Below are 101,227 nucleotides of genomic sequence, written 5' to 3' on the forward strand. Positions count from 1 at the left end.
TGCATCTGTCAATTTGCTCCAAATTATGAATAGGTTTATGATATGAAATTGACTCCTCTTGGAAATAGGTTAAAATGGAGTGACAACAATTTGAGAAAGAAAGAGAGACTTAGCAGTCCAATTTCTTTCTACGGTGAAGCTCCCTCCTGCTCCCTCCTGCTTGTTCAACAATAACCTTCTTCAGTCTCTGAATCGTGTCCCCTGTTGCCAGAGCAGCGCCTGTGAGAGAATTGTCACTCAGCTGAAAGAGGGACTTCCAACACCAGTTAGGGAAAAGGGGGTAAAGAAACCTGCCCATTTCTAGTGGTTCCATTCATTCCAATTACTCTTTCTTTAATGCCAACTCATATCATGCTTAGTGTTTGCCCGAGAGCAAAATCATGCAGTACAACTGCATCATCCTGTCGTTCTCTGACATGGTGTACTAGCAGCTGTAGCAATTGAACTCCTGGTAGATTCCCAATTGGTTACCAGTAAAATCCCAACTAATATTTGGGACTGGAATTGTCTTTTCAGGTCGCAACCTCAACAGGTAGTGTCCAGGATCATGTAGTGGTTGCAAGTTCTTAATGGTACAACAACAACAACAAATTATATGTGCATAGCATCTTTCACGTCTGGAGGATGTCCCAAGGCGCGGGGCGGTCAGGGATTTGGACCAGAGCTGGGGGTTGGCATCAGGAGGGGTGGAGGTATTAATTATATAGGTGGAGGTACAGGAATTACATAGGACCCGAGCACCAAAGGCACCAGTGTCAGTTTTATCAATAAGAAATGCAAGAAGCCGATCACCTTCTGAACAAGACATTAAAGTTCTGGGCGTGATCTTTATCAGAATCCATACGTTGATTTGTTTTTTCAGATGCTAATCCTCCTGCTTGGTGGATTGCTCTTAAACATGACTGTGAGTTTCCATATGTCTCAAATACTCGGCCGACCAAATAAGTAAATGCAGTCCATTTCAGTCACACTTCAACACCATCTGTTAATTTCTTACAGTATTAAAACCTAGTACATAAAGGCACAGCCCAGTGTAGCAAAATGCCATACAAAACAGTTCACCAGTTATCTCAGCATGAGTTATAAAGCGCTCCGAAATGCTGCCGTGTGTGAAGGGTGGTATATAAATGCAAGTTTTGTTATCATCTGATCTCAGGCTGAGTGGAGAGGGAGGTGTTGCAATTAGCTTTTACATCCCTGGGAAAATCTGCTGCTGATCACAAGCAAACTTCTCATGCTGGTATGTGCTTGGATGTTGCTGTGTAGTTTTGGGACTCGGATGTATTAATTACCCTCTTGACACTCACTGTCTGGGCTCATACATGAACAATAGTCAATAGTCACTTCGGTGCAGAGGACTGCTCGAACTCATGGAATTGAACCCAGCATGAGTCCAATACTTCAGCAGAGTACGTGGGGAGAAAATTGGAAAGAAAAAACATGGGTCAAAGAGGGAAGAATGCTTTCTAATGGCTTCAAAAGAGGAAAAGCACCTTGTCTGATGACGAGGCTAAAATTCGCCTACACAAATATAGTCACTACGCTACACTTTTACATTGAATCCTGTAAAGGACTTTTGAGACATTCTCCCTTTGTAAAAGGTCCTATTCAAATGCATGGATTATTATTATTATCTAAAGGTGATCAAGGCTTTTGTATGAGCCCAGGGAAAAGGCCCTCAAGTTAGCTTCCCAGAACTGATTTACAAAATTTCGTCCGTTTCTGTAAATGAGATACATACCTCCTCCCAATTAATGGCCTGGTTCTGTCAGATGTTGTAGACTGATATTTTTTTATATAAATGGTTATTTTTGTACCACATATATAGCCATTTAAGCCTATTGTAATGGTTGTGTATATAGGTCTAGAGTGGTTTCATATTGTTTAGGGGAAAAGAGGAACAGTTTGAATTTTTTTCTTAAAACTTTAGAGCGTTGTGTATTTGATAACATGTTTTGGCTTTTCTTTCAATAAAATGTTTTTAAATTAGTGAGTGTTTTGTTTTACTTTAGTGTTTCATTTCCTTAAGGTGAGATTGGTGACTCTGGAGAAACACTTGCTCAACAATTTCGGTCTAGATTACTAGAATCATTAAAATAGAATTAATCACTCACTCTATGGCTGTTTGTAGGACACTGCTGTGTGCAAATTGGCTGCCTTGTTCACACATAAAATACACAAGGTCAGACCACTTTACACTATATCCTGCGAAGCGCTTTGAATTGTCTTGACAATGTAATCAGGCACTTCATCAAATGCAAGGATTATTAGTATTATTATTTAATTTTATATAGTGTTTTATCACTTCATGAAGATGTCTTATAGCACTTCACAGTTTATACTGTAAAGTGAATTGACTATATCCTGTGGGTGAAACCCCAATTGCTCATAGAGTGAGGGACCAAATTACTATTATTTTTTATATATATTATGTTACAAGCACTCATAGGGACTCGTTTTGACTGTGAAGTGCAGGAAGAGCCTTTGAGCAAACCTGATTTAATATTAATGTTGAAACGAGTAAACAGGAATCACCAATGCGTGATTCTTCCATGTTTAGTGCAGCTCTGACAAACTGGAGTTAAAGACTAGCAAACAGGATGAGGCAAATGTTCTCCCCACTTGGCTTCCATTAATCCTGAAAGTCAAAATCCTATTCATGGGTACAGAAGTCCTAGAATAACAATCAGCGGGAAAACACTGTTGCAAAGGCAATTTGTGTGGATTTAGCTGGTTAAACTAGCAGTACCCTCATTGCACACTGTGGGATCCTTAAGCCTTTGCTCTTGCCACCCTGCTGCTAATACTTTCCAGGATTAGGTGAGCACCAGTGAGAAAATGAGCACTCCATCCCAGACAAAGGCAAAGTTTGTTTCATGGGTATCTGAAACTCTTAGCAGTTTGGTATGGATACTCTTAAGCATGGTGGTAGGTATTAAGACACCTGGCTGACCAAAACAAAATACTCCAGGTATTTGGTATTGTTCCAGGTGTGTGGGACTCCAGGACTCAACAACAACAACTTGCATTTATATAGCTACATCAAGCGCTCTGGGACGCCGTCCGGCATGGAGGGCGCTATATGAATCCAAGTTGTTGTTGTTATAACACCCCTCACGCAGGGGAGTGTCCCAGACTTTTTTACTCCAGCGATTCCCAAACCGGAATCCGTGAACCCCTACGGGACCCTGAGATTGTTTCTGTGGAGGTCGCAGTGCCTGGAGACACCGAAAGTGGAAAGGTTATGGAAGCCTAGCAGGACTACAAGGAGTAGATGCCAAAAGTGGGTTACCATTGTTCCAGTGCAAAGTATTTCAGGGCAGCCTTTTGCTGAGGCTGTGGGGGAGAGAGGGAGGCCTTGCTGCCCCGCACAGAGCCTGTGCAGCACGATTGGAGGTGCGTCAATCAGGATATCTAATGTCCTCGGGGGACTTGAGGCCACAAAGTTTGTGGACCCTCGTTTTATTCCACGTATGTAAAACCCCTCCAGGTGTGTGGTAACTTCAAGTATGTGGTACTCCTCGAGGTATAGTGTTCCTCTCACCCCACCCTTTGGAATTCCAGCACACAGTCCCTTCGCCTGACCTCCTCCCTTATGTCCTTCAAGGCCAGGCTCAAGAACCTCCTCTTCAACCACACCTTCAGGCACCCTCCTACGCTATCCCTATCCTCCCTGCCCTCCACACCTCCTGATCCAATCACCAGCTCAAGTCCAACTCTCCGACTGTCCAGCGCCTTGAGATATCCTTCTGACACGAAAGTGTTAAACAAGTGTAATTTGTTGCTGTTGTATTCCTCCAGGTGTACAGTACTCCACGTGCTTCACTCCATGTATATAAAACTCCTCCAAGTGAGTGATATTGGGACGTCCTCCCGACGTGAAAGACGCTATACAATCGTAATCTTGTTGTTGTTGTTGATATGCCAAGAGTTTGGGACTCCTTCTGGTGTTTGCTCCTCCTCAAGATATTTCCGACTCTTTAGGTGCTTGCTACTTCTTCAGGCGTATATTATTTCTCACAATTGTCACTTTCGAATAGTCAGTTGATTGTGTTACCATAGGTTAAAATTTACTGACAAGTGTGCACAATCCCTTCACTTTATATTGTATATCAAACGCAAGGATTATTTTTGTATTTTGTTATTCAATTATTCTCTTGTTTTCCATTGAAAGAGAGACACCAAACACTCCCTTTGACTGTAATCGGGCTGCGGTGGACATGTCAAGGTTAGAATAAAGCAGCCGGCTGAGTTAGGGGGAACCCTATCCAGCTTCACCGTTGAACTGAATAAATTACTTGGCACCTTCCAGGAACTATTGCTACATTTATTTCCCAAAACCAATTTTCAGTGACTGACTTGGCCATGTAATTTCCGGATGAGGTTAGATACACTGTGTGTCAGTATCAGCGACAGTGGGGTCAATGCTTGACTGTGTGACTGTCTGCGGTACAGTATTGTGTAACCTCATATTCTAACTTAAAACAGCACCATCTTGTGGGCTTTCAACCTCCTGTTTCATTCGCCTCAGAACTGACCTCTTCTGGAGCATTTAATGTCGACAATTAATACATAATAATCCTTGCATTTTAGATATAACAGCTTGTCACGTCGAAACATCTCAAAGTGCTTCATAGTGTGGTGACTTTGTATTTGTAGGCAAACAGAGCAACTAATTTGCATGCACCCGTGTCTCACAAATAGCCGTGAAGTTCTTAAAAACCTTACAGATAAACAGTTTCAAAGTTACAACCGAATTGAAGAATTTATCAAATTCTGCATGTTGTGAAATGCTAAGAAAATAGAGTAAATCTAGACCCAGGTAGAATTTCTACCCCTATTACTGTACATGCCTTGCTTCGCAGCATGTTTGTGTGTACCCTCTCTTTGACCTAACACCCACATAAATTCAAAACTTTGAAGGGAAGGGTGGAGCGGGCAGAGAAAATATTACAGAGTTAAATGGAGTTGCTGCAGAGACAATAGATCGGATGTGGTATCTGTTACACTAACTGAAATAACCAGCTGGTCATCCCAGTAGAGAGAGAGAGCCTGCAGTTACACATCAGTGCAACAGAGGATCATGCCTCCAGTGACTCACCAGCCATTAGTCATGCTCATGCCTTAGAGTTGAATTTCAGCCTGGAACTGAACTTGAATGTTCAGAAAAGAGAGACGGAGAAGGGGAGAAGAAGATAGCAGACGGATTGTTGAAGGCTGTGTCATACCTACATCCCCCTTCACTGAAATAATTTAATCTTAATTATAAAAGAAAATTGGGTTTACTTTTCAGATGCATTGCAGGCATTGTTGCGTGATACTGATCAGGACAAAGTTCAAAGTTTTTGTCTTGTCTTGTCTCAGCCAAGTGACAGTTTGCACCGTTGCCCCAAGTCCATGGAGGGGAAAATCCCATCCAAGATTCCTGCTCCTCATAGCTACCAATGACCCCTAAAACATATGACTCAATGCAGCAACTATAAGCAAAGTAACTGAAGAATGATCACCTGAGATCTTCCTGTTCTGTATGGATTAATACCACATTAATGTAATGCATTTACATTTGGGTCTGTTGCACACATTTTGCCCACTCCGTTCCACCATGGGTGGCTGAGCATTCAGACACTATCCTCATTTATTCCTTCCCTATATCCCTCTGCCTTGCGCTGAGCCACTGTCTCTTTAACAGCCTCCTGAAATCCTACTGCTTGAACCATGTCTGTGGTCATCTCGCTCCTCACCCATCCTTCCTGTGGGTGAGGAGTGAGGTGACTACAGATGAGAAAGCTCCCAGTTCGAACACGGCTCTGCATTAAGTTAGGTGATCTTAGCCAGTATTATTACATAGATATACCGTGCAGCATTGAAATAGGCTATTTGGCTAACTAATCTGTACCAGTATTTATCCTCCACAATGACCTCCATCTCTCCTAATCCCCTCTCACTATCCCCTTTCATATTCCTTTCTCCCTTGTGTGTACATTTATTTTACTGCAAAGCTTTCCAATGCAGTAAAAAAAATTGCAATTGGCCTTGATGCCCGAGCTCAAGAGGGGGGTAAAAAAAATCAGTTAGGGTCCTGCTCTTGATCAATATTAAGTGATCCCTGCTGGAAAGTGCACCTTTGTTGATGTTGGGTGAAGACAAAATCAGACCAACAATGACTCCACCAACTCTAATCAAATACTGCAGACACTCCCAGTCTCGTCTCGTTGCACAAGTGGGATTGAGCAACCATACCGCAGAATGAAGTCTGCCTAAATGCCAGAGAGCTTCATGATAGAAAGAGAGAAAACTGGAAGAAAGAAACTTTTTTGAATAAGCAATGAATACCAACAAGTGCTGACTATGACAGAAAATAATGTAAGGATATTATCCTGAGGGTATGAAGTGGGACAACTGGCTCAAGTAAACAACGCTTTGCTGAAATGAAATGTCTGATTTTCTGGATTAGGTTTACTAAAGCACTTTGATAAACTATAGTCATGTCCTTTTGCATTACAACCCCAGAGGTAAACAATTGCCTCGATAAGAGCCTTTGCTAACAAAGAGGACAAAAGGGATAATGATAAGAAAGATCTAAAGGATTGAAAGCTAAGAACTTGTATGGAAATGACCTTGGGGATAAATTCCCTTGCTTGCTCCCGAATGTCTGTCTGCTCAGGAACTATCACATTTTCAGATAAGCATATTTTTAAAAAAATTCATAGCAAAATGATTACGATTTTTGCCGTCAGCAGAGATCAGACCTCCCACCCCCACATGGTATATCTTGCGTTACCAGGAATGTGCAATATGGAATTGTGAGCAAAACATTTTATTAACAGTGTATTACTGTTGGTCATTTTCAATCCAGACTGTTTGTGGAACACTGCTGCGCGCAATTGGCTGCCGCGTTTCGCCCACAAATATACAGTCAATTCACTTTACAGCATATTCTGTGAAGCGCTTTGAGACGTCTAGAAGACTTGAAAAACGCTATATCAAATGCAAGGATTATTATTATATTATTATGGCACCCAATGAATCGAGGGGGGGCAATTTCAACTCATTTATGTGTGATGATGAGTGCAACTCCACAGCTCAAAATGTTCAACAATAATCATGAAATGTAATGTTACATTTCAGTGCAATGTTGATTGATTCGATGAAAGTTCTACATGTAGGTGTGCATTTTTTGTTTGTAAACAACTTAGCAAGGAGACACATTGGACACAGGGGCCTGATTTGAAGGCTGTAATCTCACGTCAGTTTATTGATGATGTGAAAAACCTCTGGAGTTTTAGTTCCTTGTGAATTATTATCAGCATCACAAATTGCCTTCATGAGCTAACTTGCATTGTAATACTCCGAGGTATCATTATTTTTAATGGTTAATTGCTTACTCATTTTATCTTTCACAAATCAAGAACAGAGGAAGTTCTAAATCTCCCATGAGCAAGACTACGTAATATTTATCAATGTTATTGGAGACTCCAATAAATTGGATGGGCTCACTGACATCCAGGCTGACAAGTTACATCTCAGCCATGCAGAGATTGACAGATATTACAGGTGTCCAACATAGCGCAGAAGCATCTATTTTCTTGCACCAGAAACCTTTAAAGTAATCTGCTATTAGATAATAATCCTTGCATTTGATAAAGCATCTTCTCATGTCATTGAGACGCCTCAAAGCGCTTCACAGAATATATTGTAAAGGGAATTTTATGAATATATTGTAAAGGGACTGTGTATTTTGTGGGTGAATTTGTCAGTATTGACTCCGACACAGTCTGCTTTTCATATGGATAGTTAATGACTGATGGTCAGTCATTCATCTTTGGCTTTTCAGTTAAAATGACATCTGTGTATTAGATACACTATGTGGGTCTGACCTATAATGCTCATTTAGTCCAACTCTGCTCAGTGTTGATGCACAAAGCCAGGTAGCAGGTACCGCCTTGAAATGTCACCAGAACCAGGACTCAGTTCAAGTACATCTTGCTCCGGTGACAATTCAAGGGCAGACAGGGTAGTTTGCAGTGGTTGTGTTCAGGTACCAGTGAGTAATCAAACTTAATGGTGTAATCTCACATAATTCCACGTGTTGATTGTAGACAGGAATTGTTTTTGGTCAGCTGGGTGCCTGACACATGTGGTAACTCATCACCATTCAAACCAAACTGAGAATTCCATGCATCCCACCCTTCACATGGAGATAGATTGATTGTTGGAATGGAATGCACACTATCTCTCCCTGGAGACTCATCCTGCTTATCTAATTCCAGAAAACATTAGGTGAAAATTGGCAAGAGCCAAGGCTTGGGGAACCCAGAGCGTGCATTGGGATAACTGCTGGAGCCTATCCATGTAAGTTGTCACAATTAGCCCTTGAATAACAAAAAAAACAATGTCCTTCTCCCCCCATCACCAACTGCATTCTGAAAAATTTCCCCTACCTCTGAAATTCAACAAGAAAACACTAACATTTCCATCTCTGCCCGCACCCTTTGGAACCCCATCTCTCTTCGACCTGCTGTTCGACCATGCCTTCAAGGCACCCTCCTACCCTCCCTTTCCTCCACCCTCTCTGATCCCAATCCCCCCCGCCCCACCACCGCCCCAGGTCCAAATCCCTGACTTTCCAGCACCTGGGGACGTCCTCCTGACACGAAAGACTCTGCCGCGTTCCACCTGCAAAGTACACAGTCACTACACTTTACCGTGATGCGCTTTGAGACGTCTCGACGTCTGATATGAGGCGCTATATCGAATGCAAGGATTATGATTATTATTACAACAAATGCAATTTTGTATTGTATCACACACCCCCCCACACAGACACCCCCCACACACACACCCCCACCCACCATGCCAACCAAGTGCAGGCTGGGAGATGTAGTAGTTGTGACGCTGGTCTTCGCAGCCGTCCCGCACCACGAGAGGTCGCACTACAGTACCCAACAGGCATTGCGGCTCTGACGACTGCGCGTGGTGGTGGGGTTGTTCGGGTTGGATCGACGAGCGGCGGCATTGTGGGAAATGTAGTTGTCCCCGGGGTCCCCCCGCCGGCTGTGAGAGGCGAGGACAAGCGCCGAGAAGACTACATCTCCCGAAGGCGGGTGATGTGGCGGGACATGCGCAGCGTGAGGAGCTTCGGGTTTCCTCGTCAAGACTGGTCGAGATAGATAGATAGAGAGAGTGAGAGTGTGTGTAAGGAACAGTCGGAGGGACTCGGCTGCTTTCACACAGACAGAGAAAGACAACCTCTATACCCCCCCCCCCCACCCACACACACACACACACGAATAATACCTACCCGAAACATGTCGGTTCAGGTGGTTACAGCCAAAATGGCCGAGGTGGAACTCAAAGACCTGAAGGTGAAGGAGATCGTCGCCGAGAAAGTCAAACCCGAGGCGAAAGCTCAGACAAAAGAAGCGGAGCCCGCGGTCACGGGCATCACCATGTCGGACGAAGCCAGGCAGCATCTGCCGCCACTGCCGCGGCCGTCGTCGTCGGCGATGGCACACAAGGACACCAGGTCGGCCATGAAGCGGACCGAACCGGCCGAGAACGGAGACGCCTTCAACCCGGACGGCACCGTCATGGAGGCGCCGCGCACCGTGAAGAAGGTGAGCGGAACCCGAACCGGCGGCCGTGGGTCGCCTCCGCCGCTGTCATTCTGCGGCGATTAAACCCGTGTGGTGTTTTATTGTGCTCTTTCGGTTGATTGAATGTACAGATGTATATGTGCGTGTGTATTATATCTCCTTATTAAACGGCTCGCGTGCTTTATCCGGGGGCGGTGGAGAGGGGCCGGTCGGCCGGTCTCTATGTTTCGATGGCGGAGGGTTAACCGTCGAACGCCGTGTTTGAATAAAATGAGCGATTAGGCCTCGCGCTCCCCCCCCTCCTCCCGCCGCGCGCACGAGAGAGGAGGCGGGACGTCACCGGCGGGGTGCGGGCAGACCGCGCGCACATCCATCCGCCAGACCCCCCCCCCCTCCCCGGCACTTCATCGTCGTCGATCCTTTTGATCAATTGAAGCCTTTTACCTCACGACACGCACTCGCACCACACACTCACTCACTCATTCATTCACTCACACACACACAGGTAGTGAATGATGATCTCCAGGGCAGGGTGGGTGGGTGGTTTTTTTTTGTGTCATTGTGCCACGTTTTGCCCACAAATATACAGTCAAGTCAAGTCCGCTCAACCCGTGCATTCTGTGAAGCGCCCTGAGACGTCTCGGCGACGTGAACAGGCGCGATATCAAATGCAAGGATTATTCTTACTTGCCCACTTTTGCGATGGTTCACTCACTACTTGTATGTATGTGTGTGTGCGTGTGTATGTATACATATATATGTATGGATGGGTAAGAGTTTCATCCCTTCTGTTGTGATGTTAGTACACTACCTCAGTGGACGGAGTTCGGTTGTGATAAGTGGGGGGGAAAAAAATGCGTAAATAATAGTTGGACCAAATCCTTACTTGACTGTTTTGGCGATTAAAGCTATTTACAGTCGTATTTGTACTGTATGGTCGGGCTGTATTAAATTGAAACTGTATGAGCAGGTGTCCAAGTAATGAGTTTTTTAAGTGACATAGGTATGTACGTACACTGGTTGAGTTGTCCATGTAATCATTGGGAGTAGATATTCAAGTACTGTTTAAGGCATGTTTAGTTGGGGCTTCGTTCACATCTTGCGAAAGACAACAGGTCCATGCGCATGAAGCGCCCTGAGATCTTTTGTGGTTGTAAAATTCCCATATTCGTTTATAAACAGAACACTCAAATGGGCAGGGTTTAACATTCTTACTGTCCAGAAGGCCCAGAGGCATGCAAATATTGGGGCAGGTACCAATAAAATAAGCTGAGTAAGGAGCTGGTTTGGATTTTATTTGGCTGCAGTGGGAGAGGGAAGATTTGGAATGCACTTGCTGAAAGTGGAACAGCCGCTCCCCAGTCCAGTGAAAAGTAGTCGAGTGAAAAGAAGCATATGGCCCAAATGTGCCACAGATCTCAATATTAGTGACCCACCAGTTAAGGATTGTATACTCTTGTTATTTACCTGAAGTCTCAAAAGAAGCCAGCACATACACATATAAATAGTTTTTCTGATCTATTCAAAAATTAAATTTAATACAATTTTACATTTACATTATGACTCATTATCAGGAGGATGTCCTGAAGGGCTTAACAATAATGGTGTGGGAGCTGAGGAGGTGTGGAGGATTACATCTAATTTCTGGGGAAGGGAATTAATTTAATTCTATAAATTCCAACCAGATCAGGGTATTTGTTGTAGGTATGGTTCATTTAAGTAGGATACAATGGGGAGCAATAGGGTCATTGACACTGCAGCATGATTGATGACATTCTCCCTCCTGTTCTGTGGCTGGGGAAAATTTCAATCATTAGCAGATAATAAGGACCAGTTTGGACGTGGTCGAAATTCTGTGCTGTAATACAGTTTAGAAAAAGCTTTTCATTTGTGTATTTTTGTTTTAGCACTGCAAAATTTACATTATTTCTCCTGTCAGTCAAGCTGTCCTGCATGAAAGGCAATTATAAATTCAAGTAGTTGTCAATCATTTTGGAGTATGATTCCACAATGGCATTTTTAGTTGCCTTCAGCCAATTTCATTTTAAAACTGCTTGTAATTGCAGTTTAATCGGTTTAGGTACCTGTAAACTACAAGGGCAAAGTTTGTAGCTTTGATCTTATCTGGACTTCTTGATTAAATTGTAGAACCATCTACTTTCCAAAGGCACTTGACTCTTGATTAATCTACTGGTGCCTTGTCAGAACAGGCACAATTTGAGTAAGTTTCTGTTTGCAGGCTGCTTAGCTGTGGAAGGGGCCATTGCTGCATCCAAGATTTTTGGATAGTGCTGCAAAACTCTTTATAAAAAACTACAAAATAGTTTTCTGCAATTAAAGATTGAATTATCAAAATCAGAAACTTTGCTGAAAAGCATTAATCTCCTCCTTTTGCACTCCATGCAAGCGTAAAATGCTGACTTAAGTGATTTTCCTTTGTTCTTAGTGTGTTTTTTTTGCAAGCAAACTGCTCCAGGCAGTTGAAGCTCCTCTGAAACTAGCTTGCATATTGTGCATGAGATCTGCCAATCACACCTATAAAGAACAGCTTGGTGTTTATTGTGGTTGAGATCAAGAATTTAGCATGTAGCAATTAGTTTGAACAAAGTACAATATGTTGGTACTTCAATATTATGCATCTTGCATTTGACTTAAAAGGGCTGGTACCTAATTAGGGTAAAAATGAAAACCTGACCATTTGAGTGTTGGTTCTCATGTAAACATCAACCGATTCAGCAACACACTAAGGTCATTGTGCTCAGGAACTGAATATCAAGTGTTAAGAAGTAACCATTTGAGATTCATTTTACGGACCAAATTAATGATGCTGTACTCAAAACAATTCTTGGATTTAAAAAAAACTTCAGTGGTCACTCCCCACCCCATGCCAATCGTTACAATATTTTATTTCCATCCTCCTCTCCAACCCACCAAACACCCATTTTTTTCGAGACTGGAGGGCAGGTATGTAATCTGCTTTCTGCTGATACTTCTCTTCAGCAAATTGTCAACAGGTGCATATGTCACAATCAACCAGTTTACACTCCTCCATCTAATTATTACCTTATGGGCCAGCTGTGAATAGAAGTCACTGGTGAAAAGAATTACTGGCATCCACCTGTGTCCTATCACACCCGAACATAACCCCGAGCTTCTCTGTGGAATTTCATTCTGATATAATTATACTGAATCAATGTCACAATTGAGGTTTCAGAATTCAGTCTGGCTCAGTTATATCAGAAGGTTTTGGGTTCAAGCCCCATGTTTAAACTGAACAGTTATAGTTAGTTTAAACTGACATTACCAAAAAATGCTGGGGTATGCTGCATTGTTGGAGGTGCTGAATTTCGGATGAGACATTAAGCCTATTTGCCTGCTCAGATGGACATTAAATATCTCTCACCCGCCCTGTCTTATGTTCCCTCCAAATAACAATAATGCCCTTCCTGTCAGTTTGTAAAATGTTTCAGTACACAAATTGGCTGCGCATTTGCCTACAAATTACAGTCACTACACTATAATATATTGTGTGAGACATCCTCTTGACATGAAAGGAACAATAATAATACTTGCATTTGATATTGCACCATATCACGTTGTTGAGATGTTTCAAAGCACTTCACAGAATATACTGTAAAGTAGATTGACTGTATATTTTGTTGGCTAAATATCAAAGGCAGGGATTTAAGGACTAATTCAAGTACTAGAATTCAGAATTCTTGCATTTGATATAATGTCTTTCATATTGGGAGAAAATCTCAAAGCAATGTAATGACTTAGCAGTCAACATGAGCAATGACGTGACATGAATGATTGGTGCTTTGTGTAAAATAGATGGGTCTTGAAGGGGGCAAGGTGGAGGAGCTCCAGCATGGGGTTCCAGAGGATGGGGGCAGAAAGCCTGAAGGGCTGACTGTCGATGGTGGAGCAGGTAGGTCGAGGGACATGGACCATTGTCCACTGAGCAGAGGGAGTGGACAGGTTGTTAAAGGTTTAATAGGTTGCAGAGATAGTTAGGAACAAAACCTTGGAGGGGCTTAAAGGTGAGTATGAGGATCTTGAACTCAATCTTCTGGGGGATGGGGAAGGTGGGCAAGGATGGAGATGATTAGGTCACAGAGCTTTGTGCGGGCGAGGACATGTTGCGTGGGGTCCTTGGAACCAGTTAAGCTCCAAGGACCTCACACATGTCCCCTCGCGCATGTGTTTGCCACTGTGATGCCACTACCTGATCCTGGACTTTGCAAATGAGCCAAAGAAAGTCCCTCTGCTGCATCCCTGGAGCTCGGACCTGTTTGCCGACCATTTCTGTGTAATGATTAATTGAAAGTCGTGGTCCCCTCTGTTCATCATTCTGTTCAGTTGATGAGTTTTTGTAGAACTCTGTTTTAACTTTAACAATTTTACATTAGCTCTCCTGTAAGTCACTAGGCAACCCTTGGTTAATTGATTGATTAATTGTCTAGGGTTATCATCTTTGTTAAATGGCAGGAGATATTGTTTCACCCAAAGAAGCTGGAGGAGGAGATTGTTTGGAGAGGTTACCTTTCCATTATCTGGTTTGTCAGGTTCTATTGGTTTTCTAAATTGAATTGCAAACTGGCTGGATTGTTTTCCAGACCATAGTACAGGTTTTCATGTTAAGTATTGATCTCAGATTGTTACTGCTTATGGAAGGAAACAAGCTTCAAACTGATGGTTTATTGTAGTTATTCAGCTCAAGCAGTGGAAAAAAACATTTTTTTGCAATACAAATACCTTTTGGATTCCTTTAGACAAAGAGAGGGAGGGAGAAATTTCCAGCATTTTTCCAGGCACCTTTAATAACACAAAAATCTTGAAACTAACTGCTGGAGACCACTGAAAGCAAACTTATCACTAGAATGTGCTTGTCCGCTCCTTCTCAAATAAAGCTGTCACCATACATAGCCTCAACCTGAATGAGCACATCAATCTCCTACAACCTGGTTGCATCAGGTGATCCCCTTCCCCCCTCAATGAGGCCTCACTACCTGGATACACCTGCCACTGTACTCCCTGCCCAGACTTTGGCAGTGTGGCTGTGAACTTAACCTTGCTTGGTCTATTTTTTTGTCCTTTCCTGTTTCTTTCCCTTCTTTCAAGCATTTCATCCTGTATACTTTCTCTTCTCTCTTTCAAGATCTTGTTAGTCTGTCACCCTTCCCCCCCCCCCCCCCAAAAAAAAACCCACCCAGCTCCTTCCCTGTCAACATCTCTCTTCTCGTTCTGCGTCTGCACCAAGTGCCTTCTCATCACGGGTAATTTCAATCTCCTTCTTTAACTCATTTGATTCCTCAGCTCCCATCTCCTCATCCTTTTGAACCTCAGCCTCTATATAAACCTCTACACCCACAACCGTGGCCTTCCTCTCGGTTTTCTCATCACCCATGGCCTTGGGGTCTCCAAGCTTATCAGCCCTGAGAAAGCTATTTCTTTCTCATCTCCCTCTCCTTCTATATCCCCTCACCTCAGCCAACCCCTCCACTATTTTCATTCTGTTCCTGCAGAAAAAAAATCACCATTAATCCCCTCAAACACCCTCTTGTCCTCTGAACTTGTCTTCCTTGGATCCTCCACCTGCTACCCCTCTAAACTCCCCCCCCCCCCCCGAAATCCAGAGCCCTTGGTACAATAGAACACCTCTGCTCTCTCAAATTCAAATCCAGTGCATTCAAACCCAGTTCCTCCCTGTTTCTGTGGTCGTTCTGCTTCCTTCAGAATGACAAAAATAGGAGTACAGTCTTATCCAATTCTGTCCCTCTTGATAACAGCAATCAAGTGATCTCACAAAGTTGAAACGGAAACAAGGTTCCACATATTTCAATCAGGTATTCTGCTCCAGAGGTGCTCCTTTGTTGTATCTTTGAATTATTTAAGAAGTGCAATGCAAGGCTCTAGTTACTGTTTAAAAACTATTGGGAGAAATTACTGACCTCTCGTGCTGGCTGAAATTGATAATATATTGAAAATCTTTTGTGAAATTTCTGTATATTATGTAAGACCATGAAACTTCTGTATTCCCAAAAATCTACTGACAATGGCAATGGAGTGTTTAGAATAATATTGTATTATAATAATAATAATAAGATGGTATTCTAAGATGGTGGCCTTATGAATACAGTAGACTGGTCACACAAACTCCACAAATAAATTACATTAGGAACCGGTGTTTTGCCACAGTGGTATAGCATCTTGAAAATTGTCCTAGAGAATAATCAAATATTAGCGCTATGGTTTGAGGTTTCAAAGTTTTAATGCTTTGTCCGTATTAAGTTGAGAGACATTAGTGCAGTTGAATAAATCGCTTTTGATCCTCCACCTGCTACGCCTCCATCTTCCCACCCCTTCCAGTACAATCATGTGCTTCAAGCATTTCCAGGTTAGATTGGCTGCACAAAATCCAGAGTGAAGTATCCTATATATTGTATGTTAAGACACGTTTACTTGTAGGACTTAATCATACTATGTATGTGTAACATCATTACCATTGTTGTAGTTTGTGACAAAGAAGGAACATCCAGTACAGGATACTGTAGATGTAAATGTCCTAATGGATCAATAACATTTGACATTTCCTTAATTAAGGCAGATGGATTGCAGAGAATTTCTTTTGGTTTGTTTGTTGATACCTTATTGTGAAGTATTCCAGTGAAAATATACTGAATGCATTTTCTGTGGTTGGTTTCTAATTTTAGTAAAGTACTGTGTCTTACAATAAGACTATACTTTAAAAAAACCACAATAGGTACTTTGTTGTTCATGAATCTGATTACTCCCCATAATATTCTTTCAGCAAAATGAAATGTAATGATTGCTTAGTTCAAATATCTTTCTCATCCATTGAACCTCATCATTCTGGTACAATATTAAGTTGCATCTGAGTGCGTGCAAGTCTGTGTGATGTCTATTTTCTTGGCTTTGGAGACTTGCTGTTTGCTCCGATGCTCTTAAAATCCTCTCCTATTGTAGTCCAATAGACTTGAAAGGTCTTGGATTTGATGCTGGTCAGTGCTGCAATAGCTGATCCTAGCCAGTTGGGGGTACTAAAACTAGATGCAACACTAGAGAGGGGAGAAATGAGCAAATTGACCTGTTTTTGACAATTTATTGATAGATTTTTGTTGAAGATGTGCTTTTGAAGAAAGATTGTTCTTGACAATGATAACCCAGTGGTGACATAGCTTGCCAACACTTACTGTGAATTCTCCCACATGAATAATAGAAATCTGGATGTAGTATCAGATTCAATGTCTTGAGAAGCTGGAGCAGGAAAAAAAACTTTGTCGGGATTGGAAAGAGATAAGACTACACGTAATGGAGTTTTCTACCAATGCAAATATTTTTATCCTTCTGGAGGGGACTATGTTTCGTGCCCAGAGGTACCACAGGTGAGTCTGTGGATTTGATCAGCCTACTCTTGGGCTATGCCTATACAAGTACAAAGTTCAGTAGTTTGTAATTTGAGAAGAGCAGAGATGAACATTTTTAAGCTCAATAAGAGACAAAACTGGTTTAAAGTATACAGAAAACTCACAAGTTGTCAGTCGGGACCATAACATTTAATATGCCTTACGTGAAACCTAAGTTGCAGACAAACTTGTATAAGTCGTGTAAAATTGATTTAATCAATAATCTACACTTTGCACGCATAATTAAAAAATGCTGCTAAGTGCCCATGCGGTACTTTGTCACTGTAGCCGGTAAGTGCTTCCAGTGATGGGTCAAGACTACGTTTCCTATGATTCAATGCGTGTTGACCTGTTGCTGCATGCACACTTATTAGCAAGTGTTGGAATCGAATTGCGGGAAATTAAGTTCTTCTGCGCATGTGTCAACAGCTCAAGACTACGTTTACAGCGATTCAATGCAGGCGGAAATTGCGGCAGTAATGGAGAATGGGGGGGCTGCGTTACGAGTAAGCACTGATATCATCTGCACCAGCTGACTTGTCATTGATTGCCACTAGATGTTTTCCTTTTACCAAAAAAAATTAATGAATCCATTCCAACTATAGTTGATGCAATTATATTAAACCTCAGTCATTAACTTGGGATGCTTCATCTTCCAACTGTGGAGATAATACCACCTCTCTATTCTCTATGCTTATCTAAAGTATGTACTCAAGAAATTAAGCTGTTTGAAGGAATACATTCGTGTTGTTCACTGTTGTTGCTTGTTCAGATGCAACCTGAATTTTAAGTACACTTGTAAGATGTTGAGGTAGAAGGAGGGAGCATTAAACTATTTGTGGATGAGGGTGAGAACATTGACGATAATACGCTGGGAAATGGGGAGCAAGTAGAGCCTGGCGAGGACTGGGTGGATGTGTGGAGGATGAAGAAGGGTGTAGTACAGGTGAGGATGCAGCAGCAGAAGTTTGGAACAGCTGCAGCTAATGGATGGTGGAAGTAGGGAGTCCCACGGAGTGTGATGGAAAAGTCTAGTCGAGCAGTAGCAAAGGTGAATAAGAGTTTTAACGGAGTTTGGTGCGAGAGCAGCAAAGGAGGGCGATCTGGTGAATGTGAAGAAAGGAGGTCTTGGTCAGGGATTGAATGTGGGGAAAAAGAGCCAAGGATTGAACTAAATGCAGAGGTTGTGCACTGGTTCAGGGAGGTTGAGGAGGTCAGGATCATAAATGAGATGTTGGTCGTAACCTCGGAGGATTGCTTCTGTCTTGTCCACGTTCAGCTGCAGGAAATTATGGCTCAATCAGGCTTGATGTCTGGCATGCACGTAGACAGAATATCCGTATGAGTGGAGTAGATGTAACAAGATATTAGAGCTGATAGAAATAGGAAATGATGGAAATGTATTAAGCAGAACAATCCATATCTGAAATAGAAGGATTGCAAAGTGCTCTGGGTACAAACCTTCATTTGACTGAAAGGTTTGGATGTAGAGGCTCTCCTTTCGATAGTCCTTGTTGAAATTTATCGTGGATGTGATGTGTCTACCAAGTAGGGATAGATTGAGTTGCAAGATGATCATATCGTGAGTGTCAGATGCTACAAACAGTGGGAAAGATTTGAGTAACTTTTAATTTGAGCATTGCTGTTTGTACTCCTGCCATTCTCCCAGATTTCTCCTGTTTATTTTATATTTTTATTTTACACTATTGCAAAATGGTAAATCTTGTAGAATATTTGCTAATGATACAATGTTTTATAATGTGCTAGCTTATTTGAGTTAGTGAATTGGAAATAAATGCACAATCCTTCCTTATGTCGTAACAGCACAGTATTTTCGCTGCCCTGATTTTAGCCTTCAATTAGCTTTGTGCATGGCCTCCCAATTTCATTATGGAACTTTGAAACAATAAGGCTTAAGTAAGGAGATACAAAAGTGGTCTTCTGAGGCTTCAGTTGTTAAGAACCAGATTTCCTGTAACACCTAATTTCTTCTCATCACTCTCTTAGTGTTTCAAGGCTGGCATTGGTCCAGTCAGCTTGCGTTAGGCATCTTTGTAAAGGGGAAATTGTTGTCCCGGGAAAAATTCCAGGAAGTATTTTTTTTTATCAGAAGAGTATTGTATGGATGTGAATGGATTCAGTCCAGTGGTAAAATTATTATTTCAGTCAGGTTACTGAAATACAAACTTTTCCATTTTTATGCCATGTGAAATGCTACTTCTGAAGCAATTGTAATTTAGATGTTTTGGTTCATTAAATTTTATAAACTCCTATAATCTGAGGGGAAGGAAGAGAAGGGGAGATTGCTTCCTCCACAGATCTACTGTAATGCAGTACAATGCATTTCTCCATTCAAATGTTCTGTTTTTTTGGATTAAATTATTTTACTTCTGACCATTCTAGCTTGCTTTGACTGTTCTGGACCACCCTACATGTGGAGGCTTATCTATGCATTCTGGTACAGTTTTTCTTAACAAAAGATTCCATGTTCCTCCACACACAACTGCTCTTTTATTTCATACGTTGAAGGGTACAGCCATTCCAACTTGATGTGCAGCTGATGTTGGGACATAAAATGTAATTGTGAGGTTTCACTATATTGCTTGAAACAGGTGTAACCGTAAGTACATGATCTGATAGTGGGGGGCAGAATTTAAAAGGATTAGTAGTTAAATACATAATTAATAACTCATTCTCATTGTTCATTGTAATTCCTTTTGTACATGTATTTACACATAGTTTACAGAACACATACACCTGGATATGCCACTTCTCTTCTATGAATGTCTTGAAGAAGTTCTGCTTTTCTCTTCAGCGTGACTTTCGTTCTTCCCTTTTACCCTGCTGTCTTTTGCTATCCGTTCCTTGATTGTGTTCCAGAATCTGCAGTATTTGCGTTTTGTTTACACCTGGATATGCACTTGTAATTTCCTATGGGTTGTATATGACAGACAGCTGTTGATCTCCATTTTACATGCAAAAAGCATTCATTAAAATGTGACCATGTACATTGTTGCTAGACTTATTCAGTGTATGGTTACACTGCATTTTAAAAAAACACTTGTCTTGTATACCACTTAATTCTTCACCTCAAATTGTTTTCACCAGCAGTGATTATCCTAAGACCAGTATTTCCTTCTGGTGTTTTTATGTCTCAAAAATGCTCTATCCAAGTGCAGACCAAGTTTGGAAGAACAAAATGCCTAGTTGTATTGCTATATTTATTGGCTCACAGTATATACAATAATTTCAAGATGATTTTTGTTACAAATCAATTTAAGGATTTCAATTGTTTCATATTTAAATATTTCTAAGTATGGGATCAGAAAACTGTTCCTAAAATTAAATATTGCTTTGAGGTACCTTCAGTAATGTAGAATAATTACTATAGCGCTCAGTGGTTAGAGCGCTCGCCTTGCAAGCAAGAGACCTGGGTTCTATTCCCGGTAGGGTGACAAGTTGCGGAAGATTCCTTACTCCACACGTTTCTGTTTACCTGCATTAAATAGGAACCTGTTTGTTAGTTGATTGGCGGGTTACTTTTCCGAGGATAATAATCCGTCAAAAAATATTAATAATAATTTAGTCACTGAGTCCACAACTGTTTGTGGGACTCTGCCGTGCTCAATCGGCTGCTGCGTTCCGCCCACAAATATACATACAGTCAATTCATTTTACAGTATATTCTGTAAAGCACTTTGAGATGCCTAGAAGACGTGAAAAGCACTATATCAAATGCAAAGATTATTATTATAATATATAGCCTGTTTTAAAAATTTGGGGCTTATTGTTTAAATGGATTCTTTTTTCCCTTTTCTGGCCATTGGAATGAGTTTGTTACATAATACCTAGAATCATAAAAATTGTAGCAAAAGGTTTCTTGGTTTGTGAAACCGTATTTGATGCTATCTCTTCCACTGGAACTAACTACTCAAATCCCAATTTCCTGCTCTTTCTATGTACCCTTTTATACCTGTCCTCTTCAAATTTTATCCAATTTCTTTTTAATGTTCTAGTATCAGTCTCAATAGGTAATTGTTTCCTGCTCATTTGTAATTATAGGTTTTGCAGCTGGTACGCTTCTCTGAGAGCATACAGTCTCTAACAATCTTGTTACTCTTCTGTTAATGTGCACACCAATTGGTAAAGAGGTGGAGTATTTAAATTAATTTTCAGTAACTTGAAATCATGTCGACTCCACGTTGTCTCATTGTAAGTTGTCTGCAGTAAGGAGGATGAAGAAGGTCCTCTCCTTCTTTGACCTCTCATCAAGTAGTGGCCGCTACTTTATTGAACAGGTATTTGCAGAGGTGACACTGCAATTTAGTCCGATGTAGATTTATTTGGTGGTTATTTTGTACAGTATAAATGTGATCAGATAGCCTTGCTGAATCTGAATGAAATTGTAATCAAACGTAATTCTTCTCATTTCCCTCTGTCTTTAATAAATATACCGAATGGGCTGCAATAAATTGGCGCTTTTCTAAAGATCCGTTTTTTTAGAACCCTTTTTTGTCTATTGTATATATGTATTTTGATTTGAGGTTTAAATTGGTCAGAATTTGCTTAAAGCAAGTGATAAGAGATTATCCATTTAGGTGCATTTGCTTGCGTGTCTGTACCTCATTCTAAAATTGTTTGAATGGTGGAGAATGACTTAAGTATTCTAACCGAACCAAACAAAAACGTTCCCTTTTGACCAAGCTATGTAAAAGAGTTTTAATGTTGATGTGCTGAGGCGTCTGGTGGTTCTCAGATGAGTGGTTTAACTTTTGACTCCTGGCAGTGAGGTTGAGGTTTTGGTCCAATGGCTTTGTGAAATTCAGGTACACCTACCTCAGGTGAACTTTGCCCTTTATCGGCATTCAGGCTGCTAGGTGAAGCATTACAAAAGTTTTCTTTTTAAAACAAACCCTGAGTTATCCCTTTCTCCTACTGGTTGATGATTCACTCGCTGCCATTCGTGGTGATTTCTGAGTGGTCTGTGCTGAGTAAAGTGCAGAAAAAGTATGTTTTGTTACCTTTATATACCGAAGAAGGAAAATATAAGAATGTGTTAATTCTTATCAACATAATTTTATATTGCACTATAGCAAAACTGAATATTTTCCCCAGCCATAAGTACAAAAAAATGAATTTTGGAATTGTGTGAAATGTACAATTTTGTAGAAGAAATCAGCAAGTGCAGAATTTTTTGGGACAAGATCTTCACTGTACCAGTCAGTGTATGTTATGCAGCTTGTATTAAACTACTAGTACGTGTGGCATTAGTTTATTCGTGTTGGGAAACTTAAACCTTTTATTTTGGGGGTTATTAAGTGCATTGGTTATTTGTTTAATAGCTTTCATTAATGAAAGAACTGCTTGCACAGAAACTAATCTTTTAAAAATATATTCTAAAAACCCATATGTGTCCAAGTATAAGATGAAGTTATATTTTAAAAAAAGCCCCAGGACCTGAGCTGCTGTTGTGCTAAGTTGGTCTGTTGCCTGCTTCTGCAATATCTTACCTTCACACGGCTGAAACCCTCTTCCACTTCCAGCAATTGTTGCTTTCATACTCTACTTTTCCAATGCCCTGCTCATTGGTCTCCTCAGTTCCGTCCTCAACAAGCTCTTTTTAGGGGAAGGAATTTGTACTGAATGCTTCAATTTAAACATTAGCATATATAAGATGGCCATTCAATTTTTTTTATAGTTGTATTGTGAGGAAAGGGAGTGCTATTTGCTGTGAAAGGGATTGGAATTTCCAGATCGAATTGGTGACCATGGTTCTTGGGTGAGTGTGAAAAATAGTGTGAAATGAAATTGTTTCTCGTTTCAGGGTTTAATTACATCAGTATTTGTATTGTTTGAAGATTATATAAAAAACCCTCTGTATTGTTATTGATGTGAAGTATGAAGTGGCTGAACAGGAAACATTTAGGTTATAAGGTCTAGTTTTTCAAAGTTGTTTAGAAGTAGGGAATTTCACAGGTGTGAACAAAGAATCTCAATTTTACGAATCTGCAATAGTGCAATATTGCTAGGATGCTTTAACCTTTTAAAATGTAGAGAACATTTCTATGATTGTTTTATATTTAAATGATTTGACTAATTAGATTCTTCCTCTGTTTATCTAAGGATATTCTTTTGCAGCACCCTGTATCCACTCAGTGAATGACATATTATTATATTACATTCTGAATATAATGGATCTAGGTCAGACATTATCGTGTGGTTTAAACCCTGAATCTTCTGACTCCAAGTTGAGTGTTTGGTTGGCACCAATTGTATGTCGCCCATGGTGCCTCAACAGTATCCTTAAAGCATTAAAACAAAAGGAACCATCTCTATTTAGTCAATTAATTGCTTTGAGATGTTTTACCAATGTGAAAAAACCTCAGCATTCCCCCCCACCATCCCTTTACTTTCACCCTCTTGATCTCAATCCCCAGCAAACCCCAGTATCAACTTGCACTTATATAGCGCCCTCCACACAGGGTAGAGTCTCAGAGGGCTTTGCAGTGGCTCAACCTGACTCCGGGGGAGGGGGGGATGGAGTGGCCGTAAGCATGATCGAAAAAGGCGGGATTTGAAAAAGGGGAGAGAGGATGCAAGGCGGAGGGATTGAGGGAGAGTGTTCCAGAGTTTCGGGGCGTAGTGGCTGAGTGTGAAACCTCAAATGTTGGAGCAGAGGGCACGAGGGACACGCAGGAGGCCGGTGCCAGTCGAGTGGAGGCGCTGGGTGGTAGATTGGGGAATGAGGAGGTCAGAGAGACTTTTTGTTTCATCATTCTGACTTACCAATGTTGGAAACTGTTTCTGTTAGAAGTGACTTACTTAGGCATGTGCAGGACCAAACAGGATAATTGCTTTTCAACTGGTCCCCAAAATAATCATTGTCTTCAATTTTTCATGTGATCGTGATTGCCCTGAAAATTTACCATTGCATGTTAATTATGGAGTTGATAACACTCACAAGCTCCGTGGGCTGCAAGGTAAAGATTTATGTCTGACATCCATATGGTTTCCTTATCTTCATGAGGAAAGGTGTTGGAGGTTGTTCTTTCACAATGAATCAGTCTGTGCCTCGTGGTGGGTGGCGTACTATAAATGAGATTGTCAAATACCCTGTTGAATTTACTACCTGCATTTATTATTAACATCTCTTTCTGAGGATTTTTGCTAAATCTGTGGCTCGGAATTGGGTGTTTGACCTTGTGTCCTTGTGTCTCTATTCGGTTTGGGGAGGAAGGTAAGAAGAAATGCTAGGTGAAAGCCATTACCTCAAGCTGTTTCTTTCTACATTCAATTAATATTAACATCATTTAAGCACTTTGGGACTCTATCCCCTGTGAGAAGGGCGCTATATAAATGCAAGTTGTTGTTGTGGTTTGGCCAGGGGGTTGGGTGTCTCAAACCCATCAATATTTTCAAACTTACAGCTATTTCTATTTGGTGTGTATTTTAGAAAGCAGCTTGAATGAAGTTGTGATATACGGAGAGAATAGTATTCTATTAAGAATTGCCCAATACTGATTCCGTAAGCACGATGCTTGTCCACTGTTTCAATTAATAACCATTGCCAATGATTGCGAGGACTTGGCTTTTCTCTGAAATGAATAGATTTCTTTGTTACTTGCTCAAACTGTGTGTGTTTAGTAGCGTTGAAAATGCACCAATCCTCTTAAGGCTGCCTCCTGTAATCCGGGAAATAAAATTAGCGAAGTACCAGAATCAAGCTTTAAATGACGAGATATTTTGTGCGGAAGGGCTTTAATCTTTTTCTAATTTTGCTTTTAAGCTCTCAACCCCCCAAAAAAACTTCAGGATTTTGCTAGATTAGCTTTGTTTGACCAGTGGAGCTGAGAAATATTAATTCTGAATCTGAGGCAAAGGCTGACTTGCAACAAATCTGAAGGATGGATAATTGGGAAAGTACTTCTGCTTTTCAAAGCCCTGGTTGGAGGGTGAGTTTTATTCCCTAATGTGTATGAATGGTAACCTATAGTAGAGGATAAAGTAAACCTTTGAGATAGCTCAACAACATGAAAGGGGCTACATCAAATGCAAGGATTATTATTTATTAACCTGAAGCTTAATACAGATGTCTGAGTCATACTGATACCATAATATATGAGCAAAAATTGGATTTAAGACTATCTTCTGACTGGGCTTCTATCATTGTTAATACATTTTTGCCAATACTTTTGTACTACAGAATTAAGACGTATTCCACTATTCCTATTGCACAATGCGTTTGTTTCTTACGTAGCTAAGAATTAGCTACATAGGAAAAGTAGCTCCGGGATGCTGCCCAGCTTGATAAATGCTATGTAAAGTTCTTGTTATTTTGTTGTTGTTTGTTTCTTATGTAGCTAGCTCAAAACATATGTCATGGGATTAATTGGTCACTTTTTTTCAAACTTGTTTCAAGTAACCATTTAATTTTAATAAGGAATTTTAAAAAAAGGTAAACTTTCTAGTTTTTTTTACATTGTGATACAATCTACTGTTTGTATGACGTGCTTCTGACCAGCACACTGATTTAAATTTCACTGTGGGCTGAAACTTGATGTTCACGAGATTCTAATCGTGAGTGTATGAGAGATGGAGAAGTGCATGATTTGTTTTTAACGGACTCGCCAAATGGAACTCAATTGTTCTTTCTGGTCGGTTTTGCACATAATCTAGTTAAGATCTAAAACTCTGATCAACTAAGTATCTTACTATCGGTAAGGTACTTACTTACGCAGGAGGAAATATTAGGGGCACAGAATATGATTGCTTGCTAATTGGTGGTAAATCTGTGTTTTTTCGTCTGCCTGCCAAATGTTCAGTATTTTTGCACTGGTAATGCTTCTCAGCAGCTCAAGAGTTTCCTCATCAGCAATCTGATGGACATCTGCCTTCCTGATGGTAGGGGGACTTCCACAGGACAGCTTGACTTGCAACGTGCCAGCCACCTTGATGTTCTCTGGGTCCAAATCCAATACCGCGTACCAGATTTTATATGCTCTAATGGAACAATGCCATTAGTTGTTCAGACTAAAAGCAATTTAGTAGCTTAACATAATTGCGCCATTAATTCTCTGCCAATGAATGTTGCCAATTGGTAATTAGTCTGGAAGTCCGCTTTTTATAAGCGCATCTAATCCAAGTACCAAAGAAAGTTGGTATATTAAAGTACAGATCAGGCAGCATCAGATGCAATTGTATCGCAAACCTATGAATTTGGAGTCATGGCACTGAATGGTAACAACTAGGGTTGGGGAGTGACTGAGCTACGGATTATCTAACCATGTTAAAAGGACAGAACCCTTCTTCAACATCTAACCCTGTGAAACGGGTAAGATGGATGAATCTCAGCCAACCTGGTTATAGCTGCTCGAATGTGTTTAGGAATTTTGTGTGGTGTGGGGGTTGAACAATTTGTATATCGTTAATCTGAACTTTTATTTATATGTTCATATTTAAAAAAATATACTTATATATTTAATCATCATTGCCAATGTGCAAAGGCATTGTTATGAATTTTTTACTTTATCTGTTATCAGATTGTAGAGATTAGAATGGGCTTTTCATCAGGTTTTGTCTTGTGTGAACCTATACTGGGAGGAATTTTTGCCCATATTTATGTCATTCTGAGCTGATCTCTTGGTGTACTTGTTTCTGATGTATTAGATCTATTAGTTGGAGTTCAATATTTTTATAATAATAATAACCCTTACATTTGATATAGCGCTTTCGACAGCCAATTCGCAGTATTCCACAAAACGTCATGGATTGAGTGACCAGATTTCTTTTGGCGTGTTTATTGTGGAGTCCTGCAGTATAGTGCAAGCGAGAATACCTGACCTTGACTTTAGCATAATGGTGAATTAAAAGCTTTGCTGTAATCTCACTGACACGGGACAGGTAAAAATTGTTTGTGTACTTTATGGAAGAGCAATTTATGTTGGTTTGGAATGCTGTAGTTCCTGATTTTTATGTTCGGGCTGATGCACTTTGAAATAATGAACAGTATTAGGTAACGATTGTTGTTCTACATAGCTAGTAAAATGTGCTTTTTGTGTTTGTGAAATTGTCACTCTCCATTAGACTAGAAGAACCTCATTACCTATCCAGATCCAGTGGATCTATATTAAGATAGTTCTCTGAAAACACAATGTTTCTGCTTGCAAGTCTTTTGCGTAACCTTAATGTTTTTCTGTTAAATCTCCCTTTGTGATATAAAATGCAGAAATATTATTCAGCATGTTTGTACACTCATTTATATGTTATCCAATTAAAGTTTTTGTAAGCATTATTAAACTTGCTCGTTCATAGTAATTGAAAATCTACATTAATTTTTTTTCCATTTTGCTTACTGAATAGCAGATCCAATTTGCAGACCAAAAACAAGAATTCAACAAACGTCCAACTAAAATAGGTCGTCGTTCACTTTCTCGCTCAATCTCCCAATCCTCAACAGACAGCTACAGCTCAGGTAGGCGCTTCCTGAACTTCATTGGAATGATAACAGTATGTATGCTTGAGAGAAGTTCATTGTCAGCTGTATTTGGGGTATATATGATTTTTAATGTACGACCCATTGGCAGGCAGGCCCCCACCCTCTGGAACTCCATCCTGCAGTCCCTCCACCTTGCCCCCTCCCTTGCCTCCTTCAAGACCCATCTCAAGACCCTCTTCGATCATGCCTTCAGTTACCCACCTTTCCCCCTCCCCTGCCCCCAGGCCTTATCCAAAACACTGATTGTCCAGCACGTTGGGATGTCCTACTGACGTGAAAGGCGCTATACAAATGTAATTTTGTTTGTTTGTATTTGGAGCATTTGACTTTGTCTTTTGTAGTAGAATACTGCGGACAAAGTCAAACACTCACCAAATTCAGGTCAGTTTTATACACTACATCCAAGCAAAGGCATAGTTGATGGATCATAGAATTCTACTGCAGAAAGTACTATTTTATTTAACCATATTGTGTGCAATTCTTGATCCTTGCTTAATATATATAAATTGAATTATTAGCAACCCTTAAAGTTTTCACAGATGTTGGAAATTTCGTTTACAAGTCATTCACTTCTGCTAAAAAAGACAAAAACATACATGGAAGTGTAACTTGTATGTCATATACTAAACTTATTTATGTTCTTTTCTATCCAGTAAACTTAACCTATTGCCAAACTTCACCTAGAGATTATAGCGCTTTACCAAAATTCCATTACTTCTATTTAAAGTATTTTAAGTGCTTTTATGTTTTTCACTTACATTTAATTTCTATAAATGCAGTGATATAAAGACTTGCAAATGGAGACTTTTGATCTGCCGATACAAATCCTGATCGAAGCTTGCCAGTTCTTGCTAAACTAGCTCTGCATTTGATACAAAATCATGCTAATCTTTGGATAGTTGAAATGTCCCTTTTGGGGTTGTGTAAAGGCAGTATTAGGTCACAAAACCAAACAAGTTGCAGGTTCAGATCCCTTGCTGTTCATTATCTCTGAAGAACAGCAATACCAACAATTTGCATTTATATAGCACCCTTCAAACTTTCTGTTCCTTAGGCCTATTCCTCACTTCTTCCCCCCCCCCCCCCCCCACCTTATAGGAACATTAAAATAGTACTTCAGGGTAAACGAGATCTGCATTTTTTTCCTGCTCATTACCCCCTTGGCCTCTTGTCCCCAGTTGATAATTCAGTTGCAAGGAACAGGATGAACCGGTATTTTGGTTGTATTGTTTTTTTTCTCTGAGGCCGGCCGCTCCTGACACTCTACTCTCACCCCCCCCCCCCAACAGTGTGCCCCCCAGTTTGAAAATCCTTGAACTAGATCATGTTAAATGAATTCCTGAGGGCAGATCAACTACCTTTACAGCATTTAGTGCACAGCTATTCCAGAGAAGATTGGATTTCACACCCTTAAAAAATGTAAATGTCATTCAGCATGATATAGTTTATCCTGAAGTGCTGTTGTACAACACATAATTGTGGTGCTTCTGACATTACCCTGGTGCAGATGAAGTAATATTTTGAAACCATTTCATGCAGAAATATACCAGAATTTTTTTTAAAGTATTCAGCACTGATTTAAATCTGGTGATTGTAACCTTATTTTGGCACAACCCGTGATAATTTCATACCTTTCAAAGAGACCTTTTCTGGATTCTGGTTCATGCAATCTCTTTAATATTGCATGGTGGTAGAATGAACTTATTTCGCCTTAAGGAAAAACAAATTAAATTAATTGCTTTGCCTTCAGCAGGCATATTTGACTTGTGTGGTAATGAACCATTTAGATGTTTCATTAACTTTTTACAAAGGGAAACCTTAGAGTAAATATCTGTCTTAAAATGCACAGATAAGGAATTTAATTTGTCCCATTACAAGAGGATTAATTGAAAGCAATTGATGAATCATTATTTAAATATACCTGTATTGTGCAGCCCAAAAAGCTCCTTGAAACAGTGCCTCATTGTGCTTCAAAGAAACAGCCTTTTAAGTTGCTTCTTTATCCAGTTTACTGATCTCTTCTGTTTGTGCCAAACTGGTCAAATGCACAGTGAGTTCATTTCAGTAAAGGGCAGCAGAATGTAATAGTATTTTAGTTAATTTGTAATAAGTTGCCTTGGGACGTCCTCCCAACGTGAAAGGCGCTATACAAATGTAATTTTGTTGTTGTTGTTAATCCTAACTGGTACAATTATAGATATACACCTCTACTACATCATTTTACTTTTCTGCCTTCCCAACTCTTCCTTTCACAAGCTGCAGATCATCCAAAACTCTGCAGCTCGTGTACTCTCGCGCACCAACAACAGCAACAAGATTACATTTGTAAAGCGTTTTTCATGTCGGGAGAATGTCCCAAGGACAGTGTACAGCATTTCACCAGGCTCATCCCTCAGAGAATCGAATTCAAGATCCTCGTCCTCACCTTCAAGGCCATCCATGGCCTTGCCCCTCCTACCTCTGACCCACTGACTCCCTACCAACCTGCCCGCTCCCTCCTTTCAGTGGGCTCCGGCCTGCTCCATGTCTCCCGCCCGACCCGCCCTACCATCGGTGGCCGGACTTTCAGTCTCTCTGCCCCCACACTCTGGAACTCCATCCCACAGCCCCTTCGCCTCGCTTCCTCCCTTGCCTCCCTTAAGGCCGGTCTCAGGACCCTCCTCTTCGATCGTACCTCAGTTGCCTTCCCTCACCCGTCCCCCACCCCTCCCCCACGCTCGGGTCCTGACCCCTGACTGTCCAGCGCCTTGGGACATCCTTCCAACGTGAAAGGCACTCTATAAATGTAATTTTGTTGTTGTGGTGTTTAATCGCATGTGTTTCAGGGTCCTGGACTGCACAAATTAGTGTCCCTGCCTCATGATTGGAACTGTAACAAAAGAATATGTACTTGTGACTGCTTTCCTTGATTTGAAAACACAGTACTTATTGAGCCCATGTACACTAACTTCCGAACACTTGCTTGTTTGTTAACCAGCTTTACTTTTTCTTTGGAAAGGAATATGGAGCAACATTTGTGTGTAGATGGGCAAAAGCTGAACAATCCACAAAGATTAGGAGTCGTAATAAAGTAATGGAGATTTATGCAGGCTTAGTTTGAGTGAGAAACGCTCAAATGTTGTCAATTTCAGCCTCCATGGCAGGGCAGCCTTTTCCCCTTGTGGTTACAAATTGTTAGAATTAAACGTTGTCCAGGTAGAGCCCTGCCAAATTTTCTTCTCCTCCCGCAAAAGTGTTACCCTGAGCATTTATAAACTATATAACCATGCTAATAAGTGGACTCCGTTTTGTAGCAGCAACCTTTCAGGTTTTTACATTAGGAGTGAAAGAATTCTTTACTTCTATGTAATATAAAAAGGATACTCTGCATTTAAGCATAAAATGAGATTGTTTTAGTGGCACCATAATATAGGTAAAAATGGTGGAAGTGATTTAGATGGTAACATGGAAGAGATTATTGCTCTTTCCCAGTTAACGTTGTTCTATAACAGAAATAAACTACAATATTTCAAGAGGTTTTGTTATGCAAACTATGGATTGCATTGCAAATATGTAGTTGCTTCAGTAACAATTGCTATAAAGGTTCTACAATTGAGGGCTCATGGAAATAATTAATTTAGGCTGATTTTACATGTGCATATGGTTTATTCACAAAGTGAGAAAACCCAATTATGCCAACACTGCATAGTCATTTAATAATCTCAAACTATTACCATTCCCTGTGGTTATAAGCAGAAGGATTAAATTACCTCCTTAAATTACTATGTATAATATCTGACTGAAATTTCTGGATCATAGTTTGTACCCTTACCTGGTAAATAGGCTTTCATGGAGATGAGTTACTACAGCTATAAGTAATGTTATATTAGATATTGGGAGAAAGTGTGTTGCAGGAATAAGCTACTTTTTCACATTTGTAAATAATTGCCAACTTTTTTTTGAAACCGAAATTCAAACTGATTGGAATTATTTAATGGAGATGGAAGGTTAAGGTTAGATTTTATTTTTTGTATCAAAATAGCCCAATTGCTAAAGACGTGGACACTTTTGTCAGTTCAATAGGGGTGGAATTAGAGAGAATGGTTGATGTTTGATTCTTGTCAATTGCAAGATTTTTACTGCTTCTCGTTTGCCCCTAGCGGCATCCTACACAGATAGCTCAGATGATGAAACCTCACCACGTGACAAACAGCAGAAGAACTCGAAGGGCAATGGAGATTTCTGCATCAAGAATATCAAACAGGCAGACTTTGGACGCAGAGAGGTTGAAATTGCTGAGCAAGGTGAAAGATAAACCACAACCTTTGTAAACTGACAATTATTTGATCTTCCACTCTGTTCATTTATCAGCAGAAACAGGCATGGTGCTTTGAAATAGCAAAAGTGCACTTTCTACCGGTAATAAGTTAATGCATCCCAAATGGTACATTCAGAAGAAGGAGGTCAAGTGAGTGACAAAACAAGAACAGAACTGCACTCAATTTGTCCAGTGAAAATAGAGCTACTGGGCCCCCTGTCAAAACAGATCACCATGGATTGAACAACTTTACCTAAATTTTCTGGTTGATCGGATTATGCTCCTTACTGAAGTTTTCTGTTTATTGGTAATCTTAGTTGATTCTAAAGGTAGCAGGTACATTAAGGTTACTGTACTCTACCCACTGTTGATAAACAAAACCTAGGGTCATACAGATTTCTTTATTGCTTTAATTGTTTTCTGAGTAGCTGCTTCACATGTGACCTAATTTCCTTAGAATCGTTTCTCAAATAGCACAAAAACTTCCTAACTAATTGATTAACCAACAGTCGTTGGGAGGATTATTGATGTTATATTAAATGGACATTTTAAGATGGTAAATATGAAAAGAATACTGCTGGATAAAGCAGTTTCTTAGTCTAACTAAATTACAGTAATGCTGTTGTGGGGTGCCATTGCTTGTAAGTGATTCAGAATATTCAAAGTTTAATTGCTTTCTACGGTTATAAAACAAGTTTTTCACCTAGATATTTATCCTTCAGTGAGTACTTTAAACCTGTGACCTTCCCTTTTCTTAACCATTGCTCGATCTTGTCTGATTCTGTAATCAGTAATGAATTTGAGGTGAACTGGGGCAGAGTCCTGGGCAAACTCCATGTTAGTAAATCTGCCAAGTGCATTTTAAAAACTAATCGCTCATTTTATGTTCACACTTATTTTGGTGCAGAAATGCCAGCTCTGATGGCTCTGAGGAAGCGAGCCCAGGGAGAAAAACCATTGGCTGGAGCTAAGATAGTTGGCTGCACTCACATTACAGCCCAGACTGCGGTGAGTGCATGTGCTATTTAAAATAATAGAACTTCATAATGCAATGATGTTCATACACAGTACATGCTGTGTTTTCACCTTCAAAACCTTCCAGTCTAGCTAAAGCAATTCAAGTCTACTCTCTGCTAGTTCTAAGAAATCAAGACACTGAATACATCCTGTATGTAAGCGATCTACGGGGGTAGAGGAACTGGGGATTTAGGATTCACATTCACCAGGTAGCAGCACAGCTGGACAAGGCCATATAGAATGTAAATGGAGTCCTCAGCTTTAATTCCAAAGGAATAAATGTACACTACAACAATAAAATAAAGTGGACATTGATAGCTTCAACTTGTTGCTCTGAGACATTATACCTCCTAAAGGGTGCCATATAAATGGAAGTTGTTGTTGGAGAGTCCAAAAGAGAGAGCATATATGTAAGGTACTAATAGTACATTTTAGGAGGAACTTCTTTATGCAGAGCATGGTGAGAATGTAGAACTGACTGGTTGAAGCCAATAGCATCATTTTATTTAAAAGAAAATTTGATGCATACATGAGAAAGAAGGGAATAGAGGGTATAGTAGTATAGTGACTGTACTTGTGGGCAAACATACAACCGCCAATTTGTGCACAACAATGTCCCAGAAACAGCAATGTCCCGCTAAAGGCCACAAGGTGAATGACCAATGTTTTATCTGGGGGATTGTTGCCCAGGACACTGGGAGAAACTCCCTTCTCTTTTTGAATAGTGCTGCTGGATCTTTTCCACTTGAACAATAAGATGAGACCTCGGCTTAACATCTTATCCGAAAGACGCCACCTCTGGCAAAGCAACATATTGGAGTATCAGCCTAGACTATAAACTCAAAAATCCTGTTGCGGGGCTTGAACCCACAACCTGCTGTCTCAGAGATGAAAGTGCTACCAAGTGAGCCAAGCTGACATCCATTGGCATTGGCTTCACTTCCACATGTGCACAGATGACAGCAACTTCCTGCAATTCCAATGCTGTTCTAACTGATTGCCTCTGGCATCAGTTGGATGAGTTTGGTCTTTCTACAGTTCAACAACCGAGCCTTTCCTGCATGGCTGCTGTCTGTACCTTCTCACCTCAGTATCCTGTTCAACCCAGGAACTATCCTTCAAACATTTAATTTGAGCTCTAATTAGCTCTGTTTTCCTGACCTTGACAACATTGCCTACCTGTACCATTACCTCTGCCTGAGACTCATCCACACCTTCATCACCTCCAGGCTCAATTACTCAAACTCTTTGCCTGCTGGATACTCAGCTCCTCCCAACATAAGCTGCAGACCATCCAGAATGCTGCAGCTCATGTCCCTCTCCCAGACCAGGTTTTGTGAATCCTCAACCATGCTCAGCTCCACTGCTTCCCATTCATCCAGCCGATCAAATTCAAGATTCTAAGCCTTGCATTCAAATGCCTCCATGGCCTTGACCCACCCTACTTCTACAACCCTGTTGCCTTATCCCATCCCTCTTCTTAGCAAACGCCTATCTGGTTCACCTCACCTTCTTACTCTGCTCCACCATCAGTGGGTGAGCTTTCAACTACTGTGTCTGTTTTCTGAAACTCCATCCCTCTACCTTGCCTCCTGTTTCTCCACCTTCTAAAGCTCACCTTAGACCTGTCTCTGTCTTTATTACACCGCTCAGGCTCTCAGTCAATTGTGTGAAATACTTTGAGACATCGTTCTGATGTGAAAGGAGTTGTATAAATGTGAACTTTTTTTTAAACTGAGCAGTCAGTGATGACAGCTATTCTGTCCCCCTTATTCCTGATCTGAGTGGTTTGTTGGAATTTGCGCAGGTGCTGATGGAGACTCTTGCTGCCCTTGGAGCACAGTGCCGGTGGGCTGCCTGCAATATCTATTCCACACAAAACGAAGTAGCTGCTGCTCTGGCTGAAAACTGTAAGTGGCGGTATTGATGAGATTCTCTGGTGAAGAGATTATTTAAATACAGAATTCAGATACTTTTATTTTTCCGCTTCAATATTGGCTGCCGTGTTTCGCCCACAAATTACTTAATTCACTTTACGGTGTATTTTGCGAAGCGCTTTGAGACGTCTCAATGACGTGATCAGGCGCTATATCAAATGCAAGGATTATTATTATTATAAAATGTTTCAACAGCGTTTAAATTAGTCTTCTCTGATTCTTATGCCCTTATTCCCCATTCCCAAAAATGTCATGTAGCTTTTCCCAATTGAGACTGTGTGCAGGTGATCTCACATTCTTCTCAAATGTTCCGTTTTTTGATCATCCTTTATTCCACATGTACACAATTTAACTTATTTAATAAAGAGCCTAAAAGGTTTCAATAAAACTGACATTGAACTGAACGTTTGACATCAATTTAAAACAATCCAAAAACTTGCAATAATTAATTTTGTGAGTTTCTGCATTATTCTTTTTCTATTATAGTTGCATTAAAATGAATTTTTATATTTGTAATTGTCACAAAACATATTGGAATGTAGACATGTTCTTGATCTCATACTTATATTAAGAGCACTGCTGTGCCTAATAATGGCATAGAATGGTAAGCATGCATGATCCTTCCAGTGGGCATTTCTTTTTTGAGTGGGTGTGGGGGCTGCTGCTGAAGTCAATCCAAATGGCCTCCCTGTTAAATGTGTATGCATTGGTTTGAGACCAATTCATAATATTCTTATTAAGACAGTTTCAGAGCAGTTTTATTGTATAATTTCTAATACAATTCTTCAAAAATAAGTTGCTTTGGTATTTCATTGTAATACATGCTCATTTTAAGGCTACCAAATGCAACTTAAATTCAGAAGTATTATACAGTTTCGTTTTTTGTTCTTCTATCCCAATATTTTCATGATAGGGTGATCTTTCCTTTTCTACCCATGTCAGCTTATTCAGTCTTTGCCTGGAAAGGAGAATCCGAAGACGATTTCTGGTGGTGCATTGATCGTTGTGTGAATGTAGAAGGATGGCAGCCTAACATGGTAAAGGCGATGTGTTGCTCAACAATAATAATCTCTAAAGTTTGATCAGAATGTATTTCAATGCAGCATAAATGAAAGATTTGACTTGTAGTGTTTATTTTAAGGTTTCCATAGATAAATGTGCTGTCGTTGTATTCTCTGTTAACGTTGCATGCTTTACTTATCAAATAGCTGGGGTTTATTGCAGATTCTTGATGATGGCGGGGATCTTACCCACTGGATTTACAAGAAATATCCCAACATGTTTAAGAAGATCAAAGGCATAGTGGAAGAAAGTGTAACTGGTGTCCATAGGTGAGTGTTGAACTCTTCTCGTGGACAATACATTACAAAATTACATTTGTATAGTGCCTTTCATGTCAGGAGGACTCCCGAATGTGCTGGCAGACTGTGTCATGGGAGCATTGCAGCTGAAACGGATCCTGTTCTTGCCAGACGTTTACTGTGTAACTTTGCAGCAGTGGGGTAAGCACTGTACAAGTACTCTTGAGACGCCACCCCACGTGAAAAGCGCCATCGCCCGGTCACCTGTGGTATACCCCAGGGCTCCATTGTTGGCCCCCTCCTTTTCATCATCTATATGCTCCTTCTTGGCGATGTCATCCGCAGATATGGGGTATGCGGATGATACCCAAATCTACTTCTCCTCCTCCAGCAGTGTCTCCAGGTCCGCCGATGTTCTCTCAGCTTGTCTAGCGAACATCATGGCGCAGACTAGCGAAAACTTCCTACTACTCAATGTTGATAAGATGGAAGCCATACTCATTGGCTCCCGTCAACATCTTCTATCCTGCGCTCTGACCTCCTCAACCTCCCTGGCCTCCTTCAGACTTACAGAACCAGTGCGCAAGCTAGTCGTCAGGTTCGACCCACAGCTGAGCTTCCCTCCCTTCCCCACGTCCGGTCCTTGACCAAGTCTACCTTCCTCCACCTCCGCCACATTGCCTGCCATACCTTATCCTGAATGTAGCCAAAACACTCTTCCATGCGTTCGTCACCCCCTTCTCAAACACCCTCTTTGCCGGTCTCCCTAGCTCCACCATGCACAGGATCCAGCTGATCCAAAGCTCCTCCGCTCGCATACTCACCCGTACTAAATTCCGAACCCCATCACAACACTTCTAGCCAGGCTCCACTGCTTCCCCATCACCGAATGCGGGTCTATTTCAAGATCCTTACACTCGTTTTCAAATACCTTTGTACCGTGGCACTTTGTACAGTGACTGCCACTGTCAAGCATTCACTAGCATGTGTGAGGGGCGTTATGTAAATGAAAGTTGTTCTTATAAATGCAAGTTGTAGTTGTTGAAACTATCTTGTAATATTCAGCAATTTGTACTTTATAATTCTCAATAGCAGCCCGCTTGAATTCTGAACTCTGAACCATACATATTGCAGGCATATTTGGAGTTTTGTTTTGATTTTTGCCTCTCTTATTTAGACTTTACCAGTTGTCCAAAGCTGGAAAGCTGTGTGTCCCAGCCATGAATGTGAACGATTCTGTGACCAAGCAGAAGTTTGACAATCTCTATTGCTGCAGAGAATCTATATTGGACGGGTAGGTAATTGGATCTTTCCCTTTACATGTGCTTTCAGTTAGTGACTATCGACTAACTTTGTGTTAAATCTGTTTGTTGGTGTAATCATTTTTTTAAATGACAAGGGATTCAAATGAGCGGTTCTAACATTGTCTCAAGACTGACTGAATATCCAACTTTAGAGTGATTTGTGCTTGCAGTCATTTTCTCAGTTTTACTCCTGTGGGTGTGTCACTAGTAGAGCATAGACATTTGCCAGTTGGACAGTTTAAAGAGAGCCATGCTTGGATGCTGTTGTGCAGATCCTAATGGCTAGTTATAAGGTGGCTTCGTAGAGGTGTGGTATCAGGTCGGTATCCCCTCCACTGAGCAGGTCGAGGTCAATAGGATTCAGGGAAAATAACTTTTTTAAAAAAAGCTGGAGGTGGGGGCTGCGGGGGATGAGTCTTCAATGCAGATCAACTTTTTTGAATAATGTTGAATATTATATTTAATTTCTTTGCCATTTTTAACTGAACGTCATATTAAGACTTTGTATAGTTTGGATATTCTTAAGTATGGTGATGGGTTTCTGCTTGTGTCAGACATCCGGCTGACAAAAAAAAACGCTTCGCTAGGGGTGACGTGAGGAAACTGAAGGAAAAAGAAAATTATACATTGCCAAGAAAAGCTAATAAAAAAGCCATCTAATCAAAAGCCTTAATCGCATATTTTGCTTCATTTTAAATAATGTGCCTGATTATAATCATTTGATGTTGTTAGTGTGCTTCTGCTGGGTGTAGTAGATTATTTTGAGAACTAATTATATGAATTTCATGTTTTTGAAAGCTTGAAGAGAACAACAGATGTGATGTTTGGTGGAAAACAAGTCGTAGTTTGCGGTTATGGGGAGGTAAATGTTTCTTCCTCCCTCCTTGTTTTTATTTGGAGGTGGGGCCCTCTGGTCTATTTGTTTCCTACAGTATAATGTAAACTCAATGATTACAACTGTGAAGAGGCACTAATTTACTGTAGCCGGAACAATGTAGTGAGTAACTTTTTTTTTAATAATCTGGTATTTTATAAATGGAAAAGCTTTTTCACTTGGCCTGTTCTATTTTACAGTCTATATTTTATGCCTTGATGTTAACAGTCTGGTTTTAATGTACATGGCAGGCAATAGTAAAGCCAGCTTTCTGAAATATGAATTGATTTGCAGGAGCTGAACTGTTTAAGCAATGGGAGGAGTTTAATCAAACTGTGTCACTTACAGAATGAGACTCCCCCGAAATTGCTGGAACTGCACATAAAGTCAATCATTGTTTGAAAGAAGATAGGTTAACATGTCACCCAAAATGTTGATCTGTCTTTCTCTGAGATGGGGATTGACTCACTAGTTATTTCAGCAATTTTTAGTCTTGCACCCAAGACTGGATGGAATCCCATGTTAGGATATTTGGGGAGCTGGCAAGCAATATCAAGGTCTAGCAGGAACCTATGGTCAATTCAGAAAATAACTCAAACCAGGAATGGTTGCCTGAAAACTGGCAACCACATTTAACTTGTATTTAAAAGAAGGGCTGTGGCGATGACCCAAGATACTGCATACAGGTGAGCCTGACATTATAATAGGTAGAATATTTGAGGGAATGCTAGAGTGGATTACAATTGCAGCCAAGGTAGATAGTGTGGAGGAAGAGAGACAGCATGACTTTATGGGATATTTGGGCATGCATGACAAACTTTAGTTCTTTGATGAAATTATCAAGATGTACATAAGAGGAACTGTAATGACATATAATTGCATCTTATCAATGCATTCAGCACATAGCCATCTAAGATTATTTCAAAGGTGAAAGGCATTAAAATGGGAGAGGAAAGAAATATTCGCTGGATCCAGAACTGAGAGAAAACAATAATAGAAGTGAAAAGAAAAGTTCCTTCTATCTTTAAATCAAATCTTAAGACCTTCCTCTTGAACTGCGCCTATGATCACTACCCGTTTCAACCTTGCTCGTTGAACCAACTCTGTGCAGTGCTCTAAGACACTATGCTGCATGAAGGGTGCTATATAAATGCAAGTTGTTGTTGTTGGTGGCCTCAGGAATAACTACAGGGAAGCTTCTGTTTACAGTGTGAAAGTGGGCTAAGGAACTAAGATGAACAAATTTGATTGTAGCAAATTGGATAAAGTTTCAAATAACTGGGAACAAAGTGACAGAATACAAATGGATTTGGATAGATTAAGTAGTTGAGAGGTGGCTGAGAATGTCAAGTTATTTATTGTGTTTACATGTAAATTCATAAATCTAGGAATGTGGATTAATATCTGCTGAATGGAGAACACAACCGAGGAAAATTAATTGGGTCAATGGTTAATTTCATCAACACAATGTACAGGAGCAGAGAGGAGAGCAAAAAGGCTGTGATGTGTATAGCTGACGTAAGAAAGAGTGATGAATAGTTGGAAGGGTGGAGCATAAGCTATGGGATATAATAATGGGCTTGTACAAAGTACTGGTCTGGCACAACTTAAGTAGATGTGGAGCCAGTATTGCAGTAGGGACATTCTGGTATTGGAGATGGTACAACAGTCAACCAAACCGATAAATGGGTTTAGGCAGTTGAGCTACAGTAAGAATATATAGAAACTAGGAATATTTACACTGGAGAGAATACAGTTAATACAGATTTCCTACATCCTAAAAGATGATCTCAGAACCCTGGTATCTGGAGTTCGACAGGTGGGATGTGGTGTGGTGGGTGGAAAGAGTCTCTGAACTAGGGAAAGGATCAGTTTCTAATAACTTCTGAAATTATAGATTTGTGGATATTGGATAAGGCGAGGGACTTGCTTAACTATAATAACCACTGGGATAGAATTATGTTAGTATTTCACTGACCAAACTGACTCTTGAAGAATAGGTGTGCCAAATTTTCTCTAAAATGTATAGGTAAAATGGACCAATCATTTGTTTGATTTAGAGGTTCAGCGGTGTTAAATTTGGAACTTCAGATTTTAACTGCTTTGTGCAGAGAATGGTGAACATATAAACAGATTGCTCAAAAACAATGGGGGCAGATAGTGTTTCAAGGGGGAATTTAATAACTTGTAATGGAGAGGATGAGAGGGAGGAATCCAGGGTTTAATAGACAGTGAGCAATATAGTATAATTGATTGTCATCTTGTGGGGTCACAATAATCAGGGTGTCACTGTGACTCACTGGAAGCAGTCAATATTTCTGAAACTGCATATAATTCTCAAAAGTACAGGGTGTCCACAAAGTCCTGTTAGCCCCCCACCTCCTTTTTTTTACTGCAGAGCACTGAACAACAACTGAAACGTAGAAGAATAATGATAATTGTATTTAAAAGTACTTAATTGTAATCGGTACAAGTGTTTCATTGTATTCAGAGGTCCAGAGTATCTATTATTTTCATGGCAGATAATGATCTGTCGTCATGTTCAGTGCAATATCTTCCATAACGTGAATGGAGTGATGAGGCGAAAAACATCTCGAGACAGCTTGTTTCAGCTCCTTCGTAGTCTTGTATCGCTGTTTTGTTACAGGGGGTGAGAACTATGTGGACACCCTGCGCAACATCTTGCTCTTCATAAAATCCCATACGTTTGCACTCTGTTTATAATCATCCCCTCCCAATCTATTCTTATGCTTGACTACTTTTCCCATTGTTTTTCTTATTCAGTTACAGGAATTCAATTATTTTCTGCCATATTTTAACTTTTAATGTTCACCTTTGTACATTTTTTTTCAATTTGTTTCCTACCTCTTCACTCAATTTTCCTGCCTTTGTTTTCCTTTGCATTGCTTTCTTTCTCCTTTAGTTTTATTATCCCCTCCCTTGCTCAATTTCACAGTAATGGGATTTTACAGAGAAGCAGCCACAACCCCCAGGTAAGTGTTAGTGGACTAGCAGGCACACTAACTGGACATGGTGAGTGGAGGAATGTTTTATATGGTGGACGGGAGGGGAGCTTACTTGATCAACCATAATAGTGATGAACGGTAGAAGACTGAGGCAAAGGGTTCAAGGCCAAATCTTCGATTGACGCATAGTTTTCCGGGAGTAATAATCCTTTCAAAAACATTTTTTTGTGAAGCACTTTGAGACGTCTCAAAGATGTGATAAGGCGCTATATGAAATGCAAGGATTATTATTAACAATAATAATTTGGTCAATCAATCCATTGTTTGGGGACATTGCTGGGTACAATTGGCTACCGGGAATCGCCCACAAAATACAATACAAAATTACTTTTGTATAGCGCCTTTCACGTCGGGAAAGGACGTGAAAGGAAAATATATAGGCAATTCACTTTACATTATATTCTGTGAAACACTTTGAGATGTCGCAAAGATGTAATAAGGCGCTATATCAAATACACAAATTATTATTGTTTTAGGAAGACTTTTGATTAAGACTAAATAGAAATTAAAATCCTACAGGAAGCTTAGTCCCAATACAAAGGTCGAATATGTAACAAAGGTTGGTTTAACCTTTCGACATCTTGAGCAACCGAGTGAAAAGCTTTGATCAGTATACAGGAATCAAATGTTGCACATCAACAAATGATTTTCATGTTTATTTTTTTAAGATGTGGTGAGATGCAAGAATAAACCGATTCCCTGTCAACTTAATTTTTTTATTGAAACAATCATCTATAAGACAGTATAAATATTCTGACTGTTCCTGATCACTGCCTGCAACCCACTAAAAATGCATCTACAGAACCTTAGACATTTTCAACACAGGAGGCCATTTAGTCCTTCGTGCCTGTCAATATATTTGGTGAAGATAGGACATTACTCATTGTCCAGGATCATATTCATAAGGACATCATGTGAGTGAGATACTGGGAAACAGCTGTTTGAGAAATTGTATCCCAGATTGTGTCACTTCAGGAGATAGGAATGAGGGAGAATATCAGAAAGTGGGGTGAGGCGTGGGTGGAGACTGTCTTACTGGACGGTCTTAGGTTTGTTAATTTGTCAAGCACGTTAGCAATTGGCCTACTGGAGAGCTGTAAATGAAGTGCTGTATATTTGTGGAGACAGCTTATCAAGAGCAAGTCTCCTCAATTTAAGTCTTTAGCTGCATTGATGTAATGAGCACCTTCTCTTCCCCCACGACCCAAATAGAAATGAGATAATCTACAAATGTAGCTCACTGTTTTAAGATTGACCAAAGCATTTTAATTTGGAAATCTGAATGCTATTTAAATCACATACTGAAATAAGTGTAGCCTCTCCCCACACTTACCCCTTTCTGGTGGGAAAAGGGACAGTTTGGTTAAAATAGATTTTTGAAATCTTGGGTCTTAATTTTTTTATATATTTGAATTTGAAGAAATGCACACTTTGCACTGCATCAAAATTTAACAATTTATTGTGATATCTAAAATTGCATATTTTACAAAAACTTGCATTTATGTATATTTCAAATACAAGCAGTATGTTGCTCCCCTATAACATTCAGGGAGATAATCTGTCTGATATCTGTTTGAATTGCATGATTTTATAACTTGTGGACTGCAGTCCTTGTCAAACCAAGCCAAGTTGATCTGGGAAATATGCCTGCTCTCCTAGATACTTGTGTGATATTGTATGATAAAGAATAACAGCAGCTAGATGTTTCAAGGATTGAGATCCAAAGGCTGATATAACATTGAGAAACTGCTCCAATTTCACTCACTAATGTCATCTTGACCCTTTGGTGTGTGATTGTTTTGTTGCCACACTCCATATCCTGTATTTACATACAATACAAATAGAGTCTCTACACTTTACAGTAAAACCTGTGAAGTGCTTTGAGAATTTCAAGGACAAAAGATGTTCTTTCAAGTATTTCTGAATATTTCTTACTGATTATACCAGTCAATTAAATTACTCAATCATAATGGATACTAATATAAATATTACAATTTCCCTTTCCCAAGTTTGTTTTAACAATAATACCCGGTACTTAAGAGCAATTAAGGGTGTGCCAGTGTTTCGGTAAACCATGTGAAAGCTACAATTCATGAGATCCTGGTGCAAAGTGATAAATAAAGGATGTGGTGAAGACAGCGCCCTTCGCTGTTTAACTGAGGAACTACATGGTCTAGACAACCAGATGCCTGTTGCAAGTCTTTTTTAAACAAACTACTCTTCCATTCATTTTGCTCATATTAAAATAAGGTATAATTAATACTTATATATAGATATATAGATATACAAAATGAACTATAAACTGAAATTCTGAAGTTGCGTAATGGAGAAAAAAAATAAGTAAGAAATTGCACTTTAAATAATTTTATGTGTCATTCAGTTGTGCCTATGCTAAAAAAGTAGTGTCTGCTCTGATATGGGATTAAAATTTCTCTGCATTTATTCAGTAAATATTTGTTAGCTGGATCCTAACTATTGTTTTCATTGATTAGTAACTCGTGGAGTCCTGTAGCTCAGTGGTTAGAGCACTCGCTTTGCAAGCAAGAGACCCGAGTTCAATTCCAGGCAGGGCGAAACCTTGGGCAAGTTTTCTTACTCCACACACAATAATAATCCCTCCAAAACCCAAAAAAAAAAAAAAAAATTGGTCATTTTCAATCTACAACTGTTTGTGGGACATTGCTGTGCGCAATTGGCTGCCGCGTTCGCCCACAAATATACAGTCAATTCACTTTACAGTGTGTTCTGTGAAGCGCTTTGGGACGTCCTCCCGATGTGAAAAGCGCTGTATCAAATGCAAGGATTATTATTATTATTATTGCTTGGTTCCATGGATCCATGCGTTTCGCCCATAAAATACGCAGTCACTATACTTTAGTGTATTCTATGCATTGCTTTGAGACGCCTCAACCATGTGATAAGGTGCTGTATTAAATGCAAATGCAAGGATTATTATTATCCTCTTTCAGAATACCAGTGTGAAAGGAAGCATTCAGAATATTGTCTATGGCTGAAGTCCTGCATTACATTGAGTTTAAATGGTCACTGTTGTTCTTGGACCAGTTTAGCTTTTACATAAGCTACAATATTTGCATCTAATTGTTATCAGAGTACCCATCAAATTCTATTTGATGTGATTTCTAGCCCAACCTTAATAGTGACCAGAACTCACTTGCAACTACTTTCTAGACATAAATCTTGTAGTTGTTTGCTGTATTTTGCATTTTATCCTGTGAAACACTTTGAGATGACCTCCCAACATGAATTGTGCTATATCAAATGTAAAGTTTATTATTATATTATCTCCAGGATCAACTCTGTGTGCAAAATAAATGTTGTGCAATTGGAATCTTATCCCTACTAGGTTTCATTTTGCCTCATGAAACTAATATGTGCCTTGCTGTAATGTGGGTTGGCTTATGATGTAATGAGATTGTTGTCACTGACATTTTCTTCCCTCAAAATCAAGTCATCCAAATCCTGTTATTGCGGGTTGTCAGGTTACTAATAATCTTGCTTTCTGTACAGGCTTGCTATGCGCAGGAAATGCTGCTTGTGTCTCTTTGCAGTTGAAATTGTCATTTGCTGTTGCTTGCGCATAGTGGCAACCTGACGACTCACAAGTCGGATGTTTTATCATGCCTCTTTATAACTTGGAGTCTGAAACATTAAACCCAGGCGACAGCGCGATGAAGGATTTCCCTGTATGAGCATTGTTCATTATTAAAGAAAGGTTAGATTTCATGCTGTACCTGATCCGGGTCTGTTTGATGTTGACACTTAGCCCAAAATGTTTTTGTTCTCTAAGCATTAATATCTGTAATTTGATGCTTAAACAAATCTAAATACAGGCACCAGTATTTTTTAGAATTACAAGGACTTTAAGGACAAGTTGAATTGACAATCTGCACCTTGGCATGTGTATAGGGTATTTCCAAAGAACGTTCAAGTTTTAAGATTGAAACCAGAGTTTTAAAAGCAATGACCTTGTGAGATGGACTGCCTCAGAAGGTGAAATATATCTTATGCGCTTTGAGACATTTTGACGATGTGATAAGATGCTGCATCAAATACAAGGATTATTATTGAGTAATAATGTCTGTTGCTTTGAAATGAAAGATCAATATCCAGCTTTGCAGAAAAAAAATTCATCAAAAAGTGCAACGAAAGCGGCAACCCCAAATCAGTGTCTTTGTAACCTTGTTCAATCTGAGCAAAAGCTTTAAACCAGGAACAGTGGGTGATGGCTTGGCACTGAAACAGTGGGAAGATTAAAATGGTCTGTTTGTAGAACAATGTGCACATTTAAATGCATAGTGGAGCTGACTGGCAATTTTGTGTTCCAATTTATTTTGCTGTGGATCCTAAGACTACTGGAAGTGGATTGTATAAAGCTTGCCAGCATAGTCTTTGCAATATAACTCGCTCCTTTCATGTATCCACATGAGAAATCAAAGTGTTTACATAGACTCAATGAAACAAAAAATGTTTTGCTATATTTTGACACAATGGATCACTTGACAACAATGTTGAATTCAGTAGGGATAATTAATGCTGTAATGAGACCTATTCTGTTAGTTTCATAAACCATGCCAATTCTTCCTCTAATTGCTTTCCAGGTTGGCAAGGGGTGCTGTGCTGCCCTAAAGGCAATGGGATCCATAGTGTATGTCACAGAGATTGACCCGATCTGTGCTCTGCAAGCCTGGTAAGGACCTGGAACTGGATTTTACAAGTGGCTTTGTTTGTGGTTAGTACTAAGGGATGCATAGGAAAGCCTGGGGTCTTTACTGAAAACACAGAAAGAGTTTATAAAGCATGAACATTTAAAAGGTTTTAATCTGTGTTCTGATTGTGGGGGGTGGTGGGGGAAAAAGAAGAGAAAAAGAGAGGAATTAATGTATTCCAGCAGCATGGTGACTTCACTATAGCCCATTCTCATTCAGCAGTTACCCGTTTCTTCAGTAACTAATGAGCTAAGTTACTATTATGTTCTAGTTAAAAAGTGTAACTAAATCATGTGGACTTTGTTCTTTATTTAGCTTAACTGAAGTTAATATGCATCTGATGAATACCTCAAGCAATCATTAGCCTGAACATAATGAGAGAGGTTGTGCTCGGTTCTGTACATCTGAGTCCATATAGGGTTTACTTAGAGTTACTTTCCCACCTAGGTTGTTAGTCGATTGGCAGATCGCTTTTCCAGATGTAATAATCCCTTTCCAAATAAATAAATAATAATATGGTCACTCAATCCACGACTGGCTGCTGCATTTCGTCCACAAAAGATACAGTCAATTCACTTTACAGTATATCTTTTGAAGCGCTTTAAGACATCTCGAAGACTCGATAAGGCACTATATCAAATGTAAGGATTATTATTCTAGTAGCGCTCTCTCTTCTGAGTCAGAAGGCGAGGGTTCAAGTCCCTCTTTGAGACTTTGAGCTCATCGCCTCGGCTACAAGTCTCCAACGTTAATCGTGATCAATTTCTTGGAGCGTCAGGGAGTGGCCACCAAACACCCGCACCAATATTTTGTTTTCAGTAGCTTCTGAGCCATGGTAAACTTGGTATGGCCATCAATGAAAATAAATTAAGTAAAGAAAAATGCATTTGCCTGGCCGGCCTACAAGTTTGGCTACCACTGGTCAAGGCTGATGTTCCCAGTGCAGTGCTGGGAAAGTGCTGCACTGTCAAAGGTATGAGAGGTGAAACTGAGTTCCTGTCTTCCTGTTTGACATTTAAGATCTCATAGCATATTTGGAAAGAGAAAGGAGTTTCTCCTGGTGTCTGCCAAACAATCTTCCAGATAAAATTGGTCACTCACCTCATGGCTTATACAAATTGCCTGCCACGTTTGCTTACAAATACGTAGTCATCACACATTGTAGTTAATCCTGAGATATATCAATGATGTGATGAGACTGTATAAAAAATGCAAGAATCCTGAATATATAGTCTGTATATTTTCTAAATGGAGACCGGATTTTGTTCAGTGATTCTGTCTTCTCATAGTTTGGCAACATTGTGTGTTCAGAGGAGAATAGCACTGCTTCATTAAATATTGAGTTTGCTGGCTCCAATATCCATGAAAATCTAAGTTTGGAAGATTAGATGATTGGAATTTGGCCAGGGCAGATAGAGAGATGCAGTTAAAATTTATTAAAGAATCCAGAATTTTAAAAAAAAGTAAAACAAAGTAGCAGAATAAGTTAGAACGGAAGTGTACTGATCTGCATATCAACCAGATGTATCTGGACATGAGTGCAGGACAGCAGAAAAATCCTAATCGCAGCCCATTGTAAAAGTTGATGGGTGTGTGAAAGAGAACTGCCATCTTGAATCTTCTTCTTTGTGTGAATTAAATAGTCATTGACTTTGGGGCAGGGAGCGAGATGAGCATTTAACAAAATAATGTCTTTTAATCTTTCTTTTTCAAGCAGCTGTCAGCTTTAAAACGAATTGCGATTGGGATTTTTTTTCTTTCTGTTTGTTTTCGTTAAAATTTCTTTGCCAAGACTCTTGGCTTCCTATGTGAAGATCTATGTACTCTTTTTCTGTGTTTTTTTTTCCTCGAGGTTCCCACACTGCCTTGCTGTACTGGCAGTACCAAAACTGTGAATGGAGCTTCTGAGTTTGTGTTGAATGGAGCAGTCCATCAAACTCACAGCTCTGGCCTTCCTGCTATCCCACTCTCCAGTATTACCACATCTACCAATTAAATGCCAGGTTTCTTAAAGGGGCAGCGCACCTGGTAAGAACAACTTATATTATATTGGCCAGAAAGCCACACAGCAAATTGACAGGTAGACGCATATCTATTTATAATCCTTAAGCAGTCTGTCTGTTACTACAGCAAACACTGCTGTGTGGTGACAAGTGTCAATCAGGACACAACGTAAGCCGTTGCAAGCAGGACACAACGTAAAGCACGTGCAGTTGTCATGCAGTTCTGAGCATGTTTTTTTTTAAAAAAGCACATCTGTTGAAAACCATTATCAGTGGTTCAAATGAGGCCCACCCAGGGCCCTTTTTAGAAACATTTGCATGGTAAGGTAATGGAGGTGTTATAAATGCAGCACTGCAATGCAGTATGGGCATCCAAATGTTCCCAATATTCCTGAAATGTAGAGTTAAAAATTTGGAAGAAATGAAAAGGGAGAAGGAGGATTCTATATTTGTAAGAAGTTCTAAAGAACTAAAAGGGCCAGCAAACCTGTATGTATTTGATTCTTAATCTATCCTCTCACCATATCTCCCTCCCTCCCGCTCTAGAAACCCTAGTTGTTTCTTGTACCTACTTTCCTGCCTGTGTCAATGGTCTTTCCTGTAATTGGTTCTGAAAGTCTATTACGATATTTGGCTTACTAGCATTGTAAAATTCAAGGACGGAAACCTTGTTTGACTGAAATTATAGATAATTAATCTGTTTTCAGGGAATGGAACTAGAGTTTGATGCTCTTCACTCTTTCAATTTCCTTTTGCATTACTCTTTTGGGATCTGTCATTGCAAAAAGTGGAGTCTTCAAGGAATGTTCTCATTTGCTGTCATTTAATCCTTCTGGACACAGAGTATTGCGATATAGGGAAACTAGATTTATTTCTAATTGATCACTGTATCAGTTACTACACCTAGTCAGTGTTTTTACAATTATTATTCTCCGTGTAGTTGGGTTTTCCTCATCTTTAAAAGACTTATGGAGGAAAGTAGTCAACAATGGATGAAGCTGGACAGGAACAGAAAGGCTTTGCAATCTCGGAGTGTACCTCTCTTGTGGTAGTTTTTAAATTGGTGAGTTTTTAATGACCAAAAATGATAGTGATAGGTAAATGATTTTTTTTCACTTTAGCTCCCACATTTGATGAACATGATTTGATGCAGACTAAAAGGTCTGTCTGTTCGCCTGTTCGCCTAACCTTAAAGAAAATCTGCTGTTGCATCTGATATATATTCCTACATTGCATCTTGTATAGAAAACGTAATAACTGGTCATTTATGGAGAATTTCAGGATCTTTACAGCTAGCTGATCGAGAGGGAGAGAAACACTCAACCTGAGCCTCCGACTGGGGGGTGAAAGGACAGTGTATTGATCCACTATCTCAACAAGTTATTTAGTTTTAGCAAAATCCACTTTAGCTTTCTTTGATGGCTGTGTGTAAATGCACAGCGTGGTTTAGTACTGAACCATGAAGATTAGGCAGATACTTAACTAGCTTCCATCTCTGGTGTGCTGAGCCAACTGATGTCTGCCAGGTCAGTGGTGGGTTATTACTAATGACCTCAGCCATCTCAGCTTGGGAGAGGGAAATTGACCATGACAATCACTATGCACACACATACTTGTGCAGATTAGTTTAAGGGATTGGCTGTGATGTCCCCTGGTGGAATTTACATTTAAATTCCTTCCAGCATTTGCCCATGTAGACGTGCACTTGACTAACTACCTTTGGGACCAAATACCAGCATGACTCTTAGGAGGGAAGACAAAAATGCAGTTCGATACATCAATGTACTGTGTGGAACGACAGGAATGGATTACAGCAATGATTCTCAGACAGGAATTTCTAATCTAATGTGTGTATCTTGATACACCTCAACTAGACAATAGACATTTCTTTGCATGGAGGGAAATTGGCATTTGAGAACACTAGATTGCTTTTGAGCATGTACAGCAATAGGTATGGGTAGAGATGCAAGAACTCCTAGATATGCACCTCTTTTTCCCTTCTCCCCCCCAAAAAAAAATCTGTCATATCTTATTTTTCTTGCTCTTCTTGCTTTCCTTAGTGATCCCAATGGTAGTGGTGGCTCTACTTAACAGAGAGGCTTCGGAAAGGAGATTACCGCAGTGCCCCACTGCTCCATTTCTGCCACTCCATCCTGCTATTTCTGCTACCCATAACAGTTCAGCATCCGACAGATGGCGTCCATTGGTGCTCTTCCGCAGAATAAGCTAACTGTGGTCAAGATCGTAATTGGAAGGAAAAGTACCGAGCTGTAGGCAGTCTTGGTTCTGAAATCCATTGTCAGTGTGATTCAACCCATGTTCCCATCTGTGTATTAATGCACTTTTGCTATTGCTTTGCAGTATGGATGGATTCAGACTTGTCAAATTGAATGAAGTCATAAGACAAGCTGATATTGTCATAACTTGCACAGGTAAAGTTTTTTTTAAACAACAAAAACAGAGTATTTGTTTTCATTTCTACCCCTCTGGATTAATGACAGAAACGTTGGAAGAAAGCCGATGAGAATGACATTTGCCTACACCAATTGAAGGCTTATTAATTATTTTAACACGTTGTGACATTGCATATGTGATCCCTGCATTTTATAAAAGGAAAGAATTACCTTAAATAGAAAACAAATCATAGATGAACTGTTAGTCACTTCAGGGCTGTTTGTTGGAAATTGATGTGGACAAAATGGCTGCCATGTTCATCTACAAAACATACAATAAATTCTGTGAAGTGTTTTGTGATATCCTCCCAACATGAAAGGTTCTATATCAATGTAAGGATTTAAATGCATTTGATTGAACCAAGAAATTATTGCACATTGCATTTTGATCGAGTCAAGTGTTCATTTTTTTCTTTGTTACTTACAGTATTTATTTAGAATACTGTTTAATTCTTTGTGGCAAAATCTGATTTTAAAAACCAAAGAAGTAAATGGTTTGACAGTAGTACAGCTTCACATTGAAAATATATCAATGCTTATTTGTGTTCCATATTTCATCAGAAATAACACAATTAGTTAAGGAATGCATATTGCTAATTTCAGAGGCCGGGTAGAACAATATAGCCTTTCCCTCTACGCAATTGCAATTTCTAAATCATGTGCATAATGCAATGTGTTTACAGGCCCACATCTGTGTTAGCGTTGAGAGGTTTAATTCTCTGTTTCACTTGTTTTTAGGTAACAAAAACGTAGTGACCAGGGAACACCTGGATCGCATGAAAAACGGTTGCATTGTCTGCAATATGGGACATTCCAACACTGAGATTGATGTGGTATGTAACTGGGGGGTTAGAACAAATTACATACTTAAGTGAGTTAGAATAGATTCATAAAACATAATTGTATGCCTATTTTTTTCTGATTTCCTTTCCTGTTCTCCCCATATCTTATGAAGGCATGGACTCATGACAAATTATTTCAATAGTCATTACAGTGACCACAGACTATCACAGCCAGTGCTGATCCACAAGTGCAAAGCTATTGAGCATGAACTCATTTTTTTCCTCAACCTCCAGTTATTTAGATGAAGTGTACAAGGACAAACTCATCGACGGATTCAAACAATATAATTCATTTAATGTGTTGCTGCCTTGTGACACTTCCTATGTACTGTTTAAGGATAACTGCAACCGCAATTAGCAAGCCTGATTATCCATGTAATCAGGAACAAACAATCCGCTTACCCGCTTAGGAGTCCTGTAGCTCAGTGGTTAGAACATACGCATTGCAAGCAAGAGATCTAGGTTCGATTCCCGGCCAGGTGGAACCTTGGGCAAGTTTCCTTACTCCACACGCCTGATGATAATCCCTCAAGAAAAAAAATAATAAAATTGGTCACTTCAATCCATGACTGTTTGTGGGACGCTGCTGTGCGCAATTGGCTGCCGTGTTTGCCCACAAATATACAGTCAATTCACTTTACAGTGTGTTCTGTGAAGCGCTTTGGGGCGTCCTCCCGACGTGATAGGCGCTATATCAAATGCAAGGATTATTATTATTATATTTGAGACATCTAGAAGATGTAAAAAACATAATATCAAATGCGAGGATTATTATTATTATTTACTTGCTCAACTGAGCTCCCACTCTCCCCCCACCACCCACCCCCCCACAGGCAGAGATTTGAATTTTGAAGCTAGCCGCTTAAAATAAACCACCAGCTAAGACTATTAGGAGAGAATATTATGCTCCAGCTGAACTTTGTACCCCCATCACACCAGTCCTTGCCAAGCTCCACTGGCTCCCTATCACAGAACAGATCAGTCTCATTCATCTGCAAATCCCATTACCCCTTGGCACCTCCCTACCTTTGTGACCTGCTTTCTCCCCACACTGCTACTCACTGCCTCCTGGGTCTGGCCTTGTCCCTCGTCACCTCCACTCGATCGGTGGCCGGGCTTTCAGCCACTACGCTCCCAAGCTTTGGAACTCTCCCTCAACCCTTCCGTCCTGCTCTCTCTTTTAGATCACGACTGAAGACCTTCCTCTTCAACTGTGCTTATGGTTACTTCCCCCCCACCTCCCCCAGGCTCGACATCAGGCTCCAAGATACTGCCCTACGTGAAGGCTGCTGTATAATTGCAAGTTGTTGTTAGACCTGTTAGACTATAGAAAGGAAACAGAAAGACTGCACAAAATGCTTTCTATGCTCTGCAAGAAATGTTTTAGTAATAAATAATACAATTTTAAAAGCAAGAGAGAGAAAGATAAACCCACTCCAAACAGTAGTATCACCTACTCAAACAAAGGCCTGTAGTAACAATAAGAAGGGAATTCTGGATTGAAATACAACCGGTAATTTTAGATTATTAATTTGAACACTCACAATGAGATAATTATCTTGAATCCTTCCATGGTTAATAGCCGCTCAACAATTTAAATGTGTTGAACTGAATAAGGATAGTTGCCATCTAGTGGACTAATATTTTCACCAGAACGCAAAAGACTGCTGAATATCACTGCTACAATCTCATTATATTAATATTTTAATTGTCTTCTCTCTCCTCCCCCCCCCCCCCCCCCCGATATTTAGGCTAGCCTTCGAACCCCGGAGCTCACCTGGGAGCGTGTGAGATCACAAGTGGATCATGTAATCTGGCCAGATGGAAAAAGGATTGTGTTGCTGGCTGAGGTAATGGAAATACAAAGTGGATTAATTAAATAAATACTAGTTTGTTCACCAGTTGTTTGTAGGATTTTTAAAAAAATTGCTTTGAACGGATATTCAGGATGTCTTAGTGCTTGTAATCTGACTCATTAGGCTGTTTTTCAGGCTGTTGGCAGGTTCCTTCATCTTCCCTTAAGGTCACCAAACTGCTTCAGTTGTTCAAGATGCTCTTATGATACAAATTGAGAGATTAATATCTTCTTAGTCCAACTGAATTATGGCTCTAGACGTGTATCTTTTTCCCCCATTTGTTTGTAGGACACTGCTGGTGCAGAAACAAACTATCACACATGCTTACATGACAGAATTCTACACTATATACAATTTTGTTATTGATTTCAGATGATCAGGCCAATTTAGCAGTTAAATTTAGACTACCTCTGCAGTTACTACTTCAAACAAATGAGATGTCTTTCGCCTCTTCAAATTTATCTCCAGATTCAAATTAACTGGCTGCTCATTGCATTATTTATGGGGCATTACTGGCTCACATTATCAGAAATAATACACAAAATACACAATCATTTCACTTTATAGTATGTTCTGTGAAGAGGTTTGAGACATCTCAACGATGTGATGAAGCTCTATGTCAAATCTAAGGATTATATTTTATTACTATCTGACTTGTCTGCCTGTATTCCCACCCTCTGTCACCAACCTCATCCTATCCTTGAAACCCACCACCTGGACCCCATCCCCACTCCACTCCTTATCTCCCAGCTCCACCTCCTCGCCCCACTTCTCACAGACACCATTAACCTGTCCCTCTCCTCTGGCTCTGTTCCCATTCCCCTCAAAACTACCACCATCACTCCCACACTGAAAAAACCCTCCCTTGATGCGTCGCAGCTATCAAGCTACCGACCCATCTCCAACCTCCCCTTCCTGTCCAAGGTTCTTGAAAGAGTCGTCGCCTCCCAGCTACGCTCTTTCCTCTCCACCCATTCACTTTTTGAACCCCTCCAGTCGGGTTTCCGTGCTGCCCATAGCACGGAAACCACCCTGGTTAAGGTCACTAATGACATCCTGACCATCTGTGACCAGGGCTCCCTCTGCCTCCTTGACGTATCGGCCGCATTCGATATGGTCGACCACTCTATCCTCCACCGCTTGTCCTCCCACCTCAACCTTCAAGGCCCTGTCCTTGAGTGGTTTAGGTCCTACCTTTCCCACCGTCTTCATTTTGTTTCCACTGACTGCTTTTCCTCCACCCCCCGCACTGTCTCGTGCGGCGTCCCTCAGGGCTCTGTCCTCGGTCCCCTCCTCTTCACCCTCTACATGCTCCCCCTTGGTGACATCATCCGCAGACATGGGGTTAACTTCCACATGTATGCGGATGACACCCAACTCTACCTTTCCTCCTCTACCCTCAACTCCACGACCCCCGATGTCCTGACAGCTGCCTGTCCGACATAGAGTCCTGGATGAGAGACAACTTTCTTCAGCTCAACGTGCGCAAAACTGAGGCCCTCCTGATTGGCTCGCGTCAGCGCCTCCGCACCTCAGGCGCTGACAGCATCAGCATCCAAGGCTGCACTCTCCACCTCTCAAAGCCATCAGGAACCTCTGTGTTCTGTTCGACCCTGAGCTGTCCTTTCTTCCCCACATCCGCGCCACAACTGGCACCACCTTCCATCACCTTTGGAACATCGCCAGACTACGGCACTACCTCACCCCTCACGCTGCTGAAACTCTGGTCCACGCCTTTATCACCTCAAGGCTGGACTATAGGAGCTCTCTCCTCGCCGGCCTTCCCGGCACCTCCCTCCACAAGCTGCAGGTCATTCAGAACTCTGCAGCTCGTGTACTGTCCCGCACCAGGCTTCGGGACCACATCACTCCCACCCTCGCTCGCCTCCACTGGCTCCCCATCCCCCAGAGGATCGAATTCAAGATCCTCATCCTCACCTACAAGGCCATTCACGGCCTTGCTCCCTCCTACCTCTCCGACCTACTATCCCCCTACTTACCTGCCCGTACCCTCCGTTCCTCTGGCTCCGGTCTGCTCCACATCCCCCGCCCCAACCGCCCTACCATCGGTGGCCGGGCCTTCAGCCTCTCAGCCCCGAGGCTCTGGAACTCCATCCCCCAGTGCCTTCGCCGCCTCCTCCCTTTCCTCCTTCAAGGCCGGTCTCAAGACCTTTCTCTTCAACCGTGCCTTCACCTCCCTTCTCAACTCTCTACCCCCTCCTCGCTCCCTCCCTTCCCCCTGACCATTTCCCCCCAATGCTCGGGTCCCGACCCAACTGTACAGCGCCTTGGGACGTCCTCCCGACGTGAAAACCGCTCTATAAATGCAATCTTGTTGTTGTTGTATCGCAACATTTCATTTCTAAACAATTCAAGTGCTTTGACACTCTTCATTTGCGGAACATGCTGTATAAATGTAAATAATTTATCATGCGCTCAGTATTGTTCAGACTGGAGTGAAAGCATTTGCAGCTCAAGTTGATCCTGTTTTATTTTTGCTTTTCATCAGGGGCGACTGCTTAACTTGAGCTGTTCCACAGTTCCTACATTTGTGTTGTCTATCACTGCCACTACACAGGTAAGGAGAGTTAACATTCACCTTGTGTTTTACAGCACTGTATCAGCATTTAGTTTAGAAACGAGGTTTTATTTTCCATGCTGCGTTACCTAGCTGATTCGACAAATAAAATGACCCCCAAGACAATAGTGAAAATTTTATTCCTAACATTTTTTAAAAAAAACAGTTACTTTTCATGAAGTAGTTATGTATTTTACTCTTTTTCACTGTAATACTGCAATACTGCAAGGATTATATCCAGTATAATGGTTATGTTAATCTTAATAAAGCTTTGGAATGTGTCTGATTTCCCCCTTCCCCCATGTTAATGGGATATAATGCTGAGAGATATTTTCTGTTGGGTTTTCATGTTGACTTTCATGGTAATTCTATGTTTTAGGAAATAGCACAACTTTTAGCTTCAAATCAAAACTTCATTCCAAGCAAATCACATGACCATATTTAAGAACTTGTCTTAAAATCAAAAGTTACTGAAATTCAATTTCTGTTATTTTTATTTTTATTTCTTTGAATATTTAAACAGCAAATGCTGCATTGCGAGCTTGAAAGTGGCTGGTATTTATAGAGAGTGTTGTTCTGTGGCTCTGTTTCTATGGCTCATTGTGAAACAAATAGTACATAAGATTTTACAAGATGTTTTTCCTCTTTGAAGCCAGAACCTCAACATTGCAGAATCACTTGGTATCATGCAATTCTTACATACAACTTAAACGATCACTCACCCAATACAAAATTTGAAATACAAAACGTCCCTTAAAGGTGCTAATGAAAATAAGTTTAGGGAGAAAGAATTGAATAAATATAATACTGTATTTGCCTACTAAGTGGACCTAAAGGAATAAAGCACATCTCTTCTTTGATGCATTCTCTTCTCCAAATAAATATTGTATGGAACAGGTATCCAAAGTGTGGACACATTTTCTGGAGTGTAAATGTTGAATCTCTTCACTTTGTGATTTGGGCTTTACAGTGTATTCTGTGAAGCGCTTTGGGATGTCCTCCCGACATGAAAAGCGCTATATCAAATTCAAGGATTATTATTATTATTATTATTATTATTATTGGGCTGTTTTCATCCCATCAGAATACATCAACCAGGGGCTTAAAGTTCAGTGAGGCTGATTGAATCAATATTTAGTGAGTTTACAGTCTGAAAAGGCAGAGATAGGATCAAGAGGTTTCTGGAATCACTGAGAGTCCTCAGTTGTGCCATTAATTAGATCCAATGGGACTGATCAGTTTCCCTTCAGTGAATAGGAGTGTGACGACACAGCATTACTCACATGATGTTTCAGGAGCTTTCTTGATGGCTCATTGTTTTTTTCTCGTAGTTGATCTGCACCGACATGTTTGATCCTCAGTCTGTGTGGTTAATGTATCTAGGACAGTGCAGCAGTAGAGGAACTGCAATTCATCTAACACTGTAAGGGAAGAAGTAAATTCATTTGGGTTCCTGTTTTTGCTCGCAGTTCCAGCAACCCATTGAGACCAATTATAGCACCTGACTGTTGCCTCATCAGCTAACTCAACAGGACTGAGATTCTAGCCTACAGACTTCCAGTCGTATGGCAGAGTAGTGGGTTTACCGTCTATGCTATTGATCATGGTGTAAAACAAGTATGCCTTTGTGCTAAGGTTGCATAAAATACAGATGTTTTCCTTCAGATTACTTTAAGTTTAAATAACTATGTTATTAAAAAACTTTCTTATGGACGAATGTTCTAGTTGAAGCTCTTTGAGTTCTTTCTTCTTTCCAGTTAATGAATTAAGGGCTTCTTGAGTGTGTTACTGGTGTTGTGTTTACACTGGTGACGTATGACTACACACTGGAAAATCTCTCCCCCTGAAAATGTAAGGACTAGTTTAATTTGAGAACAGTGTAGTGGGAAGAGGAACTGGAAGCATTGAGCTTTCATAACTGGAAGTTAATTTGCCAGTGAAATATTTGTCCACCAAAGTTTGGCAGTGTTGTGTGGTTTTGCCCTTCCAAACTTTGTGCATTAAACATCTAGACTTTTATCTTCCTTTCTCTTCTGTTACCCCCCTACCCGCCCCTTTCAATTATCCATGCTTGTAAAATGTTCTCTATATTTCATTTATAAATCCACTTAGGAATTGGAGAGATTATCTAGACCTCTTTTCTTTGTTGTCTCAGGCGCTGGCAATGATAGAGCTGTACAATGCCCCTGAGGGTCGGTACAAACAAGATGTCTATTTGCTGCCTAAAAAGATGGGTAAGTTCCAAAATATATTCTACTGGCAAAGTAAGACATCCCATAGCGTAGGGATCTTGCAAGCGAGAGGATCCGGGTTCGATTACCGGCCAGGGCCAAACCTTAGGCAAGTTTCCTTACTCCACATGTCTCTGTTTGCCAAGCAGTAATTAGGAATCCGGTTGTTAGTTGATTGGCGGTTCATTTTCCAGGGATAATAATCCCTCAAAATAAATTTAAAAATTTGATCATTCGATCCACCACTGTTTGTGGGACACTGCTGTGCGCAATTGGCTGCCATGTTTCGCCATGGTAGCCTTTGCTATTTTTCTAGGTGGTTTTTTATGAGCTTAAAATATAACATTAACTTGTCTTTTAGATGAATATGTGGCGAGTCTTCATCTGCCCACATTCGATGCACATCTCACGGAATTGTCAGATGAACAGGCAAAGTATCTGGGTTTGAATAAGAATGGTCCTTTCAAGCCAAACTATTATCGGTAAGATGGAGGACAAAAACATCAGTATTTTACCTTTTGTGGGTAGCCGCTTCCCCGCCAAGCAGATATTTAATTTGAACATAATAGGGGAGCGCTCTTACAGAACATCTGAGAAGAGCAAAGTTGACATGAACGTAATCAAGGGTGGATTTTGCTATATATTCTTGGCAAATTGTTTTAGCATTTATCAAGGTGAGGAATTTTTTTTGTATCCAATGATGGCACTACACGTAGATTGTTTGGAAATCCCATCTACTGATTGCTGAAGTTTGCAGTAGTACTATGTGAAGTGGTGTAAAAACAAGTTATTAATGTGAAGCCCCTATTTAATGATTTTCCTTATACAATTTATTTAAAATCATCACATAATCTTTGATTCATTTTAGATTCTGCCTTTATTTTAGGATGTAGACTGAGCACTCTGTTGTTGCTATTTCAAACAAAATAAATGTTCCCACTTATCCTGGTTTAGATTTCCACCCTACTCCCAAATTATTTGATTGCTCATCTCATTATTGTCTACACAATGTTGCTGACGCATATTATCTGCTGCATTCGACTGTATAACATTCACTTAATATCTGCTGAAGGTTAAAATTTCCTACACACCAGTGATGTAACAAGGCAATAGGTTAGAGCCCCCTTCCCCTTTACCATCTGCTCGGGTTCTGTCTCCCTGACTAAGCGTATGTGTTTTGCAGCTATATCGAAATTAGGACTGAGAGAACCCAAATTGTTCATCACCAATTGCACCATTGTAGTTACTCCATTGCTACACATATTTAAGCCAAAACCATTAAGTGTTTGTGGGTTTAATATGGAGCGAGGTAAATTACTAGTAAAGCTACCTGGTGTTACATGTCTGTTTATCATGCCAATCCTCCTTGCTACCTCTCTGTGAGACTGCTCATTTGTGCCAAATGTCAAGCAGTTTTGTGCTCTGGGTTCATGTCCACTGGGACCTGGGTCACTGGTGAAATCCTGGTCCAGTCTTGGCTGCAGTGAACAATGATTTGGAAACTGAAGTCTGGGGAAAAATGATTTGTAATAAAATGCTAAAAACGTTTAGAACATTGTTTTACGACAATTGCCATGGTATTTATCGAATTGTCTTCTTACGAGCAATAAAATGTATTTTGGAAATGTCACTGACGTGTTGTTCTCCCTAGGTATTAAATGCAAAGAGCAGAACAAGAGGAAAGCCTTTCATCACTACTGTACAGGATCAAAACCTCTGATTTGGAGCTGGCCTTGATTAAGTAGTTTTAAATGTTAGTCATTTATTTATTTAAATGTATAAACCACGGCTGATGGGTTCTATTGTACTAGAAGATGAAAAATAATTCAAGTTTTTTTTCTTCTAATGCTGTAGTTTTTTTCTCAAACCAATCCTTTAGTGTCATTCTAGGTGTTAACCAACTAGAGGAAACCATAGAAAAATAATCAAACCTTCAGCTGATTTTAAAGTTTAAGGTGCACATATTCCAGTCTTATTTTGGTTAGTTTTTTTAATTTGTATTTTTCAAGGAAATGGGGGGAGGGCAAGAAGCAGTTAAATAATTCAGACTTGAGATTTCAAATGGTTTTATGTAATTCTTTAGAGCTTCAAAAATAGTTGTGTGGGACTAAGAGCAAATGAATTGCTCGTCAAATATAATTTTGCAGCATTTAATTTGGGGATTTAACTGCTTGGAGATTGAAGTGTAGAATTGGGTCTAGAAGATGAGGTGCTGAATTGGTGTTGTTGGATAATATAGCAATTACGATTCATTCTTTACAAGACTGCTCTTCTGGACTTGTATCCCATTCTTGCCTTGAAACTCAGTCTCACTCATTGCAAACATGAGTTCCCTTTGTCCTGCACTGTACACTGGAACACTAGCTTCCCATCAGTGGAACATCTTAACCCTGGAACATGGGAAGTTAAACATTGGATATCAAATATATTTTGCAGCCAATTCATCTGCTTTTATTTCTCTTTGTTTAAATGGGTCCATGCTTACTTTGTAGAACTAGATCTGGCTTACCTCTTCAGAAACAGGAAGCTGTATTTTAATTCAACCATTTTTAAATATGGGATGGAAAGAAAGGAAAAAGCAGTCCATTTCTTCATAATCATTTGGTGTATAAGTTTGGTAACTATGAAAGATGGTATGTCATGTTTTATTTCAGAGTGTTTGTAAGTTTTCTCCTCGTCGAGCCTTCAAAATGGTACTTATTAGAACAAATGTAAACTGTTAACTCACCCCTACCAATATTTTGTCAGGATACATTAGGACAAGCAAACACACACTGCACTGTTTAAATAAAAGATTTGCATTATCTGTTTAGGGTTCCAAAAAAAAGTCTTGGTCCCATGTATTCTTTTTTAATTGTCAGCGTCCTCCTCATACTAAGATTGAGATGCCCAAAAATACTGAAACATTGGGAAATCCATACAAAGTAACAGCTTCTCTGTAATTGTGATGTTGACAGAAGGCCCCACAAAGCTTTCAGATCTCTGCTCTATACAATAGTTCATATTTCCCTACCAGGGGAAATGTTCAGATCTTGGAAATGGCATTGTACTGCAATTGGGTGTCTCCAGTGTCTTGACAAGACATGACTCAAGTATACGTCAAATAGGTTGAACTGCTTTGGCATGAAAGAGGATTGGACTGGGTCTTGTTGCTAACAGGAAACTGGTGAGAATCCTATTATTGTAGATGGGGTTGAGCTACCACATACCTTTCTTCCCAAATTGGGAGTAATTTGAGATACTCCAAGACCTCAGTATTCTCGTAACCAAAAACTTCCACCAGTACCAATTGATCCCGTGATAGATTGTACTGGGGTAATCAGTTCACACAACAACACATCTCCAACTTGTGCCTTGGAGATAGGGCTATGACCCTGGCAACATGCCTAATAACTTTAGGGACTGTTATACTTTGGGGAGACTTGACTCTATGTGATCCTTTTCTTGAGCTGGCTGGAGTTAAACTTGTGGCAACAATCTCACAGGTATCTGTTGTCCCGTCTGTCAGGCCTCTGCCTTACACATGAAGGGCCAATCCTAGGGAACAGTTCTCTCAGTGGGGTTGGCAGAATTTAAAAGCATACTTGCATGAATAGGGATGCATATTGAGTGCAAACGGATCTAGGTCCAGTGGAGGTCAGTGGCACGTCTACGGGCTTGAAGTTTGGTTAATGTATTAATAATATAATGTGGGTGAACACTTGCAGATTCCGATTATATGGCAAATTACTGTCTGAACAAACAAATATCATAATCTTTCACTCTGTCTGTAAAGTGGGATCTTGTCACAATTTTGATTGATGAAATGGTCATTAGGTCACAGATTGAATATTGGGTTACTCCAGATTACTTACATTTGAAATTATTTTGTAAATGAGTCCTGGCATCTGGACTGTCTGCTTCCCTCACTCCCTCCCAACCCCCCACCCACCCCTTTCATTTGTTGCCTCTAACATTGTTCAATATCCCTTGTAGGTACAGAATCCCAAGTATGAAGAATAAGATTACTTTGTAGGATCTTCATTCTTCAAATCAGGATGATTTGACAATTAGAGAGCCACTTATGTGTGTGTGTGTATGTATATATATATATATATAATGCCGAGTCTGAGCTAGGCAATTGGCTGCCACATTTCGCCCACAAATAATAGTCAATTCACTTTACAGTATGTTCTGTCAAGCACTTTGAGACGTCTAGAAGACGTGAAAAGCGCTATATCAAATGCAAAGATTATTATAAGTGGGGTGGTTTCTCCTGTTATTATTTACACTGCCATTTCAACCATCTTTGAGGGAAGCTTTCCCTTTTGGTAGATTCCCCAGTGTTTCAGTATTGGTGTGAACCTCAATCTCGTGTAGTTTGGAAGATTCCCTCATTTTGAAGAACGAAGAACATCCTACAAGGTATGTAATCTTCCTTTTCCATGCGCTGCTACTTTTTCTCCAACTCGATGCTTCTCACACAATCACAGCGAGTTATAACAGTTCATATTTTCTAATTTTTAGTTGTGGGAGGGGAGAGAAGCTTGTAATTATATGATGAATAAAGTTTGAGAAAGATAACACCAGCAACCTGTTCAACAGAGCAGAGGAATAGACTTTTAAGGGAAAAATAATAAATCAGTTATTTACCTACACAAACTGACAGTTTTGAATTGAGAAACATTTTAAAGTACTGTATTAATGGTCAAGTATTGTAGTAGATGAGCAATAATGAATCTGTAATCTTAAGAAAAACACAAATAAAGTGTTGAATCATTCTTGCTTTGTCATTTTCTTTATTTCAAAATCGAAAGCCTAGGTCACAGTGGTCCAACTGGCAGCCCACATCCATCCTGTGGGCCAATTTCATCCGCCCTCTCCCTCCATTCCATCTGGCCCCACCTGCTCCTTCCATAACATGGAAATGTTATGTTTCTAGAAGGGAAACACAAGAGTATTGCTTATGTGGCCTGTGGACATTTCTCAAATAGGGCATCCGGCCCAAAACAGCCAAAAGGTTGGTGTAGCCTGGCCTGAGTAAAGGGTTTCAGGACATCATTGAAAGAATACTCTAACGCTTGCATTTGATGTAACATCTAAACATCAGCGTCTCAAAGCACATCACAGGTAATTGCTGTCAAGTGTATTAACTGCATTTGGCAGGCAGTTTGTGCACAGTATGGCCCCAGCCTTGAAGTGAATGACCACTTTCTCTGAAGGATTGCTGGCCAGGACAGCAGTAGAAACAATCTTGTAGTCCTCCCACCAATACTGCACTGGTTTGTCAACAACTGGTGCACTTGTAGAGGGTCTTTACAAGATGAAATGTCTCAAAGTGCTTTATAGAGACTGAGTGGAGCGTGAGAAGAGTGGGGATACCGAAGGTGCAGTCAAAGAGGTATGTTTTTAGAGGGGCTTTGAAAGTGATTTGGGGACAGAGTTCCGGAACGTACGAGTAAAGTACAAAAGTTTGCCCACTCATGGTGGGACAGAGTGGACAGGAGAAGTGGAATAGGCCATACATAGTTAGTGCTACAGTAGGATAGAGCACTCTGAATGCTAACCCACATGAAGGGCGTATATAAAATGCAAGTTGTTGTTTCTGTAGAGCCGAGGTCCCCAACTGGTTAATCGCACCGAGGTATGGAACCACACATGCTAAATAAAAACGAGAGGAAGTAGTGATATTTACCATAGCTTAAACAAAGTTGACATTTTTATGTCGAGATGCACGACACACTTCCTGCATCTGGCATCAGTTTTCAATTGGACAAAATGCGCAATTCTATCACTCCTTCCTCTTAGTAACCACGAGAGTGCCACCGAGCTGTGATGGATGGCTGGAGACCCATACTGTAGAGGCAATAAGACTGCAAGAGTTCACAAAGGCAGAGTGGGGATCAGATGTGAAGCCATTTGAAAGTTGGAGTCCTGTAGCTCAGTGGTTAGAGCACTCGCTTTGCAAGTGAGAGACCTGAGTTCAATTCCAGGCAGAGGGCGAAACCTTGGGCAAGTTTCCTTACTCCACACAGAGCCTAATAATAATCCCTCCAAAACCAAAAACAATAATAAATTGGTCATTTTCAATCTACGACTGTTTGTGGGACATTGCTGTGCGCAATTGGCTGCCGCGTTCGCCCTTCTGTGAAGCGCTTTGGGATGTCTCCTGACATGAAAAGCGCTATATCAAATGCAAGGATTATTATTATTATTAGTTAGAATGAGTCTTGTTTGTCAATCTGCTATGGAACTGGGAGCCAGTGGAGCCTGATGAGGATTAACCTGTGGAGTTAGGTACATGTCAGCCTGGACGGGTAAGATCAAAGTCCCCACATCGGCCTTGAACCTACAATCTTCTGACCCAGAGGTGAGAGCACTCGCAAGTGAATGGCCCAAATAAATACATTTTTTAAAAATAAATCCACACTGCATTTTTTTAAAAAATCCTTATACATTTGGAGGATGCCTCACAGCGCATCACAGGATATACTATAAAGTGAGTGACTACCCGGATGTGTTTTGTGGGTGAACACAACGGCCAATATTGCGCACAGCAATTTTCCACGAACAGCAATGAAGTGGCTGCTTGACCAATAATAATAAACTCTGCATTTAATATAGCACCTTATCACGTCGTAAAGACGTCTCAAAGCAAGTCCCAGGATATATTGTATTGTGGTTTTGACCGCGTGTTGTGGGTGAAATGACCAATGTTTTTATTGGGGCGTTTGTTGGCGAAGAGACTAGAAGAACTTCCCTTTTTGAATAGCACCAAAAAATCTTTAATGTGGACCTCGGTTTAACTTCTCATCCCACCTCTTAACAATGCAGCACACCCTCAGAAACCGCATTCGACAGTGAGAGTCCGGAGGTAGGGGCTCGAACCCGCAACTTTCTGACTCGGTGGGGGGTGGGGGGGAGAGGTGAGAGCGGTAATGAACTGAGCCAAGCCGCCACACGCTCGTGCCTTTTAAAGCTGACGTCCCAGCAGATAAATGGCACCGTGACTGCAAGGAAATTTGAAATGCTTTGGAAAAAGGAGAGTGAGGAGAGGGGGATGGGGGAGGAAAAATAACTGGCATCCCTCCTGTCTAATGGCAAACCAGCTGGTCAGTCTCCCAATCCCTACAGAGGGGGTGGGAGTTCCGGGATCTCCACACTTGGATACAGAAATGTAGAGGAGTGGAATCCAGAGAGAGGAGGGAATGGATAAGGCGAGCAGAGCCAGCCCTGCTCCCACACTACAGGAGCTCTTTAGGAGACAACACAGGGATCACCAGGTGAGATCTGGCAACACTGGCCCCCAAACTTTTTACACGTCTTTATTCCCCAGTCAAGGGTCGGATGTCTTGTCTGTCAGGGGGAGAGAGCACACACACACACACAAACAGACCCCAAGTCCAGTGTGTAAGAGGACAGAAATAGCCTCTCACACATACTGTTACACCACCACACACATGGTCCCTAAACTCACTGCTTTGCTTTCAAAAAGTTGGGGATAAATCTCCCCCCCTTTTTTTTAAAAAAAAAGCTTTTGTAAGCGAATTCTTTGACTCTTGTGTTTTGCGTATCAAAAGCCAGTGTGAGTATGGCTTACGTCAGCAAGAAATTTACAAACCTGTTTACAGACACTTTCTAAGATTGAGATATCATCGCCAGCAGGAGCCGCCTCTACGACTCTTTGCTGCTTTTTCATGCAAATCAGGGCACTTTAAAGGGTAGAAGATAAAACGCTTGTTTTTTTTAAAAAAAATACATTTGTGAAGGCTTTTAAACTTTGAATTAAATCCTATTAAATTAATAATAATCCCTCCAAAACAAAACAATAATAAATTGGTCATTTTCAATCCACGACTGTTTGTGGGGACGCTGCTGTGCGAAATTGGCTGCCGCGTTTCGCCCACAAATATACAGTCAATTCACTTTACAGTGTATTCTGTGAAGCTCTTTGAGATGTCTCGAAGATGTGAAAAGCACTATATCAAATGCAAGGATTATTATTACTAAACTCAGAATTCCTTATATGGCGTTCCTATCACCCTTTAAAGAAAACAATGCCTCCGAGGTGAACGTCCAAGAAGCAAATCTAGGCAGAAAAGAGTAGGTTTGGGATCCAAAGTCACCTCTTACTGTTTAGAGATTCATTAAATACTGTATCTATAAATTGCAGGAGCGGTCATTAATGGCTGTCAAAAGGTCTGTAAATTTAGCCAAAGATCCAGTGTGAGCGTGGCTAGTCAGAAGGATCTGTGCTTGTCTCAGTTTAGTGTCCTGGCCACTTGGGGACTGGAGCTTAGCTGCCAATGTGTTTAATTTCCTTGAACAGCTGCGTTGAAATGGAAACTTTTACTGCAAACGTAAAAGGGAAGTAACACAGCAACAACAACTTGCATTTAGATAGCACCTTCATATTGTGGGGGGGGGTGGGGAGCAGCTCCTCAGAGCGTCTTCACAGTGGCGGAGCCTGACACCAAGCCAGGGGGAAGAGGTGACCGTAAGCCCGGTTGAAGAGGAAGGTCCTCAGTCGTGATCCAAAAGAGGGGAAGGAGAGGGGGCAAGGCGGAGGGATTGGGGGAGAGAATTCCAATGTTTGGGGCGGAGTGGCTGAAGGTGCGGCCGCCAATCGTGGAGGGGAAGTGGGACAATTGTATAGTTTAAAACCAAAAATACGTTTCAACAGATATTTTTGTTGCTAACCTTAGGGCTCAGCGGATTCTCCTAATGGGGAGTTTGAGTATGGAGATACGGATGGGATCGTTGCTGAGCTGTCAGGTAAGAAACTACTATAATAAAATAATAATCCTTGCATTTGATATAGCACCTTATCACGTCGTTGAGACTTCCTAAAGCGCTTCACAGCATATGCAGCACCAACAACAAGATTACATTTGTATAGCGCCTTTCACGTAAACTGTAATGACTCTATATTTTATGGGCGAAAAAAGGCAGCCAATTGAGCACAGCAGCATCCCACAAACAGTCCTGAGTGGCCAATTTTTTTTTGAGGGCTTATTACTCCTGGAAAGCGAACCGCCGATTGATTAACAACAACAACAACAACAAGATTCCATTTATAGAGCGCCTTTCACGTCAGGAGGACGTCCCAAGGCGCTGCACAGTTGGGTCATGACCCGAGCAGGGGGGAAATGGTCAGGGTGAGGGGAGGGAAGGGAGGGAGAGAGGAGGGGGAAATGGTCAGGGTGAGGGGAGGGAAGGGAGGGAGCGAGGAGGAGGAAGAGAGTCGAGAGGGGAGCTGAAGGCACGGTCAAAGAGAAAGGTTTTGAGACCGGCCTTGAAGGAGGAAAGGGAGGAAGCAAGGCGAAGGCACTGGGGGATGGAGTTCCAGAGCCTCGGGGCTGAGAGGCTGAAGGCCCGACCACCGATAGTAGGGCGGTTGGGGCGGGGGACGTGGAGCAGACCGGAGCCAGAGGAACGGAGGGTACGGGCAGGTAGGTAGGGGGATAGTAGGTTGGAGAGGTAGGAGGGAGCAAGGCCGTGAATGGCCTTGTAGGTGAGGATGAGGATCTTGAAATCAATCCTCTGGGGGATGGGGAGCCAGTGGAGGCGAGCGAGGGTGGGAGTGATGTGGTCCCGAAGCCTGGTGCGGGACAGTACACGAGCTGCAGAGTTCTGAATGACCTGCAGCTTGTGGAGGGAGGTGCCGGGAAGGCCGGCGAGGAGAGAGTTCCCATAGTCCAGCCTTGAGGTGACAAAGGCGTGAACCAGGGTTTCAGCAGCGTGAGGGGTGAGGTAGTGCCGTAGTCTGGCGATATTCCGGAGGTGATGGAAGGCGGTGCCAGTTGTGGTGCGGATGTGAGGGAGAAAGGACAGCTCAGGGTCGAACAAAACGCCGAGGTTCCTGACTGGCTTTGAGAGGTGGAGAGTGCAGCCTTGGATGCTGATGGTGTCAGCGCCTGAGGTGCGGAGGCGCTGACGTGAGCCAATCAGGAGGGCCTCGGTTTTTCGCACGTTGAGCTGAAGAAAGTTGTCTCTCGTCCAGGACTCGATGTCGGACAGGCAGCTGTCAGGACATCGGTGGTCGTGGAGTTGAGAGTAGAGGAGGAAAGGTAGAGTTGGGTGTCATCCGCATACATGTGGAAGTTAACCCCATGTTTGCGGATGATGTCACCGAGGGGGAGCATATAGAGGGTGAAGAGGAGGGGACCGAGGACAGAGCCCTGAGGGACACCACATGAGACAGTACGGGGGGTGGAGGAGAAGCCATTCGTTGAGACGAAGTGAAGACGGTGGGAAAGGTAAGAGCTAAACCATTCAAGGACAGTGCCTTGAAGGTTGAGGTGGGAGGACAAGCGGTGGAGTAGGATAGCGTGGTCGACCGTATCGAATGCTGCCGATAGGTCGAGGAGGACGAGGAGACAGAGGGAGCCCTGGTCACAGATAGTCAGGATATCATTGGTGACCTTGACCAGGGCAGTTTCTGTGCTATGAGCAGCACGGAAACCTGACTGAAGGGGTTCAAAAAGAGAATGGGTGGAGAGGAAAGAGCGCAGTTGGGAGGCGACAACTCTTTCCAAGACCTTGGAGAGAAAGGGGAGGTTGGAGATGGGCCGGTAGCTTGATAGCTGCGACGCATCAAGGGAGGGTTTTTTCAGGGTGGGCGTGATGATGGCAGTTTTTAATGGAATGGGGACAGAGCCAGAGGAGAGGGACAGGTTTATGATGTCAGTGATGTGTGGGGCAAGAAAATGGAGCTGGGAGATAAGGAGTGGAGTGGGGATGGGGTCAAGGGAGCAGGTGGTTGGTTTTAGGGATAGGATGAGTTCAGTGACAGAGGGTGGGGAAACGGGTACGAAGGTGTGTAGGGGAGGATGGGTAGGAGTCGGAGTGTGGGAGGGAAGGGGTGGGTGGTGGGTGGAAGTTGGAGGGGAAGTGACCGCGGAGCGGATTCCCTTGATCTTGGATTCAAGGAAATCCAGCATCTCCTCGCAGTGAAGGTTGGAGGAGATGAGTTCCTACTTACTGCTAAGTAATCAGAGGCGTGTGGAGTAAGGAAACTTACCGAAGGTTTTTCCCCCAACTGTGAATCGAAACCGAGTCCTCTCGCTTGTGAGGCGAGTCCTCTAACCACTACCCTACGGGATTACAAGTGGAATACTCTTGATTTTCAAATCGTCAACTTGCATTTTAGAAGACCTGGCTTACATTTTCATAAGCCCTTATCACTTTGAAACGTCTCGAAACTTTTTACAATAATTACTGCACACTGTGGTAACTGCGTGGGCAAATACCGACAACCAGGAGGTAAAGGTAAACTGCCATGTTACACGGAGGACATTAAGGTCACGGTAGAGACCTTTTTGGAGATTTGGGCCACTTTTTATCACAATAACTTGCATTTATATAGTGTCCCTCACCCAGGGTAGTGTCCCAGAGCAGTTAATCAGTTAGGTGTTAGCAAAGCGTCCCCAGATAAGAGAGCAGCAAACGGCATTACTTTTTATACATTTCGGTTACATTTGCTTCCTGAGATCTTGATAAGTCCTTACTTTTTTGAACCCGCTCCTTCCCCTCTTTGCTTTGTTCGTTCGTTCGTTCGTTCGTATTGACAGAGTTTCCGTTTCTCTTCCTGCAGAGCTGTACAGCTACACCGAAGAACCTGAATTTGCCATGAACCGAAATTGCTTTGAAGAGGATTTTGAGATCCATGGTATGGAGCACCTTAAAGGCCATCGGCGAGGTTGCTGTTGAAGAGCTCTCTTAAGCAACAACGACTTGCATTAATATAGCGCCCTGCACGCAGGCCAGCATTTAAGTGCATCTTACTGAGTGTAATTTGATTACAAAAGATATCCGAGTTATTGTCTACACACAGCACGAGTCAATCCTTGGCTTCTTTCACACACCTCAGCTAAACCCAGCCGAAACCTAGGGAGCAGCAATAATAATGATAATAATAATCCTTGCATTATGATATAGCGCCTTATCATAATAGACATTGAGATGTCTCAAAGCACTTCACAGCATACACTGTGAAGTGAATTGACTATATGTTGTGGGCGAAAATATATTTTCTCTCCTTGGAAACTGTTAAACGTTCTGGCCTGAAATGTCAACCTTAACGTGTTTGAAACGCTCCTTTTCTGGTCTCGCTGTTTTCTCCGTCCTTCTGTCCCCTTTTTGTTCTCTGCTGTGTCTTGCGTAACATTCACTGTTAGTCAACATTCTGTCTTTCAATTTTAGTTTTAAGAGGCAGCTTTTGCTGTAATTGTCACCCTGTCACGTGGTGGGTGAAAGTATTTCAGATTTGGCTTGTTTAGAGCTTTCATTAAGTGATCACTAACCTCTATCTGCACCGCTTCATCCAACCCTCAGTCCAGATCCTAACTGGTTATGCAAACGTTTTGGTAAAGTTTTAAAGGACACAATAACGACATTCACTGGGTCAAGTATCAAGTCTGATCATTAAGCGGTTAATTGGACAGGTTGTTAGATATGAAAAGAGTGATTTGCTGCAGGATTTGTGGGCAAATGTGGATCTGGTCAATCTGCAGAGGCTGGAAATGGTTTAGGAACATAGGAATAGGAGTAGGCCATTCAACCCCTCGAGCCTGTTTCACCATTCTATTAGATCATAGCTGATCTGTACCTTAACTGCAATTACCCACCATTGCTCCATATCCCTTGATGCCGCGACCTAACAAAAAAGCTATCCGCCTCGGTCTTGAAAACTTGAATGGATCCAGCATCCACCGACTTTTTGGTGGGGAGAGTTCCAGATTTCCACTAGCTTTATGTGAAAATTTGTTAAACCCTCCAGAGGTTTGGGGGGATGTGAACGTTGGAATAAAAATAATTTTACTCACTTTGTGTCTTGCAGTGAAGGGCAAGAAGTGGGTGGAGCTGGATGAGGCGGAACATAAGGCCTACATCATGAGGCTTTTGGACGGACTGGAGGTAATAAACAGAGAGAAGAGACTTAAGTTTGCCAGAGCCATTCTGTACCTTGCCCAAGGTAACTAGGTGTGACAACGTTAATCCTTTCCCTCCTGAATGCTCCTCATCACACTAACCATTGCCACTGCGTGTGTATCCATCAAAATATAAAATGGGATTTAACTAACAACTAATGCTACCTGATTCAAACAGATGTAAGACGTACAAGAATGGATTTCGAGTTCTATAGAGGTGTGTAGTGAGTATCTCCACCCAATGGTGTCCGAGCATTTCATTGCCTGAAACTCAACTGCAAAGATGGACTTTCCTCCATAGATCATGTACCACAGAGTGTGCAATCTCTCCTCGTGCGGGCCAGCCAACCTATTTGATCTCCTGTGAACTGGGAAAAGATTTCACACCGTAAATCCCAGATTACTTTGCAACCATCTCTTGCAATGCCTAAGAGTCTCCAGCTCCAGCCGTTAAACTCACAAAACCAGAGTCTCTGTTTGCCAGGTTGGGAGGGTGCGATCTCTCCCAGGCATGGAAGGGGTAAGAGGAGACTGATATGTGGAGGAATTCCATTATTTCACCTCTGTTACTTATAATAATAATAATCCTTGCCTTTCATATAACACCTTTTACATAGTAGAGACATCGGCCTCAAGTGGCTTCACTGCACATACTGTAAAGTGGATTGATTGTGTATTTTATGGACAAAATTGCTCCACTTTGCCTGCAGCGACGTCCCACAAACAGCCATGGATTGAGTGACCGATTTTATTTGGTGGTTTTGTTGGCCAGGACACCGAGAGAAAGTCGGTTCTCTTTTCAAATAGTGCCGTGGGATCTTTAACATGGACCTGAACAGGCAGACGGGACCTTGGTTTAACGTCTCATCCCAAGGACCATTATTTCCTTTTAATGTAAATCTAAATCCTTCCCTTCCCAATGTAGTCTGGTCTCTTGGCTCTTTCTCGCTGGAGGTGACCGGTGTCTGTTTAAACGCCCTCTGCAGGTGTGTTTGATGACTGCTACACAGAGCCCGAGGTGGTTCACTGGGCACAGTACAACGTCTTCCTTCTGTATGAGATGGGCACTTTCGGGGCATTGGTGGAGCTCCTCAACATGGAGATCGAGTAAGTTTGAAGGACTGTGAGGGTTAGCGACAATGGCAAGTTGGCCCAACAGTTTCACTGACTGCCAAATCCTGACCCCCCCCCACCCCTCCCCATCTCTTTCCCCAATTCTTTGAGCCCCATATCCGCTCCTAGAGGTGGGGATCATTGTGACAGCTCAGTCATTTATTGTCTCCCTTCCTTCCCCTTCCCCCAACCCCACCCCCATCCCATGTACACAGGGTCCAGTGAATATCAGCGAGTGATGGCCCACCGGAGGCTGAGTCCGGCCAATTAATAACATTACTTAAATACAATTAATAATTATTATTAATAAAAACAACTCCCAGTAAATGGCTTTGAAAGATAAATGGGAGTGGATTACCGGCTCTCTCGGATGGGAATGCAACGTAGAGAGACCTACGAATGGGGGAAAATGGTCCATAAACAGAGGCCGGGCTCAGCTGACACAATAATAAGCCCTCGAACCACACTGAGACCGTCTGAAATTTGGCAGCAGGTTTTCTAGCGGCTGCACTTTTTTTTGTTGTTGCTTCGATGTGAATGTTATTCTGTTGACCTGCAGGAACAGCCAGGCCTGCAGCAGTGCCTTGAGAAAACCAGCCATCTCTCTGGCAGACAGCACTGAGCTCAGGTAAGGCCGTCAAACAAAGTCCCAGTAAATACACCTGCCATCCTGTCGCAATGCATCTGAGGTTGCATGAGTCGCTGATTATCTGTTAGCTGCACTGATTTCTACCCCACGCGGCTGCTTTACTGTGCAGTAATGTTATTTTGTTAATTCTTTAACTATTTTGTTAATTATTTCATTGTTTTACTGAATATTTCATTATTTTACATACAATAATTTTTAAATTTTATTCGTGCAATTAACCTACGTTTTTGGCCACGAAATATCCAGTCAATTCACTTTACAGTATATTCTGAAGTGCTTTGAGACGTCTCAACAGCATGATAAGGTGCTATATCAAATGCATGGTTTATTATTTATTATAATTATTATTTACTGGTCTAACCTTTGGACGCCAATTGTTTGATTTTAATGAGATTTGTTTGCAATAATAATCCTTGCATTTGATATAGCGCCTTACTGCGTTTCACAGAAAGTTACTGTAAAGCGGATTGACTGTGTATTTTGTGGTTGAATCGTTGGCCGAGAAAATACGCAGTAAAATAAAGGCTGATCAAGGTTGTCCACCACTCCTCAAAAGGAGTCATTTTCCTTGCCTGGAGAATTCAGCTTGTGGGGTGTATTGCTGATTTGCAGAGTGCTGCTCAATATTATGTGCCTGATGGTAGAGGCCATGCGTTTGGAAGTAGAGGATGACAGACCGGAGTGGAAGGTGGCAAGAGAAGGATTCCGCACTGAGCTGGGTGAGTTGTACTCGAAGGGAGTTTCTCCCGGTGTCCTGCGGATTGACGGCCCGGCAATGCTCCGAGCACCATTGATGGCCGCATGTGACGTAGAGGAAAAAAGCTTAAGAGGTTTAAGCGAAGTTGTTTGTCAGTTCTAATCTGGGTTGGAATGTGAATTGATAATGATAATAATAATAATAATAATAATAACAGCAATAATGCTTGCATTTGATAAAACGCCTTATCACGTCGTTGAGACACCTCAAAGCGCTTCTCAGGATCCACTGTAAAGCGTAGTGACTGTGTATTCTGTGGGCGAAAATAGACAGTTAACGTGTTTGATCAATTCCGTCTCTTCTTTCAGGCTCCTCGGTGTACAATGGCGAACCCTTTGCTATTCTCCTCTTTTCTGTGGTCAACAAATTCTGCAGTGGCTGTGCCCCACACTTCCCTATCAAGAAGGTGCTGCTTCTTCTCTGGAAGACCGTGCTGGTGGGTCTGTGTTTTTTGTTGAGTCTCCTGTTGATTCTCCAGACTTAGGTAAGCAGTGTGCGTCCCTCCAGGGAGATGGGGAGAGAGAAAGAGCAATCATTTCCGTGTGTAAGTGGCATGTATATGAGGAATTCCCTGTCTGGTTTCGATACTCTTTTAAGTATGGAGACGGTTTCCGTATGTGTGTCCGACATCCATCTCGTACAGTAGGGATCTGTTTTTAAATAGTTTGCGTTCCCCCTACCTCATCCAAGGAGTCTGGTAGGCCATTGAAAGTTCCACTTCTCATCCAGATAGAAGGAAATACACCTGACATTGAGTCAAGGAGAATAATAATAATAAAAATAATAATCCTTGCATTTGATACAGCCCCTTATCACGTTGCTGAGACATCTCAAAGTGCTTCACAGGATATACTGTAAAGTGAAGTGACTATTTTGTGAGCGAATGTCAGATGAAGGGGTTTCTCCTGACATTCAGGAACTGCGGCCATGATCAGTCTCTGACGCGATGTGCTGCTACATTCCGTGCATTTATAGACTCTGCTCGTGACACTATGGAGGTCTTAAGAGTTGTATTCTGATTCCTGTAAAGGAGATCAAGACACCACTTGGTTGGGCCCAAGGTGTCTTGTTAGGCTTTGATCCAGTGGTAGGAACTAGAAAAAATGCAACTAGATCAACCATCTGATTAATGATAACAATATATCCTTTTTACTCCTATCTTACATATTATTATTTGAAGAGAAATAACACGATTATTTAATTGCGTTATTTCTCTCCCTCCCCCAATGCTCGGGTTACATTATCAGCGCCTTGGGACGTCCTCCTGACGTGAAAGGCGCTGTACAAATGGAATATGTTGTCGCTGTTGACCATACATTCTTTCCCTCTTTTTCCCCAGTTCTCTCTCGGAGGCTTTGAGGAGCTCCAGGCTTTGAACGTGAGGAAACGGCAGGAGCTCGGGCTCCCCGTGCTTCACGAGGACAGCATTCAGGTGACGCGTAGCCTGCGGGCAGCGTCCCCGCCAGCCTCGGCTCTCGATCTACTGGAACAGCAACAGAGACGGGGCCGCAGGGGCAGGAAGGTGAGAGGCTCCCGCACTGAGGAGACCGGGCGGAGGGTCCCAGCGCAGCCCAACACTGCCCACCAAAGTGTAGGCGGCAAGATGAGATAATAATAATAATAATATAATAATAATAATAATCCTTGCATTTGATATAGTCAAAGAGGAGGGTCTTGAGATGGGCCTTCAAGGAGGCAAGAGAGGGGGTGAGGCGAAGGGACTGTGAGATGTAATTCCAAAGAGTGAGGGCAGAGAGGCTGAAAGCCCTCCTGCTGATGGTAGAGCGGGCCAGGCGGGGGACATGGAGCAGGCCGGAGCCCTCCGAGCAGAGGGAGTGGACAGGTCTGTGTGGAGTTAGAATAAATAGTTTTACTCCGGTTCTGTTTGGGGTTGGGGGTGGGGTGGGGGGCTGGGGTGGGGGAGAGAATGCAAACTGACATCTGTTTTAAGTCTGCGGAGTGTAGTGACGACATTAAAATGGCTCCACAGCAGGTGCTGGTGAAACAAGACAGTCTGGACACTTATAACGAAAAGGATCCGTACAAAACCGACGAGGCGCAAGATGACGAGGAGAACGGCGAGGACCCTGACAGTGGGATCGAGGGGGAAATGGAACCACTGGATCCCCCTCCTCACCCTCTTCTACCTCCAGAGAGAGTGTTCTTCCCCCGAGGACTCCCCTGGGCACCTAAAGTCAGGTGGGTTGAGTTAGATAAGTGTTTGGGTGAAAATCTGTCTTCTCTTGTTAAGTTTAGGTGTGAAATCAATATAATAATAATAATAATAATCCTCGCCTTATCGCATCGTTGAGACGCCTCAAAGCGCTTCACAGAATATATGTGTTTGACATTTGACTGCGTATTTGTGGGAGAAACGCGGCAGCCAATCGCACGCAGCAGTGTCGCGCACACGTCGTAAAGAAATCACATTAAAGTTTAATTTTTGTAAAAAAAGAAATCTCTCTCCCCCACCCACCCGCGCCCCCACCCTTCCATCTGTTCCCATTCTTCTGCTTCACTGGTGGTTCCAGGCAGTCAAGGGGAGCACATGTGTGAAAGAGTGGCCCGGTTCCCTCCTCAGTTCCCTAACGGACAGATTCCCCCATTTGGTGAGTCTAGAGTTACTGTAACAAGCCCCAGTGAGGAGCTCGCACCAGCACAGCCACAACGCTGTAATCATTCTCTGCTTGCACTCCATCCCCACCTACAAACTGGTGAGATGCAGTGCCTTGCGCTGGTGTGTCAGCCTGGCTCGGTTGGTAGCACTCTTGCCTCTGAGTTCAAAACCTAGGTCGGGACTTAAAACTGGAATAGTCTAAGCTGACATTGCATTGCAGTGCTGTGGATGTGCTGGATTGTTGCCTGTGCTTCAGATGAGACGTTGAAACAAGTCCCCATCTGCCTGTTCAGGTGGATGTTAAAAATCCCATGACACTACCCCATAAGAGAAGGGAGTTTCTCCTAAGTGGTGTGGCCAACAGTACCCCCTCCCCGGCCCCCTCTCCCCCAATAAAATTTGTTACCCACTCCATTGCTGTTTGTTTGAGTTTGCTGTGTGAAAACTGGCTGACGTGTTTCGCCCACAGAATACACAGTCCTTTCATTTTACAGGACATCCTGTGAAGCACTTTGGGACGTCCTCCTGACTTGACGTAAAGGATAGAGGGATTAAGGGATATGGGGATAGGGCGGGTAAATGGAATTGGGTTAGAAGATCAGCCATAATCTTATTAAATGGCGGGGCAGGCTCGAGGGGCCGAATGGCCTACTCCTGCTCCTACGTCTTATGGTCTTATGGAAAGGTGTTGTATCAAATGTAAGGATTATGACTGTTATTACTTGCAGTTGTTGTTCTGTCTTTATTTTGAGCTGCTCTGCGATCAGTGTGATTGACGCCTGTTGCTTCCGCTCTTTCCTTTGACAGGGAGAAGGATATTGAAGACTTCCTGGAGGTCAGCAGGTGTAAATTTATTGGGTTCACGTTGGGAAAGTAAGTACCACACAAGCTCTTGCTTCGTGCATCTTTTATATGTGGTGCTTTCGTATTCGGTAAAGTAGGTTCCTCCCAAGGACGGTACCGCTATCGTCTCTCTGGCTCTATTCTTCACCAGATGCATTCCTTGAGTTGAACCTCGCTGGTCAGACTCCTGTAGCAGGCCTTAGCCTGTGTCCCAACACCAACAACTTGTATTTATATAATTCCCCTCTCACAGGGCAGAGTCTCAGGGCGCTTAACAGTGGCGGAGCCTGATGCCGAGCCGGTGGGAGGTGACCGTAGGCACGGTCGAAGAGAAAAGTCTCAAGGCATGGTCTGAAAATGGGGAAGGAAGGATTGTTGGGCTCTGGGCAATGAACAGAACAAAACCAACTTGTTCTGTTCAGTCCATTTTTAATAAAGGACCCGAGAACAGAGACACTCAGCAACTCATGCTTTGAAAATTCTTTTACTTAATAAGAAACGTAAATTTGTTAGTTCAGTTATCACAAATACAACAGACAGGTCAATAGCACAGACAAATGTCAATAGCAAAGTCCGTTGGTAAATTCGCAAACGGCAGGCAAGAGTCTTGCATCAATGAAAGGTCTCTTGATTCAGACCCGAAACCTCACTGCTTGGGGTTCGTTGATTACAAAGTCAAAGTTGAATCTTCAACGGTGTAAGGTTGAGCTGTGTTACTTTACTCAAAAGTTGTCATGCGTTATTATTCTTCTCCTCCCGTTACTTTCCACACAATTTCCGACATTCTGGAATTTCTGCAGCTTTCCTTCTTCCGTAAATTGCTGGAGTCCAACGAAAGTTGATGTAACGATGGAATAGTCCAAATCGGACGGATGTTAACCACGAAGACACACGCATTGGCTTCACCACTTTGTGTCGTCACACAAACTTGTGTGGACAGCACCTGATATGCTCTGTCCTAGGCTGAACAAATTATAGTTCAACTGTACATCTTTTATAATCGTTTTTTTTTTGCCACAGTCAGGATGAGAATGCAAAATCTTTTCAATATCATGTCCTGGAAGCAATTATCTCACATAAATTACTACACCTGTAGAATTGTGATCATTATAATATCAATAAAGTATAATCTGCAGAATTATTACTACACCTGCAGAATTGGTATTGTTGGTGTTGTTATAGCAGAACATTTCCTCAGGCGACAATCTGCAAAATTGTTATAAAACTTGATTTGTTATAGAGAATATCTTTAATGCAAACATGAATTTGTTACGAAAAAACATCTTCAACAAACTTCAGCTGGAATAAACACGTCTCTTGACATTTTTCTAGCCTGCGTAAGCATTTTCAACCGTTAATTAAAACGGTGTCTATTCAACATAAGCATTTCTAACCGTTGATTAAAATAATGCTTTCGACTCCACGGGTTAACATATACATTCGCAATTTCAGTTATGAAGCAGGATCACAACAGGAGCAAGGAGGAGGGATTGAAAGAGAGTGTTCCAGGGTTTCAGTGCGTAGCGGCTGAAAGTACCGCCGCTGATGGTGGTGGAACGGGGGTACGAGGGACAAGCAGGAGGCCAGAGCCAGCCAAGCGGGGGTGGCAGAGTGTGCAATAAGCAGGCCGGAGAGGTAGGGAGGTTTCATGACGTGGAAGGATTTGGAGCTGAGTGTGAAGGTCTTGAAATCGATCGTTCTGCGATAGGGAGCTAGTGGAGTCTGGCGAGGACCGGTATGATGGGGGTGCGGAGTTTAGAGCGGGTGAGTCCACGGGTGGGCAGTTTTGGAACGTTTGCATTTTATGGACAGTCCCATGTATGTAACAGCAGATGATATAGACTTCAGAACAGCAAAGTGATGCTCCTCAGTGTTGCTGACGCACTGTTGAAAACCTCCTTGTGTTTTAGTGATACGGACACCCTCGTGGGTTTGCCAAGACCCATACATGAAAGCGTAAAAACCCTGAAACAGGTGAGGAAACAAACTCCCGTCGTCGCTGAACCAACGTGGCGGGAGAATTTTTCTTTTTAAAATTAATTACCCAAATAGATATCCTGCCATCTTCACCATGACCGGTATCATTGCTGGGGAATCAACAACTCATTGATTCACTTAAGTCACCCAGATTAAGTACAGCACAGGCAAGGTACAGAGAAAAGCTCTCTTTATACATGGAATCATATCGGCTGTACAGCTCTGAATGTACAGCTCGTGTGTCGAACAACCATCACCATCCTTATGATGTTTTACGGTATTTTTCGACCACAAAATACACAATCGATCCACTTTACAATGTATTCTGTGAAGCATTTTTTGGGGGACGTCTCAATGACGTGATAAGGTGCGATATCAAATGCAAAGATTATTATCATTATTATTAATAACTGAGCCATGTCGCTGTATATTTCTTTTTCAACATTGAATGAAATTAGACTTAATTCTTTTTGTCACTTTGCCTTGAGCAGCACAGGTACGTCTCGATAGCAGATGTACAGATCAAGAGGGAGGAGGAACTACAGAAATCTCCAGTTTTTCTGGTAACTTTGTCTCCTGCTATTTACCGGGTAACCGTATGATCTCTTTTGAACCTGGGTTTGTATCTTTTCTTGAAAAGTCCTGTAGTGCAGTGGTTAGAGCGCTTGGGTGAAATCTTAGGCAAGTTTCCTTAGTCCACACGCCTCTGTTTACCTAGTAGTAAGTAGCAACCAGGTTGTTAGTTGATTGGCGGATCGCTTTTGGGGGGGGTAATAAATCCCTCAAAAAAATATGTATTTTCTGTGAAGCGCTTTGAGACGTCTGAACAACATGATCAGGTGCTATATCAAATGAAAGGAGTAGTATTATTATCAAACAAGCATGATACATAACGGATTTAATGGACTTTCTCATTCCGTGCTTTTTAGCTGGTTAGAATACTGATGAAGCTTATTGACAGCCAAATATTATACCTGAGATGAAACTCTATGGCTTTCTCACCCAGATTTCTTAGCATGTTTTCTTCAATGTAGGGAGCGGAAGATGTAGAGCTGACTCCAACTGAGGCCCTTTATCAAGGAATGTTGCACAATCTCCCTCAGTACATGGTGAGCGTCAGTTATACTGTACTCTCAATAACATTGTTGGTATTGTTTTTGGAGGGAGGTAAAGTGTACGGCTTCTTCTGCAGGTTAGATGTGTTTGAGTTCAGCTCTTCTGATGACAGAACATCTATTCTGGTGGTTACGACGTGAAATGTCCCATCAGTTGCTGGGGTTGAGGCAGAATTCATGTTAGCCTTCAAGAGGGAACTAGATAGGTATTTAAACGGAGTAATTTGGAGGCCATGGGGAAAAGCAAAATGGGATTGAATGGATTTTAGTCATCCCATGTATATTTGTGGAGACTCTTAATGTAGTGGTTAGCATGCTCACTTTCTGGGGGTAATGATCCCTCCCCTCAAACAAAAACAATAGTAATTTGGTCATTCACTCCATGACTGTCTGTGGACGCTGCTGTGCGCAATTTCGTCCACAAAATACACAGTCACTACACTTTACAGTATATTCTGTGAAGTGCTTTTGTGACGTCTCAACGACGTGATGAGGTGCTTTATCAAATGCAAGGATTTTATTATTATTATTATTGATAGTCTTGCCAGAGCGCGTTTTGGGTTTATTTATTATTTATTCCACGTTTCAAAACGTGTGATGAAACGGAGCAGTTTCAGCACTTAATCTTTTGAGGGATTTTTCTCTTTATTGTGCAGATTGCGTTGCTCAAGATCCTGCTGGCTGCAGCTCCCACTTCCAAAGCAAAGACCGACTCCATTAATATCTTAGCCGATGTCCTGCCAGAGGAGATGCCGTAAGTCTCTCTTACGGCAATATTCCGATTGCTTGGTAACTCTTTGACAAGGGGAGCAACCATAATCACTCCCTTGCTGGAAAGACACTCAGGAATGCTGCAACCCTCTCTACCCATGAGGTGATGGAGCAGATTATCTTGAACCTGGAACTGGGACTAGATACTCCAGAGCGTTGGGCAGAACAGTGTCGGAGACCTGGAGTGAACTTCCCGTGTTCTCTCTTCAGCTGAAAAGGGAAAAAAACGCGATCAGGACACAAATCCTCATTGCCTAGAGATAGAGACGGGAGATTTTCCAACACCCGGAGCCAAAAGGACAGCGTGCACACAGATTAGCTGAATTCTCTTCAGTTGGCTCGAGAGCGAGCACTTAACATGATATCCGTTTGCATTTTAAAACTTCTTGCTGTTCTTTTTCTCAACAGGGTGACAGTGCTGCAGAGCATGAAGCTGGGGATTGACGTGAACCGGCACAAAGAGATCATCGTGAAATCGGTCTCAGCTCTTATGCTTCTGCTGCTGAAACATTTTAAACTCAATCACATCTACCAGGTAAAGGCCAGGGGGCGGCACAAGTCCGAAGGGTGTGGGTTTAAATCCCACATCGGGACATGAACTAACATAGTTCCCAGGACGATTTTGTCTTGTTTCCCCCCCCCCCCACCCCACTCTCATCCGCCTGTTGAGGTAGACGTTAAAGATCCCATGGCGGCTACTTGAAAAGGAAAGGGAGTTTCTCCTGATGTCCTGGCCAACAATATCACCCAAATAAAATTAGTCACTGGTTTCATGATTGTTTGGTGGATGTTGCTGCGCCCAATTGGCTGCCACATTTGCCTACAAACCACGCAGTCACTCCACTTTACAGTATATCCTGTGAGGCGCTTTGAGACATCCTTCCGAAGTGATAAGGCGCTATACCAAATGCAAGGATTAGTATTATAACTTTGCGCTTAAACTCTTAAGGACTCGATAAAGAGCCTCATCCTATTCATTTTCCTCTTTGTTTCCTTTCCAGTTTGAATACGTTTCCCAGCACTTGGTATTTGCCAACTGTATCCCACTCATCCTGAAATTCTTCAATCAGAACATAATGTCCTACATCGCTGCTAAAAATGGGTAAGAGAGCAGACTCCCCCAGGTCTGTGTGTGACTACTAACCTGACTCATACGTTTGAAGCTTTAAACAGTTTGGATGGATCTGCAAAACTACACGATGACCACTGCAATTGGCCTTCACCCCCCACATAGAAAAAAGAATACTAAGTGCAATTCTGTAGCAGTTTATTATGTTGAAACATCTGAAACACATCAAGGCTTTTAAGTGTCGTGGCTTTACAATGCGGCAGAAATGTTCACGAACAGTCGTGAGGCCAATGACTAATCCAGATAATATTTGGCCAACATATCGGGAGAACTGTTCCTTATTTCTAATAATAATAATAATCCTTGCATTTGACGTAGCACCTTATCACGTCCTTGAGACGTCTCAAAGCGCTTCACGGAATATAGTGTAATTGACTGTGTATTTTGTGGGTGAAACGCGGCAGCCAATTGTGCACAGCTGTTCGTGGGCCGCTGCTGTGCGCAATTGGCTGCCGCGTTTCGCCCACAAAATATACAGTCAATACACTTTACAGTGTATTCTGTGAAGCGCTTTGAGACGTCTCGAAGACGCGATAAGGCGCTATGTCAAATGCAAGGATTATTATGTAAGGCGAGGATAGGATCAGGCCCCATATTGAAACACAAACATCCTGCCAACAAGCACTAACTTAGCCCCCGTCAACTGGGCGAGGTACCGCAGAATGGCCTGATACCCACCACAAACCAATACTTTTAGAGTAAGAGAGCTGACAAATGAGTGTTATTTTTTGTTTAGTTCGAGAATGTATAATTTAATGGCTGCACGCAGCAAGGTGGCGCAACGTCTTTGTTTGTTGGGTGAGCATTTCAGGCTGTTTCCCTTGAGGAACGCGCTGTGATTGTTTCTGTTTGCTCCCCCAGTATCTGTGTCCTGGATTACCCTCACTGCGTGATTCATGAGCTTCCAGAGTTCACCACAGAGACGCTGGTAAAATACATCAATGCGGGTGGTTTTGAGCAAGAGAATTCAGGCCAATCAGCTCCCCTCCCAGACTGTATATTTTGTGGGCGAAACACGGCGGCCAATTGCGCACGTAGTGTCCCACTGTCGTGGTTAACCCTTTCCGTTCCCCAGTGCTTTTCCAGGTCCTGTCTTGGAGAGCTTAATGCTTTTCTTGGAGCTGACTTGCATTTACACAACAATAATAATAAACCTTCCGTTTGACATAGCGCCTTATCACGTCGTTGAGACGTCTCAAAGCGCTTCACAGAATATACTGTAGAGTGAATTGACTGTATATATTTGGTGGGCGAAATGTATCAAAGTGGGTAATGGATAGTGAGCACCAAAAGGGAAGAATTAATGATAATAACTGAAATCATTGTCAAAGAGATGTCTATCAGAGAGGTTTGAAGGCAGGGAATGAAGGAGCAAGGCAAATAGATTTGAGGAGGGTTCTCCGATGAGAGGTGGAGGGAGGGAGTGAGGAACAAGCTGTAGACCAGAAATGGGAGAACAGAAGGTATAGGAGGGAGAAGCCTGGAAGAGATTGCGGAGATAGGGAAGGACAAGCCATGAAAGTCCCTAATTCCCCAAAAAACCCACCCGTCTTCCCTGTGGGTTCAGTTTGCAGGTTGCATGAATGTACTCCCAAGTGTACAAATCACGAGGAATATAGGAAGCCATGACATCTCCCTCTGTGTTTTTAGGAAGCCGGTGACAACAGTCAATTCTGCTGGAGGAATCTCTTCTCTTGTATAAACCTGTTGCGGATTCTCAACAAACTCACCAAGTGGAAGCACTCCAGGACCATGGTAAGTGCGTGGAACGGGGAACTGGCAAAAGAGACCGGGTGCATAGTCACAAGATGTTCAAGCGCATCCTCTGTTCTCAGCCGCCACTATTTGGGTATCAGAGATTAGTTGATTGGCGAATTGCTTTCTGGCGGGTAATAATCCCTCCAAAAAAAATTATAATAATAATTTGGTCACTCAATCCGCCTCTGTTTGTGGGCCACTGTTGTGTGGAATTGGCTGCTGTCTTTCACCCACGTAATATACAGTCGATTCACTTTACAGTATATTCTGTGAAGTGCTTTGCCACATCTCAACGATGTGATCAGGCGCTATATCAAATGCAAGGATTATTATTATTATTTGGAAAGGTAAACCACTACAGCTTTTGCACCAATGATATCATTACATCATTGCCACAATGAGATCAATTGTTTCTGCATATGCGCAAAACAGAAAGTGCTCTCTCTTTCTCCCCCGCACCCAGTAATGTGGAGGCAAAACCCAAATCTCTACTTTCGTGGTGTAGTCTGTGCTACAGAGCTGCAGCATAAAAGTGCTGTAAGAGAGCTTTGTACAGGAGAGAGATAAATTATTGGATGCAACCTTGGTATCTAATTGGTATATCCAAGTCTAAAATAATAGATTAGATGTCCTGGGAAGTACAGTGACGTAGCATAGAGACTCTCAACATTGAGGACCAGGAGTTTAACACTGACATGTTTACCCAGTGAACCAGTACTTGCTTGAAAGAGTGGTAGAAGCAGATTCAGTATTAACTTTCAAAAGGAGATTGGGTATATACTTGAAAAGGAAAGAACTGTAAGGCTTTGGGGTAAGAGTGGGGGATTGGGACTATAAGTGGTTCGCTCTTTCAAAGAGCCGGCATGGGCATGATGGGCCGAATGGCCTACTTTCTGTGCTGTAAGATTCTGTGACTCCATGACTCATTTTGCCTTGTCCCTATCCCTCCTGTTTTCAGATGCTTGTGGTTTTCAAATCAGCACCAATTTTGAAGCGGGGGCTGAGAGTGAAACAGGCCACCATGCAGCTCTACGCCCTGAAGCTGCTGAAGCTTCAGACCAAATACCTGGGACGGCAGTGGAGGAAGAGCAACATGAAGACAATGTCCGCCATCTACCACAAAGTGCGGCACCGTCTCAATGACGACTGGGCGTATGGCAACGGTAACAAAATCATTTCCATCCTTCAGCTCAACAGCTGTTGTTTGGCTTCTTTCAATATTGATATAATAATCCTTGCACTTGATCTTATCTTGCCTTAACACGTCGTTGAGGCTTCTCAAAAGGCTTCACAGAATATATTGTAAAGTGGATTGACTGCGTATTTTGTGGTGAAAAGCAGCAGCCAATTACGCATGAACAATCATGGATTGAGTGACCAAATCTTTGAGGATTTATTACCCCTGGAAAGCGAACCGCCTATCGACTAACAACCGAGTTCCAATTTACTACTAGGTAAACAGAGATGTGTAGAATAAGGAAACTTGCGTAAGATTTCGCCCTGCCTACTTTTGACTTGGCTGGCAGAATGCTACCGATCGTTGAATGTTCCCACCCAGACCCAGGCCAGAAAGTTGTGGGTTCTCGTCCCAAATCAGGACTTGGAATCTCATAGTGTAAGCTGATGCTCCAATGCAGTGTTGGGGGTGTGTTGCATTGTCGAAGGTGCCGTATTTTGGATCAGACGTTAAACCGAGCTCTGCGCTCTCCTTCTGTGCTATAATATTCTATGATCTCAGTGTATCTTTTTTATCCCGCAGAGATCGACGCACGCCCTTGGGATTTCCAGGCAGAGGAGTGTGCACTGAGAGTCAGGATCGAGAGTTTCAATGCTCGTCGGTACGGCCTATACCACTGCGACTTTGAATTTGCTCCGGTCGACAACTGCCTGCAGAGCGTCCTGGGGCATTGCCTGCAGCTTCCAGATGATTTCCGCTACAGCTACGAGCTGTGGTTGGAGAGGGAGGTTTTCGCCCAACCCATTCGCTGGGAAAAGCTCCTGCAGCCTCTGGCTTGAGAGGGATCTTTTCACCTGCAGAAACGACTCCCTCTCAATGCAACTGTCTGGCTTCAAAGCTGCCTCCAGCGGGAAATATTAGGAATCAGGGTGACAATCAGCACATCATGTCATTGTGGAGGGAGTGGGATTGATTTACATGACGCAGTATGTACTGGAGAGAGAGATATTCCAACTTGTTAGAATAAATCCTGTTCGGTAAAGCTCAGTCCTCGGATACTGTTAACTGAAGCTTTCTACTCATTACTGTTACCAGCTGAGTTGCCCCACAGTCTCGTAAGTTTACAAGATGCATCTGTATTTGATACTTTTATGCGTGTATTTATGTGTGTCCAGTGAGTGATGAAGGTAGATAAATGATTAACTTTACAAGTATGTTGTCTTTAACCAGGGAAGGGTATCCCATTCAACTCCATCCAACTCATCGTAAATGTTGTAAGGGAGATAATACACACACTCACACACACCAAGCACCCACCCAATACCTTATCAATCCTTAAAATTCAACGGCAGTCTGTATGAGTTCCTTGCTCTCAGTAGCCCGGTTCCTGAGCCAGGCGGGTCTGTAGTATTCCAGGGCAACAACAAGACAACAACAACAACAAGATTCCATTTATAGAGCGCCTTTCACGTCAGGAGGACGTCCCAAGGCGCTGCACAGTTGGGTCATGACCCGAGCAGGGGGGAAATGGTCAGGGTGAGGGGAGGGAAGGGAGGGAGAGAGGAGGGGGGAAATGGTCAGGGTGAGGGGAGGGAAGGGAAGGAGCGAGGAGGAGGAAGAGAGTCGAGAGGGGAGCTGAAGGCACGGTCAAAGAGAAAGGTTTTGAGACCGGCCTTGAAGGAGGAAAGGGAGGAAGCAAGGCGAAGGCACTGGGGGATGGAGTTCCAGAGCCTCGGGGCTGAGAGGCTGAAGGCCCGACCACCGATAGTAGGGCGGTTGGGGCGGGGGACGTGGAGGGCACTCACTGCTGATGACAGCCCAGCCTGGCCTGGCTCATCGGCAGGACCTGGAAGGACAGACCAGTCACTGGGGGCAGGAAGTTATCTCACTCAACTCCTGTTAGCCCTGCAAGTCAAAAGCCCTAACAGGTAGGGTGGGCCTAGCTGGACTAGAAGCGGGAAAGCTTGGTGTCTTGACACGTGCGGAAACCCATCACCGTGCTTAAGGGTATCCAAACCAAGCTGAGAATTCCATGCATCCCACCCACACGTGGAAATCATGGAAATCCCAGAGATAGGTCGTTGGAATGGAATGCGCTCTCTCTCTCTCCCTGGATGGACCCATCCTTCTTACCTAATTCTGGAAAGTATTAGGCACAGGTTGACAAGAGCCAAGGCTTGGGGACCCCAGAGTGTGCGTTGGGGTAAGTGTTGGGAGTCTAACCAGCTAAAACTGCATAGCTTGCCATTGATATCGCTCTCTGGCAAGCTTTCCCGTTGTTTGTCCGGCTAGGACCCCCCCCTACCCATTAGGGCTTATGGCTTGCGGGGAATCACAGGAGCTGAGTGCAAGGAGGAGATAAGAGGGGGAAGATCATGTCTATTGGTTTCCCGCTGTAACAGTGAAAGTCGTGACCAATGACTGGCGCTACAAACACAACACACCTCACTCATTCATGATGTCGTCCATCTCTATGTCACCCATTCATGACGTCACAGCCTGTCAGCTCCCCGGGTGCCCTTTATCAGCACGTTTAAGGGTCAAAGCAAGGTAACCAGGGGCGTGGTAAGTGGACAGATACCTCTCTTGAAGGCATCTAAAGTTTGGGAATATTTCTACAGACCGCACTTCACAGTTGAAGAAATATAATGATCTAGGTGCATAAGTCTGAAATCTAGGTAAACTTTTCTTTCACCATAGTTGTTAAGTGTTGCCCAGCTTCAGCAGACAAGAGGTTGAAGATAGAGCAGGAGTTTGCTTCAAAATCTTTTACTTTCCGGTTTGGTTCTTCGAACCTTAGAACATGAGAGTTACAGACGTACGGACACCTTGAGACCAAAGGATTGTCTGCTTAAGTTCCAGTACGTACACCCCTGAAACTCAATGCTTCGGAGTCCCTTAGCGTAGTGGTTAGCACACCCGCCTCGTAAACGAGAGGACCCAGATTTGATTCCCGGGAGGGGCGAAACCTTAGGCAAGTTTCCATACTCCACATGCCTCTGTTTACCTAGCAGTGAGTAGGAACTCAGTTGTTAGTTGATCGGCATCTCGCTTTCTGGGGGTAATAATCCCTCCAAAAAAATATGTGTCACATTACAAAATATTCTGTGAAGGGTTTGGGTCGTCTCAACAGCGTAATAAGGCGCTATATCAAATGCAAGGATTATTATTAGCATTTATTTATGTAAAAGCTACAGGCTTTTAGATGCATCTTACGGAAGGAAACTCATTGTAGGATGCACTAAATGGTGAAGAGTTAGAAGAAAAGAAGGTTATCTTGGTAGCTGATTCTCTTTTCCTGAAGTGCCTTAAATTGAAGCTTGGACTTAGATGGGAATATCGCATGTTATTGCTGATTTGCAAGGAGTTGTCAGCTATCTGCAGTATCACTGTGGTGATCCGTCCACGCAGCACTGCCTGAGATCGAGAGAGAGAAAAAAATTGGTCGCTCAGTCCATGACTGTTTGTGGGTCACTGCTGTGTGCAATTGGCTAATGAGTTTCGCTCACATCACGGGCAATCCACTTAACAATATGTTCTGTGAAGCGCTTTGAGACGTCTCGAAGATGTGATAAGGCGCTATATCAAATGCAAGGATTATTATTATTAGGGCTCCTTATTGGCAAGTGAATCCAATGTACCGTGAAGCTAAATAATACAGAACATAAAGGTTCCTGGTTGGTCTGTGCTGTTTAGCCAGTGACAGTGGAGATTTACAGTTAATTGTCTCTGGTAGCCCTGGATTAGGGAGGGGTTTCTCACTCTCGATTGCTATACAGTGTTATAGAAAGAACATATGTGAGGGTATTGGGTCAGCATTGGATCAACTGCTAATGTGATTTCTTCCCTTCACTCTCCGTGTTGAAAATCTCCTGACACTTACTGTCTAGAATTACGCATGAACAATAGTCATGGGATTACTTGATATGGCAACACGTCTTCCATGAAAAGGGAACAAATTGTAGATGAGCTTGGCCTCTGATTTAGTAGTGACAAGCCTTAGGAGCAAGCATTATATTCTTCTGCAAGTCACATTGATTCCCTTTCCTCCATCAAGGCCGGTCTGAAGACCTTTCCTTCAACCGTGCCTTCAGCTCCCCTCTCGACTCTCTACCCCCTGCTCGCTCCCTCCCTTCCCTCCCCTTACCCTGACCATTTCCCCCCTGCTCGGGTCCCGACCCAACTGTCCAGCGCCTTGGGACGTCCTCCCGACGTGAAAGACGCTCTTTTAATTCAATCTTATTGTTGTTGTGTTCCAGATCTTTGTGAACCTAAAAGTCTGGGTGCTGTAGCCCCTCCATTGTATTAAATGGATGCCAGTTAACGTTGATTCAGTTAGACCTTGTCTGCAATTCAGCACCTTTGCAGACACTTCAAATTCAGACATATTGCTCCTTGATGTATAGTATAGAGCCGGGTTATATGATGGCCATTGAGTTAGTTACCTGGCTGCGAAAGTGTTTAGGTAACATCATGAATCAAGAGTACAATGTTCAAGTGACTTAAGGATGCCCTCTGAATCTTGAGATTAGATCACAATGCTGTTCACTTGTTTAATTGTGTTTGTCTACTCAATTCCATGGTTTCAATAAAAAAACTCCGCTAATGATAGCTAACACTAGCTTCAAATAGCACCAGAGACTGTGGTATAATTTTACATAATAATCCTGCCATTGATTCACATCACGCAGCATGTTTTTGCAGTTTATAATATAGTATTGAAAAAGAATTCGATGTTAGTGTCCTATTATAAGGAAGATACCTGATACTGGGTTGCTAGGCAATAGTCCAGTCAACCAGTGTTTGATCTCAATCGGGGCAGCATTTGGGTTCATTACAATTGCCCTGACCACCTTCAGACAGCAAATAGGAACTGAAACCCTGAAAGGTTTATTCTTCTCTCCGCCTCTGTGTTTTCTGTTGGAAAGTGCACAAATGTGCGGATATTGTCTGAGAAAATCTCAAGCCCTACCTCCACGCCACCCCCAAAAGTTGAATAGCTTGGTGATACTCACAATTAAGGGAAATTACTTGGATGAGGTCACAGAAAAATGCCCTGAATCTGTGGAACATGAAATATTGAACTTCAAACTCATCTCTGGCTCAGTTGATAGCACCCTTGCCTCTGAGTCAGAAGGTTTTGTGTTCAAGCCCCATGTCGGGACTTGAACTCACATAGTCTAAGGTGACACTCCATTGCAGTGCTGGGGGTGTGTTACATTGTTAGAGAAGCCGTCCTGCAGATGAGATGTAAACCGAGGTCCTGTCCACCTGTTCAGGTAGACGTTGAAGATCCCAAAGCACTATTCGAAAAGAGAAGGGAGTTTCTTCTGATGTCCTGGCCAACAATCCCCCAAATTTTGTGGGACATTGCGGTGAGCAAATTGGCTGCCGTGTTCACGCATAAATAGTCTCTCCACAGTATATCCTGTGAAACACTTTGGGACATCCTCTTGATTTGAAAAGCGCTACGCCAAATGCAATGATTATTATTATTTTTATTATTTTAGTGGTTGGTTTTTATGTGGGAGCTTAGATAGTGAGCATTGTCAGGCTACGCAAATTGAGGGCTGGGGTTGGGGGAAGGAGGGTTGAGAATTCACAGCCATGAAGTCCACACACTTTCACCTTCCAGCAGGAGTCACTGAAATAGTAGTAATCAGGAGCCGGGAAGCTGGCTGACTTTTAATAATTATAATAATTCAGCAGGAAAATCCCTAAATCCCCATTACATGGGGGAAGGAAGGGGAGGTAGATGGCAATCGGTCACTCGGTGGCCCATTTACCTTAACTAGATAGCTAAAAGTCTGATCTTTAGGGAAATACTAGCTCTCTTGGGTTAGGCAGGTTGTAATCTAGTCAAGTCAATATCACAGTGGAGGCGGCTCATACAGTGGGCATCATTGATTTCCACTGTGCTCTGAGAATTTCACTACTTGGCAGAGTGTTTCACTGCCTGGAGGCTGTGCCAAGTAGAGCAGGGAGGAGATTTAATCCAATTACCTTTCCTGGGTGGTGGAGCTCTTGATTTTCCCAGGAAAAGTCCTGAGCCTGAGGCGGTTCTTGCCTCTTATCTCCAGGGAAACACGAGTAAACAGCTCGGATGGAGTAGAGTAAGAGAGGGAGAGGAGTCGTGTGTGAGCCCCAGGGGCTACTGCTACTGCTGCACTCAGTAAAGTAGGTGCATTTCCTTCCTATTTACAGTCAGCACCCATTCATTCAGAAATACCACCTTCCTCTCCCCCCCCCCCCCCCCACCCACCCCTGAAAAAAAATCCTCTCGGTTGTGAAAAAAAACTTAACACTTTCCTGTCCTGTTGGTGCAAAGATCAGAACTGTGGAATCCTGTAACCTGGGTTCGGTTCCCGGGCAGGGCGAAATGTTGGGGGCAACTTTATTTACTCCACATGCCTCTGTTTACCTAGCATAGGAACCCGGCTGTTAGTCGATTGGCGGATGGTTTTTCCGGGGTTAATAATTCCTTCATAAAATAAAATAAAAGTAATAATAATAATGATTTGGTTACTCAATCCACAACTGTTTGTGGGACGCCGCTGTGCGCAATTGGCTGCCACATTTCGCCTACAACATATACAGTCAATTCACTTTACAATATATTCTATGAAGCGCTTTGAGATGTTATCTATATGTGTGTATATATATCACATTTTCCTGACTGTTCAGTATGTTTGTTTGTGTAAATAAAGCCAAATAATTGGGATATCCCAATAAGAGTTGTGAGCTGCAGAGTTTAGAGAGATGCAAGGTTTTAAAATCAGTGTGTACGTGCTGTACCCTGTGTCAGCCAGTCGCTGACTTAGGCACGGAGAGCAAATGACTGACTATAACTTTTAACATGTTTTATATGTCAAATATAAAGGGGTCCTGTAGTGTAGTGGTTAGAGCACTCGCCTCGCAAGCGAGAGGACCTGGGTTCGATTCCCGGGTTGGGCGAAATGTTGGGCAAGTTTCCTTACTCCATGTGCCTCTCTCTGTTTACCTAGCAGTGAGAAGGAACCGGGTTGCTAGTCGATTGGTAGATCGCTTTTCTGGGGTAATAATCCCTTCAAACGTAAATAAATAAATAATAATTTGGTCACCTAATCAACGGCAGTTTGTGGAACACTGCTGTGTTGCGTTTCGCCCACAAAATATACACTCAATTCACTTTGCAGTGAATAATAACAATAACTTGTATTTATATAGCGCCCAGAGTTTCAGGACGCAGTGGCTGAAAGCGTGACCAATTTCATTAATATTCTAAATAATATTAATAACAATATTAGTAATAATGCTGGTGGGATGGGTTCTAGTTAGTTTCTGAGACAAGTGCAAAGGCAGTAGTGTTTTATTTTGATGAGTATTTCGGGTAGAGGTTTCATTAGGAATGTGTTATGATGTGAATCTGACTTGTACCAATCTTTAATTTGGTTACATAGGCGGGGTAGCTGTCACTGCAGTCAAGGCTACAGCTGCCCATACAGGTAAGCTGTGTGATCAATAAAGCTTTATTTAAGTCTAGAGTCTTGCTGTAGTGACAAAGTGCACAGCACAGAATACTGTACCATCATCATTGAAAAGAGCAGCAGAGAAACAAAACAATGGTTAATGGTTAACGGACACCCAGCTTGGGTTTAAGATGGAAAGGGAGGACTGGAGATATACTTGAGCTCCTTCGAGCTGAAGCAGATTTAAGGGTCGCTCACAATGTCAAAGTGTGCAGCAGCAAAAACAAGGCAACAGATTGCTGGGCAATATTGCTAAGTTTGGATCCCCAGACGTCAAACTCAGACTGTAGAGTTGGCAGGTCAGACCGTCCCCAAAATACTGCGTACAGTTCTGGTCACCGTGACATGACATGGCAACAGGCCCTAGAGGCTGTGCAGAGAATGGCAACAACAACAAAATTGTATTTGTAAAGTGCCTTTCACATCGGGAGGATGTCCCAAGGCGCTGGACAGACAGAGTTACGGACCTGAGCTGGAGGTTGGCGTCGGGGCGGGTGAAGGGCAGGGGGGGAAGCAGGGAGATCAAAAACACGGTCGAAGAGGAGGGTCTTGAGATGGGTCTTGAAGGTGGCGAGGGAGGGGGCGAGGTGGAGGGACTGCGGGATGGAGTTCCAGAGGGCGGGGGCAGAGTGGCGGAAGGCCCGCCCGCCGATAGTGGGATGAGCGAGGCGGGGGACGTGAAGCAGGCCGGAGCCCACTGAACGGAGGGAGCGAAGAGGGTGGTAGGGGGTTAGGAGGTCGGAGAGGTAGGGGGAGCAATACCGTGGAGGGCTTTGAAGGTGAGGACCAGGATCTTGAACTGTATCCTCTGTGTGATGGGAAGCCAGTGGAGTCGGGCGAGGATGGGGGTTGACAGGGTCGCGGAGCCTAGTGCGGGAGAGGACACGGCTGCAGAGTTCTGGATGATCTGCAGTCTGTGGAGGGAGGAGTTGGGGTGGCCGACAAGCAATAAGCAACGACAAGCGACAAGAATGAATCCCCAGTGTTAGGGCAACGATAAGACAAGCTACAGCTACTTTGGGGAATCGTAGGAAATGAAGTTCTTCTGCACAGGCATCAGCAGTTCAGGACCAGGTTTCCTGCGATTCATTTGTCGGCGGGTCAGGGCCTAATTTCCCGAGGTTCAATGAGGTCGGTAAGTGCGGGAGTAATGCAGGGTATGGGAGTGGCATTACTAGTTAGGATGTGGTTTGGGTAGGGATCTGAATGGGACTTCGGTGAATCTATGACAATTATACGATTTATAAAGATAAGACTTATGCGAGCTTTACTGTATTCCAATGGAGTCGGCTGATATCCCCTCCTCGTTCATGTCCTTATTTGTTTTCAGTTCCTTATTGGTTTGTGGGGACTGACTGCTCTCTTTCTCTAGGATATGGTTACCTTTGAAAAGAACTAGGAAGCTGCCCATCCTGTGACAGAGAAGTATTTACAATGGTACAGTATTTTACATTTGCCAAATAAATCATTTGAGAAACAAAGTAAAATGTGAATTATTTATTATTCATTTATCCCTTGCCTCCTTCAAGACCCGTCTTGAGAACCCCCCCCTCTTCGACCGTGCCTTCGGTCATCCTCCTATACCCCTATCTTCCCGACCCGCCACCCCTTCTGATCCCAACCACTAGCTCGGGTTGGGGTCCCTGACTGTCCAGCGCCTTGGGACATCCTCCTGAGGTCCGAACTCTTCCTCAACTCCTTTCAGGCTCAACTGAACGTGCAGGTTGGTGAGAGAGGAACAGATACCTGCATCTGGGTCTCTATCACAGCATCACTGCATTTTGCCGACCTCCCTAGAGATTATAACACAAGCCCAGCTTCCAAATCAAGATTGAATTGAATGAAATTACATTTGTCTAGCGAAAGGCGCCAGACAAATGTAATTTGTTGTTGTTGTAATAACATAAGGTAAAATTACTAAGGTTTTGTTGCCTCTCTCAGTGTCTCTGCCTGTTGAGAACGGGTAGGAGAGATGGAATGGGAATTCTTCAGTATGTTCCATGGTTAACCACGTGGAGTAATATCGTAGAAGCTCATCAATGACACTCCCCACCCCACCCCACCCACCCATCTGTTAATTTTTTTCACTCCCTAGAGAGACGCCACAAATTCTGTGCATCAATTCCCAGTTCAGATTAGATTGAGACTGAGTGGGGTGGAGAGTCAAATGTGGTCTCCTCTACACTGTCACAAGACCCACTGCTATCTAACTCCACACCATGCTCATATAACTAGCAGTGAATCTTATCCACATACTTTGTAATCTCTACCATGTGATACAGGAGTTTTCATGTGATGCTGACATCAGTGTGTTCTGTTGAGTTTTCTGATGTGGAAGCCTTGATGTTATAATATAATAATAATCCTTGTATTTGACACAGCGCCTTATCACGTCTTTGAGATGTCTCAAAGCGCTTCACAGAATATACTGTAAAATGAATTGACTGTATATTTAGTGGGCGAAACTCGGCAGCCAATTGCGCACAGCAGTGTCCCACAAACCGTCGTGGATGTTTCAGTGTACTGAAGAAAGTCAAAGCAGAATGGATCTGAACATCCCTCTACCCCTTGCCTTCTGAAAGGAGTGGGGCGTTCCAATGGGCTGGAATACTATAAGTGTTTAAAGGAAAGTTGTGATCTAAGACGTGATGCTTTAACGAATAATTTAGCTTTGATTGTTTATCGTTTCAGCCGCCCAAATCAAAAGGAAAAAGCGCTAACAAGGAGGCTAAGAAAGCCAAAAAGAGGAAGAGCAAAAAGACTAAAGTCCCCCCAAAGGAAGTGGATATATTAAGCCCTGCCGCGATGCTCAATGCTTATTACATATCACATAATGCAGCCGATTGCTTGAAGTTTCGAGGGTATCAATGGCCTGGCAAAGGAACGAAGAAAGGGAAGAAAAGGCGAAGATAGATACATTAAATGGTGAAACTGTAGGTGAAAAAGATGGTGTAGTGCTGACAGTTTGATTTGTTATTTCTCCATCTGATTCTGTGCTTTACCTGCCTGGAGAGCGTGAAAGATTTCAGAACTTGGAAGCGGAACCAAAACGGTGTGTGTGTGTGTGTGTGGGGGGGGGGGGGGGGGAACATAGGAATGAAATTACAGAACATGAATAAGACTTTGCAGTCCATCTGACTTGTACCAAACTTGAAAAAAAACACATAACCATGTCTTTCAAACCAATATTTTCCAAGCATTCTTTCACATTTTCTGATTTCAAATCCTAGCCTGAACCGTCCATTCCACATATTTAATACTCTGTGTAAAGTAGTTGAATTTATGCTCTCTATTCAGATTCCCTGTTTTGAGCTGGTGATCTGTTATCCTCTATGTTACTGGAGTTCAGTTTATTCCAAGCCTTTTAGGGTCTTGCATACTTCCACAAAAATCCTGTTTTCCAAATGTTTGGAGGTTCTGTGCCGAATTCCAGCTAGAATTTAGTTGTTCTTCCATAAACTACCTCCAATGCCAAGATATCCCTACTGTAATACATCAACCAGTGAACAGAGCACTTCAACTGGGGCCAGACATTGTTCTATACAAATTCAGCAACACTTCCTATGATTTACGCTTTGTCGTTTAGCTTAATAAACCGAGATCTTGTTCACTGTCCTTAATACTACTACACATCTTACTGATTACCATACAGTGATCTATCTACCAGCATCCCCAAATCCTCCTCCTGTGTCATGTCCTGCTGATTAATTCAGTAATACTTTTTTTGTTTATATTCCCATTGTTTATTCTCCATCCCCAATCTCATCATTGTACATTTCTCCAGAGTAAACTATGTTTGTCACTTGTCACCACACTAACTCTTAATCCATCCTATCCCTCTGCATTTGGTAATTTGCAATTCCCCAGTATCACCAGCAAACTTTTATCAGCTTTCATTTCCAAATCGTTCACATACAGTGTATATAGCATTGGCCTCAGGACCAATCACTGAGGCACCTGGCTGGCTAGTTACTTCCTATGGTGATACAGGTCCATATACAGCTATCCAGTGTTTCCTTCCAACCTTGTATGCATTTGTATGTATAACTGTGTTTACGGTGGTGTGTGTGTGTGTTATGCAATGGAACAGTGACATTGTAAAAGTGCTGATAAACAGACATTCAAAGTATATTTGTTTATTTAACTGACCCACTGGCTCGGGGTCAGGCTCCGCCACTGTTAAGCGCTCAGGACGCTCCCTGGTGTGAAGGGCGCTATATAAATGCAAGTTGTTGTTGTTGTTAACTGAGTGTGGGAACTGACGTGAAAGGCTCTATACAAATGGTTGTTGTTGACTCCTTTGCTTTTGGACAAAGATAAACTGAAGGTGTGACATCTGGCCATTCAACCACAAAGTGGAAGAGTTTTGAAAATAACTGCAAAGAAAAAGCCAGCGTTTGGGTGATGGCATAAGGCTTTTAAGATGGCATTTCAGACAACTGAAGCCTGCTTGCAGAGGTAGATTATGATGCCTGAGAGGATCATGAGGGACCAGTATCATAAGGCCCGTCTCAAGACCTTCCTCTTCAACAGTGCCTTTGGTCACCCTCCTACTCCTACCCTCCCTGCCCTCCACTCCTCCTGATCCCAACTTCCTGTTCGGGTCCAAATCCTTGACTGTCCAGCATCTTGGGATTCCTCCCGACGTGAAAGGCACTACAATTTATTGTTATTGTTGTTGACATGCAGAGAGAACAATAAGATACATCTATCAATGCAGCTCCGAGATGCTACTCTTCATGAAGGGCACTATATACAGGGTGATCTATATACAGGGTGATACCATTACAATGTTTAATAAATCTTAAACAAATGATTTTTTTTAGTTGATAGAGTAGATATCATGACTTTTTGGTCACCCTGTAAATGCAAGTTGTTGTTGTAAATTCATTGAAGTTCGTTGTCAGTCACGGTAAAAGGAGCTCGACTGGTCAAGTGATTAAAGGCTAAGTCCAGTTCCTTTTAATTGTCCAACACAAGTAATCACAGTCATCACAGATTGTAGGAGAAGAGGAAAATACTGCTTCAACCTATGTGCTGCACAGTGAGGAGGGGTCATTCTGCATGGAGTGCAGTTGTGGATTTTATCTACAAGAAGCATCAACCCAGCGAGAAGAGCATCTTGCAGATTATGTTGGCTCCATGTTGACATGTGTCAAGATAGTGAGCAAAGTCAAGTCAACTCTTGCTGGTGAACTCAGAGACTCGATATCTGAGCCAGGTAGTACTTTCTCTCAAATACTTAAGCTGTTTTCTTGATTTTTATCTTCACCAAATCTTAAGTGAACAAATATGAAAGACGAAAATGAAAGACGACTGAATTATAACTCTGACTCTCACGTGGATTATGTGTAATTCTATCATGTTGAAAGATTTTGAGGCAAAAGTTTTCAAGGGCGAGATTTTGCCCATTGTTTTCAATAGATAGTGGTTATTATCGCAAGATGGCTGTACCTCTATATACCTAGTGGTGGTGCCGATGAGATACTCGGAATAGACCTTCATGATTCAGCAGTACATTTGATTAGATTTGTGATTTGTGATTACATTTAATTGCAGTTTCAGCATTAGCGATCAACAGTTCTGCATTGCATGTATCAACATATCTGTGTGTGTGTGTATATATATATATATATATATATCCCATCTCTTCTGTTTTGTATTGTCAGCTTGGCTCAGTTGGCATTCGATACAGCACTTTTCACATCTTCTAGACTTCTCAAAGCGCTTCACTGAATATGCTGTACAGTGAATTGACCGTATATTTGTGGGCGAAACGTGGCAGCCAATTGTGCACAGCAGTATCCCACAAACAGTCATGGATTGAAAATGACCAATTTATTATTGTTTTGGAGGGATTATAATTAGGCTCTGTGTGGAGTAAGGAAACTTACCCAAGGTTTCGCCCTCTGCCTGGAATTGAACTCAGGTGTCTCGCTTGCAGGGCGAGTGCTCTAACCACTGAGCTACAGGACTCTAGTACGATCCCCTTAAGGCAAAAGACTGTGAATTTAAGTCTCGTGTCAGCACTTTGAATTCACATTATAGGCTGACACTTCATTGCAGTGTTGGGGGAGCACTGTATTGTGGAAGGTGCCCATCCTTCAGATGAAGATGTTAAAAGAGTTTCTCCTGGTGTCTTGGTCAACAATTCCACCCAAAAAAATTGATCATTCACTTAATAGCTGTTAAAAACAATCCTTGCATTTGATATAGCACCTTTCATGTTGTGAGAATGTCTTAAAGTCCTTCACTGGATTTATTGTAAAGTGTAGTTACTGCGTATTTTGTAAGCAGATGCAATGTAGAATATTGGTTGCTGCGTTCACATACAAATACAGGCAGGCCTTACACCTTTGCAGTAAATGCAATGAAGTGCTTTGAGATGGCCTCCTGACGTGAAAGATGCTGTATCAAATGCAATTTGTCAAAGGACCTGGATTAAGTGATTGGTGCTGAGTAAACCTGGTACGCAGCATTGGTCTTGGACCTTGAGAACATCAAGGTGGCTGGCTAGTCACAGGCTGCCCTGTAAAGGTCCTCCCACCACACTGAAGGCACATGTCCATCAGGTGATGAGGAAACTCTGAAGGCATAGGGCAATAGGCGTTACCTGGAATTTGAGTTGGTGAACACATGTTCATATATTCAGGGGTGGGAATCCACCTTGATTGGCTTGCAGAGTTAGGTAGCTGTTGCTCAAGCTCCGTATTTCTAATTGGTGGAACCATTGTTCAATGGATAGGGATGTGTGTCCGAGCTGTGGGCAGTGCTCTCACGATTTCATGCTAAGCTGTGTTGCCCACCAGGAAGTTCCTGGAACCTACCATCCTACAGTGAGGTCTCAAACCCATGCCTGTTGGGTGTCAAATGACCAACGACTGACTATCCTCCTGGGGGGTAAATAAGCAAGGTCTCCTTGGAGCTGAACTGGCTCCTAAGTAACATGCTTGGCAAAGGGTTGTCAGAATAGCAGTCTGTGATAGTCTCGGTAATCCAGTTCCCGGTCTACCATATGCATTGGCTTGAGGTTGCCTCAATTCTAGCATTCTGTTGCCAAGCACTGAACCTTGCAGTCAGCTCACTTCCAAGGAATTCCCTCTTACTGCTGCCTCTTCCCCCACCCAGGAGGACAATCATTAATCATACGACAAGCACAGGTCTGAGAGCTCACTAGATGGATCACAGGTGCTAGGAGCGTGATATGTGACTAAGCTTTGCTCCTCATTCTCCTGCCAGCAGCTCACACACACATCTGTATCCAATGAGCGATGGTTCCACCATTTGGATGTACAGAGTTTGAGCAACAGCTGCTTATTCACTGCGTACCAATCAAGGTGGCCACCAAACCCATGATATATATATCAGTGCCTGTTCATGATTCTGCTCTAGGTAATGGTTTCCAATAGGTGTTGTCTCAACAAAAGTTTCTTCATCAGATATTCAACAGACATATGTCTTCAGTATGGTGGGAGGAACTTTACAGAGCAACTTGTGTCATGTCAACCACATCGATGTTCTAGAGGTCCACGTCTAATGCAGTGTAAATGTGGCTTACTCAACACGAACTGCTTAATCCAGGCCCTAGTGTGAGGCATTTTGGCAGATGGACATGCCCGCCCTGAAACTGATTCCCCTTCCAGGGTGCTCAACAAAAGTTCAGTTTAGTCTGGAGCCTTCCGTTCCTACAGCCGTTTCCCCTCCACTTCACTGCTTGATCCAGGACTTTGTAGATGGACTGAAAGACACCCCACTCAGTTGTGTGCTCAGGAGTTTGGAACCCATGAAAGACTAAACGTTTGGATACATGTTTTATACCCAACAAGCTCGAACCTGAATTGGGACTTCGCTATCAACTGAGACTTCCAGGCATTTTAAGAGGTCTAAGCTACATACACTGTGATTTAAAGCTAAACCTCCTGTTTCAGAGAGACCTCGGATGGAGGGGAGAGGGGAATGACACACGTGTTGACTACAACATTAATAGTTCAGTTGCAGGAGAGTTCATGTTCCATTAGGCCTCCCATTACTGGCCCTGTAGTAGATGCGCAGCAAAGGCCGAAAGGTGTATCACCCTATTTTTTGGTCAGCCGGGTGTCTGTCACATGCGGAAACTCTTCACTGGGCTTAAAGAGTATGTATCCCACCTATGGAAATCTCAGAGATATTTGTTGGAATAGAATGCTCACTGTCTCCCTGGAGGGACTCATCCTGCTTACTTAATTCCGGAAAGTATTAGGCGCAGGTTGGCAAGAGTCAAGGCTTCGGAATCCCAGCATGTGCGTTGGGGTAACTCCTAGAGTCTAACCAGCTAAAACTGCCCTGCTTATAAAATAATAATCCTTGCATTTGATATAGTGCTTTTCATGTCTTCTCGATGTCTCAAAGCGCTTCACAGAATAGACTGTAAAGTGAATTGGCTGTATATTAATGGGCGAAATGCGGCAGCCAATTGCGCACAGCAGCGTCCCCACAAACAGTCGTGGATTGAAAATGTCCAATTTATTACTGTTTGGTTTTGGAGGGATTACCATTTACCATAGGTATCACTGCCTGACAAGCGTTCTCGCTGCTTGTCCTGCTGGGACCACCGTACTCATTACGGCTTTGGCTTGCAGGGTTAATGGGAGTTGAGTGGGAGGATTCCCTGTTCCCCGTGACTGGTCTGCCCTTCCAAAGATGTTCTACTTGCGTGCTCATGTCGTGCTTATACGTCTTGTAGCAGGGGAGTGAGGAGGGAGGGGGTTACATTGCATGCCCATGTTGAGTCATGTTGGGTTGCTGAAAGTGTGAGCAGGGTTGCCAGAAATGAACATACATTTGTAGTCCCAAAGTCCACCAAAAACACTAGCCCAAAAGTAGCCCCAATATTATGCATTGCCTCCTATAGGTAACAAAGCGGTCAATTTAGGTTTGTGCTTTTTTCGAAACTAGG

General features: G+C 42.2%; 3 protein-coding genes across 10 annotated transcripts; all 3 read left to right on the forward strand.

Moving 5' to 3' along the window:
• The first annotated feature begins 9,191 nt into the window (after positions 1-9,191).
• On the forward strand, positions 9,192-62,727 carry ahcyl2b (adenosylhomocysteinase like 2b). 6 transcript variants are annotated; one of them, XM_007890858.2, is made up of 17 exons: positions 9,192-9,617; positions 27,386-27,497; positions 31,661-31,804; positions 32,726-32,826; positions 34,643-34,745; positions 35,715-35,809; positions 35,997-36,103; positions 37,251-37,367; positions 38,176-38,239; positions 45,897-45,985; positions 50,369-50,439; positions 51,199-51,293; positions 53,054-53,152; positions 55,668-55,736; positions 57,892-57,970; positions 58,329-58,449; positions 59,619-62,727. In XM_007890858.2, the coding sequence occupies exons 1-17, from the start codon at positions 9,309-9,311 to the stop codon at positions 59,623-59,625; spliced, it is 1,782 nt and encodes a 593-aa protein (XP_007889049.1). In that variant the 5' UTR covers positions 9,192-9,308; the 3' UTR covers positions 59,626-62,727. The 6 variants fall into 6 exon arrangements, with proteins under 6 accessions (XP_007889049.1, XP_007889053.1, XP_007889050.1 ...); XM_007890862.2 differs by having other exon boundaries at positions 9,267-9,617; positions 31,676-31,804; XM_007890859.2 differs by having other exon boundaries at positions 9,267-9,617; positions 27,389-27,497.
• Positions 62,728-65,068: 2,341 nt separating this feature from the next.
• Positions 65,069-85,992, forward strand: strip2 (striatin interacting protein 2). 2 transcript variants are annotated; one of them, XM_007890857.2, is made up of 21 exons: positions 65,069-65,229; positions 66,652-66,721; positions 69,543-69,617; positions 70,788-70,922; positions 71,865-71,985; positions 72,551-72,619; positions 73,253-73,359; positions 73,706-73,833; positions 74,737-74,919; positions 75,391-75,596; positions 76,822-76,887; positions 78,768-78,831; positions 79,326-79,397; positions 79,869-79,943; positions 80,606-80,703; positions 81,129-81,255; positions 81,722-81,822; positions 82,711-82,777; positions 83,500-83,604; positions 84,566-84,770; positions 85,367-85,992. In XM_007890857.2, exons 1-21 carry the CDS (start codon positions 65,155-65,157, stop codon positions 85,621-85,623), a joined length of 2,406 nt encoding a protein of 801 aa, XP_007889048.2. In that variant the 5' UTR covers positions 65,069-65,154; the 3' UTR covers positions 85,624-85,992. The 2 variants fall into 2 exon arrangements, with proteins under 2 accessions (XP_007889048.2, XP_007889047.2); XM_007890856.2 differs by having other exon boundaries at positions 65,070-65,229; positions 75,388-75,596.
• Positions 85,993-90,837: 4,845 nt separating this feature from the next.
• On the forward strand, positions 90,838-95,364 carry LOC103176966 (small lysine-rich protein 1). Of its 2 annotated transcripts, XM_042335712.1 has the most exons (4): positions 90,838-90,961; positions 92,224-92,268; positions 93,665-93,729; positions 94,984-95,364. In XM_042335712.1, exons 3-4 carry the CDS (start codon positions 93,727-93,729, stop codon positions 95,203-95,205), a joined length of 225 nt encoding a protein of 74 aa, XP_042191646.1. In that variant the 5' UTR covers positions 90,838-90,961; positions 92,224-92,268; positions 93,665-93,726; the 3' UTR covers positions 95,206-95,364. The 2 variants fall into 2 exon arrangements, with proteins under 2 accessions (XP_042191646.1, XP_042191647.1); XM_042335713.1 differs by lacking the exon at positions 92,224-92,268.
• The last annotated feature ends 5,863 nt before the right edge of the window (positions 95,365-101,227 follow it).

This window comes from Callorhinchus milii, unplaced genomic scaffold (genome assembly GCF_018977255.1).
Source record: "Callorhinchus milii isolate IMCB2004 unplaced genomic scaffold, IMCB_Cmil_1.0 Scaffold5, whole genome shotgun sequence".
NCBI lineage: Eukaryota > Metazoa > Chordata > Chondrichthyes > Chimaeriformes > Callorhinchidae > Callorhinchus > Callorhinchus milii.

Coding starts and splice junctions, on each gene's coding strand:
- ahcyl2b (XM_007890858.2), top strand. CDS start 9,309: ATGTCGGTTCAGGTGGTTACAGCCAAAATGGCCGAGGTGGAACTCAAA. Junction 31,805..32,725: donor GGTTGAAATTGCTGAGCAAG/GTGAAAGATAAA, acceptor ATTTTGGTGCAG/AAATGCCAGCTCTGATGGCT. Junction 35,810..35,996: donor AAGGATGGCAGCCTAACATG/GTAAAGGCGATG, acceptor GGTTTATTGCAG/ATTCTTGATGATGGCGGGGA.
- strip2 (XM_007890856.2), top strand. CDS start 65,155: ATGGATAAGGCGAGCAGAGCCAGCCCTGCTCCCACACTACAGGAGCTC. Junction 65,230..66,651: donor GACAACACAGGGATCACCAG/GTGAGATCTGGC, acceptor TGCTAACCTTAG/GGCTCAGCGGATTCTCCTAA. Junction 79,398..79,868: donor AGAAATCTCCAGTTTTTCTG/GTAACTTTGTCT, acceptor TCTTCAATGTAG/GGAGCGGAAGATGTAGAGCT.